A 144,179-nucleotide genomic window follows, 5' to 3' on the forward strand; every position below is an offset into this window, starting at 1 on the left:
AAGACTGTGGAACAATTTGTTTGATTAAGGAGACATAAAACTAGACTGTCATAAAGAATGCTAGGATTACAGGCTTCTATATAAAGACATGCTCACTACATCTATTAATGTGGGTAAAGAATTGTATAGTTACCAGAAAAGGAAAGTTATATGTTCAGCAAAAACCAAAGATGTTTGATGTTGTTTTAATGACAATATGCAAGTCTTGAAATAAGTATTTATGTATTTTCAATGTTGTTTACATTGTGAAATTAAAGTATTCTAAATTACCATTGCAAAAACCCTTGGGATAACATACTGTGAATTTTAACATGTTTTATTCTCCTTTGAGAAGAACCTGGGGAACCTAGGAAAATGGTGTTATGTATTACTCACAATACAGTGTGTGACAGTTTGAGAGCCTGAAATGTTTGAGAGCCACCAGGATAAAATAATATATAAAAAGTAAAAGTAAGTACTTAGAAACTTCCATAACAACTTGACATTTGTGATATTTTCCTTTTTTTTGCGGTGGGGGGGGCGTGCCTGAGACATATGGAGGTTCCCAGGCTAGGGTTCAAATCGGAGCTACAGCTGCCAGGCTATGCCACAGCTCACAGCAACACTGGATCCTTAACACACTGAGCGAGGCCAGGGATCGAACCTGCAACCTCATGGTTACTAGTCGGATTCGATTCCACTGTGCCACAACGGGAACTCCGTGATATCCATTTTTCTAATAATTCATTTTATTTTTTTAAAAGTACCAATCCACAACGGATTGAAAACAAACAAACAAACAAAAACTGGTCCAAAAATAGTTTGAGAAGTACTAGTGTGGAACACAAGGCCCAAAGTGATTCCTTTCAAGGAGCAAGGGAGCTGAGGTATTTATATCTCACTTCCTGTCAGGTCAGTCCTTGGTTGAGACATTGACCATAAGGTTTTTTTTTTGTTTTTTTTTTCTTTGCCCAGAACTTCTGGCTGGATGGAATGAAGGGGTATGCCTCAAGGATCACAGGAACATCAACAATAATGTCTGCTACAAACTGTCGATAAAGAATTTCACAAAGCTAAGAATTTAATTCAAGTATCATCATATCTCTAAAATCATCCTGAAAATGAGTTAAAAGCTAAATAAGCATTAATTGGCTTCATGCTATATCTAGAAAGATGACAGAAAGCTAGGATTTGACTATGCACAGATAAAATATTTCATTCAAAAGCATGCATGGAGTTTCCATTGTGGGGCAGCGGAAACAAATCTAAGAATCTGTAAGGATATGGGTTTGATCCCTGGCCTTGTTCAGCAGGTTAAGTAAGGATCTGGTGTTGCTGTGAGCTGTGGTATAGATCACAGATGTGGCTTGGATCCCAAGTTGCTATGGCTGTGGTGTCGACCCCTAGCCTGGGAACTTTCAGATTCCACAAGTGTGGCCCTAAAAAGCAAAAAAAAAAAAAAAAAAAAAGCAAAAAGAAAAAAAGAAAAGAACTAATACTGCCAACCAACGCACTGGTTAGTGGATAGGGTAGTTAAATTAAGCTACATCATTTCCTGAAACCCAACTGTAATGCGAAGCAGTAGCCTGTCTAATTCAGGATATGTGAGTAATGAGCATCTGACACTTTACAAGGCTCCTGCCATCATCCTAAGATAATTTTGTGTCATCTTATTGGGAAGTAGTATATTTTCCACTAAGGAAGCCAAAAAACAAAGAGCTCTTCCTTCTTTCCTCTACCAGGAAAGCCAGGGGAATGACATGTGAATAAAGTTATGAAAATGAGATATTCTCAACAAGGTTTCTGAATCTTAAGCAAATGTGGTCCAAAGATGAAGGGATGATTAGAAAGCATTCTTGTTTTTTGGACACTGACTGCTCATGCTTATGCCTTCCTTGCTTTCTGGCCTTATTCAATCCTTTTCTCTCAGCCTCCTGCTTATTGTGTGAGTTCTCAATTTCCTTCCAATAACATCCTTTTTTACTTACGTCTGAATCTGTTGCTTGAAACCAAAAGTCATCACTGATATGAAATGGTAGTGAAGAATCAGAGCTCTAATTCACGCATGCTCAGTAATTCTCTTGAAGGAGTGAAGTCAGTCTCTTCACCAACCTGATTTTCAGTTTCTGTACAATAATATTAGTTCATTATTATTTCATCAGTGTGCTTTATTAAAATTCATCTGTGAGATAGTCCCTGAATAAAGGATTCTTCCTTTAGAGAACCCAATTGCTTATTAGCCTAGTTATGTTTCTGAATAATTCTCCAGCAAAGGATTTAACTTAATATTAACCAAGCATTTCCAAAACTTAATCATCCATAGAATATCTTAGAAAGAGACATTGGTTTTAGCAGTTCATTTTTCTTTGGCTTTACCTGACACTGGAGTTTATCAAGAAGAATGCATGAGGCCTTTGAGGAATGTCTGTGTTAATTCATTATAATATGAGTTCTTAAACTTCAGGGCAGAAAGAACTATTTGAAAAGTTTGCAGTAATGCATATTGCTAGGCATCACACCAGATCTATGAATGTAGGATCTTCTGGAATAGAGCTAAGGAATCACTCTACAGGTAATTATTTGTAGGCAGTCTTCAGTTCACAGTGTGAGGAATACTACTTTCTATGTTTCAGTGAAATGTACCTTCTGATAGCTTATGTTCTTTATCATTAGAAGAAGCTAAAAGTCATAGTCATAATAACACATCCCAATGGTATGAGAATTCATCATCTCCTAAGAGCTGCAGATGAAGCAGGCTCATAGACAACTTGTGAACATTTGCTTAAAACCTCTGAAAAAACCTTGAATATCTCTGATCCTGACTTCAGAAAAATGTAATATTAAAATGTGAATATGGTTTTAGCTGTAACTACAGGGTCAATAATTTGGGCAAAATCTAGTTACAGGTGGCACACACACTAAAAAGGGGCAGTCTCTCAGATGTCTCACTTTTGCTATCTATCTATAGCTTATTCGTTTCTCACCATAACCTGAGTTAGAAACTGAGTTAGCATGAAGAATATTAATTTATCTAATTTTATGACTTATTAGCAGCTAAAAGAATCTGATGATGGGAGGCTTGAAGTGAATAGCTAAAAGGTTATTTTTAGACTATAGGTGAATTTAATTTGCTCTCATTACCACAAATGATAAAAAATTAGCTGTCAGAAATTTCAAAACAATACAGCAGAACATGATAGAAACAAAAATTAAACAAGTCATCATCTTTAGGAACATTGTTTTCTTTGCTAGAATTCTTCAAGTGATACATGAAAAGAACACTACTACATTTCTTCACAATATCCTGTATATTTTCTTATAGGAAAAAGGATGAATTGTGATAACCAATGACATTTATTGGAAACAAGCAAACTTTTTGTTCCTGGGTCACTAGTTATATTTACTGTAAGAAAATCTTATAGACGATTTACAAGATTCATGAGAATTCGAATTTTTTTTTTTTTTTTTTTGCTTTTTAGGGCCTCACTTGTGGCATATGGAGGTTCCTAGGCTAGATATAGAATTGGAGCTGCAGCTGCCGGCCTACACCACAGCCACAGCAACACCAGATCCGAGCTATGTCTTCAATCTATACCACAGCTCACAGCAATGCTGGATCCTTAACCCACCGAGCAAGGCCAGGGATCAAACCCAAAACCTCATGGTTCCTAGTCGGATTCGTTTTCGCTGCATCACGATGGGAACTCCATGAGAATTCAATTTTATCTTTTCAGCCCCAAATGTACAGATAACCTGTTAGTTAATAACTTAAAAGGATCACAGTCTCACAGCTGGGATATTCGGTCTTATTTTGATAACCAGAATTATAACCTCTTTAATATTGGGAAGTAATGATAAATAGAGCATATTCTTCAACATCTCCATAAAATTGGCATCCTGATATATATCTGCATAAACTTCATATAATACAATATGGAATTCTTTCTTTTCAAAGGACTTCAAAATTTACAAGCTTACAGATTTACAAGCTTCGTTTTATTTCTCTTGCTCTCCAGTTATTTTGGCTTAGTATATAAAGTACACTGATATCTAACAATATAGAGTTTTTTTAAAAAAACCTGTGTATACCATATCAATTTCATAGTTACTTCCATTATTATTGGTATAAACTTATTCCTTAATATTGTAATTTTCATTTACATTTCCAACATCAAGGGTTATGAGTTAAAAATATGTCATGAAATTCTGATGTAATAGTCACTTAACAATGTAGAGTACATTTACACACATATCCTTATAAGGATTATGGATTGACCTTTTTTCTTCATTGTGGCATTGCACTGTCTCAAGGGTGGCTGCATTCCTCAGGACTGTGAAAAAATCTCTGGAAAATACACACGCTGCCCAATTGAAGACTCAGTAATCAGAGCTTGAATATGTTCCTCTTATGTTCAAATTTCAAATCCTCATCCCCATTCCAATCATTTTTCATGGTCCTTCTTTCAAGACTACGGATAGCAAAAGTATAGCTGTTGAAACTTAGAACTAAAGGAGAAAAAATAAAAAATGAAGCTGAGCTGGATTTAATTCTGTTTAGAGTACATTGCCAATAGTGGGATTATGTTTACAAGTATCAGTTTGGGTCTGAAAGGTTTGGTCATTCATTTGGTCCCTCAAAAGGTCCTGCTTTGCAGATCCAGGGCACTTGTAATTTTCCAACTGGGTTCCTGGTTTGCTTAGTTAATTTTGTGGGCCTCAATGTACAGTCCACACCTGAAAAGGGGGAGTTTTTAATGTCGTGTTTTATTAACCAGGTACTTTCCATTCACTCAGTTAACAATTAGAAAACAGAAAGAAAAAAAAAAAAACAAAAGAGCGAGAAAGCCTCCTACTTGTTTTTGTACTCCAAATATGGAGATGGAAACTATTAAACAAATAAGAAGGAGGGAAACTCCCGCATATTTCACCTTGACCTGGCTGGAATGCTCTGATGCCTGTAAGAGGCGGTGCTCTAGTGCTCTATGAAAGAGATCGGGCAGGCTGCTAATGGAAAAATAAGAGGTCAGACTTTACCACGGGGAACCTCTCCTGCCCCTAGAGGAAAAAAAGAACCATCAACCCGTGTCTCAGATTGGAAATCGCCCCTTGTTTTCAAGGGTTGGCGGGCAGGACGGGTTCCCTCCCTCGGCCCAGTGTGGTAGTAACCGGGACTCAGGGAGGCGCGCGGCTTCCCCTACAGTTGCCCGGCATAACCCGGCTCCTGGCTTGTACCTAAATTTCTGAGTTGTAAACAGGCAGAAAGGCCCTCCCACCTTCTTTCCTTAGCCTCTCTCTTCTGCTTCGTTGGCCTTTGTAACTTCTTCGTTCCGTTTATTTGGAAGGTGACGCTTAAGGTCAAAAGATCCTCCGTGACTAGCAAAAGCCCAGAGCGATCACCAGACCCTGGAACGAGGGGTTGTCCAGCTTAGGGCTGAGGCTCGCTCCGAGTAGAGAAGGAGCCTCGAGAAATTTCGACTCCAACTCTTCTATAGCCCCTGCGGACCGGCCAGCTCTGCAAGGGTTGGGCAGATGCCGGGCGGTCTTGGGGTAGGGCAAAGGGTGAGGTCCTAACTCTGCAAGCAAAGTGGGCAGTGCGCTCCAGCGGAACAGAGGGTCTTGGGGGCGGGGAGAGGCGCCTGGAATCCACTCTGACTTTGGCAGCTGCCAGGCAGGATCTCTCAACAAAGGAGCGCGTAGCGTCGGGGTCAGAGGCTAAAAATTGCGCTCAGCTGCCACTAGCGCTGAGAGAGTCTCCGCGCCTGCTAGGCGAGTGTTGGGGTCCAGGGATTCGGGGAGGAGGGCTAAAGGGAACAGGGTGTATGATTCCTGTTGCGCGGCTACGCTTCAGGAGTTCTTGTGAACGATGGGAATGGCAGCTATCAGAGCCAAACGGGAGAAAAAGAGCTGGAGTGAGCAAAACAAAGAGCGAGTGTGGGCCCCGGTGACTTCATGCCTCACCAATGTCCCGCCCACGCTGCTCCGAGCTGTTGCTGCTGCTGGAGCCTCCGCGGAGCCTGCGGGCGGCAGGAGCGAGAGGCTCTGTAGCGTGGGGCGGTTTCCTAGCAACTCGAGGCCCGAAAGCGCTTAGTTCTCCGCAATTCAGGAGCAACCCCCAGCCCGCCCCGGGCCAGGGCAGGACCACTCCTCCCCCACCCTTCGCCAGCCTCGCCTCCTTCGCATCCTCCCCAGGGTGCACCCCAGAGCGAGCCAGCTGTCCGGGCTCTGGACTGCAGGACGCCTGAGCCTCACACTGGGGCCAAAAGGAAGAGGGCACGAAGGTCCCGCCGGGTGAAGCCAGGCTCCCGCACCCCTGCCGAACCTTCCCTCCGGCGCTCAGGGCCGTCTGCTCGATTCCCGGACTAAGAGGGAGTGCGAAGCTTCGCACTGTGTCCACCGGTGCCGGCGAGGGCTTCTAGGGCGCTCCAGGGCCGCCCCAACTGCAGCTGCTGCCACCTCAAGTTCCTCCCTCACCAGCCAGAACGCTGCCGCTACAACTTTGCCCGCTGCTCAGCTGACGAGGCTGCAAAGCTGCTACTAAATGAAGTTGGCCTCCCTGCCCACCTGTGGAAGAAGCTCGAGCTGATTGATGCGCCATCGTCTTTTTTTCCCTTTCGGCCTCGCTGGCGTCCCCTCCCACAGATGCAGCATCACCCAGTGAATGTACATTAGGCTGGTTTTTCCCCCCAGCTTTGGGCTTTGTTTGGCTTTGATTGTGTTTGGCTCTTCGCTAAGCTGATTTATGCAGCAGAAGCCCCGTCGGCTAGAGAGAGACAAAAGCTCTTTTCTTTGTCCCAGAGCGGGCTGCAGAGCCTTTGCTTTCGACGCCGCCCCGGGCCATTGGCCATCAAAGGAGGTGCTTCTCCCTAAGATCGCGGGACCCGCCGTGCCAAGCTGGGAGGGCCGTGGGGGCCCTGCGATGCCGAGCAGTGCCCAGGCCGGCGTACCTGCACCGTTTTCTCCCAGCCGCTGGGTCCGCCTGCTGGGCCTGCTGGAAACGTCCTAGCAACACTTGGCACTTCGCGCCCGGGAGGCGCGATCGCGCATCCGGTTAGCAACCAGGCGGCGGGAGCGGTGCGGTGTGGGCTGCTTTGCATTATGTGCCGCTCGGCCCTGGCTTTTTTTACTGCCGCATTAGTCTGCTTGCAAAACTGCAGGCCATGTCCTGCCCCATTCCTCCGGGCGGCCTGGGTGTTTTCAGTTGTTCTTGGACTGGGCCAAAGTGGTAAGTTGTTTTGTTTTCCTTTGTTTTCCTCTCTTCCTCAAAGATCTTGGGCAGTCATGAAAAGTATCCTGGCCAGGTATGTGGGCCAGTGACACCCTCTGTCTGCCCTAAGAACTTCAGAAGTGCAGAAGTGTGGCAGCATCCTGCATTGCAGACTGCCTGAGGGAGGCCAGGTGTCAAGCATTTCTGCCCTAGAGTGACAGCAATAACTAATTAAATGAGGAGATACTATTGTTGCTCAGGGAGGCAGTAATAGAATGGAAGTTTGGAAGGATGGTGGGTTGTATTTATAGAAGCTAATTTAGGGGTTCCACTCCATCTTTGAAGGCATCCTCCCTCCTTGAAAGCATCCTTGAAGATGTTCCTCATCTTTCTAGCATGTGGATCCACTAACCACTAGTTTGCATTGGATTCAAGGCTGAGGATAAACTGGTATAATGAGAGCGAGGGTTCTGTTTTTGAGTCCATGACATAAAAGCATGGCAGATGGCAAAAGATGGCAGCATACAAGTTTGCTCTACCACAGTGGAGCCTGAATGAATTAAACACATATGAGGAATATTCTTGCATTAAGTTGGTTTTTTTTTTTTTCAGCTCAAAAAAAGATTCCTAGCTAATTGATTCCTCAGTGAGATCCATCCCTGAGACTAAAACTCTAAGACAAGACCCTAGACCAGGATTGACAGCTTTCAGTACAGGCAAGCTACTTTTGTCAGAATTACCTGATTTGGAGAGCATACTTCTTTATAAACTGTATCACCCTCATTTTACAAATCACAAAGAAAAGCTTGTCAAATGGTGTATGAAAAGGTGTTTTGGCACTTCTGAATTATGAGCAAATTTAAGGTGGCAGTACTGGATGGTTAGCAAGCAGTTAAGACATACAGTAAGTAATAGTAATTATGAATTTAGCATGGGTTCTTATTAGCATTAAATATAGGCCAAATATATATTTTTGCCAGTACAGTGATTGTTACTATACGTTTTAGAAAATGTTTACCTGTGTTTGGTCATTGAGCCCTTAAAATTCTATTAGAGCCTTTTCTCTGACCTCTCCTGTTAAAAGAGAGTTGTGACTGTTTCACAGACTAAAATGTTCTCCTAAGTTTTGAATTGACAAATCAAGTTTCTGCCTGAAGCTAATTAAAACCATCAAGTCATACCCTTGTACATAATGGAAACATGCTAGCATATATAATTGCCTAATATTTGTTTCAAAACATTTATCTAGCTATGTGAAATGAGAGCAATTAAGAGTTAATTTTTCTTTTCTAGTTTGTAAGTTGATTTTAAAATAAGTAAAATTTAAGGCAAAGGAAAAAATAACATCAATTTTCTCTTAAGTGAAACATACATTTGTTGCAAATTTTCCACCAAGCAAAATTCCATTAGGTGCTAATAAGCAACGAAGTATTTTTCTCGATTTAGTAAATACACACACATGTTCAGTAGTAAAATGACCAAAACTTGTGTCAACAGGGTATATTTTGTCCCCAGTACATAGGCAAAAGAAAATATCATACTTGCCCCCAATTTTATTTATAATAGTGATAGTTGTTAAAGAAAATCATTTTTGTAAAGATTTGTCAAGTTCTTGTATAATAGAATTGTATTTCCATCTAGTGACTGTAACTGATTTGAAGCAAATATTATGAATGGGCTCCCTTGCACCTGCAGTTGTGAAAAGGGAATGCCTATCTGAAATCAGAACAAGGCATCCTTTTCCCAGTCTCTGTCAATGTACAAAGGTTTCTGATGTATACTGGTCTGCATTGCAGTTAAAAACATGCAAAAAATTTAAATTACAGCTAGTACAACTTAGAAAATTAAAGATCAGCGTAAACCGTTGTACTTTTGTGATATAGCTACAAGTCTCAAATTATATGTCTTCGCAGTACAAATTAGATGCTCAAAGCAAAATAGAAATTTAGGTATCAGTTACAAAGGAAATCTTGTTCCTTTGCTTAGTAGTTTACACCAATGAAATGTTGAGGGCAATAAAGCCATACAAAAGAAACCATAAACTGCACAACACAACTTTAGGTTTAATTTTTTTTAAGCAGAATTTGCAGGTCCCAAATATATAGTGGACTTTTAATGATGAATATATGATGAGCTAGGGAGATATTATAACTAAAATATGAACTTTATTCTGATCTAGAAAAAAAAAAAAATGGAGTTTGTTTTTCAGCTTTCCTTGTGGAAATTACCGACAATCAGAGAAACACTAACACTATAAAAAAGTTAATGAGTAACTGGAAAACACTAAAGAATATGTAGTGGTTAATATTTGAAGAGTTAATGTATCAACGCTGCTGTTTCTACATATGCTAAGTTTGAAACGTTAAAAATATTTTTAACCTAAAATTTTATATAGCAATATAAGAGTGACAAATTTCTGAAATTAACCATTTCTTTTTTAAAACTAGTAACTATTGCAATGAAATTTTACCTTCTGTGCATGATTTACTATTCTTTTTCTTAACAATCAACTGTATTAGCATTGTTTTGTGTGTAGTATTACTTTACTCCAGAATATGTATCATAGAATAAATATCTTCAGAATTCTTTATGCTTACCTAAAGTGAGAGGGTATTTAAGAGACAATGCTTTATTTTTAAAAATCCAGATTTCCAAATTATTTGCACTTATAAGCATCCAAATTAATTCTGTCTTAAAGCAACTGAGACACCTTTTGATAAAAAAGCTTGTGATGTATATGAAAAGGCTATGTTTGTGCTGTATACGAAAGCAAAGTAGCTATGATTTGAAAAAAGCCAGAAAAATTCCTATGCTTCCAAATAGTTCCTTCACCTGTTACCAAATTATTAGAAATTTAACCATTTAATAATTTATTTGGATTAAGCATTATATTGACACTAAGTTTTTTCTAATTTTTAACTTTATATTATGGAAATCGTCAAACATATACATAGGAAAAAAGAACGGTATAAGGAATCACCATACACTCATACCCAGCTTCATCAACTATGAACTCAAGGCCAACTTCTTTCATGTCTTCTCCCACCCATTTCATTTCCTTGCCCTACCAAGACTGTTTTGAAATAAATATATCATTTTGTCCTAAAATATTTCAGTAAATCAAAATACTCCTGGAAGAGAAGCACACTGTCATTAATCCCCAATAGCATGAATGTTTTTAGTTGAATTTAGGGCCACAAGAACTTCACTATCTTTAAAAGGAGCAATGCTGAAGTGAGGGAGGCAAGCAAAGACAAAGATGGTTTCAAGCATTCACTTTTCAGCGGTTCTATTATGGCTCTATTAAAATTTTTTTTACATATGCATGTATATGAAAAGGAAAAAAATACAGACAAAAGTTAATCACTTTATTCCAATGGAATCATAGTAGGAATACTTTGAGTGTTTTTTGGTTTTGTTTTTGTTTTTTACTACTTTTTAGGGCCGAACCAGTGGCATGTGGAAGTTCCCAGGCTAGGGGTCAAATCGGAGCTACAGTTAGGCTGCTGTCCTAAACCACAGTCATAGCAACACAGAATCCGAGCAGCATCTGCAACCTACACCATATCTCAGGGCAATGCTGGAACCTTAACCCACTGAGTAAGGTTAGGGATCCAACCCGCATCCTCATGGGTCCTAGTTGGGTTCGTTACCGCTGAGCCATGATGGGAACTCCTGAATTTCATTTTTTTTTAAGGACAATTCCCCTTATCTTTTGCATCATCATCTACTAGATCATTTATGGCATATGCATGCTATCTATACATGCTGTAATAATGCATCTTCTATTTTTCAGGCTCCTTTATAGCAAAAATTCTTGAAAGAGTTATCCATATTTGATGTTTCCAATTCTCCTCATCTTCTCTTTGAATCTATGGCAGTCAGGCTTTCTTACTCACCTCTGAAGTTATACCACTCTGTTAAGATCACAGTACCCTTCCTATTGCTAAATCTGATGGTGAATTCATAATCTTCATCCTGCTTGACCTACCATCTATCAGCAAATTGACAGTGTTGACCACTCCTACCTTTGAAACACTTCTTTCCTTGGCTTTTTGGACTCACATTCTCTTGCTTTAAGCTCCTTTCCAATTCTTGGTGTTGGTACTTCCTCATGTCCCAAACTCCAAATACAGAAGTGGCCCAGGCTTTAGCCTTCAGATCTTCTCTTCTAGATACAACAATTGGACTGATCCAGACTTGAGTCTTAAATACCATTTCTATGTGACAACTCCAGTCCTTCCCTCTTATCTGATGTCCAGAGGGTCTAGAAAACTGGCTATTCATCATCTCCACTGTATATCTATAGGTGGAGTTAACCCTAATATATTCAAAACCAAATTTCCAATTTTCTCCCTCAAGCTCGCTCCTTTTACACTCCTCCTCATCTCAGTAAGGGCTCTCATAAGTCTTCCAGTAGTTCAGGATAACACTCTGGCAGCACCCTTGATGTCTCTGTTTCTTCAACATTCCATAGTACCTCTGTTTCCTAGTAGCTGATATTTCTGTGATTTTTTTGTCCATTCCAATTTGATAAAAGTTGAATTAATGCTATAACTTTTTTAAAGTATATGATATCTTCAAGAGGTAGGACCATATATAGGATGCTGAAGGATAAGAGGACTGACCAAGTAGAAAAAGCCCTCAGGATAATTTTATCAGCTGGTAATTTTTTAAAATGTATGCTTAAATCTTCATTATTTATTATTATATTATATTATTTATTCATGAATATATATACCTACTAAGCTAATTAAGCCTTGACTTGACTGAAAACAAAATTAGTCAATTGTCTTAATAAACCAAGGGAAGTCAGAGAATATAGTTTAGAAGAGAAAGGGACATTTTAAAATAGTGTTTAATATAGACAGTTAACAAGATAATCAGTTTTCATGCTAATTTGATGTTTTTATGACGTGAGAAATATCATGATATAGCAATACTATATTGCCTTTTCAATTTTCCTGTAGTGCATTTTGATTAACCTTCCTTGAGGCAAATAAAGTATTTGAGATAATCTGGTCTTTGCAGTTTAATAGTTTAGAGCCTTTTCTGTCCCACCTGTTAAATTTGGGGACACTTCATGTAAAATTTTTCGCTTTGTTCACCACTCCTCTGCCCCAGGGCCATTCTGTTGACCAATAGATGGATGTCAGAGGGTATGGTTTTGATTTAAAGTTCTTTACAATTTAATAACTGGGACTTGATATCTAGAGACCACCCAGTTTTCTTAAAAAGCAGTAAGCTATTTGCCTTGGGATACAGTGTTTCTCTTGTTTGTACCTATTAAGCAAGGTGCTCAAAGTATCCTCATTGAAAATGCCTGTTGTTAAATGGAATCACCAGTCATTTAAATGATGTCTTTTTGCTTGTTCGTTAGGTCTCAGGGAGTAACTGATGCTATCTGTGATATTACTGAATCTCGTCTTACCAAACTGAAAAAAGAAATAGTCTTTTTATATGTTTATTGAATGACCTGACAACATTCATAACCAATCCTGTATTGTTTATGCTCAGTCATTCTTGGTCTTCAAAACTCTAGTCCCTGTTGTAGCCTGAGTATACATAGTTAGAGGAATTTTGGCCTATCTTCTCCAGTTATATTCAACATACATTCTGTAAACTCTATTTCTTATAAAAGAAACGATTTAAAAAAAGTTTATGCTGATGCAAATTGTGTTTTATTAAGTTGGACAATGAAATACTGAGTTTCTTAAGTAGTTGACCTAATTGTTAGCTCTAAAAATGTAACTTTTCAATTGTATCCTAAAGATGTCATATAAGTATGGTTATTACATGTAGTAGAAAGAAAGTGTAAAGCTCACATAGTTTCAAACACCTAGTAACTCTCACTCTGTGCCATGCACTCATATAAATGCTTTACTACATTAACTTAACTTTCATACTAACACTATGAAAGAGATGGAATTGTTATTCCTATTTTAGAACTGAGGAAACTGAAAAATAGAGGAGATAAGGAATTTGTTCAATTTAATCAAGGTAGCAAGTAGAAGAGATGGAATTTGAACTCTGTTATGTTGTTTCCTATTTGATTTAAAAAATTTCTGGATGTTGCTCTAAGTTGTACATTCCATGTGACTACCAGATGAAATAGGATGTTGGCAAGGAGGCCCATGGAATATTTGAAAAAAGGTCTTTCATTCATCCCCTTTCTCAACTGTTGGTATGCAAAGGTAAAATGTGATGGAAATCTGGGTGCTTCAGGTTTGTCCAGGAGCAAGGAGTCAATGGCCACAGGTACACAAACATGTGAAGGCACAGAAGCCCAAGAACAGAGTTTGGGCCTCCTTCCCTGGAGATTCCTGGGCTCTGCCCTGTAACAGTGTTGCCCTCACAGAGTAACCACAGAGAAGAGGATAAATATTTGTGAATCAGGGCTGTGGACAAAGCATATCTCCCGTGGAAGCCCCACAAACTCTCAACTCAACCTTAAATACACCTCACCATGGTTGCTTTCAAATGGGAGTAAGAAAGGGAGAGAAGACATGTGGCCTTATGGGAGTAACCCGGAATTAAACTCTGCCTCCCACAGGCTTTCCAATGTGTTATAGATGGGTATGACTTGTGGTTATGAGAGAGAAAGGAAAAGAGAAAGAGACTGATCTACTAAATAGCTAGTAACCAGTTCAGTCAAAAGTGTTCAAAAGGACAAAATCATGGTACAAGCTGTCACATTATTGATTAATACAGTGCTTATTGCATTCCTAGCCTCTTGGAGCCACTCTGTTACATAGCTTGATACTCTTTATTGTTTAATATATTCTCTGCTATATTATGAATAATACATTCATATTCTCTGCTTATTCTCTATGAATTTTTACAAAATAGGTGTTCCTTCAGCTGTTAAATATTTACAGTGATTAGCCATAGCCAAAAGTCTACCAATATTGGTCATTTAGAGCATGGCATTTTCAGTATTTGCCAAACTGAAGGCATCTACTGCTATGCTTTCTTTGTTTACGCAGAAGTTTTTGCTGCTTGTGTATGTAAGTGTGTAAGTATTTTCAGTTTTATAACTATTTGCCAGTAAGCAGTTAGTTTACACCTATGTTGACTGTCTATAGATTTCTGAAAGTGGTAACAGGCATATAAGTCATCACCATAAATAGCTTGTTTAGTGAATCATCACCCTTGCTTTCTGAGCAATGACATATGGACACAGTATATGACATTCCTTATTCCTTTGGCCCAAACAGCTTTGTTAATAAGCCTGGTGTCAAAGTACATATCTCAAGTTCCCTCCTCCCTGTGGAAAACTTCCAGATCTCTTTGAGTGTCCAAGTGTCATGCTTCTTTTAAAGACTACTCTATGTTCACAGACATAAATGCTGATGGTTTATTCTCTGGTCACCACCTCACTGAATGCAGAGTGACCCTTCTTCTCACCACTCTTCTCTGTGGAAGCCATTCAAAAAGTACAAGGGATTTCTGACTCTTCAGGCAGAAGTTTAATACTAAGACATCAAAGGCTCTGTCTATGCACTAAGAATACAGCGGAGAGCAAAACAAAGACCCTGCTCTTATGATGCTTACATTCAAGAGGACAAATACATGTATATATATCATATGTGATATATAGCATACATATATGTATATATATATATGTTAAAAGAGAATAAAAAATAAAATAGAGTGAGGGAATCAACATGAGAGGGACTGGACAGACTGCTATTATATATACAGGATAGTCGGAGTAGGTCATTCTAATAAGATGACATTAAATTCCTTAAATTTTTTTTCCTATGCTACACTTAAGACATTTCATAATCTTGCGTATAGGTTAGCTCCTTCTGAAAAATGAAAGGAAAGAAAGATACACTAGGATTTCTAAGTTCTTAATAGTAATAGGAGTTTTCCCCTTTGCTTTTAAAGGGGATCAAATTCTCACTTATGGCTAAGAAGAAATCAGTTGAAAGGTAGTGAAGGAGTGACAAAGTGATAATAACTTCTTCTTAGCTAATACATAACAAACAGAATTCTGGCCTGTGAAGTTTGACGCTGCACCCTCAACCATCGTTATAGACTATCTTCCACGGGTGAGAATCTTTCTCCCAGGCCTTGGTGGGCTCTGCTCTGGCCGTCTCCACAGGCAAAGAATCCATGGGACATGCCTATTCGGAATCTTCAATTCCTATTTATTTATTTATTTATTTGCTTTTTAGGGCCACACCCACGGCATATGGAGATTCCCAGGCCAGGGGTTGAATCACAGCCACAGCAACACAGCCACAGCACAGCAACACAGGATCGAAGCCACGCCTGTGACCTACACCACAGCTCACGGAAACACCAGATCCTTAACCCACTGAGCGAGGCCAGGGATCGAACCCACAACCTCATGGTTTCTAGTCATATTCTTTTCCACTGCGCCATGATGGGAACTCCTTCAATTCCCTTTTAGATCATCTCTAGAATTCTCTGCTTTTTCAGCTCCAAACTACTTTCTTTAGACTGTGACCCCCCAAATGCAAAACCATAGCAGAGGGGAAGTAGACAGAACTTGAACATACAGGCTGAAAAATCCATGCAGGTAAGTGAAGGCTATTTGCAGAATAAAGCTGGAAGTGAGAAAGAGAGGCAGATTAAAGGCTGGGGGAAAAACAACATACTGCCAAGTTCCCAACCAGAAATCTCAGTGTCTGAAGTTCTAAATTTAGACCTAACATTTTAGGCCATTATCAATGCATATTTATCAATGTAGGAAAATAGAACTTACTTTACTTAATAGTTTCTTTGCTTGGGTTGTAACTGATAAATATTTAATCTTGTTATGCTCACCACCATTTGCATTCTTGCTTTTGGCCCTAAAAAACGTTAGGGACAGATTGGTCTAGTACATTGAAAGTATTTGGGGGATGGTGACAGACAATGAAAGCAGCATAGATTACTGAATAAAGAGAACTACTTGATGTCAGGGTACTTTTTGGTAAAACTCTTAAGATGTGTACAGATTATTCTGAATTCTATTTTCTTGCAAATAGTGTCATAGTGAGAGTCTAGTGAATACATATTAATTTAGTTTTACTTTTTATTTCCCCCTATTAATTTAAAACATGTCACAGAAAACATTTTATGGACATGAGTTAGCCAAATTTGGTTGAATTATTCACTGGCATATATTTAACATCTATTGAGTGAATACAAGTGTAGAAAAACCACTACCATACTGCCTCATGAATGAAAAGGACTATTTTTCAATTTAAAAATCAATCTTTTTTTTTCTTTTAGGCCCCACCCACAGCATATGGAAGTTCCTGGGCCAGGGGTCAAATCTGAGCCATAGGTGTGACCTATGCCACAGCTGCAGGGATCCTTAACACACTGTACCACTGTGGGAACTCCCCAAAATCAGCCTTATGCGACTTGTTTTATGTTTTTTATTGTCAATGTATTAGTATAATTTATATATCAAAAAAAACTGTAATGAAAGTAAAAACGGTTTCCATTGGGATTTTATAATTTAATTAAAACAGTTCTACTTTTAAACAAAAGTATTGGGATCAATTCTTGCTAGGAAACTACTAATGTTAAAGAGGCATATTAAAATTATCACCTCTGACATATTTAAAAAGATTCCCAACTTAAATTAGTTTAGGAAATAAAAACAAGATCATGAAATTAAAATTGCAGTCTTAAATTATAGTGATCTTAATGGATATTTATACTTAAGATGATTCTAAAAGATGCTTTTATTTTGAGTGCTGTTATTCAAAATACTAGAGGTTCATTTTATTTATTTATTTATTCATTTTTCTTTTTATGGCTGCACCTGTGGCATATGAAAGTTACCAGGCCAGGGCTTGAACTGGAGTTGCAGCTACAGCCTATGCCACAGCCACACCAGACCCAACCTGCATCTGTGTTAGGTGCAAGCTGTGTGACCCATGCCTCAGCTTACAGCAATGCTGGATCTTTAACCCACTGAGAATGTCTGAGAGACATTCTCACAGAGACTACATTGGGTCCTTAACCTACCAAGCCACAGTGGGAACTCCTGGAAGTTCATTTTAAAACAGTATATAAAATCTTACAAAGTGGCCTTGCATGCTGACCTTATCATTGAGCCAACTATCATTTCTATACTTGTTTTGAAGATGTATTACTCTCTTTCCCAAATGTTTTTGTTGTTGTTTTGTTATCTTAATAAATACTGTTACATTTGTCAAAGCTAGAGTCTGTTGCCACTGAAGATCAGTATTGGTACTGTTTGATTATTCTAGAGAATTGCCCAAAAAATCACATTCCACAGATAAGCAGAGTGAGGAACCAGAATAGCAATCAAAGGTTAGTTAAGGTAAAGTCCATGGGAAAGACTGACTTTGAAAGCAGAAGGAAAGGCCAGTAACAGAGACAGGAGACTGAAAGACTAGAAATATGTCAGCTTTGAAGATATGTGCCAAATATTTATTAAGTATGTGAGGTGTGCAATAGCTTTTGGTTATGGACGTTTTGATGTTTTGGACACAGTTTCCTTTTAAGATAAAAGAGTTAATATTTCAAGATGTGCCAATTTTGCTACAGTCAAGGTACTATTGATCCAATTATATAAAGGGTAATAGGGCCCTATCCTTGAGGTTGAACCACAAACATTTTCGAAAGTACAAGCATTTTTCCTGATTTCAGTGGGGCCATATATTCAGTATAATTCCCCAGTAACTGCTGCAAGTCCTGGGTAGGGAAAAGAACTGGGTGGAAAGCTTTATCCTTACGGAATAAGGGATACCACTATACTCCAAAGGGGCTTTAGAATATTCTGAGTTCAAACAAAGAAAATATTTAAAAGAAAAATTCAGAATTCTACAGGACGTTAAGGAAGTACCTTCAGGAACGCCAGACTAGGGAATGTCTTTTTAAATTGCCTGTTTAAGTCAGGCTAGGAGTCCACACTGGCTATGCTTAATGGAGTAAGGTATTCTTTGATTGCAGTAGAACAAAGGACACAGGGAAGTTTCGGGGTGTGCAGAAATTGCTGTAGAACTGGCTGTTCTAGTTGAAAACAAAGAACTCATTGTAGCAGAACTGTATTTTGGCAGGAAAATTACCTAGCTGGTCTCTTTCTCAACATGAGGCATACATCTCAAGGTATCACTCTATTGTCTTTTGTGCATTTGGTTTGGATTTTTATGGTGAATTGAAGGCAAGTAACCCAAAATTTGCAAAAGAAAACCCTCTAGAAATGATACATGAGGCTTTAGTTCCAAGAGAATTTATCTGGAAGATGGTAACACTGAAAAATACACTCAAGAAGGGAGTCAGTTTCAGGCATCCTGAATTTTGGTTTAAAATATCCCTTTTGATAAGTGTTTCAACCACAACCATCTAGATCCAGAGCTCTAAGGTGAGGGCTAATGTATATAATCACAGTGTAAAACCCTTGAGATTGGTAATGGAAACACAAGGACTAAATGTAATTAGTACCAGTCTTTAGATCAGAGGATATAGCTTGTTTGATGTCTCTTGAAGACTCCAGTGTCCCATAATGCTCAGTGACATCTGGTGGGACTAAAATGGGGGTATTAAAAGGCGTGTGGTGTCCTGAGTATGTGCCTGTGCCCCACTGAAGGCAACACAGCACAGCTTGACTACTTGGAGTTTAGCATAGCAATGATGCCAGAGGTCACTACTCTGAGAACAGGGTTGAAGGGTAGATTATCTAGTGAGACCTTTTGGGGGTGGAGATTAATTTATGGGCATTATCAAAAGTCAGGTATCAGGGTTTTTTGGACAATTCTGCCTCTTAGAGATGTGTTTGATTTTTAAATTAAAAAAAAAAAAGATAAGTGTTGCTGCTGATTGAATTACTTTACAATGCAGAAATATTTGGCCGATTAGACCTATAAATGGATGTTACATGTTACACCCTGCTTCCCTACAGGGTAAACTTCTTGAAAACTTTCCAGATGGCATGGGATTTTTTTTTCTCCTACATTGGGCACCCATCAAATCCTTTGGGCTTAATTTTTTAAGGAAAAAAACCCATGTACAGAACTGGGTTTCTTTTGGCCCTTTTACTAAATTATATACATGCATACCTTGGAGATAGTTTGGATTTGATTCCAGAAAACTACAATAAAACAGTAAAATAAGTCACATGAGTTTTTTGATTTCTCAGTGTATATAAAAGTAGTTATTTTTAACTATCTTGTAGATTATTAAGTATGCAAAAACATTATATCTAAAAAATAATGTCCATATATTAATTAAAAATACTTTTTTGCTGAAAAATGCTAACCGTTATCTGAGCCTTCAGTGAGTGATAATATTTTTGCTTATGGAGAGTCTTGCCTGCATGTTCATGTCTGCTGACTGATCGAGGTAGTAGTTAGGTCAGAGTGGTTGTGGCAATTTGTTAAAATTAAAACAACAGTAAAGTTTGATGCATCCACTGACTCTTCCTTTCATGAAAGATTTCTCTATAACATACAGAGTGTCTACCCACAGTAGAACTACTTTCAGAATTGGAGTCAATCCTCTCAAACCCTGCTGCTTCTTTACCAACTAAATTTATGTAAGATAAGTCCTTTGTTGTCATGTTAACAATTTTCATGGCATCTTCACTGGTAGTAGATTCTATCTCAAGAAACTAATTTCTTTGCTTATACATAAGAAGCAACTCTTCATCCATTCAAGTTTTATCATGAGATTACAGCAATTCAGTCACATCTTCAGGCTCCGCTCTTAATTCTGGTTCTCTTGCTATTTCCACCGCATCTGCAGTTACCCCCTTTACTGACGTCTTAAATCCCTCAAAGTTATTCATGAAGGTTGGAATCAATTTCTTCCAACCTCCTGTTAATATTTATATTTTTACCTCTTCCCATGAATCAAAAATGTTTTAATGGAATCTAGAATGGTGAATCCTTTCCAGGTTTTCAATTAACTTTGTCCAGATCCTTGAGAGGAATCATTATCTATGGCAGCTACAGCCTTATGAAGTGTATTTCTTAAATAAAACTTGAAAGATGAACTTACTCCTTCATCCATGGGCTGCAGAATGATCTTGTGTTAGCAGGCATGAAAACAAATTAATTTTATTATCCATCTCCTCAAAATCCTTGGATGGCCAGGTGCACTGTTAATGAGCAATAGTATTTTGAACAGAAGCTTTTTTTTTTTTTTTCTGAGAAGTAGGTCTCAATAGTAGGCTTAAAATATCAGTAAACCATGTTGAGAACAGATGTGCCATCATCCAGGCTTTGCTATTCCTTTTACAGAGCATCAGCAGAGTAGATTGAGCAAAATTTTTAAGAGCCCTAGGATTTTCAGAATGGTAAATGAGTACAGGCTTCAACTTAAAGTCACCAGCTACATTAGCCCCTAACAAGAGAATAAGCTTGTCCTTTGAAGCTCTGGAGCCCAGCATTGACTTTTCCTCTCTAGCCAAGAAAGTCCTAGGTAATATTTTCTTTTAATATAAGGCTGTTTTGTCTATACTGAAAAGTGAAAATGTGTTGTTATATCAACTTCTGAATAATTTGCTGCAGCTTCTACATGGGCACTTGCTGTTTCACCTTGCACTTTAATTTTATGGAGACTGTGTCTTTTCCTTAAACCTCATGAACCAAGGTCTGCTAGCTTCAAACTCTTCTTCGGCAGCTTCTTCACCTCTCTCAGCCTTTACAGAACTGAACAGCATTAAGGCCTTGCTCTAGATTAGGTTTTGGCTTAAGGCAATGTTGTGGCTGATTTAATCTTCTATCCAGCCACTTAAATTTTCTTCCTATCAGCAGTAAGCCTGTTTGCTTTCCTATCATTTGCATCTTCATGGGAGTGGCATTTTTAATTTCCTTCAAGAACTTTTCCTTTGCATTTACAACTTAGCTAACTGTTTGGCCCAAGAGGCCTAGCTTTCAGCCTGTCTCAGCTTTTAGCATGCTTTTGTCACTAAACTTAGTCATTTCTGGCTTTTGGTTTAAAATCAGAGATATGGGACTCTTCCTTCACTGAATGCTTAGAGGCCACTGTAGGGTTATTAACTGGCCTAATTTCAATTTTTTTTTTTTTTTTTTGTCTCAGGAATAGGGAGGCCCAAGGAAAGAGAGAGAGAAAGATGCAGGAAGGCATGTCAGTGGAGCAATGAGAACACACTAAATATTTATCAAATTTTTTGTTTTGAATGAGCGTTATTTGTGGTGCTCCAAAACAATTACAATAATAACATCAAAGATCATAGATCACAGATCATCATCATAAATATAGTAATAATAAAAAAGTTATAAATACTGTGAGATTACCAAAATGTTTCACTGAGACATGAATTGAGCAAATACTGTTGGGAAAATGGTGTCAATGGACTTGATTCATGGTTATCACAAACCTTCAGTTTGCAAAAACACAATATCTACATAGTGAAATAAAGTGAAGCACAATAAAATGAAGTAAGCCTGTAGATGCTTCTAGTTCTATGTTAAATAATTCAAGCTCCAAAGTACTCCAGAATGGGGCCTTTGAGTTCAATAGGAGCTGTTATAGTGGTGGAGGACCTACTAGCTTGTCAGTCCTCTTTAGGATATTTCTTAGGGGCTTTTATTGACAAGCGGGGAACTAAAACACCCAGAAAATCTCAAGAAATATGGAATTATGTATACTTTGGAAACCCACCTCTTCAGCATAGTGGCACTCTTATATATGAATTACCTATGAGGAATTTCGGTTCCCAAGTACTTTACCCTTAGTAGCACAATCTCACCTTTCTAATAAGCCTTTGGGGATGCTGTATAGCAAGTGGCCTAGGATGGTCCAAATTAGTTGGTTATATCAGACTTGTTGGATGTTACCCAGATATACAGTGACCCCCTCCATCCAGGAGACTGACAGGAAATTAAAAATCTGAGAGGATACTATCAATAATGTTGAGACTGGCATATGCACTCCATGGTATATGGAATGGATGGTCAATGTGGACCTGCTATATAGCACGGGGAACTCTATCCAATATTCTGTGATAACCTATACAGGAAAAGAATCTGAAAAGGAATGGCTGTGTCTATGTGTGAAACTGAATTACTTTGTTGTATAGCAGAAACTATCACACTGTAATTCAATAAAAAATAAAAAATGGGAAAAAAGAAAAAATACATATGTAACAGTTTATATGTTTCAGAAATGACATATGTGGAAAAAGGCATTTTATTTCATCTCCTTTTTCAAATGCTGTATGTAAAGGTGAAATGTGGTAGAAATCTGGGTGCTTCAGGGTTGTTCAGAAGGCAAGAAATCGATAGCCACAGGTACACATGCATGTGAGAGCACAGAAACCTAGGAACAATGTTTAGAGTGGTTGTCATTTACTTTGGAATAAGGCAGAACGTTCCAGGTCAGAAGGGGTGGATAAACTGACATATCTCTGCACTCCATTGATCAGCAGAATGGGTCTGACAGGCATGCAAGAGCCTCGGTCATGGTGAGGAAGCGGCTCCTATTTACCATTCAAAAATAATCATATGTTTATCTATTTAAGAAGGGAGCTTGGGAATCTTTAGCAGAAATGTTGAACTTTAAAAGGGTAGATAAGTTCTGGAAGACAAAAGATTTCTGAGATTCAAGGGGAAGCTGAGTAGAAAACAGAGGAGTTCAGGGATTAGAGCTGGGGTGTTGGATGTTGGAGGATGATTTCATTTTTCTGAATGGTTGCTGCTGTTTTGCCAGATTTAACTGACCCAGCTGAATGGGCTGACTCTTAGTAGCAACTTAACCAATACTGTGTGATGTCTAACAGACAGCATGTATTTAGAAACCAGACAGAATAGAAATTCAGTTGTGTAATAAAAGGACCTGGAAAATTGCTCAAGGAAGTTTTCTTAGCTTCTCCTTGTCATCTGCTGCCATAGCACCCATCCTGTTCTTTGCACAGCACACTTGTTAAGGTTATGTCATCTGTTGGTTTTTTCTATCATTCTGTAAGCTCTGCAAGGTGCATACCCTATTCTTAAGCCCCTGTACAATGCTATAGTTAGAGTAGGTATTAAACAATTACCAAATAATTCATGAATGGATGAATGCCATCCAAATAGCTTCAAATTCCTTCAGAAGTGGAATTTTCAGATGATAATGTCCTTTCCTCTTTTGACCAAATCTTTGCCCATTCTCTTCTTTGTACTTAGGAAATCTTTTAATAATAGGAACAGTGCTGCCCATGAGAAGGTGAGAAAGTTACAGTAAAACTCTGGGGTGCCAGAGTCCATGTGAAAGGTGGTATCTTAATTAATGAAATCCAAGGACATTCATATTTTGATACTTTCTTTTAAAAATCTTTTAAAGACATATTGGTAAACTTTCCTGTCTTGGTAAGTATGTTTCTCAGACTCTGAGATTTGAGGAAAGCTTCACAGTTATCAGTCAATCAATAAATCAAAATATATTATTTGAGTACCTACTCAAAACATTTTGGATTGTACTAGCTGCTGTGGGTATGGAGAAATAAAATACCATGTTAACAGGATAGCTGAGCTTTGGGAACTGTGAGTACGTGACACAAAACAGTGATGTGGGGCTGAGGTGGGTGGTCTGGGTCATTAGCATTGTAGGGCTTTAGACTTCTTCTGAAGTAGACAGGATATAGGTCAAGCATGTTCCGATGCCAAGACCGAACTTCAAAGTCCCTTTTAAATATTAATACTTAATTTTAAATTTTCCTATGCTTTAGCAGAGAATTAAAGTGAAAAGCATTGATTAACTTAAGGTTTCAGCTACTAAGATTTTACCATACATAAATTTCAGCTTTTTAGGCACAGTGTATTCTTAGAAACCATCATAAAATGCATCAACATAAAGCAAATCCAGGTTATAGAGTCCTTACCCTAAAGGTATACATGATTTCTTGTACTGTCTTTAGCTATTGGCATTCTTAGCTATTAGCAGAAACTCAATGCTAGTTAAATGGGTGTATAAAGACAGGATGAACAGAAATATAAGGATTAATTTATTGAATGAGTAGAGTGGGGATATCAAAGTGGCAAGATTCAGAGACAACTTGCCCCAAAAAAGAAAAGAATGTTTCATGTGTCTGTTGGGGAGCAGTGCAGAGTGGTCACAGAGAATAAGTGCAGTAACAGGATAGATCTTCCCCAATGGGAAGACTCCTGAGCTAGCTTCCAGAGTTGACTGAGAGAAAGGGACAGCACTGGGCACTGGGAGAAAGGTAACTAAAGGATGCAGAAGTAAACACACCAAGTCAGGGAGAGGGAGGGGGAGGAGGAGAGGAGACATGCTATATGAACATACTATCTCCCATTAGATAGTATGTTCACAGAGCAGGATTAGGGTTTAGGCAGGAGTTGCCATTTTTAAATGGATTAGACAGGCTAGACCTCATTAAGAAAGGGGATATTTGAGCAAAATCTTGAAGGCTATGAGAGAGGTAGCCTTGTGGATAATTAGAAGAAGGGATTGAAAAAAGAGAGGCTATCAAAAGATGTAAGAGATGTGAAGTAGATGGGAGGATGGAAAGATTGGAGGTGGCAGATTGTTGGTGTCAGGATCCTGGAAAGAGTGAGTGAAATTGAAAGACAGGAGGTGGTGGTCAGAGGAAGTAATATGGGGAATATTGGGGTTGTAGAGGGTTACATGGTCTAAAGCTATGACCATGGCTTTAGCAAGTAGCTAAATCAGTGGAAGACAAAATAATTGGGAGAAGAAGACAAGGAAGTGGGGCATCTACTGCAAAGATATTATGCATTTATACTGAAAAGGCCAAGAACTGAAATAGGAATGTTGGAGAGTGTGATAAGAGGCAGGGAGTAAATATCCTCTAGAAATGAGAAGTTATCACCCTGGAGTAATTCAGGGTTCTGTGTGATATAACTTCAGTTAAGAGTGTCAAAGCTGGAAGAGGTTAGGGGTGAGGGAGGGAGAATGCCCTGGAAATGGCAATAAGATCTAAGGAGGCAGCTATCTGCCTCCAGGCCCAGTATGAGGGTTGTAGGAGAAAAAGCCATTACTCATGAGGTCAGCAAGGGAAGCTGCATCCTCAGAGGTGATGCAGGTTTCATTAGAGCTAGAAGGAATGGGAAAATTCATAGAAGAGACTGACATACAGGAATTCTGGAAAGAGACTAAGACTTTTGGAGAGGACAAGAAGAGGATTTCTGGAATTGTAAAAGAGTGCAGATGAAAGAAGAAGAAAGACTATGTAGAGCCTATGAAAGATCAGAGGGGCACTTGCAAGTCTTAGACTCTTTGTAGGGACTGACAGGAACAGGGGTAAGTAAGAGTAGTCTTTGTGAACTCAAGGTAGATAGTGGTGATGAAGATGAGTGGTGAGGGGAAGGTGGAGGTTCTGAGACTTGCTGTTCATTCTATGGAAGGAAGAGAAATGTCTGAGGAAGCCTGACTTAGTTCTGGTGTTAGAGTGCTCACTGTACTTCAATCTCCTACCAAGTGGGAAATGGAATTTTGGCAGGATGCCTTTGGATACCCTTGACCCTGGATGGAGCTGATTGTCTGAGGAGGTATACAATACCTGAGGATTATGCCTAAAGGTGGTATAAACCAACAGTGCTTTGCAAGTGAAAGGGTTTAGTGAAGACTTTCCAAATTACCTAAATCATCTCCTCCCTGGAAGAATCTGCTTCTTGGTAAATATATTTACAAATGTGTAATATGTAAATTATACACACACTTACATAAAATGCAATTAACTAAATAAACAAACAAAAAAACCCACAAATAACACAGATACAAACAACTATAATTCAGTGCAGAATGTAAGGATCACAATGCAAATTCTATAAGGACTCAAAAGTAGCAAGATGAGAAATACCTGAAGGGGACAGGAAGGAAGAGACATAAAAGTAAGATAACTGTCTAAGTTGGATTCTGAAGGACTGGAAGGGCTGTAACAGAGAAAAATGCCCAGGATGACTCTGCAAGTAGAGAGAGGAGGCATACATATTGATTAAGACATGTCAACTTATACACAGGTGAATTTATTTGAACTTTACTACTCAGGTAGTGAGAAATCATTGAAAACTTTTTATTTGATTATTCAGTAGGGTAGGCAATAACCCATATTTGAGGGTTTAACATTCATGGACTCAACCATGGATTGAAAATACTCTGAAAAAAAAAATTCCAGGAAGTTCCAAAAGAAAAACTCAAACTTGCCACATGCCAGCAACTATTTTCATAATGTTTACATTGCATTTAAAAATATTTACAAAGAATTAACATTGCATTAAATATCATAGGTAATTTGGATATGATTTAAAGTATATGGAAGGATATGTGTAAGTTATATGCAAATACTATAAGGGACTTGAGCATTAATTTTGGTATGGAGGAGTCCTCGAACCAATCCCCTGGACATACTGAGGAACAAATGGATAATGAATTTCAGTGGTAGATACCCAAGGTAAAAGATTGTGAGAAAATTCTTAACAATAAAGCAAATGATAAATAATGAGAGTTTAAACCAGGCTGAAGTCCACTAAGAGAGAGATGAATGCTAAAGATATTAAAGTAAAAGTAAGAAGTCTTGGTGACTGATAGGTTGTTGGGCGTATGGCAGAGGGAGGAGTCATGATTGACCAAAAAGATTTAAAGCACAATAATGAGGAAAATATTGTAATTAACAGAAATAGGTCAGTCAAGTCAGGAAGAGCTACTGGTATATGCAAAAATGAGTTTTATTTGAGACTTGCAGCTTCCAGTAGGAATCTATGTGGGATGTCTAGCAGATTGTTGAAAATTCAAGACAGAAACTTTCATGAAAGTTTAGAGCTGCAGGTACTAATTTGGGGGTCATGTGCAAGCAGATGAGACTTAGTCATGTTAGTTCATGAAGCCATCAAGGTAAAGAGTTTAGAGAGATGTAAAAAGAGGCAAAGACATATAAAGAGAATAAACTGTGGCAATGGGAGAAGTGATAGAGTGCCCACTCACTGATAAAAGGTGGAGGACAATTTAAACATTGTTAAATGCTAACTGCTGGATATAATTAGGAAATTATTGTTTGTCTTTGAGGGAGCAGTTCACTAGATGGTGAAATAATCTTGGCAAGTACGAAACTCTTCTTCCTCTGAAAAGATAACAAAAACAAATTTGGGTTTTTATAAAAAGTTATTTAGGGAGTTCCCGTCGTGGCTCAGTGGTTAACGAATCCGACTAGGAACCATGAGGTTGCAGGTTCGGTCCCTGCCCTTGCTCAGTGGGTTAACGATCCGGCGTTGCCCTGAGCTGTGGTGTAGGTTGCAGACGTGGCTCGGATCCCGCGTTGCTGTGGCTCTGGCGTAGGCGGGTGGCTACAGCTCCGATTCGACCCCTAGCCTGGGAACCTCCATATGCCGCGGGAGCGGCCCAAGAAAAGGCAAAAAGACAAAAAAAAGTTATTTAGATATGCTAGGTAACATGAAGGTGAGGCTGGGTCATATCTAAGTATGAGGACTTAACAGAAGGGTTTGGAGATTTGAAGAGAAAGAATTGGAATAATGAATGTGAGAAACTATGATAAAAAGTCAGTAACAGATGAACAAAAGCAAGGCCTAGGGGTTAGGTGAGAGAGAAATCTGGAAGAAACAATGCCCCATAAAGCCAGCTTCAGATGCTAAGATATAAGTTGTTGCTTAGGATGCATAAACAGTACTTGTTTGTTTTCAATTTCATATTTAAAATTCTTGGCTCAGGAGCCTGCCTTCTGTCTCATTCTCTCACTCCTCTTGAATTTTTGATTTATCCTGCTTCTCTTTGGATTCTGGGCCTAAGAACTCTTTCATGGTTTCATGATCCAGTGGCCCCATTAGCTCATGAGAATTTCCTGCTGTAGTTGCTGGCCCCAGGGATTCTCAACAACTCTAATGTGGAGGTGGTGAAATGTGGGGGTGATTTGGGTGATTTCATGGAATTGGGTAAAGCTAAAAATCATAAGCAAGATAATGAATGAATGCATTGTAAAAGTGAGAAAAGTGTCTGGTGACGATAACGATTGGGAGCAGCATATTAAATAAGAGCTGTGAACTTTACAAAATTAGAGGTTGATATATCTGGGAGGGAGGGAGGTGGGAATGGAGGGAGAACCCTACATACAGCCAGTGAGAGCAAGAAGATAAAGCAAAGGTTGGAGATTTACCCAAAGAATGCTAAACTGTAATAAAGCTGAGTTTTTATGAAGGGGAATCAATAGTTGGACTATTTTAGGAAATATGGAGTCTATGGAATAAGAATTTCATAGGATAATATGGACTATAGATTAGTTCATGATATAGTATCAATATAAAATGCCCTGTCCAATATAAAACAAACTCTGTGGTGGTTTTGTAAGAGAATATCCTTCTCCTTAAGAAGTACAGCACTAAAGACTATGAGGTAAAGCACTGATCACTGACATATATGTATAAAGAAGTACCTAGTCAAATTCCAGCCAATGGAAGTAAACTGGGCAATCAGTTAAAATAGTTTAGGTAATATAAGTATTATAGAAGATTAAATTTCTATCCTATAAGATAGAGTTAGGTGAAAATTTTAAAATTATAATTCAGAATTTCCTTTGCCTGAGTCTAAAAGTAAAATGAATTTTATAAGAGACACTGAAGTATTGGAGTTCCCGTTGTGGCTCAGTGGTTAAAGGATCCGACTAGGAACCATGAGGTTGCAGGTTCAATCCCTGGCCTTGATCAGTGGGTTAACGATCCAGCGTTGCCATGAGCTGTGGCGTAGGTCGCAGACGTGGCTCGGATCCCACGTTGCTGTGGCTCTGGCGTAGGCTGGTGGCTACAGCTCTGATTCGACCCCTAGCCTGGGAACCTCCATATGCCACGGGAGTGGCTCAAGAAAAGGCAAAAAGACAAAAAAAAAAAAGAGACACTGAAGTATTTAGAATCATCTTTGACATGAGGATAGAAAAGATTTTTACTGTAGAGAATGGAATATAAAATATATTATAAATGTGTACCTCAAACTATATTAGTACTACTGCTGATTTAGTACTAATTACTAAGATATTTAATCTTACACTTTGTATTACTACATGTTCCTTTCAATTTTTCATGCAGCTGAAAGCATGCAAGAAATTACAAGCAGAATATAAAAGTTTGAATTTGAAAAAAATTTTATCATCTCATAGTTGAGCTCAGTCTATTTGAATAAACATTAAAATAATTTACCCATTGGAGTTCCCATTGTGGCTCAGCAGTAACGAACCCGACTAGTATCCATGAGGATGCAGGTTTGATCCCTGGTCCCACTCAATGGCTTAAGGTTCTGGTGATGCCATGAGCTGTGGTGTAGATTGCAGATATGGCCCAGATCCTATGTTGCTGTGGCTGTGGTACAGGCCACCAGCTGCAGCTCTGCTTAGACCCCTAGCCTGGGAACTTCCATATGCTGTGGGTGTGGCCCTAAAAATACAAAAAAAAAAAAATTTATACTTTGATCTGAATATAAGTTATATAAACCAGGTAAACATAGTGTTGGGATAAATGATGTTAATTAACCACAAATTCATATGTAAGTCAGAAGGTTTATATAATGTGTTAATTGGCCTACTTTTAAAAAACCACATAAAGTAATTTATTATTTTTATACACACTTTCAAGAAAGGAATAGAATATATTTCCTCACTGTGCTCTGACTGTCCTTTATCTTGTTAACAACTAATACTCTATCAAAGGTAATTTACAATGCTGATGATAAAATTTAGATCATTTAAAGCGTTGATTGATTTTTGACAGATGTATAGAACTGTGAAAATAATACTACAAATATGCATAACACCTCCATCCCAGCAAGTTTGCTTATGCTTCTTTGCTGATAAGGTTAAAACATAAAACAATGAATGATTCTGTATTACAGGTACCACCTTAATGAGTAACTGATATATCTAACATATATGGTTTTGAATAACCTTAAAAATACATCTTCCATATTATAAATTGTATCTTAAAATGTCCCCATAGGATTGTATATGTTATAAAGCAAAAGTTTTCCACCTATCATGTTATTTTAATTCATATTCTACTTTTTAAAGTGTTTTCACTACTCAGTGGATGAATACAAAATACACTCAAAGAGGAGGCGCATTTTCCCTACTTCATCAGCAAGGAAGCAAAACCTCAGCAAAGTTACATTATGAAGCTGAGGTCAGAGAATAGGCGGTTAGTACGAGAACAAGTTGCCTGCTTCCCTGTTCCAGATTTGGCTTCCAGGGCAGAACTGGAAATTCACGAATGGAAACTGCAACTGCAAACACCATTTCAAGTGCTTCTGCCTAATTAGCATGTAGCCCAGAACTGTCCCCTGGCAAGAGATTGGGGAAACACAGTTGTAAAAGGAGAAACTCTCTCCCTTGTTGAAAAAGTGCCAACCAATCTGATTCAAGCACTTGCTAAGACATTCAGGTTGGGGCTTTGGTGTTAAAACTCAAAGTTTCCTTGCACATAAAATGAATAAAAATAAAATGAATTTTGAAAAGGGCACTGAAGTACTTAGGGATGTCTCTGGCACTGAGGACACAAAATAATCCTACTGGGGAGAATCTAACATCCTCATCTCTAGAGTAGGACTGATGAGAGGAAAAGTAATGACATATTACGAGTATGAAAGAATTTTCTTCAGCTACATGGGACATATTATTATCATCATGTAAGACTAATAATAGTACTAATTAGCAAGGGTTTTATATCATATTTTGGTGTAACTGTCTTTCTGTTATTCTCTATTCCATATAGGACAGTGTTTAAGAAAAAAGTCTCTGCAGTCAGAACTGGGTTCCAGCTTGGTGCCTGTGCTTACTAGCTATGTGACTAAGTAGAGACTTTGCCTAAGTTTTAGTTAGTTCCTCATCTTTAAAATGGGCATAGTAGTGAGTTCCTGTCGTGGCTCAGTGGTTAACGAATCCGACTAGGAACGACGAGGTTGCGGGTTCTGTCCCTGCCCTTGCTCAGTGGGTTAACGATCCGGCATTGCGGTGAGCTGTGGTGTACGTTGCAGATGCGGTTCAGATCCCGCGTTGCTGTGGCTCTGGTGTAGGCTAGGGGCTACAGCTCTGATTCAACCCCTAGCCTGGGAACCCCCATATGCCGTGGGAGCAGCCCAAGAAATAGCAAAAAGACAAAAAAAAAGGGGGGGGACATAGTAGTGCTTTCCTCATAGGGCTCTATACATTTTAAGAGAGATAATACATATAAAGTGCTTAGGACAGGGCCCAAAAGAGAGTAATCACTTAATAAATACTTAGGGTTTTTTTCCTCCAATTTTATCATAGTGCACACTCACACACACACACAAACACACACATATATTTGATTTTCAAGTGGCAGAGTCAACTACACATACCTTTTGGGTCTTTGAAATGTACGTGCAAGAAAACCAAATGCTGAATGAACTAAACTTCACTTTGAGTTTTTATTTATTTTTTTACTTAGAACAAAATTCTTTACAATGTAAGGTGTTTCTTTGCTGTCCTCATCAAGTGCAAACCTGCAACTTGACTTCAAATTTAAAAGATATAATGACAAAATGTATTCCTACTATCCTGGGGCACTTTTTTTACCTCCTTAACTGTGGCATTTGAGATTTTGACATGAATAGCACTGTGATTTTTTTTTTCTTTTTAGGTAGGAGAAAGGAAATTCACACCTGCTAAAAGCTGGAGAGGAAAATAGGAAGAGCCCCTGGAACTCCAGTGTGTTCGATTAAAAACATTATTTAGAGAAAAAGAGTGGGAAACCGGTGAATATTTTGGCTTTTATGAAAAGGGAGTGTGCCTCATAAACAGGACAGTTGGAATGTATGGAAAAGTTCCAGTTAAAACAAGACACAAAGCACATGACTAATATTGCTTTTCCAAGTTAGACAAATGCAGCTTTAACCAGAATTTGCCTCAGAGGGGCCTCTGGAGCCCTCCTTGAACCTTGAAATTTTGATCCTTTTTCAAGTTTCAGGTTTGAGGTAGGAAAACAATACTAACAGATGCTATGTTTACTGCTCCTCACCTTTCTTTGTGAGTTTCCCTCACTTTGTCACAAATTCCCACCAGGTGAGTAAATTTCAGAGGACAAACTGATATGCTCAAGAAAAGGTGCAAATACAAAACTGGATTTGTACCTCTTTAGGAAATATCTTGTTTTATGTTGAATACCTGCTTGGCCCACCAAAAGAAACTTCACTCTTTAGGAAATAATATGAACTGTAAAGTCATTTTCGAATGAAAATGACAAATACTCTTTATACTTTTTCATCTCCTTCCCATTTCAAAGAAGATATAATCTAAAAATGATCAACTAAATTTTTGCCAGATTTCTGAGTTTTACCTGTCCTTCAAACCTGACAGGTCCTCCTTAATGTGAAGAGATTCCTTCGTTAGTAATAACTGAAGGCATTTTATTTTATTTTTTTCACATTTCCTGTCACCTCACCATGGATCACCTTGTGTATTGTTTTTATTTCTTGTTCTACACAGCAAACTACTGTGCATTTAGGGTGACCTGAGGCCTCTGCTTGCCTGAGGAGTTCCAGCTTATACCTGTTTCAGCAGTGTAATAATAATGCCCCCTTAAAATTAAAATGTGTTCTGGTATAGAGCATAAATTACACAATCACCCAAGGTAACCTGCAATCAGAACTTTTTCAAAGCAAAGTTGGTTAAAATGTGTGTAAATCAGTCATAATAAAACTTTCTGATAGAGTGGCCTTCTTGAGGTGGCCTGTTTCAACACAAATGAGTGTCATCAGTAGTGGCTTCGCAATGGTTCTTCTTGTAAATTCCATTATGAACTAGAGTTTTGATTTATGCCATTCTAGCCTACTTTAAATACTGATTCATGTTGGGTTTGCCCCAAACAGGGCAGGGCAGACTAATGGAATGTGTAGCCTTGCCCTAACATTTCTTAACTTGCTAGTGTTGAAAGTGACTTTAGTTTCCCCTTTGCGCTCCAAAAATCTTTATGCTAGCATAAAACCCTATTGTACTCATATGAATTTTTTGCTGTGTAACAAGGGAGGTTGAAACTTGTCTCTGACACAAGGATTACATATAATAAAAGCCTAATAAACCTGGTAAATGAGAAGAAGAGACATCAGTGCTATTTCCTAACATTGGCATTATGAGGAAGTTCTGCTCAGTGAAAAGTTACTCAGCCTCAAAGGGGCAAAGAACATCTGCTGAATTGGAATTTGATTTAGAGCTGAGCATTAAGAAAAAAACAACTGAGAAGTTCCCGTCATAGCTCAGTGGCTTAATGAACCCAACTAGTATCTATGAACACATGGGTTCGATCCCTGGCCTTGCTCAGTGGGTTAAGGATCTGGCTTTGCTGTGAGCTGTGGTGTAGGTTGCAGATGAGGCTCAAATCCCATGTGGCTGTGGCTGTGGCTGGCAGCTGTAGCTCCAATTGGACCCCTAGCCTGGGAACCTCCATACGCTGTGGGTGCAGCCCTAAAAAGACAACAACAACAACAAAAAAGTGAATTTGGTAGTTTTGCATCTGATAATGGTAGCATTCAAAAGTGCTATTTCAATTCAGTATCATTCCATCACACATTCAGAGTTCTTTAGAAAGAAACTACCCTTGCTTTAAAATAAACCAGCAGAACAGTATAACATCAGAAGACCAAATGTAAGAAAAGAAAATTGTCACTATAGGTACATTTTTTTTTTTTTAACATTTGGAAACATTAGATGATTTCATCCAGATGTGAATCATTAAGTAAACATAGTTCTATTGCCTTCTGCAATAAATAAGTTTTGGAATGTAAGATTATTTTAAAATGCAAGGAGTTTCCATTGTGGCTCAGTGGGTTAAGGATTTGCCATTGCCATAAGCTGTGGCATAGGTCACAGATGTGGCTAGGATCCAGTGTTGCTGTGGCTGTGGCATAGGCCCTAGCTGCAGCTCTAATTCTATTTCTGGCCCACGAACTTACATATGCTACAGGTGCAGCCATTAAAAGAAAAAAAATATCCAAATAATAAGGAGCCAGAAAGATTTCAGAAATTAAATGAAAAACTATAGTCAACTTAGAATATCAATTATTCATCATATATTTATTGTATACCAAGTGCTAGGCTCAGACACTGAGGATAGAAAGAAAATACATGTAAGTACTATCTTCCAGGAACTGACAGCCCAGTAGTCTTACTTTTCCCAGGAAAAGCAAAACATGAGAAAAGTATCTTTAGGGTACATGGTCTATTTTATATAAAGTAATATGCTTAACATTTCTGAAAAAGCATTTACATTAATCCTGCTCAAATATTTCTCATTAATTTTTTCATTGATATATATTTGATGTATAATATAAGTTACTGGTGTAAATCAGAGTGATATAATTTTAAAGGTTATATTCCATCTATTATTGTAAAATATTGGCTATATTACCTATGTTGTACAATGTATCCTTGTAGCTTATTTTTTATACATAATAGTTTATACCTCTTAATCCCCTACCAATATTTTGCCCCTTCCCTTTTCCTTCTCTCCACTGGTAACCACTAGTTTGGTCTCTATATCTGTGAGCCTTTTCCTTTTTGTTATATTCACTAGTTTGTTTTTATTTTTTAGATTCTACATGTAAGTGATGTAGCATTTGTCTTTTTCTAACTTATTTCACTTAGCATAACATGCTCCAAGTCCATCCATGTTGTTGCAAATGGCAAAATTTCATTCTTTTTTAATGTCTGAGTAATATTCCATTGTGTGTATTTATATACACACATACATATATACACCACATCTTCTTTATCATGTTATTTACCTGTCAGTGGACACTTAGGTTGCTTCCATATCTTGACCACTGTAAATAATACTGCTATTACTAGCTCTTATTAATATACCTTTCAAAATTCAGATGAAAAACTGAGGTGCTGTGTTCATCTACCAGTAAGAGGGCATTTAAAAACAATTGCTTAAGTAAAATTGGGTTGAATTTTCCTCTTAATGTCAGAAACAGTTCTGAGAGACAACCCAGAAAGGGACAGCAACTCCACAGTAACAAGCAGCCTAGGACCCTTTCCTTCTGTCATCCTTACTGCTGGCCTCCATGAGAAAGACTACATCTCGTCTAAAGATGGCTGCTGCTGTTCCAAGACATCACATCCATGTTTCAGGCAGGGACAACCAGGACAAGCATAAGGCAAAAGGGGGCCTTCCAGCTGAGTCATCCCCCTTTTTGAGGAATTGTGAGAGAAGCCCTATTAAGCAACTTTTGCCTTCCCCCTAGCAGTCATCAGAACTAGTCATATGACCACACAAAAAAGGCTGGAAAATGTGGTGTTCCAGTTTTCCTCAATGCCATCTTGAACAAAACTAGGATGCTCTTAGTAAAGAATAGGCAGACAAATAGCAATCTCTGCCTGCTACTCCAATTATTTATCACTCTGTAATAGATGTTGCTGGCACCCCATCCAGAATCCTTTTATAACCTGGCACACCATCCCCAGCCCTCTGAATTCTGGCTGTTAATAAATCATAAATGCCACCTTCTCAGAAGAACTGGCTTCCATCCAAAGGGATATCTGGGACTCAAAGATACCTGAGACTTTATCCCACCCTGCCTCCACCCTATCCCCTCCAGGGCATGCAGCTCAATAACTGACTGGGATGAGGGTATAAAAGCCAAACTGCCTTTGCCTCAAGGTGTGACAACTTCATGGTGTCAATTTGCTCCAGCTTCTGGGTGGGTTCTGGCCGATATCAGACTTAACTGCATCAACATCTTTGCTGAGCACCTTATCTGATATTCTTATCTCACTTCCTCTCAAATCATCTGCCAAGAGTCTCTATATCAGATTCTTCCTCTGGGAAACTAAGACAATTATTTTTTCTTAGAATTCTCTCATCCTTTTCCAGAGCCACTTTATAAGAATTGAGTATTATCACACCAGTGCCTTTCCTCCAAATATACCTTTACACTATCAAACCTAATCAATGGGACAAGTAACAGGGGAGACAAGAAAGAGAGCCAAGCTGTTTTTCTCTCAACATAAATACAAGTATATGTTTCTTCACATGCAAGTAGAGGCAAAATTATTTAGACAAAATGATTTTCCCCATAATGATACTCATTTTCATTTATGTGGGCTGAATGCCTATTTGATACAAGTCTGAAAGAAATTAAGCAGAATGATATAGGTAGAAAAGAGGAATTTGCCAATCTAGGCAGAGTGCTGCTGTTAGAAAGTAGTATTTTCTGAATTACAGTTTAGTAACAAACTACAAGTCTTTTTTTTTTTGGTCTTTTCTAGGGCCACACTCGCGGCATATGGAGGTTCCCAGGCTAGGGGTCCAATCAGAGCTGTAGCCACCGGCCTACACCAGAGCCACAGCAACGCGGGATCCGAGCCACATCTGTGGCCTCCACCACAGCACATGGCAATGCCGGATCCTTAACCCACTGATCAAGGCCAGGGATCGAACCTGCAACCTCATGGTTCCTAGTCAGATTCGTTAACCACTGAGCCATGACGGGAACTCCCCAAACTACAAGTCTTAAAGTTAATTTTTAAAACTAATTCTGTATGAGCACACTTGAGATGTGGGTTTGTTGCATAAAATTATGTTAGTAGTTGAACTTTTGCCACAGATGTATTATAATTATTTTAATTATATATGCTTTTTCTATTTCAAAAGTAAAATTGTGTTTCATGTATAATTAAAAAAGTAAATAAAGAACACTAATAAATGAAGAATTCAGTTTTGTATTATATATATGAACTCCAAGGAAAAAACTAGGAGAAAAAGATAAATACCAATAGTTGTATTATTTCCTTGATCTCCCTGTTTTGAGATAATGGCCTCAGGCACTAACTTCCTTCTAATATATTTCTAAGCTCTTCCAAGTTTCCCTACTCAGATCCATCTTTTCCAAAGAACTTCTTATGCTTCCTCCTTTTATGCCATGCCCCTTTACTTAATCTCTATTAAAATTTAACTCGGGCTTTGGTTTGTGCCCGATTTTTAAAGAGCCCTAAACCACGCCCTCCTTCCCTAAATTGTTTTAGCGGCCATTAGGAAACAGTTCCTGAATCAAAACTTGGAATAGCTAGATAATGGCAAGTGATTAAAATACTAACCTATTTCTTTGTTTTAATTTTTATATCAAATGATAACAAAATTTCTGTGTACAAGTGAGCTTTCAATAATTAAGTAATGTAATGTACTGTAATGTAACATGATTATGGCATACATCTCGAACAAGGAAGTCCTGAGGTTATACTCCAGACTTTATTCTACGTGTCCTCAATTTACCTTGTTTTAATGATTATCAAAGTAGAATACACATCCATTATAATAGTGTTTATTTTTCTTTTAAAGGAAGCTTTTTTTTTTTTTGTCTTTTTGCTTTTTCTAGGGCCGCTCCCGTGGCACATGGAGGTTCCCAGGCTAGGGGTCCAGTTGGAGCTGTAGCCACCGGCCTACGCCAGAGCCACAGCAACGCGGGATCCGAGCCGCGTCTGCAACCTACACCCCAGCTCACGGCAACGCCGGATCCTTTAACCCACTGAGCAAGGCCAGGGACCGAACCCGCAATCTCATGGTTCCTAGTCGGATTCGTTAACCACTGCGCCACGAAAGGAACTCCGAAAGGAAGCATGTTTATATAATTGTACAAGTTTAACTTAATTTGTATAGTAAATGCAATTAGGAAGAGGATATTGTCTGGTAAAAATGCATTTGTGCATTTTTAACAAATCATTCTGTCTAGGAGTAACAGGACAATCTAGAATGATTAATTCTAAACATCAAGGACTATAATCTTTCTGTTTTCATTCTTCATTCTTTCAGATAACTATGGGCATCTTATAAATTTTGTTGAAATTTTGTGCTGTAGACTTTAGAACAGAAAAACATTAGAAATGTTTCCTAGAACTTTCACTTGATCTCATCACTTATGGAAAGCTCACAAGCTAAACACTGAAATTTCTGCAGTCTTTAGATTATGTTTTTCTGGTCTATTTTCTTTATCCTTTCTCTTATATAGATTAAACATTCTCAAAATAACATTAGTAGGAGTTCTTAACCCACTGTGGTTCAGCGGGTTAAGAATCTGATTAGTAATCATGAGGATGCAGGTTCAATCCCTGGCTTCACTCAGTGGGTTAAAGGATGTGGTGTTGCCATGGCGTAGGTCATGGATGCGGCTCAGATCTGGCATTGCTGTGGCTGTGGCATCAGCTTGCAGCTGCCTTCTAATTTGACCCCTAGCCTGGGAAATTCCATATGTTGCAGGTACGACCCTAAAAAAAAAAATTAGTAAACATATCATCTAAAACAAAGAATACATAAGTAAATTTCATGAGTATGTAGTTTTCTGATTTTTGTATACTCTCTCCTGTTAACGATAGGTATTTATTATACATACCTCATGACAGTTATCGAAGTTGTTTCACATGTATTATACTCACTTAATTCTGGGAAATAATTCCAAAATTATCCATATTCAGTCAATGATCACTTGGAAAATGTGAACAAAATTAAGGTTTTCTAAGAGATTTTCAGAAATCCAATTACATTCATGTCAAACTGTATTTTTAATAGACTGTAATAGATTGGACTGATGTGTGTATATTTGGCTAAATTGACTTTTTAGAAATTTTTATTTCATTTTATCTTTTATTGAAGTATAGATGATGTACAATATTATATAAGTTTCAGGGTTACAAAATAGTGATTCACAACTTTTTTTGCCTGTTTTTGGTTTTTGATTTTTTTTTGTCTTTTTTTGCTATTTCTTTGGGCCACTCCTACGGCATATGGAGGTTCCCAGGCTAGGGGTCAAATCAGAGCTGTAGCCCCCAGCCTACGCCAGAGCCACAGCAACGCGGGATCCGAGCCGCGTCTGCAACCTACACCACAGCTCACGGCAACGCCGGATCATTAACCCACTGAGCAAGGGCAGGGACCGAACCCACCACCTCATGGTTCCTAGTCGGATTCGTTAACCACTGTGCCACGACAGGAACTCCTTGATTTTTTAAAATTATAGTTGATTTATGTTGTGCCAATTTCTGCTCTACAGCAAAGCAACCCAGTTATACATCTATGTACATTCCTTTCTTATATTACCTTCCATCATGGACTATCCCAAGAAATTGGATATAGTTCTCTGTACGATAGAGTAAGACCTTGTTGTTTATCTATTCTAAATGTAATAGTTTGCATCTACTAACTCCAAACTCCCAGTCCATCCCACTCCCTCCCACTTTCCCCTTGGCAACTACAAATCTGTTCTCTATGTCTGTGAGTCTGTTTCTATTTTGTGGATAGGTTCATTTGTGCCATATTTGGCCATAATCATTTGTCTTGAGAACTATAAAACATAAATAAAAGAAATTAAGGAGGACTCAAAGAAGCAGAAAGTTATTCCATGTTCCTGGACTAGAAGAGTTAATATTGTTAAAATGGCTGTAATATCCAAAGCAATCTACAGATTTGATGTGATCCCTATCAAATACCCATGACATTTTTCAGAGAACTAGAAAAAATAATCCAAAAATTTATATGAAGCCATAAAAGACTAGAATTGCCAAAGCAAAAAAAACAAAAAAACCAAAGCAGGACACATAACTCTCTGAGACTTCAGACAATATTACAAAGCTACAGTAATTAATACAGTGTGGTACTGGTACCAAAACAGACATAGGGATAAATGGAACAGAACAGAGAGCCCAGAAATAAACCCAGATACCTATAGTCAATTAATCTTCAACAAAGGAGGCAAGACTATGAAATAGAAGAAGTCTCTTCAGCAAGGGGTGCTGGCAAAAGTGGACAGCTGCTTGTAAATCAGTGAAAGAACACACCTTCACAACAGGCATAAAAAGAAACTCAAAATGCTCAAAAACTTAAACATGAGAAATGATACCATAAAACTAGAAGAGAAAATGGGCAAAACATTCTCTGACATAACCCACACAAATGTTTTCTTCCTTGGTCAGGTTTATTCCTAGGTATTTTATTTTTATTTTGTTTTTTGGTGTGACTTTAAAAGGTTTTTTTTAATATTGCTTTTTTAATATTTCATTGTTCATATAGAGAAATGTGTCCAATTTCTGAATGTTAATCTCGTATCCTGCTACTTTGCTGAGTTTGTTGATCAGTTCAATTAGTTTTTGTGTGGAATTTCTATACATAGTATCATGTCATAGGGTTTTCTATACATAGTATCATGTCATCTGCATATAGTGAGTTTTACCAATCCAAGTTTTACACTTTGGATACCTTTTATATTTTTTGTTTGTCTTATTGCTGTGGCTATAATGTCCAATACTATGTTGAATAGAAGTGGGTGAGAGTGGGCATCCTTGTCTTGTTTCAGATTTTAGCAGGATGGCTTTTCAGCTTTTCTCCATTGAGTATTATATTCACTGTGTGTTTGTCATAAATGGCTTTTATTATGTTGAGATATTTTCCCTCTATAACCACTTTAGTTTTTATCATGAATGGATGTTGAATTCTGTCAGATGCTTTTTCTGAATCTATTAAAATGATCATGTGGTTTTTGACTTTTCTTTTGTTAATGAGGTATACTATACTGATTGATTTGTGCATGTTGAACCATCCTTGTGAACCTGGAATGAATACCACTTGGTCATGGAGTGTGATCTTTTTTATGTGTTGTTGGATTTGGTTGGCTAAAATTCTATTGAGAATTTTTGTATTTATATTCGTCAAAGATATTGGCCTATAATTTTCTTTTTTGGTAGGATCTTTGTTTTTGGTATAAGGCTTCATAGAATGTCTTTGGGAGTGTTCCTTCTTCTTCAGTCTTTTATAACAGTTTAAGAAGAATTGGTATGAGATTCTCTAGTTCCATCCATGTTGCTGCAAATGGCATTATGTCATTCTTTTTTTATGGCTGAGTAGTATTCCATAGATTTACAAGGAGATCCTGCTGAGTAGCATTGAGAACTTTGTCTAGATACTCATGTTCCAACAGAACAAAGGGTGGGGAAAAAAATGTAATTGTAATGTATACATGTAAGGATAACTTGATCCCCTTGCTGTACAATGGGAAAATAAAAAAATAAATAAATAAATAAAAGAAGAATCGGTGCAAGCTCTTCTTTGTATGTAAAATATGCCCTTTGCCCTAAGGTCAGTCCCTTGGAGGTATCTTGTTTTGTTATCCAGTCCTTTGGAGGATCTTATTTTTTTATCCATTCTGCCACTCTATGTCTCCTGATTGGAACATTCAGACCATTGACATTTAAGGTAATTACTGATAAATACATATTTATTGCCATTTTAAACCTTGTTTTCCAGTTGATTCTATGTTTCTACTTTGTTCCTTTCTTTCACTTTTTTTTTTTTGCTGGGAGGATTTCCTTTTATTTTATGCTTGTGTCCTCTTCTTTTTTGGTTTTCATGCATCTGTGGTTTTTGATTTGCTGTTGCCCTGTTTTTCAAGTATGTGAACCTCTTCCTATATCTGCTTGCTTTAGACTGATAGTCTTATAGGCTCAAACACATTCTAAAAAAAAAAAGAGTCGAGATTTTCTTACTCTCCTTCCCCATATTTATGACTTTGATGTCCTGTTTTATATCTTCAGGTTTATCCTTTTGCTGTTGTTCCTTGTATTTATCATCACTCTCACAAATAGTTTTTTTGTTTTGTTTTTTCTGTTTTTTGTTGTTGTTTTTTGTTTGTTTGTTTTTTGTTTGTTTGTTTTTTGTTTGTTTGTTTTTTGTTTTTTAGGGCCGCATGTGTGGCATATGTAAATTCCCAGGCTAGGGGTCAAATCAGAGCTACAGCTGCCATTCTAGGCCACATCCACAGCAATTCGGGATACAAGAGCTGCATCTGCGATCTACACCACAACCCACAGGAATGCCAGATCCCCAACCCCCTGAGTAAGGTCAGGGATCGAGCCCAAATCTTCAGGGATACTAGTAGGATTCATTTCCACTGCACCACAACAGAAACTCTTGCAAATAGGTTTTGTTTATTTGCTTTTTTTTTTTTTATTTGTATACTGGCTTATATAAGTGATTACTTTCAATTGTGATTTCCTCCATCCTAAATCATCTTACTTCTTTCCTATTTTGATGAGACCTTTTAATATTTCTTTTAGTATAGCTTTAGTATTGCTGTATTCTTTTAGTTTTTGTTTGTCTAAAAAATTCTTTATTTTTCATTTCTATTTTAAATGATAATATTGCTGGGTAGAGTATTTGGAGGTTGAAAATTTTCCCTTTTAGAACTTTTAATATATCTTGCCACTCTCTTCTGGCCTGTTTAGTGTTTCTCTAGAGAAATTAGCTGATAGACTTATGAAGTTTCCCTTGTAATTAATTCTTCGTTTTTCTCTTGCTGCCCTTCAAATCCTCTCCTTATCTTTAACTTTTGCCATTTTTATTATAATATGTCTTGGTGCAGGTCTGTTTGTGTTCAATTTATTTGGGGCCTTCTGTGCTTCCTGTATCTGGATATCTGTTTCCTTCTTTAGATTGTACAGTTTTTAGCCATAATTTCTTCAAGTATATTTTCAATCCCCTTTCCTTTTTCTTCTCCTTCTGCAATCCCTATTATGCATGGATTGGCACAGTTTGTATAACCCCTAGGCCTCTTATATTGCTTTCACTTTTTTTTTTCATTTGGCTTTCTGTCTGCTGTCTTGATTGGGTCATTTCCATTATTCTATCTTCCAAGTCAATTATTAATTCCTCTGCATTATTTATTCTGCTGTCTAATGAATGTCTCAGCTTTTGTCTCAGCAAATGAATTTTCTAATTCTTCCTGGCTCCTCCTTATAGTTTCTAGTTCCTCTTTATAGTAATCTGCATTAAAGTTGATATCTGGTATAATTCCTTCAGTATTTTCATTACCTTCCTTTTGAACTTTGTGTCTGTTAGACTGCAGAGGTCTTTTTCATTGTTTGCTCATTCAGTGGAAATCTCCTGTTCTTTTAACTGGGAATGGTTCCTATGCTTCTTCATTTTACTTAAATTTTTCTTACCCTGTGAGTTTAGGCAAAACAATTATATACTATAGTCTTGAGGGCTATTTATATTTGAGAGACTACCTGGAAGCTTGTGAGAGCTGACTAGTTTTTGGCTTGAGGGTTGCTTTTGGTTTGGATACTTGCTGTCTCTGTTCTTGGTATGTGTAGGCCATTACCCCTTTGATAGGGTGTGTGAAAGCATATGGCCTACACATACTTCCAGGGAGGTGGAAGCAATGGGTGGTGCCTGCAGGTGGCACCTGGTGGCCAAGTCCTTGGTAGTGGTGGGGTCCCACAGGGAGGTGGGGGTGGCATGCTGCTACTGACTGCAGGGCCTTCAGCAGTGGCAGTGACCCTCAGGAGATGGGGGTGGCTTCCAGAGCCCTTAGCAGTGGCAACAATGGAGAGTGTTCATTCTTAGGGAGATGAGGGCAATAAGTGATGCCTGGTTGCAAGTCCCTCTGCAGCAGCAACCCCTGAGCTAACTGGGGCTATAGGCAGTGCCTGGTCATGGAACCCTCAGTGGTGTCAGGCTGTGCCCATCTCAGGAACCCGAGCTGGCTGTGGCAGTTTGCACCTGCCCCCATAGCCCATGCAAGAGGTGCCCAGACACCAAGAGCCCCATCTGCACAGGGGAAGAATTTCCTATGGTGGTCCACCCCCCTTGTCTCTCACTCCCAAACAGTGGGATGCCTTGCTTCTCTGGCAGGCCTAGGCCCCCTCCCTCATTCCCTCAGCTTGGTGCATGGTTTCCTGTTCCCCTCAGTCTGTTTCTGCACAGCCAACCCTAGTCCTCTTCCTGGAACTGACCTCCAAATCTCAGCCCCTGAACAAGTGTCTCAGGCTGTGGTGTGTGAGGTGGTGGTATGGAAAGTCTGTGCAGATCTCTGCTTTGCCCTCCCAATACTGGCTGCTGCAGTTTTTCTCTGAGGCTTTGAGGCTCCACCTCCATCAGCTGTCAGGTAAGTGACCTCCTAGGATGCAAATTCCTTTCCTCTTTCACAGCTTCATCTCAGGAGTGCTGGTCCCATGTTGATTCCTTTTTTTCTCTTCTCTCTCTCTGGATCTTTTTTTTTTTTTTCCTTCCCTTTTTCTACGCAGTTATATGGAGGGTTTTGTGCCCTTTTTGGAAGCTGGAGGTCTTCTGCCAGTGTTCAGTAGATGTTCTGTATGAATCATTCTACATGTAGACTGTTTTTTTTGTGTGTGTGTTTGTGGGAGGTGAGTGCCACTCTTACTCCTCTGCCATCTTGGTCCTGCCCTAATTTGGCTTTTGAGAAACATTTTAAAATAATTGATATAAATGCAATCACTTTTAACTTAAATTTTTTTTTAATATCAGCTGTATTTTAAAAACTTTGCCATTTTTAACACAAAGGACTTCAATTTTAAAGAACCAATTTACATTTCAAACAAATTTAAAGACACATAATGCCTTTCTTTTAAGATAGAACTATATATATATACACACACACACACACACACACACATACTATATATACATGTATTTATATATGTGTGTATTATGTGTGTGTTTATATATATATACATATAATATTAATTATAATATTATGTGTTTATATATACACATATAATTATTATAATATTAATTATAGTCACATTACAATGGTCCCTTTACTGAGTGCCTAGTACATCTCAAGTGCTATTCTTGGCATGCTTATACTTGTGATACATCTAATATCAGCATTTTGATATAGTTAGCCCTGTGTTATGAGCCTCAGAGAATTTAGGTAACTAGCTTGAGGGCACAGAGTTGCTAAGTAGGAGTGCTGTGGAAATTTGGAACTTTGTTCCTAGTAACCACTTAGCAATGCTACTTCATCACATCTGCTACCTCCAGGTTTAACATGAGAAAAAGTAATACTTTCCACTCCTGCTCCCAGATCAAGAAATTTGAATTTTCAGAATGTACACACTTACTAACTGTATGAAGTTAAATGCTTTACCGATTTCTGTCATGGCAGTATATTTTTTCACAGCATGGGGGTTTGTGAGGCACTTAGGACCAAAACAAATTGATACAAAAGAGAGTTCTGGAGGATATGCAGTTTAAAATATTATTCTGCTTCTACTGGCTTAAGAATGTAATTAGGATCTATAAAAATAATAGATAAAAATACAGTGCTGGACCATAAGGAACAAGGTGGTTAATGCCACGTAACTGGACATAGCTGGACAAGGAGCTATCACTATCATAGAGGGAGGGAAGAAGAAGTGCTCAGGAACACCCTCTAATGAGGTGTCAGCACTGAGGGCTGATAGAGAACCACTGCTGGAAATCAGCCTTCCTGTGATGTTGCTTCAGGAATGGGATAAGCTGAGTAGACCTGGAGGCTGTTCTCCCCCCACACACACACTCCTGATACTTAATATCTAACAGCCCACATAGGAGCATGACCATTCTGTATAAAGAACTGCTATGACTGGTCTATGATATTTTCCATATTTATTACTTGCCTATTTAATATTGAAAAGAAAATCCTTAAAATTCTGCTTACAAAAGTATATGTGGCTTATCTTCTATAAAGTATAACCATGACCCTCTCCAGCAATAATATCTGACACTATTCCCATGGAATTCAACTTATGGCCTTCCTCCAGTTCTGCAGAACCCTAAGGCCCATCTCCTTTATAGCCATTTATGGGATCTTTTTTCTTGCAGTTAAGGAGACTCTGAGAAATGTCATTCTTGGAACCTGGGAAATATCGACAGAACCAAAGTCTCTATCTCTTTTGGTCATCATCGTTAGGTGTCCGAAGTTTGAGAACAGAGGTTGGCACAAAAACTTTTTAAAGAATACAGTCAGAAAATTCAAAGAAAATAGATGTTTGTTTAAATTCATTATTTACTACATGTACTACAGAAGTAGGAATCTGACTTAAACTTGAACTGGGTTAACAGAGTCAGACAACCATTAGAAACAAAGACCAGAGTCACAGAATCTACAGCTTCCCTCCAAGAAGACTGCAATCCTAACCACCAGGGCAAAAATCCTACCTATTCAGTGAAAGGCTTGGTCAAGGCTGATCTGAAATAGACTTAATTCTGTGTTCCAACTGGGTCAAGCTTAAGTTGGTAAAGCTCAAGTAATGTTGGCAAATGTACTTAATTTCTAGACCTAAACCGGTTTTCATTCTGGGAACAAAACTTAATAGGTCACTCGTCTTCTGAATACTTTAGGAATAAGCAGGTTTTTATAGTTTTGCAAAATAAGCCAGATGGTTATGGAATCTTCATAGTTGGTGACCACAATGGTAGTAAAGAAAGCCCAAACATTAGTTGTTTTTCAGTCGTTGAAATTCTAGGCCAGCAAAGAAAATTCTAGGCCAGTGCATCTAGATCAGGAAAGAAGTTTTGGATAGTGTATTTTAAAAGTTGATGTAAAGCCAAGGATAAAGGATGCAAGTAGACACAGAAAGGAGATAACAGAACAATGTTTGGGAAGAATGCTTTTAGCTTAACTCATTGGTGTCTGGGGAACTACGGTAAGAGTGCTCACTACCACCCCAGGTTAGCACCTCTCTGCCATGTTTACTCCCTGTATTCTTCACTCTCTTCATCCCCAGCACTCATCCAGTGCCACCTACTGGTTAGCACCATATTTTAACTCTGTCTTCTAGAATGTTGGGGCAAATTGTGAGAGAAGAAAAAGAGAAACCAGTAAGATGAGGACGACTATGGATTTTGTGGACTCTTTTTCTTTTCAAACCACCATGTCCATGTATGACTGGGCACACACAGAGTCTTCTTTCATGCTTATTACATTTTTTTAAAGAGATAAATACAAATGAAGAGAAACAATGAGATGGCAAGGGTGCATACTACATATTGCTGCTTCTGGGGAGCCATCCTTAAACATGCCCTCTTTTCCTACCACTGCCTTCCCTCTAAGCATAGTGACAACCTCCTCACTGTATTCCCATAATGCATTTGTGATATCTTGTGCTCATCATACTGTGTTTTATTGTTTGCTTATACAGTTTTTGCCTCACCTGGACTGTGCACTACTTACAATCAGGATGTTTATGTTATTTACTGAGTGCCTGTGAGATGAATAGAAGAATGCTGTGATTTCCAGTGTTCTTGGGATATTTCATAGTAAAGGATGGAATATGGGAAGCATGTAATGGTTCTACTGAAACCTCATGATAAAATAATTTATGACTCACTCTTCATTATATTTTATTTGGTTAAATCTATAATGCTGAGCCTATTTTTAATGATCTAAGTAGTTAGTGGTTAGAAGGAAAAAGGTAAAAATAGTATCTTGGCACAACTATGATATTAAAATGTCATAGCCAAGTGTGGATATCTATGGAAAAGTGAATTGGTCATGACCTTAATGTGATCCAAAAACAGAAATTAAATTAAACTAATACAGTTAATTCATTTTTAACCACTTTACTTATACAATACTAAATCATGCGATTTTTATCTGGTTCTGATATCCTTCAGGTGAAAATCATTGATTTTAATGCAGTCAGAATTATCAAGTGAATTACTCTGTGTGTCCATCAAGACTGTTTAGAAGAGGAGTTCCCATTGTGATGCAGCAGAAACGAATCTGACTAGTAACCATGAGGTTGCGGGTTCAATCCCTGGCCTCACTCAGTGGGTTAAGGATCCAGAGTTGCTGTGAGCTGTGGTGTTGGTCATAGACATGGCTCAGATCCTGCGTTGCTGTGGCATAGGCTGGGACCTGTAGCTCTGATCTGACCGCTAGCCTGGGAACAAAAGCAAACAAAAAGAGATTGTTTAGAAGAAACTTCATTCACTGTGACTCAACATGGATTTACATGCTGAGATTGAGGTCTATATATGATTTTTTTTTTTTTCGTCTTTCGAGGGCTGTTACCTGCAGCATATGGAGGTTCCAGGCTAGGGGTCCAATTAGAGCTGTAGCCACCAGCCTACCCGCCAAAGCCACAGCAACACCAGATCCGAGCCACATCTGCACTTACACCACAGCTCACGGCAGCACCAGATCCTTAACCCACTGAGCAAGGCCAGGGATCAAACTCACAACCTCATGGTTCCTAGTCGGATTCATTTCCGCTGCACCATGATGGGAACTCCTATGTATGATTATTTTTACAGGAAAAATTCTTGATCCAAAAACACCTTATTGGTTCAGATAATGTGAAATACATTGAAACTTTAGCACACTAAAAAATGTGGAAGGTCCTCTACCATTGTAGCAGAATTCAAACCAAACCCCCAAACCTAAAGTCATATTTTTATCACCTCCTTTTCCCTAATCTTATAAAAACCATATTTCTCTTCAGGAAATATGGTATATATCAATTGCAGTGGTCAGGTTAACTCCTCCCAAAGAAATTACATATTTTTTGATGTCTTGTACTTAAAAATGTGGGTCAGCTTATTTCACATTTGAAAATTTATTTTTGTCTAAAATTTTACATACTTTCCAATGTGAGAATAAACTGTAATGCCTCATTTTATCCTCCATTACAGAAGAAAACAGATGTACATCTTCGAATGCAGTGTCCTGCACCAAGTGCCTTGCACTGGGTCCAGAATGTGGATGGTGTGCTCAAGAGGTGTGCCTTTTTCTTTCTTTTTTTCCTTTCTTGCTCTTTTCTCTTTTCCTCACAGTTAACCTTGTTTCTAGCATGATTCCATTGCCCTAATATCCTGTGCCTTGAAGATGCTTCAGAGAGGACAAAGATACTGCTGAGCATTAGGAAAATTTTATTTGGTTTTATGCTTGGAAACAGCATATCTTGCTGAATATAAAGTATAGCCTTTTTATTAGGAAAATTATGGTAATTTGGAAATGAAGTGCAAACCGTTTTATGTTTTCCATCTGTTCTATAGAGAGAATTGGCAAACATGGATAGTAACTTTTGATAGGTCACTATGCCTTGTGTGAAATCCTTGCTGCAGCATGGGGCATTAGATTATATATGCAAGTTGGATCACTGTCTGTCCTTGCTTATTAAAGAAAAGCAAACTAATTTATTGGTCCATATCATTTGTTTTTATTTGAAATACTTGGAGATAAGTGATATACTCTTTCATAACAGTACATTAATTCATTGGCTACTTATGAAAAATGGGATGCTTTTCTTTTGACATGTGACCCTATTCATAAAATATTGTGTGCATTCAAATTCTGTGAAATGGAGAATAATCAGAAAATGACAATTCTTCAGAATTAGTGTTCATACATTCTAGCAAGAGAAACCTATCCCAGTAACAAAACTTTAAAAAAAAAAAAATTATAATGTGTTCCATCTTTATTGGCTCTAAAGTTGTTTTGGGAGTTTTCCTTCATTGGCAATTGTCAATCAGAACTGTTTTATATAGGAAGTTTAAATAAGGAAGCCATTTGCTAATCTGAGGTGTCTTTTTATGAAATTTCCTAGGTAATTTTACAATTATTTATATAATTCCCAGGAATTGGAACAAACAGATCTTGAAAGGCTTTTTGCTTGACATGAAGAGAAATCTCTGATTAAGCTGAAAAACTGAATCTTTCCAACCTCTCCTGTTACTACTTGCCCTTAGCATCCCCAGGAGAAGAAGAAATATAAAAAAGTAGCAAAGGATGGTGAACATTACTTTTTTTTTTTTTCTATGCAGCTAGTCAGGAAAAAGAAAGGGGAGGGATAGCCATGTCAGAAAGTAAGCATTCCTCCTATTCACAGCCAAAAGCTTAAATGTACTCTGGGCTTTATCAGTCAGAAATCAGACATCACTCACAACCAGGCAGTGCTTTACCAGAACCCACGGAGTATGGCAATGTCAGAGAGAGGACAATTCCAGAGTTTCTAGGGCCAGTCTCATTCCCTTTTATAATCCAAACCTATTCTCTGCACCTCCTTTTCCTCATCTCTATAACCTTGAGTTGGGAGTTTATTTCCAGGCCTTTCTTGTCAGAAATGTTTCATGGCTTGTTATTTCCTGACCTGACAGAACGTTCCATTTTAGATTTTTACTGCATCAATAAGGAAAATCATTAGAGTTGTGAAGTTTGTGCAAACCTGACCTCAGCTGAGATTTTAGTGAGTATAGTTTAGAGGAATTTTCAAAAGATGGTTCAAGAAACCCAGCTGTCAGGTACATGCCAGCTATATAGAATGTCAGGTTCCAGAGAACACTCTTCCCCATCTTATACCTCTGCTGGCCCAAAGAATCTGGAGAGTCACAGTTATGAGAGTAGCAATGTCAGTCCTGCCATGCAGGATTTTGTGTATTCAGAGAAATGAGTGGTCAAATGGAAGGAGGTAAGCCAAGAAGGAAAGGTAGGGTGGCTGCCAGAGGTGTCTTCCATTGGTCCAATCCTCAGAAGGGGATCTCAGAAAACATTCAGAAATGACTTGGCTGTTCATGTCTCCAAATATTCATGTGTGTTGCAGTGTAGTCTAATTTATGTGTTGAAAAAGAAGGCTCTGAAATGAGATCACCTTAGATTCAAATCCAATTTCCTTCAGATTCCAACTATGCAAACTTGGTCATGTTAACCTACCCATTCTGAACCTCAGTTTTCCCTAGCTCTAAAATGGAAATCCTAACTGTAACTATGACACACTGTTGTGGAGTTTAAGTGAAACTGTATGTGGGAAACATCTGGCACACAAGCCTTGCTTAAGTAATTATAAGACCTTCAGTGAGACTCTGGAGCAAGTAATTCAGATTTAAGGAAACTAAGCAAATTGCCTATGTTAAGAACACATTGTTACAGGAAACAACTAGTGTTAGGACTCAGTCACTCGCCATATCATTTACCAAAAGAGCTGTCCACTCCCTGCATGCTAACCTGACATCATTGAGAGGAAAAAATGCAATGGTTAATTATGAAGGACTGCCACCACTTAGGCACAAATGCAACTGATGGTTTTATTCTCAGTCAGCAAAAGTAGAGGGACAAGAAAAGAAGGTATGTCTTTTCTGGGTTTTTGTTTTGTTTTGTTTTGTTTTCTGTTCATGATTAGAAAAGATAAACATTAACAATTTAAGCCTGGTTTGTATAATTCCCAAAGCTGGTCACAAGTAAAAGTTCCCTAGAAAATTTATACAGAGTATAATCAATTTGTCTGCATTCTTGTGTAGCATATTAGTCTGCCATTCCATACATCTTGCCTTCTCTTTCTCTCCATGCTACATAAAAATAATTGGAAAATATTTAGGATAGACAAAATTGTATCAGTATTACCTAGTTCAGTGCCTCATGTTTATTTTAACATATGTGAAAGACTTGACACATTCTGAAGACTTCCCTTCCTCTCTTGCCTGATGTGTCAGATATAAGTTGTGAATGCATAGCCATTTTAGAGGGGAGCATAATTAAACTAAAATATAGTATGAAGGGCATGCACTATCAAAAAGAAGATGGTAGAATTCTTTAATTTCTGTGCAGATGGCCATGCTTGGAAGTTAGACACAGAAATGAGTAGGAGGAAAACCTTTTCCTGTTTGTCTCTAGATTACTACATTAAATGGATGAAAGTAACAACTGATAAAAAGCTAACCAGGGTAACTTCAACCTGGGCTTTTTCTTCTCAAATAAGTTTTAGATGTAGACAATCAGAGTATGAGTTTGCTTGAATATTTCTTGTAGAAAAAGTAAAATATAAGGATTAGAAAAACTTTAAATGACATAAAACACCAAAAATTAAAAGGGTGTGGTTTCAAATTCTTTTCTTTTATACAAAGTGGAAAATAGGCCACAGTGGGTAGGGGCAGCAATCTGTTCTTTGTCTTGATGCTACAATCTTTTCTTCTCTTTTCAAACCTAATTGTCTAATTGGCAGTGTTTTTCTAACTTAGTTTTTACAGTAGAGTAAAAATGGCCATGCTGATTCAGACTTTGCAAGACAACTGAGACTTTTTGCCTTCAATTTCAGGAAAACAATTTGACATTGAAAGGTCAAATGGCGTAGCTTATGTATAGGTACAGTGAATTACCCATATTTCTTTTCCATTCTGTATGTCCAAATCACAAAATTCTTGGCCAAAAAGAAAAATCAGATTTGTACTTTATTTCCTTTCCTGATTTGAAGTCTTGTGATATTTACTTCTGTAAAATGCATGTGGCCCTTGATCTGTGGCCTGTCACAGGAGGCATGAATAAACATACATGTACCAAATCTTATGTGCCCTCAATATTCCACTTCCTGGCTTCTGGGACAGGTGGTAGCCCCCCACCTAGCCTCAGGCTTTCTGAAGAAAAATAATACAAAAACAATACATGCCACATTTCTCTGAGGAGCTCTAAGTTGTTTAAAAACTAAATCTCATATTCAGTTCCTCTAAATTGTATCAACAGATAGGATAAATTTTGACACAACAAATTAAGGCTTTGAACATTTTAAACTTAAGGCTAAAATTTAGGCATATGGTCTACAGCAAAGCAGATTGAATTTTTCTGTTCCCATGAAGTCATTCACCAAATGGTAACTGGAGATCCTAATTGAAAAGAAAATACTCTCTTTTTAAAACAATTATATTTATATTACAACTATGAACCATACTCTAATTCAGGATCAGTACTGTTAAGGGTCACATAATGAAAATTTTTGTGCCACATAGTATATATGTTGCACATTCTTCTACTTTTTTATAGCATTTAGAAAATGTTAAAAGTAGGAGTTCCTGTTGTGGCTCAGTGAGTTACAAACCTGACTAGCAACCATGAGGATACGGGTTCGATTCCTGGTCCCACTCAGTGGGTTAAGGATCCAGGATTGCAATGAACTGTGGTATATATAGGTCACAGATGTGGCCTGGATCCCCAGTTGTTGTGGCTATGGCACAGGCTGCCAGCTGCAGCTCTGATTCAGCCCCTAGCCTGGGAACTTCTGTATGCCGCAGGTGTGGCCCTAAAACGCGCGCGTGCACACACACACACACACACACACACACACACACACACACACACACAAGGATTTTTTTACCACTCAAGCCATACAAAACCAAGCCACGGGTTGTGTTTGTCCCACATCTCTAATTTTCCAACCCCTGGTCTAAATTAAGAGAAGAATTAAAATCCTTGTATGAAGGTTTTTATATTGCCTAGAACCATCCCATCTCCTATTCACCAGTGCCAGGGATCTCCCTGTTCATAATTAGTGATCACATATTCAACTAATATAAAACTTGGTAATCTCTTTTCTCCATAACCCTATGACATTCTGTGCTGCCCCTAAATTTAATGTCTATTATAATTACATTTACTTGCTTAATGGCTGAATTCACTGACGGTCTGCTGACTCTGATAACAGAGACTCTGTCTTGTTCCATTCTGTATCCTCAGCACATAACAAACTACTGCCCTTGAGTAAGTACTCAACAACATTCTTTGATTGAATGATTAATTGATCAGAAACCCAACTCTGAGTCAACTGAACTAGAGGGGGAATTAATGAGCGCCAGATCAAAATAGCCACTGCCAGAAATATCACTGAGCAAATATCCAGCTAATGTGTAAGCAAATATCCTACATAATTCAGTCCAACCTTATATATAATATATTTCTATACTTTTTCATATATTTCCTGTTTTTAGGAAGAAACCTGAATGGTTACATGAAAAGTAAAAATAGCACATTTTTCTCAGTCAAGATAAATTAAATTTTAATCTTGCTCCATTAATTCCAAGTTTATTGGATGACTACTGGACTACCACCAACTAACCAGTGCTGAATGGTAATGAAAGTTCAAGATTCAGTTGCAAAATAAGGAAAATTCAAGCTGCAATATTGTATCTCCCAGCCTTATTATGAGCAGCTTTCTTGGTATACTTAATTACTTATAGGCTGTAATATGTATAAGAAGTTGTGAGATTTTATAATCTAAGAAATGTATATTTCCAATTCATTCTTCTCTGAATTTTCAGTACCTAATTAGGCATATGACTTCTGAGAACTTGCTCTCACATCCAAATATAATAGCATATAATAAACATATCAGCTGGGTTCTTTGAGAACTGAAGCTTGTTTGGAACCACACTGAATGGTCTATTTTGGCTAAATTTTCTTTTGGAGCAGGCTTTCCAAAGTAAAATAGTTAGAAAGAATTAAGTTGGTAAAATTTTACAGTGATCAGTTAACAATATTTAAAGTACTTGGTTTAAATCTCCTTTTTAATATTCACTTTCTTCTTTTAAACTAAGATTTAGAAATTAAAGCTTTAAGACAAATTTGCCATTACTTTTATTAGAAACATGTAGCTATTCTGCAGCATTGTATAATTTATACAATACTGAAATGTGGCTTCTTTGTAGAATTTGTTATATAGTTTTTTTGGTTATAATTAAAAACATTAGTGATTTTCCTTCTTTTAAACAGGATTTCATTTCAGGTGGATCAAGGAATGAACGCTGTGATATTGTTTCCAATTTAATAAACAAAGGCTGCTCAGTTAATTTGATAGAATACCCATCTGTGCATGTAATACCAAGTGAAAATGAAAAGAATACCCAGGTGACACCAGGAGAAGTGCTGATCCAACTGCGTGAAGGTATGGTGATTTTCAAATAAATATATAATGATTCTTAATTTGAAATTATATCTAGCTTCATTTGTGCATATTTAATGTTTTTTGGCACTGTTGCTGTAGAAATAACAGTGGGCTTAGAATCAAGAAATCTGAATTTCTTGTCTTTCTTGTGCCTATAGCTAGCTAGATGTATGGCCTTGAACACCTTACAAACCTGACCACACTATATTATAATTATGTGTTTCCAGACTTGATCACATTGTACTATAATTGTTTTTCTATTCTACTGCCAGCTCTGGAAGAAAGAGAACATATTTTATTCCACTGTATTTTCTAGCACCTAGCAGAGTGCTGGCATGTAGTAAGCACTCCATAAGTTTTTGTTGAAAACTTTATTAGTTTTTAAAGTTTATTATAAACTTTATTTATTAGTTGATTAATCAATTATTAAGAGATGTGAATTAAGCTAAGTTGTAGAGACTTTGTGATAAACTTTTAAACATAAAACTACAATTCATAATTATTATAATTAACTTGAGCAGCTTTGTGATAGCCCTTGAGATTTACACATACTTTTCCTTCTATATTTCTCTTACACTTGTCCTTCCACACATCTTATTCCACAGTTTGGTACATATAGTAGGCCACTAGAAATTAGTCATTTTTTTTTCGAGTGCCAAAGAATCCCAGTGTACAAACTACATAGGGCAAGAGAAGCTCAGGTACAAAGATATGCATCACCAAATTAGATGCCTTTAGTTCTAAGCAGTATGCAATTGCCTTTAAGACTTCACTATTTCATTTTGGGTGGTCTTTCAAGTTTCAAATAACCATTATTAGCATATGACCTCCCAATTCCAAAGCAGACTCTTGGGTTACCCAAATAACAAGTCCATCTCTTTCCTGGCCCTAAGCATATTTCCAGTTTCCAATTAAAACTGTGAACTTCAGTTATTCAGCTCGTTATGGACATAAATGAGCAACAGCTGGTAAAGGATACAAAAAAATGAAAGTAATTAGGTTGGTAAGATTATGATGCTTGCTATCTTCTATTGCTGCTATAACAAAATATCATATACTGGTGGCTTAAACAACAGAAATTTATTTTCTCACAGTTAGAGGGGCTACAAAGCCTGAGATCAAGGTGCCAGCAGATTCAGTTTCTGGAGAGGGAGAACATGACACAGAGAGAGGAGACAGAGGAGTCCTCTGTTGTTTCTATTGTCTCTACTTATAAGGGTACTGATCATCATGAGAACACCACCCTTGGGACCTCATAGAAACCTAATCATCTCCTAAAGACTCAATCTCCAAACATTTGAGTGAAGGTTTTAACACATAAATTTGGTAAGGACAAAAATTCAGCCCATAGTACTTGATGTATCAAATATATTTTCAAAGGCCATGATATATTTTTAGAAATGTATTATATTCTAGACAAGAAAACTAAATTCCAAAAATTGAAACTGTTTTTTGGAGGCCAACATCCCTGAACACTGTGCAGTAAAATTTGAAATCAATACCAGAGGATAAATAAATACTAAATAATAGAGAAACTAGGAAAGGCTTCTCCTAAATAAATTCTATCTATAAGAATAAATCAAACTCTAGCCATAGATTATTTAATAATAATAACAACAACCCATATCGAAATGTATGGGACATGTCCAAAGTTGCTTCTCAGGAATATTCAAAAATGTAAATGCTTTCATTATTAAAGAAGCATGAACAAAAGTTAACTAAGTATCCAGGAAAAGATACAGAAACAACAAAAATAAAATAACCATAAGGAAAATAAGAAGAAAGAATTTGTAAGTTAAGGAAAAAACAAAATTAATAAAATGTAAAGCAGAAATAAAAAAGTAAAACAATATATAAATCCAAGAGCTGGTTCTTTGTAAAGTCCAATGAAATGAAGAAATTGTTAGCAAAGCTAATTAAGGAACAAGGACAAAAAGCAAAGACCTAAATATATGGATTATAACCAAAGAAACAAATACTGGGAAAAAAAGACTTTAATAAGATATTAATTACAAAATCTATGGTAAAATTTATAAATTTTGATAATAAAGATAATTTACTAGGAAAATATACTTGACTAAAATTGACTCAATAAGAGGATGAACCCATAAGAAACCTAATAAAGACATAAGAAGCTAAGAAAATTATAAAAGAAACTCCCTTTAAACACATTAGGTTTAAATGTTTTCATGGGAAGAAATGATTTCATGTTCACCCAAACATTCAAGTAACACATTATCCCAATGCATCATAAATTCCTTCATAGTTTTAGAGAAGGCATAGAAGACTACTCAATTTTTACAATGTTGTCCTAACTCTAGTATCAAATCCTTAATAACACTTTAAGAAATCAAATTAAACTGCATGTGATAATAATACAGTGTCACCATACAAGCAGATTTAATTTAGGGCAGTTGGTTATTTTTAAATTAATGTATTTTTATCGTCTTAATTTGCCAAAAGAAGAAAAATATATATTGTTATCTCAATAGACACCAAAAATCATACAGTGAATTGTCCATTCCTGCCCAAACCAAAACTGAAGAATACTTCTTTAATATGTATTAAAATACTTCTGAAAATTTTATATAAAAGCAACCAGACAAGAAAACCAAATACAAGTTACAAACATTGTGAAAAAGTAAAGCAAAATCATCATTATATGTCTACCTGGAAATACAAGCAAATCAACTAAAACTATTAAAATTAAAAATAAAAAGTCATGGCAGGATATTTTTAAAGTATTCAAAATTCAATGAATTTCCTATGTAGTATTAAATGTAACTTAAAAGGGGATCATTTCAAAGCAGCAACCTAAAACACACACTGTCTAGTGATAAATTTTCTGGAAAGAATGTAGGATCCATTGTGCTACCTAAAAGATGATATGAATAATTGCAGAAGAATTTTATGTTGCTGAATAGGAAAGCAATATTATGACAATAACACTTTTCTATAAACATATTCTAGAAATATAATGAAAGCTAAGTGAATCAATAAATGTTAAGGCAATCCCAGCCAAATCTGAGTGCAGTTTGTTTAAACAAATCTTCAATAACACTCATTTTACATGTCTCTATTTCTATCTATCTCAATATATAACAACATATTTATTTAGGATACACTCCTAGAAATAGATTTACTAGGTCATGTATATTGTCAGATTATTCCAAGAAAGATTCATGTCCAGTTAGTCGAGTCAACCTTACCTGTTCTCATTCTTTTTAATCTCTTGTTAAGTACAACTAGCCCATTAGCTGCTTTCTTTTGTCTTCTTCCCAGCACTATAAAGCTTGACCATTTTCCTAAGCTTGTTAACTATCTTTAACTCTCAATTTTGTGTGTGATTTTGCCCCTCCATATAAATTTGCCTATTTTTCCCATTGAACGATAATTTTCAACAGCTTATGCATGAGGCTTATCATATATTATTTGCCTCTAATAAATACGACCTTTAAAAATGTCTTGCTCTTTTATAAATACTCGAGATTTAAAATTATAAGGCAAATTTTTTTCTACTGGTGTGTAACATTTAATTTATATACTTAAATAAACTTAGTTTATTCTCATTTGTAGATTTAATGGTGGCTGAATCTTTCTGAGGCTATATGTTAACATTTCAAAAGTTGGGAAATTGTTTCAATGTTGTAGATAAGCAATGGTAGTAATGGTAGCAAGGCAGGAGAAAAATGGCCAAACTTGAGAGATAATGGGGAGCAGTGTCCCCAGGGATTGGAGATTAATGACTGTGGGAACACCTGGGCTCTGGCTCAAGCATCTCCATGAGATGAGGTGGGGAAGGCTGCCCTTCTTAGAGGGGATGAGTCTGAGTTCAGACATCCTAAGCTAAGGTACTGACTTATCCACATGAGGCTGAAGTTCAGGGGGGTGACAGAATTGGAACTAGAGATACTGAAGATGTCCACATGAGGTGGTATGTGGAGGCAGTATGGATGAGATCATGGGGAATTGGAGAGTGAAGAGAAAAATGTTTAATGTCTACATCAATAATTATGGGGCTTAATTTTAGTCAATTCCCCACTATTTGAATTTTTGTATCCAAAATATTATAATTGCCTCATGTGTATAAATTATATTTTCAACATAGCAATGAACTATAGTTTATAGCTGGCATATATAAAAAATAGTTACTAAAATAGATTTAATAAGTTCATAAAAAATGCATTGTGGCATCAAAGAAATGATAGCTTTGGGGTACAATATACCAATTCCAGATACATAGAAACCTCACTCCTAATGATGTAAAAAAGTCATTTAGGAGTTCTCATCATGGCTCAGCGGAGACAAATCTGACTAGCATCCACGAGGACACAGATTCAATCCCTGGCCTGGCTTAGTGGGTTAAGGATCCCACATTGCCACAAGCTGAGGTGTAAGTCGCAGACATGGCTCAGATCTGACATTGCTGTGGATGTGGTATAGTATGCCAGAGGCTACAGATCCAAGATTCAACCCCTAGCCTGTGAACCTCCAAATGCCATGAGTATGGCCCTAAAAAAAAAAAGACCAAAAAAAAATCCTTTACATTCTGACACATGTAAGAATCAAAGGTCTGATCTAATGCATACTTAAGTGTAAAAGGTTCATTCCCTAATATTGATTTGTATTTGTTAGATGTATTTGTAGATAATCACTTTCTTCTTACCCAATAAAAATTCATGACCCTCAATGTAGCATCTATCAACTTGTAAAAATTTTCATGGATATTTATATTAAGTCATATGCAGACTAAACTTCTAAAAGAATTTTAGGACTCAATAAAATATATACATAATATGTATAATCAGATATTTTAAATGAGATTTTAAAATGATATTTTCTTTTACTTTTCACTTCTTAAATTGTATATTTTTCCTTATTTTTAATTATCAATATTATCAAAAAATAATAACAGAAATTGGCGACTGATCCTAGTTGATGTTCCCTAAGAACAGTGAAATGAAATCTTTAGGAAGGTAGGGGAGAGAAGAGGATTCTCTAATGCAGAAGTAATATGATATACAAGACAAGGATTAGTATAATCTATACTTCACTAATTGAAGAAGATGTTTCAAACTTGATTCACTTCAATATTGTAAATAAAAAGTTCTTTAATTCAGCATGGCTTAATTTAAAATATAAGTGTTTCAGGTACTCTTCTTGAATTCAAACCTTTTTTCAAAAAAAAAAAAATAGAATCATACCTTTCCCCACTCAACACCTGGTATATTTTATACACTGCAGAAATCCAGAAATGGGCTGCAGTCTTTCCCCTGCCCAAGTATAATGAATAGAAATTGGCAGTTCTTTCTTCCTGCTGCGGTTCTCCATATTTTTTATGGTTTTTCAGTGTCATCAGAATTTTTTTAGTTATCTTTTCTTAACATCCAGTCTTGCTCATTGTAGCCCATTCTTCAGAGATGCTCACACTGTTATTTGAATAATTTAAAGCTCATTCTAACAACTTTAGTTCTTTGATGTATTCAAACCAACACTGGCAATAGCGCTAAGTAGGTCTTAACATTCTTCGAAGTCCTCTTTCTTATTCTATGTCACAGACTTTTCTCTTGCCTTTGAAGTTAATCAAGGGGACAGAATTTAAGCCTTTAGAATTTCAAAATATGAGGATGAATCTTTCCTGGAGATAATATAAATGTTTGCATAAATATTTTGGGGCTAGACGATACTCCTTTCCTCTTAAAGAGAGAAACTATTTAAGCTCTCTCTAAACTGGGAAAGAAGTTATAGATATTAGCTTGTTACTATGATAAATATGTGGGCCTTTTAAAATGCTGTATCAAAATATATTTTAAAGAATATTTATGACTGTCTATGCCTGTAACAAACCCAGAGGCTTCAGAGGTGAATAAACAGTTTTTGCCCTAACGTTAATTAGAATCTAGTAACGGTAATGGTGATGCTTACTAATATCTATATATTTACTGTGTACCAAATACTGCGGTAAATATTTTATATAGATTACTTCACATAGTAGCTCTTATCCACTAAGAGAATCCATCTCCACATAGCCCTTCTCTCAGAGGAGCATTTAAGACATTGCTGCTGAAACTGATAACATCACAATGGTGATGGCCACAGATACTGTCTTATTTTTAGATGTGTTTCTTTCTCATTCAATATATTTGAAACCTCATAATATCATCTTCCCTTTGAGCCCAGTGTTGGTGGCACCCCGGTGTGAACTAAATGGGAATTTCATATAGGGACATAGTATCCATATTCCCCTGAAAATGTGTTTCTACTGCTTTCAGGAGAAGGTTTTTCCCTCCTCATCTATAATTATCCAATCCAAAGTCAATTTGAGAGCATATTGTGAGGAGTTTCTCAAGCTCATGGGCAAAATGTGGCAATCCAAGTTTGATCCTGTCAGTTTCCTCCTTAACAAGCAGGGTGGGTTTGGAGTCAGCCTATCTAGGGCTGCCACCCTTCAGCTGACCACTTAAAGCAAGAACCTTACAGAATACTCAAGTACCTTGTAGTTTTAAAGTAGCAACATTTATTCCCTCCAGCAATGATGGAAAACAACCTTTTCTCCTATAATGAAAACTTACTGAGGAGTCAGCCCATGCTGAGGTCTTCAGCTGACCCATGTGCATGTGCTAATGCCAGGTACATGGTGCTAAGGCCAGCATCTATATGATCCAAAATCAAACTACAGCAGTGTACATCCTCTAATCTTAACTATTTGGCAAGGCTTCCTAACAGCCCTCTTCTTTGCTGAGGTTGGCTGAGACTAGGATTTGCTTGTGAGACTATGAGTAGCTGATAAATGTTGAAGGCCTCTGTGTGGCTAAAATTGGTTTAAGCTCCCTGAGTAGCTTAGGCCTCCAAAGACTGTGCTTTTATTGATACCATGTAGACTCCACATGTTTTCTTATATAACTAACTAACAATATAACAGCTCACACAATATGTTGAATATTTCATGTGTTTTTCAATGACTCCATAAAAACAGACAACCATTCATCTTTAGATATAGCCATCATAAGCTGAAATGATTCATCAAGATGAAAATACCATGTGTCCAGGGGTCAAGGCCTTCAGCCATAATATGTCCAAGTCAACCAGTTAAAAAAATTAAGTGCTAAGTCACACATTAAAATTCAAGCTCCTCCACATAAAATATACTCTCCTATATGCTCCATTTTTATTTCTCATAGATATGGCCATGTCTAACAGACTCTATCATTCTGAAAGACTGAAAATATGATTTGATAAATTATAGGATTCCTCTAATATGGAGACCATGCTAAAAATTATGTATACAAATTATGTTTATCGCAAAATGTTTCCACTCAAAATATTCCCCACGTGCAATTAATGACTTACAAAGCATTTGCTTCATTGTTTAAAAAAGTAAAATTCACAAATTGCCTATATTAAAACTGGTAACTTTTCACCATGTACTTTAAAAAGTTAAATACAAAACTACTAATTCTGTGGGGTGTTATACCCTGTATACAGGGATATAGATCCCTGTATCCAGTGATAATGGACAGAGAACTAAAATGTATTGCAAAGACAGTTGTCTTTTGGAGGCTCCAACAATTCTCCTATGGTGACCCTCTCTTCTCATCCATTTCCTTTGCCTCTGCAGTACCTTTTCAACATACGTTTATCTAGCACCCATTAAGCATTGGACAGATATAGTCCTCTACATTGCCTAGGTCCTCAGTGTGTCACTGCTGGCTATCATTCTTTAGACTCTATCATTTCTTCTTACAACTATTAGGAAGACTCAATTAATTTATGATGAGGTAGTAATTATTTTGAATAGCTTGATGTACTTCTCAGTAACAGAGTTTTCACATCTCATATGTAAATGTTTCTTAACCCAAAAGAATGAGTTTATACCTGTATCTTAATACGATGTAATTTTTCTTATAAAAAAATCTGCTGTCTTCAAATCTAAAAGCCACCTTCAAATAAACATAGCCACCTTCTCTCTCTTATAACAGAATGCTGGTTGCTGTTTTGTGCTGTGCTTTACTAGACACTACCATATGATGGTAATGATATTCCCTATCTGAGCTGGTCTATTTGCTATTATCTCTATCAGCCCTTTAGAATTATGAGAAATGTGGTGTACAAATTGGAGACTACTAAATTGGTATGGTTTCAAATTGCTTTAAAATTATTCCAGAATATTCCTAATTCTAGTCCTTATGCAAAATTTGTGAAAACTGTTCAATATTTAAAATGTGACATTTATTGATAGCTTATCCTGAGATGTTTAAAATGAATACTACACGATGTTTGTCTTTTTTTAAACTAGGTGCTAAAGCTAATTTTATGCTGAAAATCCATCCTCTGAAGAAATATCCTGTGGATCTTTATTATCTGGTTGATGTCTCAGCATCAATGCATAATAACATTGAAAAATTAAATACAGTTGGAAATGATTTATCTAGAAAAATGGCATTTTTCTCCCGTGACTTCCGCCTTGGATTTGGCTCATATGTTGATAAAACAGTTTCACCATATATTAGTATCCATCCAGAAAGAATTCATAATCAATGCAGGTATATAATATTTGATGTGGATTTCTTTCTTTTTTTTTTGGTCTTTTTGCCTTTTCCAGGGTTGCTCCTGCGGCATATGGAGGTTCCCAGGTTAGGGGTCTAATTGGAGCTGGAGTTGCCGGCCTATGCCAGAACCACAGCAATGCAGAATCCAAGCCACTTCTGCAACCTACACCACAGCTCACAGCAATTCCGGATCCTTAACCCACTGAGCAAGGCCAGGGATCAAACATGCAACCTCATGGTTCCTAGTCAGATTCGTTAACCACTGAGCCACGACGGGAACTCCTGATGTGGATTTCTTAATGCTATTATTAACTATAGCTACCATGCTGTATATTACATCCCCATGACTTATTTATTTTATAAATGGAAGTTTGTTACTTTTGACCTTCTTCACCCACTCCTCCCATCTCCCACCCCCCACTTCTGGCCCTTTCCTCACCATTCCTGAAAGCTTCCTGCCACTGAGTGCTCCAGCTGGCTCGCACACGCCAGAGAGGAGCTTGCCTCTTCTGACCACAACTCAAATCCTGAGTGTGGAGCCAGGCTGTTTCCCTTTTAACTGATGCTTATAATTATTTGTATCTTGCCTCTGCATGTATTAATATAAGCATTTAAAAAAATAAACTGAGTCAGCAGGAGAACTTAAGCAATTTTTTTCTTATAAAATTGCATTTCGTTTTTAACATAAGGACTTACTAAATTGTACATTTTGTTTTAATTAAATGAGAAATGAAAATATTTATAGAGGAAGCATGCTCTTATCTGAAAACTTCTGAGATTGAAGGGGGACTTTTTATTTTATACTATTTCAAATATTATTCCCTTAGTTTTTATTACATAAAGCACCAATAACATTAGTAATTTGGGATAAACCTCCAATAATCAGGCTACCATATATAAAAATTCCTTGAAAATTCTATATTTCCCTTTTTTGAGTGCTCCAAATTTGCTGGAATTAAGTTTTATCAAATTTAAAGTATTTAAAGTACTTATTTTGCCAGTATTGCATCTATGTCTCCATTACTGTATTGTTACTGGGTTTATAATTAACACTGACTTATAATGTGATTTCAGAGAAAGCTCAGCTAGTACAGGGAGGGTAGATAGGTCAAAAGATGAGAATTTATTTGCTGGAAAGAACCATTTTTCTTATCATTTGGGAAGGCTGATTCTAAATATCATACGCCCAACTACAAAAGGAAAACAGACCTTTCGAACATGAGTGGGGTGGATTGAGAGCCTGGGGTTAATGGATGCAAACTATTGCCTTTGGAATGGATTAGCAATGAGATCCTGCTGTGTAGCACTGGGAACTATGTCTAGTCCCTCATGGTGGAGCATGATAATGTAAGAAAAAAGAATGTGTACATGTATGTGTAACTGGGTCACCATGCTGTACAGTAGAAAAAAAAATTGTATTGGGGAAATAACAATTAAAAATTTTTTTAAAAAAATTGAACTCAAAAAGAAAAAAAATTAAAAAAATAAAATATGAATTTCTCACTCAATACTCTACTTAGCCTATTGAATTTTCAAAGAGAAATATAAATGTATTCAGTGCTCTTTGTTAATGAAACGACTCATTTTAACATCTCCTTTCCTACTTCCATAAATTGCCCAGATCACTTCACAGTGTATACTCCAATTTATCAAAACAACTCTGCTATCTGTTGTAGTGGAACAAGACTGAGGCATCTCCCTATGGAGCTTCATGCACCTTCTCCCTGAATGCAGATGCATCTGAGGAATGATTCTCACCTTTGGGGGCATCATGGAATTCTCAAAACAATTTCAATGAATTTTGACTGTTCATCAATAATTCCACACCAAGCATCACTTTAAAAATTAGCATATTTTAAAATATCCAAAAATAGTATAACATTTTAACTAAATTCTTAAATATATTTCCCCAAAAGAGTTTTTCAGCTCTTCCATGGACAAATGTGATAGGAAATCACTGCAAATTTTATCTCCTCTTAAAAAGTAATAGTGCTTGTTAGCATAATAAAAGCCCTTAGGTGTCCTACATTAAAGAAACTTATTTGATGTTCTTTATGTTTTGAACACCAAGCCATTATATTCCTACTTGCAAAGGAATATTCACCTATTGGTTCCTCCTGAGTTTATGAAATACAGGTTTTCTTTAATAAAATTTCCTTGGTGTTTCTTTTTTTTGACTGCCCCACCGCACACAGGGCTCCCAGGCCAGGGATCAGATCAGATCCACAGTCGTGACCTAAGCCACAGCTGTGGCAACACTGGATCCCCAACCCACTGTGCTGGGCCAAGGATCGAAACCACAACTTGGCAGCTCCCAAGATGCCGTTGATATGCTGCGCCACAGCAGGAGCTCCCCACATAATTTTCCTATGAGTAATATTTTGAATCCTTTAAGGAAGCATAGCAAAACAGAATTTGCATTTCTTCTTAACCTATATAGTGACTACAACTTGGACTGTATGCCTCCCCACGGCTATATTCATGTGCTGTCTTTGACGGAGAATATCACTGAGTTTGAAAAAGCAGTTCACAGACAGAAGATTTCTGGAAATATAGATACACCTGAAGGAGGTTTTGATGCTATGCTTCAGGCAGCTGTCTGTGAGGTAAGAAGTTTTCACATCATTGAGTCTTTGCTCTGATGCAAAATTCCCCAAGAATTTAGGATTCTTCTCTTTGATTTATGTAGTGAAAACATAGCATAAAAGAATACATTCTTCTTCTATCTCTTATTTGTCACCCATATTATTCATTTTGGTATGTGTTCAGGACAGAGGAGCTAAATTGGGAGAGGGTTATAAATAGGAAAAGATAAAAGGGCAAGAATAATTTGTGCATTTGGAAAATCCTTTCCAAAAAGGGCTGCTCTTTTCACTCACCACGTTCCAAGGAAGAACCAGGAATAGCTTGTTGTCCTACTCACATCACACTGGGTAGTCTGCACTTTGTAAACCTGGCTTGTTTTTCCTCTGAAGGAACACTAGAAATCTCTAGTCACGAACTAGTGTAATCAAATGGCTGTAGTGGGAAAAAAAAAAAAAAAAAAAAGAGGATATACAAATGAAAGTTAATGCTATTTATGAAAGATATTGAATTTATGCACATTATTCTAGCCTGGCTTAATTTTTGTTAACTTAAATTCAATATTTACTTGGGATAAAGACTACATGAGAGATCTATGTTATTGTACAAGATCTAATTCCATGTTTATTTTAAGAGTCATATTGGATGGCGAAAAGAAGCTAAAAGACTGCTGCTGGTGATGACAGATCAGACATCTCATCTTGCTCTTGACAGCAAATTGGCTGGCATAGTGGTGCCAAATGACGGAAACTGCCATCTGAAAAACAACGTCTACATCAGATCAACAAGCATGGTAATAAAGCAATAGCCTCTTAGAGTTAGAACTCTTTTGGTTACAGTGTAAGTTTAAATTGGCAATTCAGCTGTTCTTATACCAAGAAATTACCTAAAGAAGCATGATGTACAGTCAAGATTAGCCATGATAAAGAAACTATGAAACAATGCAATCTATAAATTCCAATCAATAAAATATAAGGCTGAAACGCTTTGATAACATCTAGTAGCTGACTTCTGATGTCCTCTAAAGCACTATATAATTTATGAAAATAAAAGTGATAGAAGAGCTTACTTTTTATGCAACTGAAGGACCTTGAAAAGAGTATATACATATACCTTTGTCTTACATAAATAAACTAGTTCTACAGGGGTTGGTATTGAAAAATATGCTGGGGATCGTTAAGGGGAGTGTATTTGGTCTGAGGAATCCTCATAGTACAATGGGTAAATCTAAGTAGAGACTAGGGGGCAAAAAAGGAGTAAAACTAGGCCAGCTTTCAATATTTTAGTTTTATCTATATTCAGGGTCTATTTTTTTATAATCAGTGCACATCTGGATTGCTTCCTGAGGGTTAGTTTCAGCTGTAAATCATATATTTAAATACAATCTCCTAGAACCATATCTTTCCCAGCATTAGCTATGGTATATGTACAAAATCAATTGCATAATGTATTATTTATTTGTGACACTGACCCCTATTTATACATACATGCACATGTTAGAATAAAAGCTTTCAAACTTTCTTAGATTGTGGTACCTACTATCTCAGTAATTTTTTCCCTGGAAGGAAAAATAAACACCAGCCTGACATTTCTATTAATTAAGAAGTTAGGCCCAATAACATAACTATTTATGTCCTAAAAATTTAGTAGCCAGTTTAAAAAAAATAATACAAATAAATCATCAATATATAAATATAAGTATGTATATGTTATTTTTAGTAAATAACTTAAAATGAGAACTTCCCAAGCCTTGGAGTCAAATTGGATATATATATATAAGCCACCTTCATTTCCTGTTCTGCACTGATTTTCATTCTGCTCAGCTTTGCAAAGATATGACATCATCCAAAAGGACAGAGCCAAATATAATATTAAAGTTGTTAACCACCTCCAGCTAGTAGCTCATGGATACCTCACAGATGCCAAGCATCACTGTGTTTCCCTTGAAAATTCAAGATATTCCGGGGTAACCTAGTGAAAGTGTACTACTACAGTACTCTAAGACACCTTATGCACGGTTTGGGAAATGCACTATAATTATGCTGAAATGTGTGATTCCCATGAATGAAATTTAAATAGTTTAAATGCAGTTAATCTGAAATACTAGACTTTTTGAAAGCGTAGAGGCAAGTGTATTACCCTTAGTTGGTTTAGAGTCTTGCAACATTTAAAGATTTTAAAAAGTAACTAGAGTTTGAATTTAAAAATTTAGGATTTGGAGTTATTCCGTTAGTATCTTTCTCTTTGCTAATTATCTTCTACTCAGCCACATTTCATTTTGGTAGATAAATCTACTTTAACTTAGTCATTTCTTATTTTTCTTCCTTCTATTTTAACCTCTTTTAATCTGAGATACTGTTCTAATTCATTTACTGGGAGTGGAGAACATAAGAGGAACTATTCTATTATCAGACAAGGAGAAGCTTTTTTTAAAGGAAAAATAATAGTCACATTATTTTCAAATTGCATTGCATTCTTCTCTTGAAGTTTTGCCAACTCACTGAAGTCATCTCTCCATAACTGTATTTTAGAGGGTGCTGTTGCTCATCTAAGAAGGATTCCTTAAGGCAAAGAAATGTTCTCGTACATTTAGATACATACCCTGCCATATAGATTTATGGGACTAAATCATGATTCTGGTGGAATTTTACAGAGCATTTGGGCTCTTATGACATCAGAAATTTGGACAAACTATCATAACCTTTAATTGTCTTCTTGAACACTGTTTAACCTACATAAAGAATGAACCTTCCACATGTCACTAATATGTAAACCAAGAAGTAGTGTGTTTGTTAAAACCAGAGAAAAATATTTTTATCTCATTTATACCAGGTCTGTGTTTTAAGGGATACTTTTCCTAAGAAGTCTCATTCCCTTAATTGCCAGGAACACTGCCCTAAACAAAAGAAGCTGAAACATTTTGATTGATCCCTCCACCATGTGTTTATATACACAAGATGTGCTACTGCTCTGAAACCTCCTATATCCAAGCATATTTACCTGCTCATTTATATATATATATATATATATATATATATATATATATATATATATAATGATTTTTTTCCATTATAGATGCTTTACAGTGTTCTGCCAATTTTCCACGGTACAGCATGGTGACCCAGTTACACATACATGTATAGATTCTTTTTTCTCACATTATCATGCTCCATCATAAGTGACCAGACATGGTTCCCATCTTACTCATGTTTCTCTTCACATTGTATAAATCTTTTGCTTCCCACCTGCTCATTTTAAAATGACCTCCATTCTCTCCTATCCAGCCATTATAGGGGAATTTTAAAAGATATAAACTAGACAAGCAATCAAGCACGTGGCTTCTTGGCTTTATCTCCAGCAGCCAATACTAGTAATGTTGAATAGTATCTGAGCTTCTTGATCTAAGACTGGTTCCTTCATTTATAAAAGGAAATTAATTGATAAAAGACCTTTTACATGTCTCAATTACATAGGCCAGAGTTCTATTGCTTGTTCACTTCACATAGCTATTTCATGAGGGTCAAGGTGAATTCCAGAATAATAACAACTACCATGTTTTGAGTTTTTATTAACTGAAAACACTGTTGCTACATACAGTATCAGTATACTGCGTATAGTACAGTGCATAAAGTATGACATTTATCTTTATAATTTGGCATGGTAGTCATAATTATCTTTCTTTTATAACCAAAAAGATTGAGGGTAGAAGAAATTAAGAAAGTTGACTGAGAGGATAGACTGCTAAAAAGTTAGTAAGTGACAGAACTGGGGCTCAGTCAAGTTAATCTTATATTAAAATCTGTATTCTTAACCATTCTGCCACAATGTCACAAGGGAAAACTACAAGAGATATAGCATCGAAGTTCTTGGTGTGAATTCTCCTCTAACTTTCTAGTTGCAATATTTCAGAAGAAATAAAGCAAATAATTTGGCTTATATAAATTATAAAACAAGATAAAATTTTAAATAGTTTACATTTGAAGATCCTTACATTTTATATATGGCCACTGGCAAATAATGTTATAATATTAAATAAACTACATTTTCCCCCTGTTTTTTCTCCAACTGCTAGAATGAAAAACTTGAGTAGTAATGTAGTTTTGTAATGTGTAATAATGACAGTTTAAAAATAAGGAATCCTTTATAAAATGTCAAATGTTAGTATAAAAATTGTTAATGGTGTAGAAGACAGGTTATTATTTCTGAGGGTCTAGAATTTTATTCTATCTCCCTACCCAGTTCCTCCAGGGTGATTCCCAACCTCATTCAGAGCCCATTTTACAAACTATTCACTTCACCTTGGTGGAGGTCAAGAATAACACCAGAGTATCCAGTAACAATGAAAGGGGGCCAAGGAGCAAATATGTGGAAGAGGCATACAGGTCATTCAGTGAACACTTATCTACATGATTTTCACATACTGCTCTGATTCTCAGTCCTGATGGAAATATGTAAATAGGCAAGATCCCATCATACTTCTAGTTGTATTTAGTAGCTTATGTTTGTTGTTTGTTTCTTTATGGAGCCTTTTTTTTTTTCCTGTGCCTCATCATTTCATGGTCAGTGATTCTTCACACCTCCTATCATTTAATTTCTCAGAATTCCTTTATTTATTTAGTCTCAGGGAAATTACTGATTTGCAATTATAAGACTAATATAAGTAATTCTAATATGGGTAAATTAAAGCATATAATAAAAATTTTCACCTCATTTCCTGATTCTTACTTTGTTGTTCTAGGCTTAACACTGCATAAAAATGCAACTTTTTAAAATTAAAGAGATAAGATCAGTTTTAAGTGTGAGTACCTTAGAGTTTTATGAACATGCACCATCAAGAAAGTAAAGGTTATGTCACTCAGGCAAAATGCACCCAGAAAGTTTTAAGTCTGTGTGCAAATTTTTTTAATATTGTCACAACTTTTTGTTATAAGTAAAGAGAGAATATGAAAGGCAGAAGGTAAAACAAAGAATCACTTACAAGAGAATACCCGCAGGCTATCAGCTTGTTTTACAGTAGACTTTGCAGGCCAGAAGGGAGTGGCAGATATACTTAAAAAGTGTTTAAAAAAAAAACCCAAACAAACAGAGTTCCCATTGTGGCACAGCAGAAACGAATTCAACTAGCATCCATGAGGGCATGGGTTCAATCCCTGGCCTTGCTCAGTGGGTTTAGGATATGGAGTTGCTGTGAGTTGCAGTGTAGGTCACAGACGTGGCTTAGATCTGGCATTGCTGTTTCTGTGGCATATGCCAGCAGCTATAGCTCCAATTATACCCCTAGCCTGGGAGCCTCCATATGCCATGGGTAAGACCCTAAAAAGACAAAAAGTACAATGAAATAAATAAATAAATAAATAAATAAATAAATAAATAAAACCCTACAATCTAGGATACTCTATACAGAAAATTCATCATGCAAAATTGAAAGAGAAATAAAGAGCTTCTCAGATAAGCAAAAACTATAAGATTTAATCAATAGTAAACCAAACTTACAAGAAATATTAAAGGGCATTCTTCAAGTGAAAAAGAAATGGCTATAACAGAGAAATAAGAAATTGTAGGAAGAGGAAATGCCACTAGTAGATGCAGATATATAGTAAAGACAGTGGCTCAACCACTTAAATAAGTTAGTACAAAATTTAAAAGATCAAAATTGTAAAATCAACCAAAACTAAAATAAATAGTTAAGGGTTGAACATGAAGATATAAACTATGACATCAGAAACAAAAAGTGGAGTATGTAGTAAAAAAACTTTGCTCTTTTAGAATGTGAGATCAACACAAGGGGAAGATACTTTACTCATTAATATATATGCACCCCAAACATATATATTATGTATACACACACAAACATATATACACACACAAAATATTAACAGAAATAAAGGGAGAAATTGACAGTAACACAATAATGGTAGAGCAAATGAACATCCTAATTACATCAGTGGGAGATAATCCAGATAGAAAATCAGGAAGGAAACACTAGCCTTACATGAATCATTATATGGCACAGGTGCAACCCTAATAAGTAAATAAATAAAAATAAAAAAGTAGTTCCTACTGTGGCTCAGCAGGTAAAAAAAAAACATCTTGTATCCATGAGGATGTGGGTTCCATCCCTGGCCTTACTCAGTGGATTAGGATCCAGTGCAGCTTCAAGCTGTGGCATAGGTTACAGACATGGCTCAGATCTGGCATCACTACGGCATAGGCCAACAGCCACAGCTCACATTCAACCTCTAGCATGGGAAGTTCCATATGCTGCAGATGCAACCTTAAAATAAAATTAAAAATAAAAATAGAATGTAAATAAATGAATCATTAGACCAGCTGGACTTAAGAGATATCTACAGTATATTCTACCCCCAGAACAGTAGAATGCACATTCTTTTCAAGTGCACATAGACTGTTCTCCAGGACAGTTAACAAAACAAGTCAGGACAAATTTAAGAAGACAGACATCATATCAAGTATCTTTTTTTGATCATGATGGAATGAAATTAAAAATCAATTACAGGAAGACAAAGGAGGAAAGAACAAACATGTGAAGACTAAGCAACATGCTACCAAACACCAATGGTCAATAAAGAAATCAAAGAGGAAATCAGAAAATATCTTGAAGCAAGTTAAAATGGAAACACAACACTCCAAAATCTAAAGGATGCACCAAAAGAGTTCTAAGAGGGAAATTTATAGTGATAACAGGCCTACCTCAACAAATAATGAAAATCTCAAAAAGCCTAACATACCATCTAAAGGAATTAGAAAATGAATAACAAAGCCCAAATTCAGCAGAAGGAAGGAAATAATAAAGATCAGAGTGGAAATCAATAATTTAGGGACAAAAAAAAAGATAGAAAAGATCAATGAAAGCAAGAGATGGCTTTCTGAAAAGATAAACCAAATTGATATGACTTTAAGAAAAAAAGAGAAAGTACTCAAATACACAAAATAAGAAATGAAAGAGAAGTTACTGCCATTATCACAGAAATATAAACAATCATGAGACAATTCTATGAACAGTTAATGCCAAAAAATAGGACAACCTAGAAGAAATAGATTCCTAGAAACATACAATCTTCCAAGGCTGAATCAGGAAAAAATATATAATTTTAACAGAACAATTACTACTACAGAAATTGAATCAGTAATCAAAACCTTCCAAACAAAAGTCCAGAACCAGAGTGCTTCACAGGTGAATGCTATCAAACATATAAAGAAGAGTTAATAACTATCCTTCTTAAACTATTCCAAGAAACTGAAGAGAAGGGAACACTTCCAAACTCATTCTATGAGCCCACAATTACCCTGACACCAAAACCAAAGACAGTACAAAAAAAGAAAATTAAAGGGCACTATTTCTGATGAATATAGATGCATCTGTCACTATCTGCAGATGACATGATACCACATATAGGAATCCCTAAGTTCTCCACTAAAAAACTATTAGAACTAATAAATGAATTGAGTAAAGTTGCAGAATATAAGATCAACATACAGAAAGTTGTTGATTTTCTATACACTAAATAATGTGCCAGCATACATTTTCTTAGAGAAACCAAGAAAACAATTCCATTTAAAACTGCATCAAAAAGAATAAAATATATAGAAATTACCTTTGTTTTTGTCTTTTTAGGGCTGTACCTGTGGCATATGGAAGTTCCCAGGCAAGGGTCCAACTGGAGCTGTAGCCACCAGCCTACGCCAGAGCCACACTGGATCCAAGCCATGTCTGTGACTTACACCACAGCTCACAGCAACTCCAGATCCTTAACCCACTGAGCAAGGCCAGGGATCAAACCCATGTCCTCGTGGATGCTAGTTGGGTTCGTTAACCACTGAGCCACAATGGGAACTCCGTATAGAAATTATCTTAACCAAGGAAGTGAAACACCTATACTCTGAAAACTATAAAACACAATGAAGAAACTAAAGATAATAAAAAGAAATGGAAAGACATCCCACACTCTTGGATGGGAAGAATTAATATTGTTAAAATGGCCATACTGCCCAAAGCAATCCATGGATTTAATGCAATCTCCATCAAAATGCCACAATATTTTTCACAAAACTAGAATAAATTATCCTAAAATTTATATGGAATAAAAAAGACCCCAAATTGCCAAAGCAATCTTGAGAAAAAAGAACAAAGCTAGAGGTGTATCATTCTTCCTGACTTCAGGCTATACTACAAAGCTACAGTAATAAAAAAAAGTATGGCACAAAATAAACATATATCAGTTGAACATAATAGAGAGCCCAGAAATAAATGCATTTACATATGGTAAATTAATCTATGACAAAGGAGGCAAGAATACACAGTGGGGAAAAGACAGTCTCTTCAACAAGTGATGATGGGAAACCTAGCCAGCTACATGCAAAGGAATAAAATTAGAACATTTTATCACATATATACAAAAATAAACTCAAAATGGATTTAAAGACCTAAATGTAAGACCAAAAACCATAAAACAACTAGAAGAAAATGTAGGCAGTACAGTAACTGACAAAGATCTCAGCACTATTTTTTTGGTCTATCTCCTCAGGCAAGGGAAACAGAAGTAAAAATAAACAAATGAGACCTAATCAAACTTAAAAACTTTTACATCACACAAGGAAAATGCAGCCTACTGAATGGGAGAAGATATTTGCAGATATTATATCCAATAAGGGGTTAATATAAAAAAAATATAAACTGCTAATACAACTCAATATCAAAAAACTAACACCCTAATTAAAAAATGGGCAGAAAATCTGAATAGCATTTTTTTAAAGAAGATATACAAGTGGCTAATAGGCATGTGAAAAGATGTTTAATATCACTAATCATTAGGAAAAATTCAAATCAAAACCACAATGAGATATCACCCCACACCTGTCAGAAAGGCTATCATTAAAAAGACTACAAATAACATGTCAGTGAGGAAGCAGAGAAGAGGGAACCATAATGCACTGTTGGTGGGAATGTAAATTTCTACTATGGAAAACAGTATGGAGGTTACTCAAAAAATTTAAAATAGAACTCACACATAATTCATCAGTTCCACGTGTGTGTGTGTATATATATGAAGAAAATGAAAACACTAATTCTAAAAGATCTATATACCCCAATGTTCTTAGCAGCACTAATCACAAGAGCAAAATATAGAAGCAAACTAAGCATCCATCAACAGGTGAATGGATACAGAAATCTGTGAAATTATAAATATATAATTGTATACATTATTTATATAGGCATATATATATGCAGTGGAATATTACTCAGCCATAATAAAGAATGAAATTTTGCCATCTGCAACAACATGGATGGATACAGAGTGTATTATACTTACTAAAATGAATCAGAGAGAAAGATAAACACTGCACATTTTCACTTCTATGTGGAATCTAAAAAAATATACCAAATGTATATAACAACATAGAAACAAGACTCACAGATATGGAGAACAAACTAGTAGTTGCTGATTGAGAGAGGGATGGTGGAGGGCAAGATAAGAGAGAGGGATTAAGAGCTACAAACTACTAGGTATAAAATAAATAAGATACAAAGATATAATGTACAGCACAGGGAATAAGGGAATATATCCAATATTTTATTTATTTATTTTTTTGCCTTTTCTGGGGCGGCTCCCGCAGCACATGGAGGTTCCCAGGCTAGGGGTCTAATCAGAACTGTAGCTGTCTGCCTACACCAGAGCCACAGCAACTCGGGATCTAAGCCGCGTCTGCAACCTACACCACAGCTCATGGCAATGCCGGATCCTTAACCCACTGAGCAAAGTTAGGAATCGAACCGACAACCTTATGGTTCCTAGTCGGATTCATTAACCACTGAGCCATGAGGGGAACTCCTCCAATATTTTATAATAACTTATTAAAATATATATGTATATAATATACATGTGTATATATATATATACACACACACACACACATAACAACTTTTAAAAGTAACAAAATGCCTAATTTCAGTTTAGTGCTCTGTAATCTGTTTTAAATTGTAAATTCCATGAGAACCAAAATGAATTCAATAATAACTTCAGAACAGACCTAATCTGAATGTTCCTCATGCTTGCAAAAATATTGCCAGGAAATTATTTCTGCAAACAATATTTAGTTTATTTTTTTCTTTAAAATTGAAAGCAAAAGTTGCAAACAGAATCAGCTGGGCCAGGTTCAGAGCAGCCTCACACTGCTTTTATAATGCTCCTGTAAGTGAGAAAAAATAATGATTTTCCAAAGTGACACAATGAAAAAAATTTGATAAAAATACTTATGAAATAGAATGTTCCAATTAAATTACATATTTTGTTTAAATCATATTTAAGCAGAAAATTTTTTATTACCATGCTCATTGAGAAGCTTACAAAAATTATTAGTCCAAGCCCTCCTTCAGTAACGAGGATATTAAGAATGCAGTTGATATCACGTTTGGCAGAAGCCGCAGATTTAAACACTTCAGGAGCCAGGTGCGAAAGGTAAATAAATGAGGCAAGTCAAACAAAGCATATTCAAGAGCTGAACATCTAGCCTTTGTAATGGACTCAAAATGTCTTTTTATTAAGCAATATTTTATTGAAAGCTGTATTTTATTAAGCAGCCCTGTGGGGTTTGTCCCTTTGCATTTAGATAGCACCACTCAACATTCCAGCAAAGTGTAGATGTTGCCATTTCCTCCATTTTATAATTGAGAAAATGGGAGCACTAAAAGGATCAAGAACTTGTCTGTGGTCACAAGACAAGCAGTGTGACATCAGGACATGAGCCCTTAATTACCATTAATCTGAGCTTAATGGTAAGTGAAAGCCTATACAAACATTAACTCATTAATCTGAGAGGTTGATACTAGTATTTATACCCATTTTACACATATAGAATGGATCACAAACAGGTGAAGACAGATGCCCAGTGTTACATAATGAGTAATTATAGTGCCAAGAGTTGAAGCCTCAGGTAGTATGTTTTCAGAGCCCCTACTCTTGGTGTAGTTCTCAGCTAGAGCTATTTTGCTCCCCAGAGGACATTTCAATGTCCAGAGACATTTTGGTTGCTACAACTGGGGAGGAGGGAGATACCAGCATCTAATAGGTAGTGGCCAGGAATGTATAAAGTATCTTACAATGCAGGACAGCCCCACTTCCACAACAAAGAAACCTGGCCCCAAATGTCAGTAGTGCCACTGATGAGAAACCTGGGTCTATGTGATTATTACTATGCAGCCATGTAGATAAAAAATAAGCTACTGCAATAGATGGGGACTGACAATACATAATTTATAATCTTCATCTCTAAATAAACCTGTGCTATTAGATTGTTTTCATGCTGTCTGTTCTCTAAAAAGTGAACTATAAAAAGCAGTCCAAATAATTAGTACTTTATTTAACCAAGACATTGGATTTTTTTCATATCTTATTATGATATTCAATATTACAAATTCTATAAGAATTTTTATTATGAATCTCACTTTTACAGACTATTAAACACTTATTTTTGTCACTACATATGCACATTATTAAAACTCATAAATCTTCAGCTACCTCTTTAACCAAAACTGTTTCCATTGAATCTTTCTTACCTCCTTTTCCCTTCTGACCTTTATGAAGTATTTCCCACAAAGCACAGTGAAGGTGTTGGTGAAGAAGAAAAATGTGAAAGGTACCCTTTTGCCCTTAATTACTTAGCAGCTGCCTTGGCACATTGCTTTCCCATCTCCCTTTTACCCCTGAAATGCTTGTTATCTCTATTAATTATTTTCAGAGATTAGAGAAACAATAAGTGATGGGTTAGACAGAGAGGGAGTTAGAGCTAAGGAACAGTGAGTGACGTCAACACAACAAGACAGCTGGCTGAGAGAGTGTTCCTGCTAGTGAATACGAGACCTAGAAATAAAATCTACTAAGATTCTATATGCTCTGTGGGAGAAAAGGGAAGGGTTTCAACATTAATCCACAACTCTCGTCTTATTTAAACATCTGTTAAACGTGTAATTTTAACAAATCTTCGAGTTACTTGTTTTGTTTTGTTTTGTGTGTCTTTTTTTTTAGGGCTCCACCTGTGGTATATGGAGGTTCCGGGGCCAGGGGCTGAATGGGAGCTACAGCTGCCAGCCTACACCATAGCCACAGCAAGGCGGGATCTGAGCTACATCCACAACCTACACCACAGCTCATAACAACGCTGGATCCTTAACCCACTAAGCAAGGCCAGGGATTGAAACTGTGTCCTCATGGATACTAGTCAGATTTGTTTCTGTTGAGCCAAGACAGGAACTCCCCTCAAAATACTTGGAATTTTCTTTTAAAACATTTCTTTCTAGGGTTAAAAAAAACAATGTGTTCTTTTAAGCTTAGAGATCCAAATGACCTTCTTGATCTTCTGAGCACACTAGAACTTTCAAGATTTCAATTCTGCATACTTTTGGTCAATGTGACTTCCTATTTTTAAAAAGGAGAAAGAGACTGAGAAGACTCCAAAACCTGCTTACATTTTGATCTGTTCTTTAAATATTGATTTTATGTGACTTCAATATAAGCTGGTTAAAAACATGGATTAAAATTTCCTTAAAAGGAGTTCCTGTCATGGCACAGTGGAAATGAATCTGATTAGCATCCATGAGGACGTGGGTTCAATCCCTGGCCTTGCTCAGTGGGTTAGGTATTTGGAGTTGCCGTGAGCTATGGTGTAGGTCGCAGACACGGCTCAGATCTGGTGTTGCTGTGGCTCTGGTGTAGGCCAGCAGCAAGAGCTCCAATTAGACCCCTAGCCTGGGAACCTCTATATGCCATGGGTGTGGCCCTAAAAAGACAAAAAAAAAAAAAATTCCCTAAGAGGAGTTCCCGTCGTGGCTCAGCAGTTAACAAAACTGCCTAGCATCCAGGAGGATGCAGGTTCGATCCCTGGCCTTGCTCAGTGGGTTAAGGATTCGGCTTGGATCCCACGTTGCTGACTATGGCATAGGCCGGCAGCTATAGCTCCAATTGGACCCCTAGCCTGGGAACCTCCGTATGCCACAGGTGCGGCCCTAAAGAGACAAAAAAATTCCTTAAAATATGAATGGTTTTAAAAGAAAGGGAATGCTTGGCAAAGTGTGATTTTTTTTAAATTGAAGGAAAAATATTTGAAAAGTAGTTGTAGTTGTTGCCATTTAAAGAAAATTCCCAATACAGCTAGATTTACCTTCCCTCACTTGTTCTCTTTCATTTATTAACATTATGCAAACCATTGTAAGTCTATTTTAAGAGCATATATATTATTAGGGACAAGGAATAAAAATTTATCTGGTGAAACTTATACACTGGGGATTGTTTTTCTATTAATTATATTCTTAACAGTACTGTGCAGAATCTTTCTTATGCAAATCTTGTGATAACACTTTTTAAATCTTTTCATAAATTTTTGTCATATCACATTTAAATGTAGTTCATGAAAATTTGATTTGTTTCTTACCAAAGCAATGACAGATTATATAGAAATAAATGGATATTTGTTATGTTCGTTTGTTACCTTACTCCATTTGGGCACCTATATACCAAAACACCATATACTGAGTGGCTTATAAACAAGAGATATTTATTCCTCAAAGGTTTTGAGGTTGGGAAGTCCAAGATCAAGGCATTGGCAGATTCAGGGTGTGGTGAGAGCCTACTTTTCAATTCATAAACAATGGCTTCTATTTTATAACCTCATGAGGCAGAAGGCACAAGGGGACTTTCTCCACTGGCTCTCTTTTATAAGGGCACTAATCTCATTCCTGGGAGCTCTACCTTCATGACCTAATCATCTCCCAAAAGCCAACCTTTTTTTTTAGTAAATTTTATCGGATTATAGGTGACTTACAATGTCATGTTAGTTTCAGGTGTACAACAAAGTGAATCAGCCATACATAAACATACAGATCCATTCTTTTTCAGATTCTTTCCCCATATAGGCTATCACAGAGTACTGAAAAGATTTCTCCAAGCTATATAGTAGCTCCTTGTTAGTGATTTTTTATATATTAGTCAAAGGCTCACCTCTTAATACCATCACCTTGTGGCTGGGATTTCAGTATATCAATTTGGGACACAGATATTCAATTCACAGCAGTTACTCATGATAGTGACGGTAGTTTTAAGCTACCAAGTTATATCTTATTAAACATATATATGTTTAATATGTGAATCACATAATTTAGGCTACAGGTGAAACTAGTGAAATTAGCTCTTTCATTAAGTTTACACAGTTGCCTAAATACAGAAATTTTAACCAAGATGGTTTAAGTAAAATATTCCCTTAAAAAAGCACAATTAGAATTGGAGGGTGAAAGAGGGAGTAAAACCTACAGAGTAATATGAACTTGAATCAGATCAGGCTCAGTCACATGATCTTAGCTTATGCAACTAAGCACCAACAACAGGTGGGAATGGCTGCAGGTGAAGTTTGACATTGTTACAAAGTTGTTATTTGCAATTGCTTTAATATCTAGGAAAGCATTTGTAGAAAGAAAAAATACTATGTCTAGATACATAACTTTATATAGAAATTTCCATAGTAGTCAGATTTCTCATTTATTTTTATTCCCCTTCTCCTACTCATCCCTAACTTTCTGACAACCACAAAGAATGTCACAGATCTACATAAGTTTTATTTATCATTGTAAGACAGATTTGTAATATAAATGTGTGTGTGTGTATATATATGTGTGTGTGTATATATATGTGTGTGTGTGTGTGTATATGAATGACAAAAAGGTTAAGTGGAAAGATCTGAACCTATACCTCATATAAGCTGTTAGAAATAAAAATTATAATAAATGATATTAGTTTTAAGTATATGCAAGAAACTATTCTAATTAAGTCACATACTATTTTTATCTTTTTAATCTTGCCAGCAACATGGAAAGCAGATACCATTCAGATATTACAAAGGATATACCTGAGATACAATTTTTATCATAAACTGACAACTTGGGACTTGAATGCAGGGTTTTCTGCCTTTAAACAGAGTTTGTGCTATATCATGTACTATTTCAAATATATACATATATATATAAATATGTGTATATATTACATACATGTATATGTGTGTAAATATATATGTGAAATTCATATATTTGCATTTCAATGCTTGCTACCGAATTTCTTCTCAGAATGTTATCGTCACTAATATGTCCGTTTCTGAACATTAAATAATCTTTCAAATATATCATTTAGGAGTTCCCGTCGTGGCGCAGTGGTTAACGAATCCGACTGGGAACCATGAGGTTGCGGGTTCGGTCCCTGGCCTTGCTCAGTGGGTTAAAGGATCCGGCGTTGCCGTGAGCTGTGGTGTGTAGGCTGCAGACGCAGCTGGGATCCCGCATTGCCGTGGCTCTGGTGTAGGCCAGTGGCTACAGCTCCGATTGGACCCCTAGCCTGGGAACCTCCATATGCCGCAAGAGCAGCCCAAAGAAATAGCAAAAGGACAAAATATATATATATATATCATTTAGAGTCCAGTGTTAACCTAAAGAGCTGCTGAACATTCTCTGAATTCAGCCCTCTTCAACTTTCTGAGTTTCTGAGGTTTTTATGGTGCTTTTGCCTTTAAAATATCCTTAATATGTTGATGTTGATCTTATTTTTTAAAAGAATTTAAATGCCTCTAGTAAAAACATAATCCTTCCCAATACATTTTTTATGTTAATCATACAGTTTTCCTCATGTGGATGTTTAGTTGCGTGTGGGATTGAGCTACTAAATTTCACTCCCTTCTTTATTTCACTTTCTGTTACAGGAACATCCCTCCCTAGGCCAACTTTCAGAAAAATTAATAGACAACAACATTAATGTCATCTTTGCTGTTCAAGGAAAACAGTTTCATTGGTATAAGGTATGTTAATTCCCAACGCATAAAAATAAAAATGGCAGTTAAAACTAGAATACATCTTAGAACCCAAGGAAAGGATTCTGGAGTTACTATACTCTGTACAATCTAAAATTAATACTGTATTAACTAATGTAAACTACAAAGTGTCTTAAATTGGCATTTAAGTCTAAATAAGAATAAATTCTATCTATGTTTATAACACTAGATCCAAGTGTGGGCCTTGATACTTGGTGTTGTACTGATTGTGACAATAACAGAGGACATTTTTATCAGGTGGAAAAGTAGTTCATGCTCCAGCTATCTGTACATGTCTGCTTATTCCAGTCAATGGGCATATCTTTATAATAGATTAGGTTAGGTGCTATCAGCCTATTTTTCAATAGCATCATCGTTCATAGATTCGGTCTAGGTCATCTAATAAAAGAATGAGAGGAGCCATGGAAGGGGTCAATGCAGTCAAAGCATGCCTACCTATCTACATAAGAGTAATCTTGCTTTTATCCAGAATCTTTTGGACCAGGTGAGTCCTACAAGCAGAATACAAATTTGGCACCTATGTCACTCTGGTGTTACCCCATATTTCCCCTCTCATCCCTAATAAAGAGGTTCTGTGACCCTGCTGTAGTTTTTTTTCACAGTCTTTCATGTTCTTCCTTCCAGGAAACTCTCTTCTCTTTATTTCCACAATACTGTGAAACCATAATTTTCATTGCACATGTCTGTTCACTGGGCCTACTTTATCTCCTTTATTGTCTTTGCTTTTTCCTTTTATACCCAATGTCCTTTACTTATTTTCTAATACTTTGGAGAAACTACATTTTTTTTTGGCTTCAACAAATATTTCAACCCATTTGCACATGCCACAAACCTGGTGTTCCCTCCACCAATTTCTCTAATACCCGGCTACCACATTCATCACCTGAAAGAGCTTCTTTAATTATACCATTTCTCCCTTTAGAAATATACAGTTAAAATTTAATTCCATTTTCCCAAATTTATATACCATGGAATGCCCTTTTAAGGTAACAAATGTTAATATCCTTATAAGTAGAACTCCAACACAAATTAAATGCCCAGATCACTTTATAAACAAAGGTAACAGCTTCCACTTAAGAGTACAAACTATAGTCAGGCTCAGAATTTATTGACATTAACTCATTTAATACTCTTTACTCATAACAGTAAGGCAATATTACTAATATGCCCATTTTAAATATGAAGGAAATGCTTTTGGAGAGGTTATATGCTTGCCCAAACTTTCCTAACAAACTAAATCCTGTGTTCTTAACCTTTAAGCTTAAATTTCAAATTGATTTCAAATTATTGTGTAGCTTTTTATTGCTTTTGCTTCCTTTTACTCTGCTGTTCATTATTTCTTGATGGTAATACTGACTTTAGCAATTTCTCCCTCCTCCTTTAAGAAAATTCCCACTGACTGATAAATCATAAAAATCAGGCTTATTATTAATTGAATTGTGTGCAAAGTAAGAATCAACAGGCTCTAAACGCCTGACAAGCTCTGCTAAGAGTCTGTCCTTGCAGTCACCTACTTGGCTGCCCAGAGACGTTTTTTATCACTCACCTTTGTCTGGCTTGTAAGAGCCTCCTAATCCATCCCCTAAATCCATACTTCATCTGGCTAAAGGGTGAGCTATTTAAATCACAAGTGTGACCACAGTACTCCCTAGAGTAAAATGTTCCAGTGTTTTCTTCTGATTTAGAGGATCAAGTCTTTAATGTAGCATATGAGGCCAGTTGGTCCCTGCTTGCCTCTTTGGCCTCATCCCCCCTACTACTGTCTGCCTTAAACTTGTCCCTTTAGTCATGCTTCTAAGCCCCTGTGTACACATACTCACCAGCCTCTTTCTTTTCTTAGTGCCTTTAATCTCGCTATATACATCCCACGCCTGAAAGCCCTTATTCCTCATTTACTTCACTAACTCTTACTCATCCTTAAAGAAACAGCTCATGAATCACCTCCTCCAGGAAACAGTCCATGACAATTATCCCCAGCCCTCAAAGGCTTGCTCAGTACCCCTCTCAACAGAATCTGTGCATATGTCTATTGCTTCATGTGTATGTCATTTTTTGAAACTGTCATTTATACTCCTGTGAGATCCTTAAGGATGGACACTATGTAGCCTAGCAATTTAGCATCTCCAAAGTGGTATATCATAGGTACTTAGTAAAGGTTATATAAATGGATTTTTAAAATCTTTAAGTGATATGATTTCCATGTTTCCTGAGATACCATATGGTTAGTATCTAAACAGTGGCTAGCAGGAGTTGCCATATCTGGCGTTGTAGTGAGCTGTGGTATAGGCAGCAGACATAGCTCGGATCTTGTGTTCCTGCGGCTGTGGTGTTGGCCAGCAGCTATAGCTACAATTCAACCCCTAGCTTGGGGACTTCCAAATGCTGTGGGTGCGGCCCTAAAAGACAAAACAATAAAATAAAAAAAGAAAAAGTGGCTGGCATATAGCAGGAACTTGATACTTGTGAATGGTAAAATGAATGTATAAATGCATTTCATGACTTTTCACAATCCATTTCCATATAAATATGCACCATTCACTCTGGTCAGATCTGTTTCTTCTTTGTTCCTACTTCATCTAAAACTTAGGTAAATTAAGTCTGCTAATTCTCATTTTCTCACTAGGAATACCTTGAGTCTAGACCATAGTTATTATGTACCATCCATCAGGAATACCCACTCCATGAAGCTTCCACTTGTGACTATTGTTTTTTTTTCTCTTGTCTGGGCAAATATGTCCTAAAGGCTATTCTATGGGAAAGTAGTTCTGCAAAATATTTATATATGTTAAGTGAGAAAAGAATTTTATAATTAGGTAAATGTTAGGAAATGCTGCATTTAACAGTGCTGTTAGTTCTGAATTGCAGGTGTGTGCACTTTGAATCTCTATGTTGGAGAAACAATATGCAGAATTTATCAAACTTTTTTGCCCTCAAAACCCTTTCTATTTTAAAATTTCATAGTGGAGTTCCCACTGTGGCTCAGTGGTAATGAATCCGACCAGGATCCATGAGGACGTGGTTCCTATCCCTGTCTTTGCTCAGTGTGTTAAGGATCTGACTGCTAGACCAGTATTGTGTAGGTCGCAGACTCAGCTCAGCTCCTGCACTGCTGTTGCTTTGGCTGTGGTGTAGGCTGGCAGCTACAGCTCCAATACGATCCTTGGACTGAGAACTTCTATATGCCACAGGTGCAGCCCTAAAAACAAAACAAACAAAACCCAAAAAACTCCTGGGACCATGTTCAATGGAGCTAGTTTGGGAATTGCTGGTTCGTACTTTGATTGAGTCTTTAGGTCAGTGTAAAATTTGTGCACACACATACACTCATGTATATACAAACACACTACCATTTCAGGTCTATGTGTTTTGGCTGCTCTTCTTAGTTACTTATATTTTCTTCTGTCTTAAATTTTTTGATTCATATAATGACCCACCTTCTATTAATATTTTTTAATTTTTTTAATTTAATTTTTAAAATAACTGCTCATTGCTAAATGTGTAATATTGTCATTAAGTGAATATTACTGGTATGTTTCTAGGATCTTCTACCCCTCCTGCCTGGCACCATTGCTGGTGAAATAGAATCAAAGGCTGCAAACCTCAATAATTTGGTAGTAGAAGCCTATCAGGTATGTATATATTGTACATATTTTTTTCAAATAATCTTTTTATCCCCAATTTCTATGACAACATACAAACTAATGGTCTATCATTTTGAGAGGAGTGGTGAAAATAACATTATATAGGAATTAGGAACCTGAGGTTAGCCATGGTTCTACTACTAACTAGTTATGGAAGCTTAGGAAAGTCATTCAGCTTTCTGTGCTTCACTTTGTCTCACTGACATAATTTACTAAACTTGGATTGAGATGGAGGCTGTCTAAATTGCCTTCTTAGTCTAATGTTTAGTGAGTCACCAAATCACATCTATAGAATATACTTTATTACCAAGAAATTTCACAATTTCTAATGCTGTAATGATGGAATAAATCCACAGTTGTTAAACAGCAACTTGCCAGGGAAAATGAACTATCTGGGATATAGAGATTATTGACAGAACTTTTTTGGGTCACCTAGATCAATCACATGGTTGTTTAATCATTTATTTTAGCAGTTTTATCAAACTATTTTGATTTAAAGAATTCCTTTAAGAGATACACTATTTTACTGAAATGACGGTTGTATGCTGTGCCCAGTTTGTGAAGAATGGATGCCAAATGCAAAGATTTAAAGAACTTCACACAACACTACAAAGTTACAGTAATCAAGACAGTGTGGTACTGATACTAAAACAGACACACAGATGTTATAGGACAGAAAAGAGAACCCAGAAATAAACCCAGGCACTTATGGGTCAATTAATCTTTGACAAATAAGGCAAGAATATAAAATAGGAAAAAGACAGTGTCTTCAGCAAGTGGTGCTGGGAAAAAATGGACAGCTGCATTTAAATCAAGGAGACTAGAACATACCCTCACACCATGCACATAAATGAAGTCAAAATGGCTTAAGGATTTAAATGTAAGACAAGACACCACAAAACTCCTAGAACAGAACAAAGGCGAAACACTCTTTGACATCAACCATACAAATATTTTCTTAGGTTAGTCTCCCAAGGCAATAGAAATAAAAACAAAAACAAACCAATGAGACCTAATCAATCAAACAACTTACAAGTGTTTTGTTTGTTTGTTTGTTTTGCTTTGCTTTTTAGGTCTGCACCTACAGCATATGGAAGTCCCCAGGCTAGGGGCTGAATTGGAGCTGCAGCTGCCAGCCCAAGTCACAGCCACAGCGACACTGAGCCAAGTCTGTGGCCTACAGTAGAGTTCACAGCAATGCTGGATCCTTAACCTACTGAGCTAGGCCAGGGACCAAACCCCTCATGGATACTAGTAGGGTTCGTCACCCCTAAGCCATGACCAGAATGTCCAAAGTTACAAGCTTTGTACAGTAAAGGAAACCATAAAAAAAATCCAAAAATAAAACCTACGGAATGGGAGAAAATAGTTGAAAAAGATGCAGCTGAAGAGGGCTTAATCTCCAAAATATAAACAACTCATACAACTCAACAGCAAAAAAACAAACAACCCAATTTAAAAATGGGCAGAAGACCTAAATTGACATTTCTCCAAAAAAGACATACAGATGGCCAACAGGCACATGAAAAAATGCTCAACATCACTAATTATTAGAGAAATGCAAATCAAAACTACAATAAGGGACCACCTCACACCGGTCAGAATGACTATTATTAAGTCTACAAATAACAAATGCTAGAGAGAGTGTGGAGAAAAGGGAACCCTACTACACTGTTGGTTGGAATGTAAATTGGTACAATCACTGTGGAAAACAGTATGGAGGTGGCTCAGAAAACTAAATATAGCACTACCGTATGATCCAGCAATCCTACTCCTGGGCATATATTCAGACAAAACTTTCACTCAAAAAGATACATGTGCCCCTATAATCATTGCAACACTATTCACAATAGACAAGACATGGAAACAACCTAAATGTGCATTGACAGATGAATGGATTAAGATGTGGTACACACACACAATGGAATACTAGTCAGACATACAAAACAAAATAGGTGTTCCCGTGGAAATGAATCTGACTAGCATTTATGAGGACGCAGGTTTGATCCCTGGCCTTGCTCAATGGGTTAAGGATTTGGTGTTGGCGTGAGCTGTGATGTAGGTCACAGATGTGGCTCAGATCCCATGTTGCTGTGGCTGTGGTGTAGGCCAGTGGCTACAACTCCAACTCGACCCCTAGCCTGGGAACCTACATTAGTCATGGGTGTGTCCCTAAAATGACAAAATAATGATAATAATAATGCCATGTGAGGCAACATGGATGCAACTAGACATTCTCATACTTCTCATACTAAGTAAAGTAAGTCAGAAAGAGAAAGACAAATACCATATGATATCACTTACATGTGGAGTCTAAAATATGGCACAAATAAACCTATCTACTGAACAGAAACAAACTCATGGACAGAGAGAACAGACTTGTAGTTGCCAAGGGGGAAGGGTAAGGGAGGAGTAAGGGGAGAGGGAGGGAGTGGGATGGACAGGGAGTTGGTGGTTGGTAGATGGGAATTTACGTATAGAATGGATAGGCAATGGGGTCCTCCTGTATAGCACAGGGAACTATATCCAATCACTTGTGATGGAACATGACGTAAGATAATACGAGAAAAAGAATGTGAATGTACATTTATAACTGGGTCACTTTGCTGTATAGCAGAAACTGACAGAACACTGTAAATCAAGTATAATAAAAAAATTTTTTTAAAGATTTAAAGAAACATCTACTCTCTCAACCTAGGTCATTCCTGGATAGGATAATCTCTGCTAAAATACTGTAATAATAGTAACTGTTACTTAATACCACTAAGAATTAGTTACTTTCCATACATGACCTCATTAAATTTGCAAAACCAACCTATAAGGTAAGTATTAGTACTCCCATTGTGAATTTGTAGAACTTCAAAGAAGCTAAGCAAATCTACCAAAGGTCAAACAGCTAACAAGCAGAAGAAGCAGAACCAGAACCTGGGTCTCCCTTAACTCTAGCGTGTGTGTGCTTCCTCCTGTGTGATAATACTTGTTTTTTTTTCTTTACATAGTGTCCAAAGATATTGTTTATTCTACCTTTACTTTATGTGCCATTGATAAACCCTCACTTCCCCAAATCCTCTTATTCTCTTCCTGACACAGTAGAGTTAAAAGTGTCCAACACTGAGAGAAACCTCAGGCTCTATTCTCATTTTCTCCATGGAACATGTCTTTAACTCAGGTACAAAAGAGAAAGGCAGACACAGGTTAGAAAACAAAAGAATTGTTTAAACTTTTTTCTTAAAAATAAATCTTGCGAGATTTTTTATTTTTATTTTTTTTGGCCAAGCAATTGTTCTGTGTCTGAAGACTATGTTGGAAAAAATAAAGAAAACATCTTTAATTATATTTCTTTCTCACTGTTACTAAAAAAAATTCAGAGCCTGGGGAACATTTTATCAAGGAAAATCAAATTTGTGTACAATTCATTACCCTGTGTAGTTTGTTCCCAAAGATAAGCAAAATAAGAAAGGAGATTAATGTGTTAGAAGTCACCCTACTTTTCACAGCACGAACCCAATTATTACTCCCAGGAAGGAATACAAGTTGACAAACTTTCCTGTATATCAGACTGCACCCATGTAAAGGGAATCAGCAGCTTTATTTTTTCATGTTCTTTCTTTGCCTAGGATAAGTGGGTGATGCCCAATCTACCTGCAGTTCTGATTGACCTTAAACAATTTGAAAATACTAGAAAAACCGACAAAAATTCTGGCCAACCAATATTCTTAAGTTGAGAATTTGTTATTATTTTATATAGTCTATATTTTCAAAATTCTTCTGAAATTTCATTTTGTCGTCACGGTCAAAGAAGAACCATTCACAGTTCATTGAAGAAAAAAAGAATAAAAACATTTAATTCTAAATTCTAATTTTCTACATTTTATTTCTATGACTTTTTTATTTTTTTATTTTATTTTTTTATTTTTTTTATTTTCCCACTTGTACAGCAAGGGGGTCAGGTTATCCTTACATGTATACATTACAATTACATTTTTCCCCCAGCCTTTCTTCTGTTGCAACATGAGTGTCTAGACAAAGTTCTCAATGCTATTCAGCGGGATCTCCTTGTAAATCTATTCTAAGTTGTGTCTGATAACCCCAAGCTCCCAATCCCTCCCACTCCCTCCCCCTCCCATCAGGCAGCCACAAGTCTCTTCTCCAAGTCCATGATTTTCTTTTCTAAGGAGATGTTCATTTGTGCTGGATGTTAGATTCCAGTTAGAAGTGATAGCATATGGTATTTGTCTTTGTCTTCCTGGCTCATTTCACTCAGGATGAGATTCTCTAGTTCCATCCATGTTGCTGCAAATGGCATTATGTAATTTTTTTGATGGCTGAGTAGTATTCCATTGTGTATATATACCACCTCTTCCAAATCCAATCATCTGTCGATGGACATTTGGGTTGTTTCCATGTCTTGGCTATTGTGAATAGTGCTGCAATGAACATGCGGGTGCACGTGTCTCTTTAAGTAGAGTTTTGTCCGGATAGATGCCAAGAGTGGGTTTGTGGGTCATATGGAGTTCTATGTATAGATTTCTAAGGTATCTCCAAACTGTTCTCCATAGTGGCTGTACCAGTTTACATTCCCACAAGAGTGCAGCAGGGTTCCCTTTTCTCCACACCCCCTCCAGCACTTGTTATTTGTGGATTTATTAATGAGGGCCATTCTGACTGGTGTGAGGTGGTATCTCATGGTAGTTTTGATTTGCATTTCTCTTATAACCAGCGATATTGAGCATTTTTTCATGTGTTTGTTGGCCATCTGTATATCTTCTTTGGAGAAATGTCTATTCAGGTCCTTTTGCCCATTTTTCCATTGATTGATTGGCTTTTTTGCTGCTGGGTTGTATAAGTTGTTTTATATTTCTAGAAATAAGCCCTTGTCAGTTGCATCATTTGAAACTATTTTTCTCCCATTCTGTAGGTTGTCTTTTTGTTTTCTTTTGGGTTTCCTTTGCTGGGCAAAGCTTTTCAGTTTGATGAGGTCCCATGGGTTTATTTTTTGCTCTCATTTCGATTGCTTTGGGAGACTGACCTGAGAAAATATTCATGATGTTGATGTCAGAGAGTGTTTTGCCTATGTTCTCTTCTAGGAGTTTGATGGTGTCCTGTCGTCTATTTAAGTCTTTCAGCCATTTGGAGTTTATTTTTGTGCATGGTGTGAGGGTGTGTTCTAGTTTCATTGCTTTGCATGCAGCTGTCCAGGTTTCCCAGCAATGGTTGCTGAATAGACTTTCTTTTTCCCATTTGATGTTCTTGCCTCCCTTGTCAAAGATTAGTTGACCATAGGTGTCAGGGTTTATTTCCGGATTCTCTATTCTGTTCCATTGGTCTGTCTGTCTGTTTTGGTACCAGTACCACACTGTTTTGATGACTGTGGCTTTGTAGTTTCTTGAAGTCTGGGAGAGTGATGCCTCCTGTTTGGTTTTTGTTTCTCAGGATTGCTTTGGCGATTCTGGGTCTTTTGTGGTTCCATATAAATGTTTGGATTGTTTGTTCTAGTTCTGTGAAAAATGTCCTGGGTAATTTGATAGGGATTGCACTGAATCTGTAGATTGCTTTGGGTAGTATGGCCATTTTTACAATATTGCTTTTCCCAATCCAGGAACATGGAATATCTTTCCATTCCTTTCCATCTTCTTTGTTTTCTTTGATTAAAGTTTTACAGTTTCTCGGCATATAGGTCCTTTACCTCCTTGGTCAGGTGTATTCGAGGTATTGGATTTTGTGAGGTTGCAATTTTAAAAGGTATTATATCTTTGTATTCCTCTTCTAATATTTCATTGCTGGTATACAGAAATGCAACTGACTTCTGAATGTTCATCTTATATCCTGCTACTTTGCTGAATTTGTTGATCAGTTCAAGGAGTTTTGGGGTTGAGTCCTTAAGGTTTTCTATGTATAGTATCATGTCATCTGCATACAGTGACAGTTTGATCTCTTCTCTTCCTATATGCATGCCTTTTATTTCTTTTGTTTGTCTAATTGCTGTGGCTAGGACTTCCAAAACGATGTTGAAGAGCAGTGGTGAGAGTGGGCACCTGTCTTGTTCCAGATTTGAGTGAGAAGGCTTTCAGTTTTTCCCCATTGAGCATTATATTGCTGTGGGTTTCTCATAAATGGCTTTGATTATATTCAGGAATGTTCCTCTCTACCCACTTTGGCGAGGGTCTTGATCATGAATGGATGTTGGACTCTGTCAAATGCTTTTCTGCGTCTATTGAGATGATCATATGATTTTTGACTTTCTTTGTTAATGTGGTGTATGATGCTGATTGATTTGTGTATGTTGAACCATCCTTGTGAACCTGGGATGAACCCAACCTGGTCATGGTGTATAATCTTTTTGGTATGTTGTTGGATTCGGTTGGCTAAGATTTTGTTGAGAATTTTTGCATCTATATTCATCAATGATATTGGCCGATAGTTTTCTTTTTTGGTGGTATCTCTGTCTGGTTTTGGAATGAGGGTGATGGTGGCATCATAGAATGTCTTTGGGAGTATTCCTTCTTCTTCAACCTTTTTGAAAGAGTTGAAGGAGGATGGGCACCAATTCCTCTTTATATGTTTGATAGAATTCACCTGTGAAGCCATCTGGTCCTGGACTTTTATTTGTAGGGAGTGATTTTATGACCTCTTCAATTTCATTTCTAGTGATTGGTCTCTTCAGTTGGTCTGTTTCTACTTGGTTCAGTTTTGGCAGGCTGTAAGATTCTAGAAAATTGTCCATTTCTTCCAGATTGTCAAACTTGTTGCCATATAGTTGTTCATAGTATTCTCTTATGGTTTCTTGTATTTCTGCTGTATCCATTGTGATTTCTCCTTTTTCATTTATAATTTTGGTTATTTGGGTTCTTTCTCTCTCTTTTTAGTGAGTCTGGCCAGGGGTTTGTCAATTTTGTTTACCTTTTCAAGAACCAGCTCTTGGTTTTATTTCTCTCTATTTTTTTGAGTCTCTATTTTATGATTTCTTCTTTGATCTTTATAATTTCCTTCCTTCTGCTGACTTTAGGCCTTTTTTGTTCTTCTTTTTCTAATTCCTTTAGGTGGAGGTTAAGTTGTCCATTTGGGATCTTTCTTCTTTTTTGAGAAAGGCCTGTATTGCTATAAATTTCCCTCTGAGCACTGCTTTCGCAGCATCCCATAGATTTTGGAGCGGTTTGTGTCTTCATTATCATTTGTTTCTAGGTAGTTTTTAATTTCCTTCTTGATTTCCTCATTGACCCATTGGTTTTTTAGTAGCATGTCGTTTAGCTCCATGCAGTAGGTTTTTTCTCTTTCCTTTTCCCATGGTTGATTTCTAATTTCATGCATGTGGTCAGAGAAGATACTTGAGATAATTTCTATGCTCCTAAATGTATTGAGATTAGCTTTGTGTCCCAATATGTGGTCGATTCTTGAGAATGTTCCATGAGCATTTGAGAAGAATGTGTACTCTGCTTTTTTTGGATGTAGGGTCCTGAAGATATCAATGAAGTCTAACTTTTCTATTGTTTCCTTTAGGATCTCTGTTGCTTTATTGGTTTTCTGTCTAGAGGATCTGTCCATTGATGTGAGGGGGGTATAAGGTCTCCTACTATGATTGTATTCTCATCAATATCTCCCTTTATGTCTGTTAATATTTGTTGTATGTATCTGGGTGCTCCTGTATTTGGGGCATATATGTTGACGATAGTAACATCCTCTCCTTGGATGGATCCCTTAATCATTAAGTAGTGTCCTTTGTTCTTTCTTATGTCTTTTGTTTTAAAGTCTATTTTGTCTGATATGAGCGTTGCAACTCCTGCTTTTCTGTCATGTCTATTGGCGTGAAATATTTTTCCCCACCCTTTCACTTTCAATCTATATGTATCTTCTGTCCTAAGGTGAGTTTCTTGTAGGCAGCATATTGACGGTTTTTGCCTTTTTATCCACTCAGCCACTCTGTGTCTTTTGATTGGGGCGTTCAGCCCATTGACATTTAAGGTGATAATTGATAGATGATTATTTATTGCCATTTGAACCTCGTGTTCCAGTTGATTCTACGGTTCTCCATTCTTCCCTTTTTTTTTTTTTTTTTGGTTGGATGGTCTCCTGTTATTATCTGCTTGAGTGTATTTTTTTTTCATTTTTTTCAAATGCAATATTTGGTTTTGGCTTGTGGTTGCCCTGTTTTTTTAAGTATGCTAACCCTTGCCATAATTGTGTGTTTTAGCCTGATGGTCCTGTAAGTTCAAACACTTCATTACTATATTAAAATTAAGAAGAGAAACATACAAACAAACAAAAAGGGTTATTTACTTCCTAACACCCCTTGCCCACATTTTACGGTTTTGATGACTCTTTTTTATTTTATTTTTTTAATTTTATTTTGTTTGAGGCCTGTTCATGATTCAATCTGTATGCTGGCTTATTTGAGTGACTGTTCTCTGACTGTGGTTTCCTCAGTCCTAGTTCTTCCTCTTCTTCTTTTTTTTCTTTTCTTTTTTCTTCCCTTTCCTTCCTTTCTTTTTGGTTTAGAGAAGCCCTTTCAATATTTCCTTTACCCTGGGTTTTGTGTTGCAGTATTCTTTAAGTTTTTGTTTGTTGGAAAAAATTTTTATTTCCCCTTCTATTTTAAATGACATTCTTGCTGGATAGAGTATTCTAGGTTGCATATTTTTTCCCTTTTAGCACTTTAAATATCTCTTGCCATTCCCTCCTGGCCTGTAGTGTTTCTGTAGAGAAGTCAGCTGATATTCTTATGGGGGTTCCCTTGTAGGTAACATTCTGTTTTTCTCTTGCTGCCTTTAGGATCCTCTCTTTATCACTAACTTTTGCCATTTTTATTATGATGTGTCTTGCTGTGGGTCTATTTGGGTTCAGTTTATTTGGGGCCCTCTGTGCTTCTTGTATCTTGAACCCAGTATCCTTTAGATTTGGGAAGTTTCCATCGATAATTTCTTCAAATATATTTTCCATCCCCTTATCTTTTTCTACTCCTTCTGGAATTCCTATTATGTGTAGATTGGCCCGCTTTGTATTATCCCATAGGTCTCTTATATTGCTTTCCAGTTTTTGATTCGTTTTCTGTCTGTTGACCGGATTGAGTGATTTCCATTATTCCATCTTCCATATCACTGATTCATTCGTCTGCATTATTCATTCTGGTTTTTACTGCCCTTAGTTCCGCTTGCATCTCTGCAAATGAATGTTCTAGTTTTTCTTGGCTCCTCCTTATATGTTCTAGTTCCTTTCGAGGGTATCTGCATTCCTGTTCATATCTTCTCTTAATTCCTTCAGTATTTTCACTATTTCTCTTTTGAACTCCAGGTCTTTCAGACTGCAGAGATCTGTTTCATTGTTGACTGTTTTAGGTGAGTTCTCCTGTTGGTTTGACTGGGGGTGGTTTTCTCTGCTTCTTCATCTTTCTTGTTGTTTTCTTTCTCCTGAGGGAATTGTACTCTCCGTTATCGGGCAGTGTTTGCCTTGTCACTGCCGTGGAATATTTCCTGAGGGCTGGCGTTGTTGGTCAATCTTTTTTGAGGCAGTGTGGCTTTTCTGGAGTGTTGATGGGGCTAACAGTGTTTCTTTGAAGCAAAGGAGGACTTCCTGAGGGCAGACAGGACTGGGAGGTCCACACCACGATGGTAGCAGATTTCACTTAGTCATGCAGAGCTTGCTCTGGTGTTTTTAGACTGTGGGGTTCTTGCAGGGGGTTGGCGGTGTTGGGCAGTTGTTCCTCAGGAGTGCAGCACCCCCTAGGGGCTGGAGCAGCTATCTGGGTCACTGAGAACCTAAGAGGCTCTTCCCTAGGGCAGCCCAACTCAGAAGGATGGCCTGAGAATGTAGGCAGATCTTTTCACAGTCTGGCCAAGCTTGTTGCAGCTTTTCTGGGCTGCAGGGGCTCTTCTAGGGGGCTGGTGGTGCTGAGCAGCTATTCCGCGGGAGTGGGGCACCCCTAGGGGCTTGGGCGGGTAGCAGGGCCACTGGAAACCCAAGAGGCTCCTCCCCAGGGCAGCCCGACTCAGAAAGACCGTCTGAGATCTTTTCCCAGCTTGGCCAGGCTTGTTGCAGCTTTTCTGGGCTGCAGGGGGTCCTGCCTGGAGCTGGCAGTCCTATGCAGCTGATCCACTAGGGCACCCCCTGGGGGCTTGGGTGGGTAGCAGGGCCGTTGGAAACCGAAGAGGCTCCTCCCCGGGACAGCCCGACTCAGAATAACCGTCTGGGATTTAGGCAGATCTATTCACTGCCTGGCTAGGTTTGTTCTAGCTTTTCTGGGCTGCAGGCCTTTTCTCGGGGGCTGGTGGTGTTTGGTGCTACTCTGCGGAAGTGTAGCCCCTCCAAAGGGCAAGCAGGTGTGCAGGGACAGCCCCTGCGGTGGTAGGCTTCAGGCAATTGTTGAGGCCAGCCCTCCTGGATGGCAGGCAGCCCCAGGTTTGGCGAGAGCGTAGGGGGTGGCGGGGGTGGGGGGAGGGGATGCACTGGGAAGCACAGCTTTCAGCTAGCTAGTGGGCCTGTAAGCTTGCTGTGGCGTGGGGGTATTCTATGGGGACCCACCCTTTCTCCTCTCCCCTCCCCAGCACGGGCGCAGACCAGGCTCTTTTCCCAGGTTCCCTCTGATGCGGCTTTCCACTTCCCTGCCCCTAGAGTATTGCTCCCTTCCTCTGCAACAGCTTTGTTTTCTATCTCCCAGGCAATTTCTGCCCCGTCAAATGGTTTCTAGACCTCCCAAGCAGTTTCCGCTCTGCCCCGCGCCCCCCAGCCCGGGGACTAACCTCTGGAGCCTAGGTCTCGGTGCCCAGCCCCCACCCAGGCGTCCCCCAGCCCTTTCTTGGCGACCAACCCTCAGAGGCGAGGTCTCGGTGCCCAGCCCCCACCCAGGCGTCTCAATTTTTGGTGACTGTGCCCGTAGTTCAGATGGTCCCTTCGGTTCTTGATCGGCTTTTCCGTACTCCAACTTACTGCTACACTCTTCTCTGCATCTGGAGATTCCTCCGGTTCGTTTGATCTTTCCCCCGTGTAGGTGACTTTCCAGGGTGCAGGATCCCTTTCTCCTCCACAGTTCCCTTTTGGGAACGCCCGTCCCGCTCGGATTCACCTTCTCTCACTCTCCTCTTTTCTCCCGTTCTGTCATGAACTTCTTGCCATTATTGGAGTTTAGGTTCTTCTGCCAGTGATTGGTTGCTGTTCTGTGCGAGTCATTTATTCTGTAGATGTGCTTTTTTTTGTTGTGTTTGTGGGAGAGGGCGAGCGTGTCCCCCTACTCCTCCGCCATCTTGTCCTCTCTTCTATGACTTTTTTAAAATTGTAAACAAATTTAATACATGGTGAATGTGATTGAATTTTCTTTTTATCCTTTACATCAGCACTTCCGATAGAATTAAAACTATGTAAAAATCACAACTATAACTTAATAGAAATTTAGCTGAAATTAAGAAGCAAAAAATAAATTATATTGAATAAAAAAGAACCATATATCAGAAAAAATAAATTCTACCTCTATACCTGTTAGATATTAAAAGAGAAGCTTACGATTGTATCTGAAACTTAATTTCTAAATCTCAAAACTGGGAAAATTTTTAAATATTTGTTTTCATACCCTACTTGAAAAACACTGGTGTAACCAGCTTAAGCTTTAGAGAAGCAGAATTTCGAAAGGGCAAAAAGAACACTCACAGTATTAGGAATTTCCTTCTGATCTGCCAAACCATCACTATTTCAACACCACTTGTATACCATTAAAAAGTTTCTGGTTTTTTTGCTGAATTTTTTTTCACTTTTTTAAAGTTTTATTGAAGTATAGTTGCTTTACAATGTTGCGATAATTTCTACAGTACAGCAAAGTGATTCAGATTCTTTTCCCACACAGATTATCACAGGATATTGCAAAGAGTTCTCTGTGCATATACATAAGGTCCCTGTAGCTAGTCATTCCATATACCACAGTGTGCATATGCCAATCCCAAACCCCCAATCCATCCCTCCTCCCCACCTGTCCCCTTGGGTTAAGTATAAGTCTGTTTTCAAAGTCTGTGAGTCTATTTCTGCAAATAAGTTCATTTGTAGTCTTTTTTTTAGATTCCACATATAAGTGATATCATATATCATGTTTGCCTTTCACTGTCTAACTAACTTCACTTAGTAAGATAATCTCTAGGTCCATCCACATTGCTGCAAATAGCATGATTTCATTTTTATGCTGAGTAATATTCCACCATATATATATGCCACATCTTATTTATCCATTGCTCTGTTGATAGACATTTAAGTTGCTTCCAAGTCTTGGCTATTGCAAATAGTGCTGCATCAGGATACATGTATCTTTTTGAATTATGGTTTTCTAAAGATAGATACCCAGGAGTGGGATTGCTGGATCATATGATAGCTCTATTTTTTAGTTCTTTGAGGAACCGTTCATACTGTTTTCCATAGCAGTTGTACCAATTTACATTCCCACGAACAGTGTTAGAAATATAGATTTTTTTGATGATGGTCATTCTGGCTAGTGTAAGGTGGTACCTTATAGTAGTTTTGATTTGCATTTCTCTAATAGTTACTGATGTTGAGCATTTTTTCATGTGTTTTTTGGCCATGCGTGTATCTTCTTTGGAGAAATGTCTACTTAGATCTGCCTAAGTTTTGACTAAGTAGTTTGGTTTTTTGAAATTGTTTAATTAAGTGTTTATAGGAAGTTCCCTCATGACACAGTGCGTTAAGGATCCAGCATAACTTCAGCTGTGGCACAGGCCAAAAAGTGATTACAATGTATGAATTCTCCAGTAGATAAAAATGTGATAATCTTACCTAACTCAAATAAGATTTACTAATTTTAGTAAGTACCTTATTCTAAATATTTACTGCCATAATTTCATGAGCGATTATTAATCAATAAGCACATATCTCTTTATTGATTATACAGATGAAGAAGAAAAATTACTCAAGTAAAGAATGGGAATTTCTTTTTCCTTCATACCCTGCTATTTACTTTCTTTCCTTAGGTACATCTTTTCCCTTTCTTTTTTTTTTTTTTTTTTTTGCCTTTTCTAGGGCTGCTTCCACAGCACATGGAGGTTCCCAGGCTAGGGGTCAAATCAGAGCTGTAGCCACCAGCAGAGCCAGAGCCACAGCAACGCGGATCTGAGCCGCATCTGCAACCTACACCACAGCTCACGGCAACGCTGGATGCTTAACCCACTGAGCAGGCCAGGGATCAAACCTGCAACCTCATGGTTCCTAGTCAGACTGGTTAACCACTGTGCCATGATGGGAACTCCTCCCTTTCCTTTGGTTTACAGGTATAAGTTAAACATTTTTGCCTATGGTAGAGTCTTAGTTTTATGAGATGAAATACAGATCTACAGAATATATTTAATGTATCTAGAATTTTTAGAACTCAGAGACTGGAAAAAATTAGATGTGCTTGATATATATTAGAATTACATAGGTATTTTTTGAGTCATTGTATAAATGAGTGAATGATTTTATGCCCACTAAGGGGCCATATTTCAATATTAAAGAATGGAACAAATTTGATTGACATAAACAAGTCCCAGTGATTTGGCAAAAATCCTAGATCATTTCTGGAGAATTTACAAAGCCAAAACTGGAAGGTATTTCTTATAACTATAGGATAGAAATGGCATCTCTAAAATTTACCTTTCAGTTCTATATCAATAAGGGCATTTTAGCTTTCATGATAGATAGTCTCAAGTGTTTGAAAACTGAAATTTCTTTAATAACTATATGTCAGAAGCATGTTCCAGATTTTAAGCTGTCAAGATTTACCATCTGTGATGATATTCTCAATGTTTTATTTAAATGTTACCACAAAATATAAATATTATTGGATGAAAAGGATAATTTTTATAACATGTGTTGAGTAAGAAATATCTGTGAGGTGATCAAAATGTAGATATGGAAATATGTGAAAAACAGAGCAATTTAAAAGCAAATAATCTAATCCATCAGTATTTTTAATGTATTTCAAAAGTAACTGGGTCATTATGTGTAAAATGTTTTCATTTATCCTTTTATAGTAGACAGATTCTTTGATTTAGTTAAATATTAAATCTAGAATGACACAACAAACTTAACTGTTTAGCTGCTTACATTTGAAACTGCTATAGCATACAATTTAAAAATGTCTTCTCTAGACTTGTGGCTGCCTGATGGGAGGGGGAGGGAGTGGGAGGGATCGGGAGCTTGGGCTTATCAGACACAACTTAGAATAGATTTACAAGGAGATCCCGCTGAATAGCATTGAGAACTTTGTCTAGATACTCATGCTGCAACAGAAGAAAGGGTGGGGGAAAAAATGTAATTGTATGTATACATGTAAGGATAACCTGACCCCCTTGCTGTACAGTGGGAAAATTTTAAAAATTATTAAAAAAATAATAATAAATAAATAAATAAAAATGTCTTCTCTGCAGAAACTAATTTCAGAAGTGAAAGTTCAGGTGGAAAACCAGGTAAAAGGCATCTATTTTAATATTACTGCCATCTGTCCAGATGGGACCAGAAAGCCAGGCACAGACGGATGCAGAAATGTGACAAGCAATGACGAAGTATGTGAATGTGTATTTTTCCCATTTAAAGTAAACTAAGTTGTTTGACATGCTTTTTCACAGAAAAATCAAATCATTCTGGAAAACTTTCCCTACTACTGACCTCAAGAATCTTACTTACATTTCAAAGTAACTTACTGTCTATTCGCAAAGTTCCTACTAGTAACTCCATTGACTATTTTCTCAAACTCTCTAATTAAAATAAATAAATCTATATCATATTAAATAATTATTTAATAACTTTAAACTTAGATGTCACAGCCAGGAAATATTATGAAATCACATCTCTTCAAACAAGTAGTGTTTACACTTATGATGATGATAGTAACTTTTTCTTTCAAATCTGAAAATTCTCCAAGTAAATGTGAAGTTGAAGGTAAAAATCCACAGACAAAAATGGAAGTGATGAAGCCGTTGATAAAGCTGACAAAATCTTTCTCTTTATGATTGTACCAACACACTTTCATTGTCTCAATACAATGATCTAAGCAGTAGGGAAATTTGCTAAGAACAAAAAGAAGTGTTATCATTTAACTGAGAAGAAATGAATTGTGGAAAAAAGAGGCCCAGATTATAGTAGCATCAGGAAATAGGACTGGGGGAGATAAGGATTCTCCTAGGATTGGCACAAGAGAGAGCAAACACACAGATATTTTCCTTTAAAAGAAATTCTAGTAGAATGAAGTGATTTTTAGTGAATCATTTATCTCTTGAGGCATCAGCTGCCTCCTTTTTAAAAAAACAGCTTTAACTAGAAGATTTTCTAATCCCTCTTCCATCCATCTCTAAGGTTCTATGATGTTCTTATTTTAATATCATGCTATAGAGAAAGAGTTATTAAAAGAGGTTAAAAACACTTAAGATTCTGGGAGTTCCCGTCGTGGCTCAGTGGTTAACAAATCCGACTAGGAACCATGAGGTTGCAGGTTCGATCCCTGGCCTTGCTCAGCGGGTTAAGGATCCGGCATTGCCGTGAGCTGTGGTGTAGGTTGCAGACGCGGCTCGGATCCCACTTTGCTGTGGCTCTGGCGTAGGCCGGTGGCTACAGCTCTGATTCAACCCCTAGCCTGGGAACCTCCATATGCCACGGGAGCGGCCCAAGAAATGGCAAAAAGACAAAAAACAAACAAACAAACAAAAAAAACCAAAAGCAAAACACTAAGATTCTAAGATTGAATAAAGGAGAATCTTTGTCATCTTAAGTCACAATATACTTATCCCTCTGGGAAGTTTAGAATCTGCAAGAAGTATAGTTGCTCCAAAAGCTGTATATTTGAAATTAATTATTTAGTTTCTAATTCTGTAGGCTCCTCCGTAATCACTTGTTGAATTTTGTTCAAAAAACCTTATATACCAGTTTACCAGTTTTGATTTCCACTGCATAGAGAGAAAATTTTGTGCTAGCAAAAGATAGTACTGTTACTTTCTGAGAAGGGGTTACCTTCTTAGAAGTAGTTCTTTCAAAATCAGTTTTGGCAGAATGGTTTTCCTTGCTTCTTTCCTCTTTTCTTTTTCTTATCTACATCTCTTTTCCCCTCATTTTCAACCAAGTAGTATAAACTGTCTGACTCTCAGGAAGTCATATGATCTCAATTATATAAGCCCCAAGTTTTGTTCTATTAATATTTGTGGGACCACATTACCCTAGAATCTGTGAATCCTTAGTATCTTTAAAGAGAAAAAAATTTCAATCACCAATCATACAGATTTTAATATTATGAGACTAACTCTAATTCTGAATGGATATATATAATATATGTCTAATTACAGAGCTATCATATAACTGTGTGTATGTGTATGTGTGTAGGCCTTCTGGTTAGGATAACTATCTCGATCTCTATATACATCCATCTATCTATCTATCTATCTATCTGTCTATCTATCTATAGAAAGAGAATCTCTATATATTCATATGTATATATATATATATATCATCCTATCATCCACATATCTATCCATCCATATTATCTATTTAATCTCTCTCAAAAAATCTTAATCCTAGCATAAATTATTTTTATATTGTAAAGTATCTCAGTCTAACAAGGAAAAAAAAAAAAATAACATTCTATGTACCAAATTTGAAGATCAGAAGGTAAGTTATCAAATTCAGACACATTAAGCCAATTGTGTTGTGTGGAAAGGAAAAAATAGAGAAAAATGAAAAATTTGTTATGAGAAAGAAATTCTGTAGTTTCATGAGAGGAACCAATTGCAGACAGGTCAGATCCTTAGTTACGGACTAACATCTTCCACTGAGCAAATGTATGACCTTGAATTGAGATGATAACATCTAAAAGTGAGAGTCCTAAATCTCTTTCCCTTCAGTAACTTGAGGAAAAGTCCCACGTTTTCCTCTTAACCCCATGTATAAACTAAAATTTAACTCCGAAACTTTACTTGGGTCCCTGGAAAATAGAAGCAACATAAAAATTGTTCCTTTGAACAATTATTCATTTTAGGATTTTAAACCAGTGACTTTAGTTTATTTGATCTATCTCCAGTGCCAAATATTTTCAGTAACCCTACATTTTAAGCACTGAACCCAGAAAATGGTCTATTCTCTCTCAAGTTTGCTAAGAATTCAACTTAAGATATAAATTAATGATCAGATGTAGAGCAAACATTTCAAAGAGGCTTGAACTCATGTCCATTTAATGGTGCAATATAGACAACTCACAGTTATTGCATCCTTTAACTTTCCAGCTCATTTAATTAGCAAATGCATGAAATTGTATTTTTTTTGTTATTTTTTTATTTGTTTGTGTTTGGTCTTTTTTTTTTTTTTTTTTTTTTTTTTTTTGCTTTTTAGGGCCTCGCTCATGATATATGGAGGTTTCCAGGCTAGGGGTCGAATCAGATATGTAGCTGCCAGCCTATGGCCTACGGACTACGCCACAGCAATGTCAGATCCAAGCCGCATCTGCAACCTACACCACAGCTCACAGCAACGCTGGATCCTTAACCCACTGAGGCCAGGGAACGAACCTGTATCCTCATGGATGCTAGTCAGATTTGTTTCTGCTGAGCCACGATGGGATCTCTGGAAATACATGAAATTTTAAAAGTATGTCATATCTATATATGAAAGAGCATGCATGTGTAATTTATAAATATTAATTTCTATAAGATGATATATTATTGATTTAAAATGTCATTAACAGATATAATATTGGTAATAAAATAATCAAGACATATAAATATACTTTCTTCCCCCTACCCACAAATTTAGGTTCTTTTCAATGTAACAGTTACAATGGAAAAATGTGATGTCACGGGAGGAAAAAGCTATGCAATAATCAAACCTATTGGTTTCAATGAAACCACTAAAATTCATATACACAGAAACTGCAGCTGTCAATGTGATGACAGCAGAGGACTTAAAAGAAAGTGTGTAGAAGAAACTTTTCTGGATGCCAAGTGTTCCCAGTGTGATGAGAATAAATGTCATTTTGATGAAGATCAATTTCCTTCTGAAAGTTGCAAGTCACACAAGGATCAACCTGTTTGCAGTGGTAGAGGAGTTTGTATTTGTGGGAAATGTTTATGTCACAAAATTAAGCTTGGAAAAGTGTATGGAAAATACTGTGAAAAGGATGACTTTTCTTGTCCATATCACCATGGAAATTTGTGTGCTGGTGAGTAGAAATATGTATATGCAGTTATTTATATAGTTATATATTAAACTACCATATATATTAAAGTATCTTTTAATCATTTTTATAATTATCAACTTTGAATCTGAATTTAATATTTAAACTTTCTAAGTCTGTGAAATTATGGCATGGCCACACATTTAAAGTACATGATTCTGATATTTATATTTTAAATTATTTTGTACAGGAAATACTTAAAAATTAAAACCAAAAATTAACAGTTATTTTCAAATATGCCTTGACCTTGTAAATACATATTCCAGAAAAGGAAATTACCGCTAATGTTTGACAGATTTTCTATAATTGGGTTATTCTTCTAGAAGGATCTGATTCATTCCCATAAGTGGTCACTTCATCTTTCTCAGAGGATAGTAAACTACAAAAATATACTTTTAATTTAGTGTAAAATTTTTAATGCATTATTATAGATGGCATTGGAAATCTGTAGTAATTTAAACCTCTCTAGTTTATTTTTATAACAATGCCAGCAACAGATTTATCAAAGGACAATATTCTTCAAGAAAATACTGGTTTCATGAGAAATCTAGATTAGTCCCAGAGCTCACACACAGAACAAACTTAAAAATGAAATAATTTAAAACAAAAATATCAGAAGTAAAAAAGAAAATATATATACATATGTCAAAGGTAATTTTTGGCTAATTCAGTTTACTGCCACCTAGAGGTTAGATTCTAGAAAATATATGCAATACTTGAAAATTAATACAAAATATTGTTTTTAAATGAATTAATTTTTTTCTGTGAGTGTTCTAAATCCATTATTAAAACACCTTTTTAATGCTTCCACTTTTGTAAGCAAATATTAGTTAAATTATTGATGAAGTGAAATACTTCATTGTCATAAGCATATGGAAAGTTACAAACCTATACAAAATAAAATTTTATTCTTATGTAAATGAAAATTTGCCCTATATCACATACATATATGATACAAAATATCATTTTTATTCTCTCTATACACACTTTTTATATTCCAAACATTTATTTAGCTGTACCTATTATCTGGGTAGAATGGATTATAGATGATTTTAGAACAAACCCACAATTGTCATCTAACTTTTTAGTGCTAATCCTGTTAGGGACAGGGAAGAAAATGAATTCTGAGATTATCATTTCCTACAGTTATCAATATCTCAAAGAAGTTTGAAACACACTGAAAATCTCAGTCTCTGTTTATAGTAAAATATCAAAGATCAATGTACTGGTCTTTCTATATGACTATGATCCTACTGACCCACAGGCAGTTGAAAATCTGCTTTGAATTATCTGTATGTAAGTTATAAATGCAAACTGTAGGCTGACAAGCATTTTATTCACTAGTCTCCTTTGAGAATAAAAACACATGTTCACAGGTCTGCTGGCGAGGATTAGGAGTGCAGCCCATATACGAGAACCAGGTCTGGCAGGCCATTTGTTTGGCCTGGATATCATTAGTTTTACACTTAACAAATTGAGCTGATCCAACAGTAGATGCAATGGAACAGTTACCCTATGAGGTACTCTGCAATAAAGGGAGAGGGGAGGAAGTCAGGAAGTGAGGGAAGGAAGGAAAAAATGAGAGAGGGAGGGAGTGAGGGAAGGAGGGAGAGTGAAGAGAAAACAAGGAAAGAAGGAAGGAAGCAAAAGTCTGTGGCCACCCACATAAACCTGAAAAACATAGCAGTGCTGTAAAATGTACCCCCTCTTGAAGATTTATAGTTCACATTAGCATATTAAATCCTGGATACTTCCTGCAGGCTAAAATCCATTTAACTATGTTTGACCAGTGTTTTTCCTCAATTCCAACATGCGCACACATACCACCTTACTCTCTCTCTTGCTTTCTCTTATTTACCATCTAGTAACAGCTCACAGTGTACTTTAAGACATGCCCCACTAACCTGCTAAATAATGTCTTAAAGATGTGAAAGGATTATTTTAACTTTCCCAGAGATCTTGTCTTTAAACATGGCACTAGCACAACTGAAGCATTAAAAGGGTCTGCCCCATGGACCTTACAGTTAGCCCAGGCCCTAAGCAATAATGAGCAACTAAGGGAATAAATTCTGGGAGTTCCTGTCATGGCCCACCAATAACAAACCCAACTAGTATCCATGAGGACTTGGGTTTGAGGATCCTCAGTGGTTTAAGGATTCGGTGTTGCTGTGGGCTGTAGTGTAGGTTGCAGATGTGGCGGGGATGCTGCATTGCTGTAGCTGTGGCATAGGCTGGCAGCTGCAGCTCTGATTTGACTCCTAACCCGGGAACTTTCATATGCTGCAAGTGTGGCCCTAAAGAACAAAAAAAAGAGAGAGAGAGAAAATTACAGAAGCTATTCATAAAATTCCATTGTTTTTCAGATTTAAAATCACACAATTAACATTACTTCAGCCTCTAGAGCTTCTTTATATTTTGTGTGTTTTTAATTTAAAACTAAATGCATGGTGACCTTCAAGTAGTTGGGCAGCCATTTCAAGTAGAAGGACAGAGGGCAAAATTCATAATTTTCAACACAATAGATTAGCATGGAGAAATTATCTATGATAGAACAGCTTTGAAAATAGACACTTCTAAGTCCTGGTATTGTTTATGTTAGACAAATAGAAAATGATGCTGTTTCCATTCACTTGACTGTCAGTGTGTTTCCATGGAGATAAAAGGGGAATTCATGCTTGGAAATGCTTTATAAAGTTGGTGACCTCAATAACCTAGGTCTTGGAGTGTCATTTTTGCAGGGCATGGAGAGTGTGAAGCAGGCAAATGCCAGTGCTTCAGGGGCTGGGAAGGGGATCGGTGCCAGTGCCCATCAGCATCGACCCAGCACTGCGTCAATCCAAAGGGCCAAGTGTGTAGTGGAAGAGGCACATGTGTATGTGGCAGGTGTGAATGCACCGATCCCAGAAGCATCGGCCGTTTCTGTGAACATTGTCCCACATGTCACACAGCCTGCAATGAAAACTGGTATGTTTTCTGATTCCAAACACAAAGCAGCCTGTCATTATAGCCATGTTCGACCTTTTCTATTTTGCCTACCTTAACCAAAAAGTTGCTGGATTTTCTGTAGATAAATTGTTATCATCATGCTAAAAAGTAACTGCATAAGGAATTTAAGACTTAGAACACTTAGATTCCAATCTTTGGCCATTAGATAGCTGTGGAAGCATGAGAATTTATCTAGGTATTCACTATCTTTTTTGAAATTGTTTTTTTTCCTAAGAATAATAATCAGTGTTCATCAAGGCTCATTTGGGTTTTGTCCTCCAGCTTTATTGAGATATAATTGACATGTAATCTCATGTAAGTTTAAGATGTACAATGCAATGATTTAGGGACTGGGTGCTTCCCAGCTTACTATTAATTAGCTATTGGATTTATGGCAAGTTTTAAAAAATTCTCGGAGTTCCCATTGTGGCACAGTGGTTAATGAATCTGACTAGGAACCATGAGGTTGCAGGTTCGATCCCTGGCCTCGCTCAGTGGATTAAGGATCCGGCGTTGCCGTGAGCTGTGGTGTAGGTCACAAACGCGGCTCAGATCCCAAGTTGCCGTGGCTCTGCCATAGGCCGGCGGCTGCAGCTCTGATTCAGTCCCAGCCTGAGAACATCCATATGCTGGGGGAGCAGCCCTAGAAAAGGCAAAAAGCCAAAAAAAAAAAAAATTCTCTGTGCCTCAGTTTCATGATATCGAAAGCAAGGATAAAAATAATACCTTGGTATACTTCTATGAAATATTCAATTAGATGTTCATGCAAAAAAATCTAAATCTTTGTACTTGGTGTACAGTAATCATAGAATAAATGCTGGGTGTTATTCTTTTTTATTTCTATTCATTTAAAGATAAAGAGTGATGGCTATGAAGCACTCTAGAAAGAACTTACAAGTGAAAAGTGACATATTAAATAGCAGTGACATTGTTTTCTGTCATTAATTAATCTTCCAATAACAATTTGAGTCCTGCTCAAAGGTCACTTCTATATGTATCACTGTGCCTTCCAATTTATTTAAAAAGACATGCAAGTAAAACTTTAAAATTATGCATAGTAGTTATGTAACTCACTAGGAACATAATGATGGAGGTATTTCTAATGAACCCAACCAAAATTTGAACTGTATATTCATTGCTAAATTTTTCTAGTAGTATCATGATATTCATCTTCATTTGGGCTAGTTGATTTCATTTTTGATTTTGCAGTAAGGGTATCTTACTCATTTCCTAGAGATGTTCTTCTCAGTACAGAAAAGTTATTATTTTGACTTTATACATTAAAATATTTTAGGTGGTTAGAATGTAATTTTGCCATGGTATTACATTCAGCCAAGATTACAAATAAATCTCATAGCTTTCTTGCCCAGTTTTACAAGCTGCTGTCCTAAAGCAGTATACTATTTTGTTATTTTATTTTCTATAGAAAATACTACAGGATACAACCTTTTAAAAAATTAAATGTTTTCACTTTTGTTTTCCCTTACAGGAATTGTGTGCAATGCCTTCACCCTCACAATCTGTCTCAAGCTATACTTGATCAGTGTAAAACCTCATGTGCTCTCAAGGAACAGCATTATGCAGACCAAATGTCAGGTAAACAAAAGTTTAATAATCAAAGCACTGAAGAGTATCTATAGAGAATCATGTTGCCCAAAAGGGTTTATAATCGACCATCCTAAAAAAAGAACTAATTGCTTCAGTGTCTTCAATCTCCCAGAAATGGTACTCTATAAAACTATCTGAGGATGGTTTCCACTGTTTGGCTAAATTGTTACATCTCCCTTCTCAGCAGCTAAATTCCCATGCTGTGCACCTCCATGGAATTCTGCCAAGTTTTCTAGAGAGGCCTCATTGAGCTAAGAACAGGAGTTTTCTATACAGAATCCATTTTACCCTTAGAGACAAGTTCTATGGAGCCACAATTATCCTTCACAACCCAGACTTGCTTCCAGGTATAACCATCCTCATGTCAAACCGACATTTACTTTCATGTTTCAGGTGATGCCAAAAATCCTAAGCAGCAATGATCTGCTTTTGCAAAAAAACTTAATTACAAAAGGGCCATTCTTTCCTGATAATTTTCACTCTGATATAAATATAACTTAGAGATGAATGAATATAAACATGGTATGAAAAGGGTTTAGAAATTTTAGTCTGATGTCCTTAGCTTAAGGCATGTCCCTTGACACTAGTAGTTAAGAAAGATCGCCCTCTTACAAAATCTCCCCAAGCCTCAATTTCCCTATCACTAAAATGGAGATAATAATACCAACTTCAAAAAGTTGTATGAACATAAATAAGCCAGTGAACATTTAAAAAAATAAATTAAAAGATGATACATGAATGAAACAAACATGAGGAAGCTGTGTTCAGAGACCATTTTATATAAAAGTTCATTAGAACCCAAAAGCCAGCACCTCATTTTGTGTAGGTGTAAGGTGTTAAACTACATGTGAATTAGAAATGAAGCTTGAAATCATGTATTCAGTGAAAACATTCTTACTACCGCTAGTATATCTAGTTTCTCCTCCAACCTGTAAGAATAATTCCAGGTCTTAGACAGATTGCACATAATAAACTCTCTCCAGTGTTTTGTTTCCCTCTCCCCTCACAGTGACAGTAATCTTAGCTCACTGAATTTGGCTCTGAAAAGAGCCCTGCCAGCTGGGGCTGAAGCAATCACACCCGAAAGCCAAGTGCCTTTGCTAATAAATAGAGCCCTATTGTCAACATGTCATTTATTAGGTTAAGTAAACAAACCTACTCTGACTTAAATACGGTTACAAAAAGTATTCCCTTAATGCTCCTTAGGAAAAGCCCTTGCTTAACCTAAACTAAGAAAAGAGTCATGGCCAGAGCTAAATGTTTGGCCCTCCAAGGCTAAAAATTTAAGAATGCATACAGATTTGAACCCTGAAAATGTCCTCCAACCTCTCATTAGAAATATTTGTAAAATGTATTACTAGCTAGGGATCGCTCCTCCCCTTCACAACTACTGTGCAAGGAGAGGGAACTGCATTTTTTTTTTTTTTTTTTTAGCTACCTCTATTATCTACCCACTTGATCACACTTAAAGGGTATTCTTTTGATCTTTCTGGCTAAGGTCCTACTAGGCAAGAAGCCAATAAGTGAGATCAAGCCACATGCCCTCTTAGCTGATTAAGCAGTTACAAGTCACTGAAGGGAAATGAAAGGCGTGCATGTCATGAACCCAGGCACCACCAAGAACACCACCTTTGAATAGAGAGGGCATCTTGGATTCTCTCTGTAAGATTGCAACAAAGGGAGACTTGTACTTGTGTTTGGTGCTTCTATTCCCTTTAGCCTTTCCTTCAAGGAACCTTATCATTACAACCAAGAGAAAACTGGGCTCTAAGTCTTCCCACTTGGCGAAGAGCCCTTGTCCTTGTTACTGAGTTCTTGGCTTATTCAAGAACATGCTTGGTCCTCCCTCGGAATTCAAACAGAAATCACTCTTGATTGGGTGACTGCTCTTCTAAGCCTTAGTAGGTCCCTTCTCAAAAGACTTCCCAAGAAAACTTTTAGACATTTAGGTGAAGTCCTCAAAGTTTGGAGAATGGGCAGAAAACACACGCTTCTTTAGGCCAGAAGGTAATTTTATGAATGTGGAGCAGGTGGTGAATTTTGTGGAATACTTGTGCATTGCGCAACCAGGTTCCTCTTAGACTAGGGTAATACCTCTGGCAGCCACAGAGCCTGTAAACTTTCCAACTCAAGTTTGCCAAGGACGTAGGACTGAAACAGAGACCTAGCATGCCCCTCCTCTTAATGCAGCATTTCCTTTTCCAGCTAGTAATTATTTGTTCTTGAAAAAACATACAGTGGAATTTTTAAAAGCAAAATAGAATAGGTTTGGTCAACAGACAAGTGAAAACTAAATTGACAAACACTGAGGAAAGAGATTTCAGTTTTATTTTCCCAAACTGTACACCCCCACTTCCTGAAGAAGCTATGTGTAATAATAATGAAAACTTGCACTGGTTTCAAAGGAAACATTTATTCATCTATTAGAGTAGTAAAGATTTTAGCTTCTGCAGATGTTTATTTTCCATTACTGATGTGCAACAAATGAAGAGAAAGCCTAACAAGAGAAATATATGCTAATGCACAGAGCTGTTAAACATTTTTTTAAATCCTATTTTCCACTTAGTGATCAAGTGGAAATGATCAGTAGTGATCAGTGTGTAGTGATCAGTATACACCACAAAAACCGTCCCTCTCTCTGTCATAAATAAAATGATACTTAGTTAAGGGATATGGACATATCCCAGTTAATACAATTAAGGAATCAAGCTGCAGAGAAATAATCTTATTGAATACCTTAACTGTGGCTATTGTCCAAAGGAGAGTTTTCTGTTGAAAATATTTTATTAATGAGTGTGTAATAAAGTTAGTTTACTTTTTGAATCAACAGTAATGGCAGTCCTCTTTTTGAAAACGTAGATTTGCACAATATCTATGATCCTATTAATTGAGACAATGAACATTATTTACTTGTTAGAATCCTTTGGTTTATTCATTCCAAATTTTTAACCCATTTATTTGTTTGCTTCTTTACAGAATGTTTCTCTAGCCCAAGCTATTTGAGAATATTTTTCATCATCTTCATAGTTACATTCTTGATTGGGTTGCTTAAAGTCCTTATCATTAGACAGGTTATACTACAATGGAATAGTAATAAAATTAAGTCCTCGGCAGATTACAGGGTATCAGCCTCAAAAAAGGTCAGTGAATTCTAAAAAAGGATTACTATCAGTATGTTATTGTCTAGTTTTAATATTTAGGCTCTTAATTAATGAATATTTCTTCTCCCTCAAGGACAAGTCAATTCTACAAAGTGTTTGCACAAGAGCGGTCACCTACCGACGTGAGAAACCTGAAGAAATAAAAATGGATATTAGCAAATTAAATGCTCATGAGACTTTCAGGTGCAACTTTTAAAAAGATAAAAAAAAAAGTACTTTATAGGAAACTGGATTTTTAATAATTGCTCCTACAAATTTTTTGAGAAGTCACAGAGGAGACAAATTTTCTAGATCATGCCAGTTGCTAGTATTTCACTCGATTGAAGACTGACAAGCATCCTCATCATCATGTGACTCACACTGCTGCTGAATTTTTCAGAGAAAAATGTGTCTTACTACTGTTTGATACTAGTGTCATTGTAGCACTTTACTGTAATATATAACTTATTTAGATCAGCATAGAATGTAGATCATCTGAAGAGCACTGATTACACTTTACAGGTACCTGCCATTCCTACACTTCTCAGAGAGACAATGCTGTGAGATAGTTTTGGCATTGTGTCACTACAAGGGTACAGTAATCCCTGCACCAAATAGGCAGATGGAAAAAATAATAAGGCAGTCATACTAATGTTGCCAAATACTTCAACAATTGGCAATGAATAAATAAGAACAGCTAGCTAGATGAATAAATGGTTAGTTTTTACTCATTCAAGAGGAACAGATAATACCTTAATCTTGAGGGATACTGCTTTTCAAAGTGTAGTTTTATGCATGTGTGTTTGTTTCCTTCTTTTTATAAGATGGATACTAATTCCAACGTTCTTTCCTCTTTGCCTTTATATTTTGGTTTTCTTTCTTATAAGATAGGTTTATATATGTCACAGATGACTGGATTAAATAAGTGCTAAGTTACTACTGCCATAAAAACCTAATAATACAATGTCACTTTATCAGAATACTGATTTTAAAAGCTGAATGTTCAATAAGGGAAACAGTCAACTAACATCAAAATCTGAATAGTTTTGTTGCTTGCATATGTGGAGTTTTACATCTTCTTACCTGGTAAACTGGATGGTTTTCATCATTTCCTGTGTCTAAACATCAGGTTGAAATTCCCAAGATATTAAGAAACTCTGCCTCAAGCAAGTGCCACACTTTCAAATGTGTTTTCTCCAATATTTACTCAAAGTAGAGAATAGCATTTTTCAAATTAAAAGCAATATTAAGCTATATTATTTTTGCCTTTAAACATTCTTTTCCTGAATCACCACAATTCCACCCACTAGAATTCTAAAAGTGTACAATTGGAGGCAGCTAGACAATATCTTAGAAATAAGCTAATTCACCCTGTCAGTCAGTCAGGGAATAGAGGCTCAGAAAGTTTAAATGATTTGTTAAAAACCCCCAAGTGACTAAGTGACAGCAAAGAGAACTATTTTCTTATCATCAGGCCAGTGTTTGACTACCTCTTGAATCTTTAAACTATTCAATTGGCAAGTATTTTAAAATGTGATTTACTGAAGTTTTAAGTATATGGCCATGAGAAAATTTCAAGGCAAAGCAGAAAAAAGTAATTCAAAGAGAATTGTCCATGGTTGCTTCTAGTTTTTCTGCTAATTAGCTTCTAAGAGACTTCATCATGGCCTAACTAGAGGGAAGTCCTTTCACACCATAATCTGTGTGAATGGCGCCCCCTGGGAGTTGTGAAGTGCTCAGTGCTCAGCCTGAAAGCTTGATATAGAGGCCATGAACTTTCATCTTCCCCAATGGGAACTTCATTACAATTACCATATCCTGTAGACTTATTCAGCCTGATTTTATTGGCTAAAAGTCCAACAGTCCTGTGTGCAGTACGGAGCTTTGCCTATGACAACAAAGGAATTTATTTAAAATGTTTTCTTAGAACTAACTTCCCAGATTTTCTGTCTTCCAGGACTTGAGTTAATCAAAGTGCCAGGTATTTGCAGTTAGACAAAAACTAAATCCCACTGCGTATTCTACACTAAAGAGGATTTAAAAACACATGATAAGTTGTTCTGGAGCCAACAAACACGGTAATTCCATCCACTGTCCCCTGCAGCCAAGCACTTACGATGCCAGGTTGGACTGGAGTTCCTTCCCCAAATGAGAGATTAGGGGCATTGACATAATTCAGTACTGTGACTCACTTATGTAAAAATACCTTTGATCACCAAGGATAATGTAAAAATTGTATTTAGCTTTCTATTTGTCACATGTAGCATCCTTTTTAGAAGAGAAAATAAATGGATACCTGACAACCCCCCAAAAGGAAAAAGTGGAAAATATCCATTGAAATGCTGAAAATTTAAAAAATGAACATTACAATGTTCATAAGCTAATTTCCATGCGGGATGAATTTTCCAAAATCACATAATAAAACAGAACTTTAAAGGGATATATATTTTCACTCTATCATTAGTCTGCACTAATTTATAATGGATAAAGTTTCTTACCACAGGAAGGGACAAATTTCCTGGTAGGCAGATCAATGCTAGATGATGACTGTAGTTATGTTTGTGATGTCTTGTGTTTTCTATCTTAAAGATCTAATTCTTAAAGATTTTAGAGTTTATATTTACTTGAATAATTGATATTTTCCTTGTGAAAAGAGAATTTATATATGAATAGTTAGAATTAATTAAAAGTTAAGGGAAAACAGGGTAGTCTTAGATTAAGTAATTTATGTAAATAAAGCCTATTTTTAACTAATATGACCACAAGAGCCATTTGAGATTCACTGATATTAAACACAAGTAATGAAATTTTAAATGGTCAACAAAGTTATTAAGAACTTGAACAACACTTTCGGTACGACAGCATTTCTGTGCTCTAAAGTATGTCATGATTTAGAAATGTGGCATACAAACACTACAACATAACTGTATGCATTTTACTTCTCTGGGGATATCTTTACACTGCAGTGTACATGGATTTATAAGCACTTGATATATTTTTTGGAAATTCATTAATATTTATGAAGTTACAGACATTCTCTGAAAGACACAAAAATTTACTAAAACTCTGATTATGCCCTAAATGTTCAATTTACCTTTGGTTTATAAAGATTAAAAAAACCCTAAGGTTAAACAGAAGATATTTCTCTGGAGGCAAATTTTTCAAAACTTAAAAATTAGTGGATGCATCAGATACAACAATTCACTAAAGAATAAATTCCAAATATTTTAAACATATACTTAATCTCCACTGAAGATATCCTTATGTATGACAGCAGGCATCCATAAAATGATAAAATATGATTATGATATACTGATAAATTTTTCCCCATAGAATTATATTCCTCTCGTATCTGGTATAGTAAGTTTGACTCAATGACTATTCCTTCCTTTCCTTACTCCTGCTATTTTTTCCACTCACTTTTCCTAAGAGATTGCCCCAAACTTCAAGCTCAATAGACCTAATTGTGAAAAATAACTGGATGAAATGGTATAATAAAGTTCTTCATTTCCAGACATCTCAATGATTTAAAAATTTATTTGAATCTATGATCCTGAACAAAGACCCATTAAAAACTAAGAATGTTAAGTTTTCATAACTATTCAAGCTTTTCTCAATTTTAAAGAGTTGAGGTCTATATATTTTAATAAAAGTATCAAGTGAAATACTGCTACTTGGGAGTTCAATAATGTGCATATTATATTTTTTTTTACTCTTAACATTTAATTTACAACTATCCTTACTTATATTGACCTTAAGAACTCCATTTCATGCAATGCAAACTGAATACATTTTCAAAGAAATATAGAACTAGCATTCTTTCAAGTAATTCTCTTTTCTCTAATAATTCCTCAATGGCAAATTTATTATGGGTAACTGACTATACATGTTCATATTTCATTGATTTTAAGACATTCACTTTTTAAATTTAACACCTCTAAAACTGTGATGTATCTTCTTAGATGCAGTGTTTAAAGTTCTGCTTAAATAAATATTACACTAATTTATTTTCAACTAAATGTTCATGGACATTCATTTTCATATAAGTATTTAAGAATACACTCATGAGAACATGTGAAGTGAGTTTTCAGTACATCTGAATGACATACAACTAATTTGACATGGAGTCTATTTGTCCAATTATGAGCTCAGATCCTGTAAACCAGTTTCAGCCTCCTACTTATGCTTATGCTAGTGGCTACAATTTTAACAAACGCTAAATTAAATGACAAGAATGAGTGAGTTTCTTCCAGTTTTAACAAATTTTTATTCTTTCTATTACTTTCTAAAGGATACTTTCATATAATCATCTCACTTTTATGCAGGATGAACTGGAAAAATATTACATAAAACTATCACAATTAGATTTAGATTTTGCAGCATCTTGTATGTCTTATGTCAATGACAAGAGAAAAATAGGATACAACCAGTGTTGTAGGAAAACTTTCCCTTCAAGTCCTCTTACATTTTTATTCTTCTTTATCATTTCTCTTGTGGGTATTTTTTTTTTTGCTTTAATAAATTCACCTTCAAGCTCATGTAATGACTGTCATAAAACTGCATATTTAAATTATTTGACTTATATGAAACACTGTTCAGCTCTCTGGGCAGCTGTTGATGAAATACTTGAGAGTAATAGCACTACTCTTTAATCTACCTGGATTACTTTCCCACATAAAATTTACCTTTGTAAGCTAATTCTATTAATCAGGTTTCTAACCTCCATAATATAATTCAGTTAAAATCATCTAACCCAATAATAATAATTTAAAAAATCACCCAAAACACTGCAGTCATCAAAGACGGAAAATGTGTGATTTGTGTAAAGAATTTTCACTAATTTTATATTGTACTATAGATAAATGTGATTTTGATAAGAATTCCACACGATAACAACTGTGGCACATAGATTTTATTAAGAATATAGAATATAAAATATTTTAATTCTAAATTATAAGAAAATATATTTGCACATTAATATAGAAATTCATTTTGTGTATATTTAACATAACTTTAAAACTATTTTACATTATAAAATTCATTTGTGTATATTTAACAAAACTTTAAAACTAGCTACTTCATTAAAGTTTTTTAAACCTCTGCAAAAAAGTTAGAAATGTTTTAAAATTATCAGTAATATAACCTATGTGTTTCATTTCACAAGTCCTGCCTTTATAAAAAAAAATTTAATATAGAGTGTATTTTTAAATTAAAATATTTGAGTATAAAATAGTTCTAAGAAAGAAATTCTCATTAAACAAGTTTCTTATTTCTGGCTTTGAATTATATATAAATTTAAGTTGCCTTAAGTGACACAGAAGATTGGGGTATATGATAATTTCATGAAATATACTATGAATCTGTTCATATAATTCTGACTGACTACTAACTTTGGTTTATGTATTTATTAAAGAGCTGACACTGTAGTTTGTTGTGAGATGTTTATTTTTCTAACAGAGCTTATAATAGTTATGACAAGGCATTTAATTAATGCATCATTCTGTTTAATAGTAGGAGTTAACCGATATGAAATTTTGTTTTAAAATAAAAATGTAAAGATCAAGAATGCAAGGAATGCCTTCTTATTTATCATTGTGTTCTTCATGACCCTCAGTACCTGACAGATCATAGGACACTGTCACACAAGGAAATGTAATAACATCCGTATACTGTCATAATCTTCAACTGCGCATTCACCAGAGCCATATTTAAACAAGTGAAATTTATGAAATACCCATGTGTTGTAATTTTCCTTTATTTAATCCAGTGGAGAAAGAAAAGCCGATGAGGGGACATACTAAAAGTTAAATAAGATATGTAGACGGATTCCCTGTCCTCAATGAGTTTTAACAGTTTGAAGGAAAGGGTATGTGTAGCATACTTGCAGGAAGAAGGCTTTCACAGGGGGAATCAGATGGAAGCTATCAGGTGGTCTCATAGGCTTTTATATTTAAGAATTCATCCAAGTTGTGTTTGGGCTACATTCTTTCAGGCTCAAGATACGGATTTTTTTAATGAGTGTTGTTTGGTCCCATTCTTCCTTTCTCTTTTTAGTAATGGGAACCACCCCCTAAGTTTCACTAAAGCACACAGCTGAGGCTTAACTGCATGCCTTTGCAGCTAAATGTGGTTACAGGACTAAGAACCCAGGATCTCACTTGCTTTTTCCATGTTTTTGTTACCTGGACAATTGGAGCTGTCTTGGCAAAAAAAATCTTGTGCTAAAATATTTAGAGCTTCCCCTTCAGCCAATAATTGCTCGCCTCAACTGATTCCTGGTAGGGAACAATCTTTTTAGCTAAACCACTGCATTTGATGTTTTGGCAGATAATTTGTACTCTATCTAATGATGTGTTATTTATGTTACTGTCTCACTTACTCCTCATTAATGCTAAATACCATTTCTGTCAATTTTTCAAATCAGGAAAATAAGGCACAGAGAGATTAAGGACCCTGTATAAATGCCCGCAGCCAGCAGGTAGCCAACATCAGAACCATAGACACCTGTTTTTCATTTCATAAATGACCAATCATATGTTTTGTGAGGACAGATTTTACCAAGTTAACTTGTTTTAATAGTTTAACTATGTCCTCATAAACCAAAAAGCATGGGCAATCGGTAAAGCTGAGGAGCTAATACATGTGCACAAGTGCTACACAGGAATTCGTGAATAGAACTTAACAAGGAAAAACAAAATGTAGGTCAGGGAGAACTAAGGGAATGATAATGAAGAAAAGGATGGGGATTCCATCCAAGAAGATTGAGATCTTATTGAGATGCAGCATTGGATGATAAAAGCAATAACCTCCAGGTCTTAGTCTATGGGAAGCTTACTTTCCAGGCTAAGAGGTTTGAACTTTGGTTACTTGGAAAAAGCAAGCCCTGAAGTTTTTGCACAGAAAAGATGGTATTATTGGAATTATATATAGTTTGGCACATGGTAACATAAACTAAATATAACTTTTAATTTAACATTAATTTAATCTCCTCTAATACCAAATATAAATACTAAATATTAAATTTTAATTCCATTAAATGCTATTTAATAAAATAATATTTTGTACTGGGGTAAAAAAATTGAAGTGTACAAATGTAGAAAAAAATTGAAAATCCAACTGCCTAATAGCAATCACTTTCATATGTAGGTATATTTTCAGTGTATTTTTCTCTGTACTTTATAACTTATTTGCAGATAAGGCATATTTGTTTGTAAAACATACAAAAATATTTAAGTATTAAAATTAAAATAAATATTACTCCAATCCAACCACCCAGAGTTGACCCTTGCCATATATTGTGTGTATTTATAACTAAGAAAGAAATATAGTGTGGTATAGAGATATTTTTTCCTTCAAAATCATTTCAAACTTTTTCCATGTCAAGATTTATGCTATAGTTTTAGTAGGTTGATATCCCATTCAAGAATATGCCACAATCATAGATTTTATGTTCACTGAGAAAAAGAAAGGTCAAGAAATGATACAAAATATAAAACAATGGTTAACAACTTCGGTATTCAATAGATTGGTTAAATAAACTATTTTGAATGGGAGAGATTTTCAGAGAAGGAGGAGCCAATGTTTATGTTAGGAAGGTTGTACTGGTCTAAGGTACAATAGGGAAGCATTTCAAATGATGACAAAGAAGAATCAGTGAAATAAACTTACAATGTCTTCATGAGGAAGTAGAGGTTTAGACAAAAGTACAAAGGAAAGGAATAAGAACTACTGCTACAAGGAAGATTAGAAAGAACTTGGAGACTGGCTAGGTGATAAGGAAAGAATTTAGTTGAAGAGAGCTCTAATGCCAACTCTGAAAGTCACTACAAATTTCTATCCAAATTGGATAAACCTCTGAAACTAGTCTCGCAAATCACATTGTTCTTGACAGTCCATGACTCTTAGACTAAATTCTAACTTCATCAAAATATTCAGCCAGACAAAACTAAAATTGTGAATTTCTAAGCCATGAAGATGGTCATGCTTTCAATATTATCATAAGCCTAGATATAAAATAGGCAGTATCTCCTTTTAATCTGCTTATATATAAATATTTTGATCATAATTAGAGGTAGTGGTGGGCAACACAAGAAAAACAAATGGCATCTTGGCTTTCAACCTAGCAATCTTAGCATTTATTTGGACTGGTACATTATTTAGTCTTTAGGACCCAGTGCTACTTAAACTCCTCCCAATGAATTGCTTAAAGGTATAAAAGCACTGTCCATATTGGTGAGAGGTAAACTCTTTCTTTACTAGGCTTTGTCATACTCTGTGCTGTTTTTCCATTGTTATGGCTAGAATACATTCTAGCCATCATTAAAATTGTGAGATAATTATCCACTTGAGAAAATTTTAATTTGTCACTAACAATATTTTTGTACATTTTTCCCTATTAAAGTAAGGATAGTCTATAAGTTTAAAATTTTCAAAGAGTAGTTCCCAGGCCAGCAGCATCAATATTACATGAAAACTGTTACAAATGCAAAATTTTGGTCTTTACCCCAAATCTTCTAAATCTGAACCTCTGTAAATGGGGCCTAGTGATTTGTGTTTTAACAAATTCTCTAAGTATGTCTGATGTCTGCCAAAATTTGAGAACCATTTCCATAAAGAGTACAAGTTAGCATCGGAAACCAAAAGCTACAGATTATGCTTACTGGTACACATATACCAGTACCTGACAATCAATACTTAGTGCAATTATTGATTTATTAAGTGTCAAGTACATTACATTCTATTTTCTCTGAGCCCCTCCGATATGACCCTGTGAAAAGACTATGCTCCAAACTTGTCTGTCAGTTATTAAAGTTAAAATGAAAGTAATAAAATGATTGCCTGGCATGTTTTATAAAAAAAATAAAGTTGACTTAAATTACTTTTTAGGTAGAGGCCCACATTAAATATTCTTATTATCTATAGGCAGTTCACTTTTTTCTGTCATTTAAACACTCTCTATTCTTCCTAAAAGCTAAAAGCATGTAGGTAGGTGTGTGTGTGTGTAAAATGCTAATTAATAGGGAAATTCCTAACATGGTCTGTGGAGTTCCATCTTGGTCAGAGGACTAAATCTTCTCTTCATATTCTCATGTCCACCCAAGTACACAACTTCTTCCCCTTCTCTCTGTTGAGAGACACTTGCAAGTGTCCAGGTCTGTTGGCTGTCTTCAGAGAATACAAGTGTGACAGCCACACCAAGGACAGCTGGGTACAACATCTCTTCTATTCCACTCCCTGGTCACTGGAGTAGAAAATTCTCTGTTCCCTCTTACTTGGAGGAATCACATTTGTTTGCTCTTTTTCCCTAAGGAAAAAAAAAAAAATCTAAGTCATCCCTTTCTCCCTTATCCAGATTCAATTTTATCTCTTCTTGTAAGAAAAAAGTAGCTCTGTGGGCATGCATTCAAATTTGTCTTTAGTCAACTAAATTTAGTACTAATTTTGGTAGTATTTCTGAATTGGTATGGACTTGGAGAAAGGAAAATAACCTGTACAGTACCAATTACTATAAATAAGGAAATGAAATATATGCATGTGTGTTCTGTGGGCTTCTGATAGACCCAAAGAATAAAAAATGATATGAGAACCTGTTCTGGGACTTGGATCTCTCAGGCCATAGAGGATATAAAGAGAGGGCAGAGACAGGAAGGAAAGAAGATTGTCAAAAATAATTTTTGAAAAATCCTTGCCTTGAGTCTCCACTTCAGCTCTCTTTGGGGATAGGATGAGGGATATTCCCTCTAACTTTCAGCCTAATGTAGTTTCAAAGGAACCCTTAGAAACTTTGAAATATATTCTCTACACCTATGAGACAGAGAAATCGGACACTTGGCTCATGCCAAAAAAAGAGGCTTCATCATAGATTAGTGCTGATAACACATAAGACTATGGCCTGGGTCCTGTCTCCTCACAGGAAAATTAGAGAGGATGAATGGCTAGTACTAGGTATGTCTATCCTAATTCTAACCAAGTGTCTATTGTCACTCTACAGGTTAGAATATCATTTGAAACAGAATAAAGAAGTGCCATTTTCCTTCTTTTCAAATGAAACAGTACTATCAGATTCTTCTCAAGAATGATTTTAAATGAAATTTACAACTCCCTCTCCCAGACCAGAGAACACAAAAAACATGTATTGAAAACATCTGCAATATATTATTATTTTTTTAATTAATCAGTTTATTTTTAGCACATTTGATATGAATGAGATCACTTTGCATAAAGTATATTCACCTTAACCTACAGACTGATTTTGCAAATATTGGTTACTTTTCTTTTTTGTTTAATTTAATTTTATTTTTTCCTGCTGTACAGCATGGGGATCAAGTTACTCTTACATGCATACATTTTTTTTCCCCACCCTTTGTTCTGTTGCAGTATGAGTATCTAGACAGTTCTCAATGCTACTCAGCAGGATCTCCTTGTAAATCTATTCTAAGTTGTATCTGATAACCCCAAGCTCCTGATCCCTTCCACTCCCTCCCTCTCCCGTGGGACAGCCACAAGTCTATTCTCCAAGTCCATGATTTTCTTTTCTGTGGAGATGTTCATTTGTACTGGATATTAGATTCCAGTTATAAGTGATATCATATGGTATTTGCCTTTGTCTTTCTGACTCTTTTCACGCAGTATGAGAGTCTCTAGTTCCATTCATGTTATTGCAAATGGCATTATGTCATTCTTTTTTATGGCTGAGTAGTATTCCATTGTGTATATATACCACCTCTTCTGAATCCAATCATGTGCTAATGGACATTTGGGTTGTTTCCATGTCCTGGCTATTGTGAATAGTGCTGCAATGAACATGCGGGTGCACGTGTCTCTTTTAAGGAGAGTTTTGTCCGGATAGATGCCCAAGAGTGGGATTGCGGGGTCATATGGAAGTTCTATGTATAGATTTCTAAGGTATCTCCAAACTGTTCTCCATAGTGGCTGTACCAGTTGACATTCCCACCAAGAGTGCAGGAGGGTTCCCTTTTCTCCACATCCTCTCCAGCACTTGTTATTTGTGGACTTATTAATGATGGCCCTTCTGACTGGTGTGAGGTGGTATCTCACGGTAGTTTTGATTTGCATTTCTCTTATAACCAGCGATGTTGAGCATTTTTTTCATGTGTTTGCTGGAATATTGGTTACTTTTCACTTGGCAATTTTTTCTCTTCCTTTAAGACTTTTATTTAAAAAATAGAAATAAACCATATTATTCAACACTTAAAACAATCTTTGCCCTTGGACAAATTGTAAAAAGGCCAATTATTAAGTTTCAAGATTTCATTACTTTGTCCTCTGATGACATTGATTCTATTTGGGTAAAGAAAAATAGGTAGAATTCTTTGACTCAAAATTGTATGAGTAGAATGATAACTCTGTATGGCAGTTTTTAATTCTCCTTTATTCATAAAAGAAATATATGCTACATAAGTATCCTTTAGCTTCTTAGTCATTTAGTGGGAATAAATATACATCCTAACTCTCTATTCTAGTATTGGATAGATAATGGCTTAATTATTCAGCAATCATTTGAAAAAAAGAGCAGATAGAAGAAGAAACCAATATACTTCTAAAGATATGGGGAGAGAGCAAATGCATTCTTTAAAATAATGATGAGTGAAGGCATTAGGGAGTCTTTATTATGGGTGTGGGTGGTCCAAGAATAAAGGAAAGACAAAGCATGAAAAAAAGTCACAGGAGGAAAAAATCTCCATCACTCACCATCACACACACACACGCACACTCACAGCATGTACACTCACTCATTCTCATACACATGTACACATACTCACATACTTTAATGCTGAGATATAACATCAGTCATGACAGCTGATCAAGGTCACTTTTGGAGTTTTAGGGTTTTTTGTTTTTTGGTGTTTTTTTTTTTTTTTTTTTTTTTTGCTTTTATAGGGCCGCACCCGAGGTATATGTAACTTCCCAGGCTAGGGATCAAATCAGAGCTGCAGCTGCCAGCCTATGCCACAGCCACAGCCAGATCCGAGCTGCATCTGTGACCTACACCACAGCTCAGGACACCACAGCTCAGGACACCACCAGATCCTTAACCCACTGAGCGAGGCCAGGAATTGAACACACATCCTCATGGATACTATTCAGGTTTGTTTCCTCTGACCCACAACAGGAACTCCCCTTTTTCTTTATGTTTTATTTATAAGCGATATAATGTATAAATCTTAAGTCTATAACTTGATGGAATTCTAAGTGTATACACCTATGTAAACATCACAGAATATTTTTTTCACTTCAGAAGGTTCTTTATGCCCCTTTCCAGTCAAGCAATCCCCTCCTATGATAGTTAATTTTTATGTCAACCTGACTGAGATACAATACCTAGGTATTTGGTCAAGGAGTATTCTGGATACTTCTGTAAGGTAGTGTTTTGGGGTAAGATCTACATTTAAATCAGTGGACTCCGTATTCTTCATAATGGAGGTGGGCCTCACCCAATCAACTGAAACTGAAGTTGAATCAGTTTGTTTTATAACTGAACCAATCAAAAGGCTGACTCCCTCTAGCAAGAGGGAATTCTCTGGCGGACTACTTTTGGAGCAACATCAGCTCATTCTGGTTCTCCAGGATACTGCCTTTGGACTCAAACTGCAACTCCTTCCTGAGTCTCTTGTCTGCTGGCCTCCTCCAACAGATTTTGGACTTAACAAGCTGTCACAATTACATAAGCCAAATCAATCAATCAATCAATCAATCTCTCTCTCTCCATCTATCCATCCCATTCCATGTGATCACTGATTTCTCTTACCACAACCAAACAACTTTCTTACTTGTAATTTCCCTCAGAATTAATAGACCTTCACTTGACATTTATCCAAGTCTAATCTTCTCATAGCAATACTAAAATATATAAGCTAGCATAATACATTTGCTTTTTTAAAAGTCAAGTTTATTGTAATACAATTTATCCCATTGAAAAATTCATTCTTTTCAGATGGATCTCAACAAATGCATGTATATCACTGTATAACCACTATCTTATCAAAATTTATAATCAGAATTGCAAAATATAAATTCCCCCAAATTTCCAGTGCCCATTTATAGTCAGTCCATTCTCTCTTCCTACCCCTGGCCCTGGCAACTACCAACCTGACTTCCATCTCTATAGTCTCTTTTTTCCAAAATGTCATGTGATACGAATGGAATTATACAGGATATAGCCTTTTGTATATGGTTTCTTTCACTCAGCATAGTGCTTTTGAGATTCAACAATGTTTGCATATGTAAGAAATAAATATTGCTGAATTGTAAGATTCTACTATATGAGTGTACCACAATTTGATGATCCAATCCCTGGTTAATAGGGACTGGGACTACTTCCAGTTTTTAATAATTTTGAGTGAAACTCTATAAGCATTCTCATAAAGGCCTTAACACAGATATATGTTTTCTCTTGTTTAAAGACCGAGGAGTAGGAATTGTTAGGTCAAATGGCTAGTGTGTGGTTACTGTTATCAGAAACTATCAATCTGCTTTGCAAAGTGGCTATATATCCTTTTACATTCCCAGCTGCACCTGACAAGTATTCTAGTTGCCCTGCATCCATATTAGGACTTTGCAGTGTCAGGTTTTTAAAAAACATTCACGTAGGTGTGTACTACTCTATCTGCACTTCCCTAATGACTAAAGATGTGGAACTTCTTTTCATGTGCTTCTTTGACATCTGTAGTAACCAGCATCCAAGTTCTGCTACCACCCCCCTCAAACTGATCCCAAGGCGCTGGCATTCACACCTCCAGGTATTTCCCTCCTAAATTTAATAGGGCTGTGTAACAAACAGAATACCATGAAAATGATACTGTGTAACTTCTGAAGCTAAGTCATAAAAGCCACTGTTGCCTTCTCCTTTATCACTCTTGGCTCACTGACTTTGAGGTAAACCAGGGGTCAACTAATGAGGACATTCAGAAAACCTTATGGAGAAAACCAAATAGTGAAGAACTCGGGCCTCCTGACATTAGCCAGCAACAACTTGCCAGCCATGTGAGTGAGCATTTTGAAGATAGATCCTCAAGCCCAGCTAAGGCTTCTGATAACTGCAGCCCCAGACAACATCTTGGCTACAACTTAAAAGAAAAAAAAAAATGAGAGAGAGAGAATAACACCAATTAAACGTCTTTTGATTTCATAGCCTACAAAAACTGTGAGACAAACTTTTATCATTATTTTAAGCTACTGAGTTATTAAGTAAATTGCTACTCAGTAGAAGATAACTAACACACCATTCACATATTTTCTTTGGTAAAATGTATGTTCAAGCCTTCAGTCTATTTCTTTTTTTAATAGGTTCTTCTCTTGCTATTGACTTAAAAGATTTCTTTATATACTTTGGGTATAAATTCTTTATAGGATAGGTGTTCTTCAAATCCTTGCTCCCAGCTTTCAGCTTGTTCCTTTCACTTTTCTTAACAAACTAGAGAAAAGAAATTTCATATTTTGATGAAATCCAATTTATCTACTTTTTCTTCTATGGTTTATGATTTTGGTGTCATATCTAAGAAATCTTGGTCTAATGAAAGGTCAAAAGATTTTTCTTGTCTTGTTTCCTTCTGGAAGTTTAATAAATTTAGACTTTTTTTTTTCCTTTTATATATATAATCCATTCTTAAGTTTTAAAAAAAATACAGTGTGAGTTCATTTTTTCAAAGTTGAATTATTCCTGTAATACTTCTTAGAAAGACTATTTTTTATCCATTAAATAAATTTGGCACCTTTGTCAAAAAAAAAAAATAATCAACTGACTCCAGTTGACTCTCATACAATGTGGGGATTTGGGGGAATGATACTTTGCACAGTCTAAAATTTGAGTGAAATTTATACTCGGCCTTCAGTGTGCATACTTCAGCATCCACAGTACTACAGTGTTTATTACTGAAAAAAATCCACATGTAAGTGAACCTGAACAGTTCAAACCCAAGTGTTGTTCAAGGGTCAATTGTATTATGTGTGTGGTCATATTTCTAGACTCTATTCTACCCCAATGATATACTGTCTATACCTATACCAATATTTCATCAGGTTTTATTACTCTAGCTTTAGAGTATAAATCTTGAAATCAGATAATATGAATTCCCCAACTTTGTTTTTTCCTTATCAAGAGTTCTTTGGCTATTCTAGTTACTTTGTTTTTCCACATACATTTTTTTTAGGTGCTATAAAAAAGCCTGCTGAGGTTTTAATTAGGACTCATTAAATATATGAATATACCTGGGGAGAACTGAAATCTTAACAGTCTTAATTTCTCCAATCTGTGAAGAAAATAACATCTTTACACTTATTTAGATGTTCTTGGATTTTTTAAATAATTTATAATTTTCAAATACAAAATACAAATCTTACACATATCTCTATGTATTTTATATTTTAATCCAATTTGAATGACACTTTCATTAACTGCAATTTTAATTTTACATTGCCAGTTTAGAAAAACAATTGATTTTTTCATATTTACCTTTTATCCTATGACGTTTACAGATTCACTTATTACTTTTTGTAGCTTTTTTTGATAATTTTTCATGATTTTCCATTTAGACAATCATGTCACCTAGAAATATATCATTTCTTCCTTTCTAATCTGCATACTTTTTTTAAATTAAATTTTATTGGGATATAGTTGATTTACAATATCGTGCTAGTTTCGGGGTTACAGTGAATCAGTTATATATGTGTATATATATATTTATGTTCTATACGTGTTTTATATGTGTTATAGCACACACACATGTTATATATATATGTGTACATATATACACACACCACATATTCTTTTCCAGATTCTTTTCCCATATAGGTTATTCTGGAACATTAAGTAGAGTTCCCTGTGCTATACAGCAGGTCCTTGTGAGTTATCTATTTTATATATAGTATGGTAACTCCTAATTTATCCTTTCCCCTCACATTTCCCCTTTGGTAACTATAAGTTTGATTTTGAGATCTCTGAGTCTGTTCCGTTTTTTAAATAAGGTCATTTGTATCCTTTTTTTTATTAGATTCCACATGTAAGAAATATCATATGATATTTGTCTTTGTCTGACTTATTTCACTTAGTGTGATAATCTCTAGGGCCATTAATGTTGCTGCAAATGGCATTATTTCATTATTTTTTATGGCTGAGTAAAATTCTATTGTATAAATGTAACACATCTCTTTTTTTTTTTTTTTTTAGGGCTACACCCACAGCATATGAAGTTCCTGGGCTAGGGGTCGAATTGGAGCTATAGCTGCTGGCCTATGCCACAGCAACACCAGATCTGGAGCTGTGTCTACAACTTACATCACAGCTCCTGGCAACACTGGATCCTTAACCATCTGATCGAGGCCCAACTGAGCAAGACCAGGGATCGAACCTTTGTCCTCATGAATACCAGTCAGATTCGTTTCCACTGAGCTATGACAGGAAATCCCCATTTGTCAACTTTTTGATAACAGCCATTCTGACTCATGCGAAGTGATACTTCACTGTAGTTTTGTTTTGTTTTCTTTTCTTTTTAGGGCAACACCCATGATATGGAAGTTCCCAGGCCAGGGGTCAAATAGAAGCTACAACTGCAGGCCCATGCCACAGCCACAGCAATGCCAGATCTGAGTCACATCTGTGACCCATGCTGCCACTTGCAGCAATGCTGGATCCTTAATCATCTGAGTGAGGTCAGGGATCGAACCCACATCCTAATGGATAGTAGTCCAGTCCTTAAACCACTGGGCCGCAACAGGAACTCTACTTCATTGTAGTTTTGATTAGCATTTCTCCCATAATTAGTCATGTTGAACATCTTCTCATGTGCTTTTTTAGCCATCTGTCCTCCTTGGAGAAACATCTATTTAGATCTTCTGACCATTTTTTGATTAGGTTGTCTTTTTTATTTTTTTAAAAAAATTTTTGCCTTTTTTTTTTTAGGGCCACACCTGAAAAGTTCCCAGGGGTAGGGGTCAATTCAGAGCTACAGCTGCTGGCCTATACCATAGCCACAGCAACTCGGATCCAAGCTGCATGTGCGACCTACATCACAGCTCACTTCAATGCTGGATCCCCAGTCCACTGAGCAAGGCCAGGGATTGAACATGCATCCTCATGGACACTAGTAGGCTTTGTTTCTGCTGAGCCATGATGAGAATTCCTGTCTTTTTCTTTTTGATATTAAGCTGCATGAGCTTTTTGCATATTTTGGAGATTAATCCCTTGTTGGTCACTTTGTTTGCAAAGATTTTCTCCCCTTCTGTGAGCTGTCTTTCTTTTTGTTTATGGTTTCCTTTGCTGTGCAAAGGCTTTTAAGTTTAGTTAGGTCCCATTTGTTTATCTTTGTTTTTATTTTTGTTGTTTTAGAAGGTGGATCCAAAAAGATATTGTTGTGGTTTATGTCAATGAATTCTATGCTTATGTATTCCTCTAAGAATTTTATAGTATCCAGTGCTATACTTAGGTCTTCAATACATTTGGAGTTTATTTTTGTGTATGATGTTAGAGAATATTCTAATTTCATTCTTTTATATGTACCTGTCCAGTTTTTCCAGCACTACTTATTAAAGAGATTGTCTTTTCTGCATTGTGTGTTCTTGCCTCCTTTGCCATAGATTAGTTGATCATGGATGTGTGAGTTTATCTCTGCGCTTTCTATCCTGTTGCAAGGATCTATATTTTTGTTTTTGTGCAAATACTATACTATTTTGATGACTCTAGCTTTGTAGTATAGTCTGCAGTCAGAGAGCTTGATTCTTCCAGCTCTATTTTTCTATTTCAAGATTGCTTTGGCTATTGAGGATCTTTCATGTTTCCATACAAATTTAATTTTTTTGCTCTATTTCTGTGAAAAATGCCATTGGTAATTTGATAGGGATTACATTGAATCTGTAGATTGTCTGGGTAGTGTAGTCATGTTGACAATTTTTAATCTGCATGACTTTTATTTCTTTACCTTACCCTACTGAACTGGCTAGGACTTCCAGTACAAAGCTGAATAAGAATGATGAGAGCAGACACTTTGCATTGTTTCCAACTCTTGGGTGAAGGTATCTGGTCGTTCATCATTAAGTAAACTATAAGCTGTTGGCTTTTATATCTATGTCCTTCATCAATTTGAGGAAATTCCCTTCTGTTCCTCATTTGTTGAGTTCTTTCATGATGGTTGTTGCCTTTTTCAAATGTCTTTACTATGTCTATTGACATGATCATATTTTTTTTCCTTTCTAACTTGTTGATATAGTAATTTACATTTATTGATTCTTTTGAATGTTTAGATAATCTAGTTGATTGTAAAGACCCTCCCACAAAGTAAGTTTATTCTATATACTCAATCATATTTTGCACAAGGTGCAATCACAGACCCTAAGCTGTGGTACCTTACTATCCTGATGGACTGATGCTCATCCTTTTACTCACAGTCCTCTTTTCCCTTCATCTACATGGATCTCTGTCTCCCTTCAAGGTCTAGTTCAATTCTACCTTCTCCATGAGCCTTTCTTCAGCTACCTAAGTTCCCTCTTCATAGATCAATCATTGGGACACAAGCACTCTTCCAATATTTTATTAGCAAAAAGCAATGTCAGGAAGAGGGAGAAATTGCTGGGGGTCAGCAAATGGAGATAAGAGTCATTGGAGGAGAGTAGGGTAGCATATTATTTAAATATCACAATTGGTATTTTTATCCTAGTACAACAATACAGGGAATTTCTAGTTCTAGTTCTGGGGAGATTCCAGTCATGTACTGCTCATAGATAATCCTCCTCCTCCTCCCACCCTTACTGCTCTTGGAGCAATTCTGGAAGATTGTGCTCATTTTTTTGTTGTTATTGTTGAACTGAAAAGATAATGAGAACCTACTGTTTCTTTGAAAGTCCTTTGCAAAAATATGGATAAAAGAAAGATGAAATGCTTCATTTATTTATTCAATAAATGTTCAGCAGTACCTTGTATGAAATACTGTGTTAAGCTTTATAGGAGAAGAAAAGATAAGACATGTTTGACATCTTGAATTTAAATTACACATAATGCAATTTATGAATACTCATGTTTACTTAGTACTTAGATTTATTTATTCTTTCCTGTGTTGAAATCTCTATTCCTTTGTAGCCCCCCACTCCAAAAACACACACTCAGCTTTCTTCCATCAATGGAAAAGTGCTTCTCAATATACACATTCTAAAATATATGATCACATAAACACATTATTAACATCTATTTAGCATTATTTTGCATAAGTTTGCAAACTAGTTTCATTATAAAACAATTTTTAAATATAATTATTAATTTGTAAAATAATTTTGAATATTTTGTCATAATCTTTCAATATGAAACCCATTTAAAACAGCATACGGGTTTTCATAAAAATTAAAAATGAGAATCACCTGGTTAAAGCCAGATTTTAGAATTAAAACCATATGAGACCTTTGAACAGCATAGCTTTTGGCACTGTCAGGATTTCCTGTGATGAAACTGGCAGTTTTCATTGAAATATTTTGCCACCTATGCTTTTGGACATTTGCAGATTTGGCCTTAATAACAGTCTTCAGATGATTATTAAATTACCTGGGTAAGGAACTGAAAATTGTTAAATATTTCTTTTTGGAATTTATTTGTCTTAGTGTGGCAGACAAAGTACAGAATAACTGCCTGAAAAAACAGAAATTGCCAAATGTTGGATTAGCACTACCCCCCTCAGATCATAATTTTAAGATACAACAGTAAAACTTCGGTGATTTCCATGATCCAAGATGAAAAACAAAGAAGAAAGTCTTATACTGTAAATGATAGTGGGGATTTTTCTCCTTTATATTAAAACTCAGCTAATTAAAGTTCAGCTGGAATTTACAGCACTCAATGGTGAAAATCAAATGTATGACTTGAATTATAAATAGAAGTCATGCATTAAGAGTTATAGTATATGCAGGATATTTGATGAATCCCAGTTTTACATGTTACCCACTATCAAATTGTGTGTGCAAGTCTCAATTCTACCTTGAATAACTGAGGATCCATCTGCATGAGAAACCCTGTTTTTCCCCCTTATTCTATCCTTTAATGCTCTGATTTTTGGTATATTTTTCTAGTTAATCCACATCAACCTAAAGTAAATAATTTATTAGTTACAGTAAAGATATGATGGCAAAATAAGAAACAACATAAAAGAGTTTATAAAATGAATGCTTCAAAAGTCTACAGCCCTGTGAAGAGTTTTCGTCAATGTCTGTCTATAAGATATCCATGAAAACCAGTATAGACAGTGCAGTGTATGTGAGCTGAAAGAGAATATAGGAATTATCCAGAGCCATACTACATTGAAGAGGAACTAGTCTCCACAAACTCAGGTGTGTTTGCTGTATTAAATATTTAAGAATATTCAATTCCCCTATAAAAGACAAGAAAAGCTAACAGAATCAATGAAACTCATGAGAAACATTTAATATAGGTAGTAAGTATAAAAGCAGCTGTGATACACAGAAGAAAATCATATGTTTAGCATAGACAGTAAGTTAATAATCTGTGGGATACATTCGACATGGATAAGAAGAGTGATAGACAAAAGTAGAGATGCAAATATCAAAAGCACCAAATATTCATATGGCACATGATACCCCCAAACTTCATATTCTACTAAGTATTTATGAGGCAAAAGAGATAAATATTTATGATACTCAATACTCATGGGATTTAAAATTGCCCCCACCCACTGACAACATTCATTCTGGCTCACATGTCCTCTGCCTGAGACATGCAGATAAAATCTACAGCTGTTCAGTAAGCTATAGCTGTGGCCAGGAATACTTGCCCCTGTGCCTCTCCTACAGCACAAGCATTTACTGACTTTAGGAACCTTCCACAGGCTGAGTTCCTTGCTCATTCTCCACCCTAGTCCTTATAACCACCCTGACAGTGGGAATGGCTGACAAGACAGAGAGAAAAATAAGAGAGTAACATTGTGCAGCACAGAATTCACATAGTGTGATCCTTCTACCTCTCTACCTTTTCCTAAATGTATTAACCTACCCCACCTCTTATCTCTTGCTTCTAACTCTCTGTTTTAAGTTGATTCAATAAATCATAAGCTTTCAAGATTCTAGTTGGTCTCTGAGTCTTTCTGTTCTGTGACTTCTGGGAAAACTTCTCTGGTTGCACACTCTCAGGTTTCCATTGAATGAAAGTAAGTTCCCATATGACAGCCCATCCCCACCACCTCCAATGACTCTCAGCCTAATGGTCCTGTTTAGTGTAGAATATGACAGGTATATAAGGAATCCAGAAGGCTCTTGATGATGCTGTTGAGCTCTCCACACTTAGATCCTCTTGCTGTCACCTAGTGCCTTCCTATACCTGAGACTTTTTAAATTTGAGTAGATTAATTTTCCTTGCATCATCTCCCATTTTTTTCTGATCTTTAGGTTACCAGTTTTCCATTTTATTAGTTTTGTCTTAAATAATTTTCCTGTTTTAGATCATTATTGGAGAATATTTTATTACGTTATTGAGAGCCTTCCTCAAACTCCTGTCCCTAGTCACCTATTTCCTTTTCCACAAACACCAAATATTTTCAGTTTTTTCTTTTTACAAAAAAGTAGATAAAAAAGAATGACCCAAGTCATTTAACCATATTAAATTTCTAAACTATTTCCAAGTCTGGTGAGGATGAAAGGAAATAATGTAATTGACTTCCATCAAAAAACATTTAAAATATTTTATGAATTATAAAAAACAGTTTAAATTTTTTGGTACTTTGCATTATGTAAAAGGGTCTTCAAATTATATATTTTAATAATCATTGAAACTCCATGAGAAATAAATATAATAATGGTAGATGTGCGATCACAGGTTAAGTTCCTTAACTCCTGTCTGTCTCAGTTTCCTCATTCCATAAAAATAAATATACCAATAGTACTTATCTCATAAGTTGTTATTAGTATTAAAATAACTAATGCAGGTAAGGTGCTTAGAATAAATGCCTAGTACTTAATCATTTGAAACACTTCTTTTGTAAATTATTCATGTCTTTTTTGGACTTCTCTAGGACATGTTCATCTTTAAAAAATAGTCTTGTAAGCATTCATCATTTATAAAAGATGTAAACCAGTTATAAAGATGTAAGCCAGTTAAAAATACCTAAAATTAGATTTTATTGAACTATTATCAGGTCCAGGCATTCTGCAAAGTACTTTATCTAGATAATCTCATTTAATACTCAAAACATATGTTATTAGGTCCCATTAACAGATAAGAAAATGGAGACATCATGATTTACTTGTTTCCCCAAGGTCACACAATTAGAAAATATAGACAAGTCTTAAAGCAGTGAATTTATCCATTTCTACCTCTTAAGGTTCATAATGTTAACACTGTATTTCAGTACCCTTTGTCACAACTTAAAATATTTTCCCACTGTATAATTGGCCTTTAGCTTTCTTTATATTAATTATGACACAGAACTGTTTCATTTATATAGTAAAATACTTTGTAGATTCTTTGTTTTATGATTAGAAAGTCATTTCCTAACCCAAAGACAAGATATTCTGCAATATTTTCTAGTTGCTTAAGAGTGATTTAAATTTTCATTTAGTTCACTAATCAATTTGCTATCTACTTATATCTTTAATATGAAGTTTGGTATAACTGGATTTTTACCTCTAAATAATGAATTGTCCCAGCACCACTGACCATATACTCTTTCTTTTACTAATATGTGAATTCATGCAAACTGAAGGTACATTCTTGTTTATCAACTTGAATTATAAAAATATGAAAACATATTCTACTTATGAAAATATTAGCAAAGATCTATTGCGCAGAAAATTTAATACCTGCATTCTAAAATCTCTCAAGAACATGGAAATTCCAAAAAGAGAAGTAGGAAAAAATATACCATCCATGTCCTTGTGCTGTGTAGTGCCTGTAGCACAGTATTGTGTATCCTAGTAAATGACACCCCTGGTTTGTGCATCTGTGGTCTATGAAGCCCTGTAATCAGCAATTGGTGGAATAGTTTGGGCTCCCCCAGAAGCCACCTCCCTCGCTCCCCAAAACTCAAATGTAGGTAATATGAAAAGTGATCTGAGGATACACTCATAGGGGAACAGGGAATTAAAAAAGAAACAGAAGATGACCAAGGAAAAGTAACTTATCAAACTCTTTGTCACTGGGGGCAAATGGAATTTAAGCCTGAGTCAAGGTAGACCTCATTCCTTGGAGATGTCCACACTAGGGATGAGGAAACTGGAGAGTTCATGAAGCAACTCTCATCAGTGTGTGGTTAAAGCTACTGGCAGTGGTGTAAATTCCTCAACACTTCCAGCTGCTAGGAGGCAGACCTAGCTTCAGCAGCCAAGAGCTAGTAGAGAAAATGGGGGGTGTACTACAATAGAAAGGCTCAGGGGATTGGGATGGGGACTTAAGGACTCTTTCAGCTCCACTTGGTAAACAGAAATGCCCTTAGTCAGAACTCATCTTAAACAAGATGCTGAATTACGGGAAATCTTTAGAAACAAGTCCCTTGTGATTATTGTGAATGAAGTATGACTACTTCCTAAGATGATCTCTCTCCATCAAGTCTATCCATTCTATCTACTTCAGGATGATTATCTATTCTGATCTATTACACTGTCAATATAATACTCTTGCACTACTTCTATATTTTAATCACAATAGTTATGCATTTTAGGGCAAATCCCTCCTTTTAATTTTTTTCTTCAGAATGTTTTCAGCTAGTTTCATTCTTCCAAATGAAAATCAGAATTCTGCGTCAAGTCCCACACCCGCAAAAGAAAGAAATCTTATTGGTAGTTAGATTAGGATTTCAAAAATAAATTTAGTGACAACTGACCTATTTAGAAACAAAAGCAGTCTTCCTGTATAAATCTTCAAATTCAACTCTTCTTTTATAATTCTCAACATATTGTTATAACTTTATTCACAGGACACACAAATACTTTGGAGGATTATTCCTGGATAAAATAATACATAACTTTCTATTTTGTTATTCAGCAAAGAGTATCACATCCCATCTCTTCATTACATCTTTTAGCTACATATAAAATTACATTTTAAAGGCATTGATTTTTTAAAATTTTTACTATATCCAATCTATTTTTTAAGTTTTAAGCATTTTTTTTATTTTCTTGTGCTGACTAGATTATAACCAAATCATCTGAAAAACTGATCTTATCTTCTGCTTTCATAATATTCTATCAAATATTTTTTCCTCTAAACCTAAGCAATGTCTCCAAGGTACAGTATCCTTCCGGGAGAGTAAGAGTGTATTTGGGCCTTATTGATTATTATTAGCTTGTTAGTATGAATTCAATAATTAGATCTTTCACAGCAAAATATTTAAATGATATATAATGCATTAGAAGGGAAGGGAAAAAAATGTACTAGTAGAAATAAAAGGATGGATGGGGGTTGTTTCTAAGCCAGTGGAGGTAAGATATGAACAAAACCATTAATCTTGGCTGGGGAAATACCAAAGAAATCTGTTTTTTCTTCCACAATGATAATTAGGGAAGGCTCTGATCTCCAGTGGCCTTCCCACTTATCAATCTGGCCCTCTGCCAGGTCTCCATCTAGCTACCGCTTCCACTCTACTCAATGACAATAAAGAACAGAGCAAGAAATTCTTTCACAAGGAGCTTGGCTCAATACCCAAACATTTTCTAAATTGCCTAGGGCTGCATGCTTGGGATACGAAGAGTAAAATATTCTAGATTTGATTATTATACAACTAGATCATAAAGCATTTATTTCATAAAGTTTCTGGAAGTATATTAGCACACACAAAAATAATTTCATTACTTTGTATTCAAGGACACTAACACATTAAATATTTGTTTCAAAAAGTGAGATTCACTTTAGGTAGAATATTAATAGCATTTTAAATAACTATAACTGACTAAAAGAAAGAAAGCATCTACCTGCAAATTTAAAACTTCTCTCTCAACCAAGCACCATTTGGTTGAAAATAAGAAATAAAAAAAAAGGATTGAAGGATGGAAAAAGAAAATGGAAGAAACTCTTACATAATTAGTAATTCAAGTGATTTTTCCAATGAAGGCATCAGATATAATTCTCATTTCTGTATTTTATTTTATTTTTCTTTAATCAGTATGCCTTTCTATAAGGAATTTTCCTGAATATCTCTGAGGAAAACTTATTTTTAAAAGCCTGAGAAAATTATTACCATTAGAAAAATGTAAAGCCTTTGGGTGTGAAATGACTGAAGTTCAAATCCGTTTTAGACCCAATGAGCTAAGAAGACTTTACAAAATTACTCATAAATCGCTTCCATTATGTTCTCTTTGGTAAATGAAACAAGATTAACACAATCTAATGTTTTAGAAATCATTAAATAGAAAATGAAAAATCCTAAAATATAAAGCTAAGATTTTCTCCTATTCTATTTTTCCTTTTCTTTTCTTTAATGGTTTCCTTTTCTGTGCAAAAGCTTTTGAATTTAATTAGGCCCCACTGATTTACTTTTGTTTTCATTATCATTATTCTAGGAGGGGGATCAAACAGGATATTGCTACAATTTACGTCAAAGAGTATTCTGCCTAGGTTTTCATCTAGGACTTTTATAGTATCTGGCCTTCTGTTTATGTATTTAATCCATTTTGGGTTTATTTTGTATATGGTGTTAGAGAGTGTTCTGACTTCATTCTTTCACATGCAGCTGTCCAGTTTTCCCAGAATCATTTATTGAAGAGACTGTCTTTCCTCCATTGTAATGTTCTTGCTTCCTTTGTCGTAGATCAGTTGACCATAGGTGCTTGGGTTTATTTCTGGGCTTTCTATCCTGTTCCACTTATCTATATTTCTATTTTTGTTATAGTACCATGCTGTTTTGATGAGTAGAGCTTTGTAGTATAGTCTGAAGTCAGGAAGCCTGATTACTCTAGTTTCCTATTTATTTCTCAAGATTGCTTTTGCTACTTGGGGTCTTTTGTGTTGTCATACTTTTTATGTCTTTTTAGGGTCACACCGGCAACACATGGAGGTTCCCAGGCTAAGGGTCGAATAGAGCTATAAACGCTGGCCTATGCTATAGCCACTGCAATGCCAGAACTGAGCCGCATCTGTGACATATACCATACCTCACAGTGATGCTGGATCCTTAACACACTGAGCAAGGCCAAGGATTGAACCTGCATCCTTATGGACGATAGTAAGATTGGTTTCTGCTTAGCTATGATGGGAACTCCAAAATTTTTAATATTTTGTCCTAGTTCTATAAAGAATGTTACAGATAATTTGACAGGGATTGCATGAAATCTGTAGACTGCCTTGGGTAGTACCAACAATGGCCTAATCTCCAAAATATACAAACAACTCATACAACTCAACAACAATGAAAACAACCCAATTGAAAAATGGGAAGAAGACCTAAATAAGCACTTCTCCAAAGAAGACATATGGGTAGCCAATAGGCACATGAAAAGATGCTCAACATTACTAATTATTAGAGAAATGCAAATCAAAACTACCATGAAGTATCATCTCACACCAGTCAGAGTGGCTATCATTAACAAATCTACAAACAACAAATGCTGGAGAGGATGTGGAGAAAAGGGAACCCTCCTACACTGCTGGTGGGAATTGGTAGAACCACTGTGGAAAACAGTATGGATGTTCCTCAGAAAACTAAATATAGAACTACCATATGATCCAGTAACCCCAGTCCTGGGCACATATCCAGACGAAACTATAATGCAAAAAGACATACCAGAAATTAGTACAAAACTGTAAATCAACTATAGTTAAATAAAAAAGTTTAAAAAATAAAAAAAGATATATGAATCACTATGTTCACTGCAGCACAATTCACAAAGGCCAAGACATGGAAACAATACAAATGTACACTGACAGATGAATGGATTAAGAAGATGTGGTACATATATACAATGGAACACTACCCAGCCATAAAAAAGAATGAAACAATGCCATTTGAGGCAACATGGATGCAACCAGATATTCTCATACTAAGTAAGTCATAAAGAGAAAGACAAATACCATATGATATCCCTTACATGTGGAATCTAAAATATAGTACAAATGAACCTATCTACAAAACAGACTCACAGACATAGAGAACAGACTTGTGGTTGCCAAGGGAGAAGGAATAGGATGGACAAGAAGTTTGGGGTTGCTAGATGCAAACTATTACATTTAGAATGGATAAGCAATGAGGTCTTACTGTACACCACAGGAAACTATATCTAATTTCTTAAAATGATGGAAGATTATATGAGAAAAAGACTATATACATCTGTATGACTGGGTCACTATGCTATATAGCAGAAATTGGCACACTGTAAATTAACTGTAGTTTTTAAAAAATGTGTATCTAGAAGCACATATTTCTTAATTGGAACCATGTGAACACCATCTGTTGTTTTCTTATTCAGTGAAGTCAAACCCTTAAAGTCCCATAGATTAAAAAAATGGGTTATTAGAAAATATTAAAAGAAATTAGTCTTACACAAATAATTATAAACATTTAAATACAAAATTTGGTATATAAATATCATTAAATATTAATCATAAGTTGGAATACATTCATTTTTTTATTAAAGTACAGTTAATTTATAATGTTGTGCCAATTTCTACTGTATAACAATGGATTAGAGTTCTTACACAAATTGTTGATTAACACAAAATAAGTCAGAATTTAAATCTTGACTTACTTTCAAAAAATCAGATTAACTTACACAAGAAGCAGATTTTAAATCAAAATGAAAGGGTTTTTTTAGCTATTTTACCAAAAAATTGCCATATTCTCTAGCACATAAAGTCATGTAACATTTTCAGTATTTTGTGCCATTCTGGTAATTCAAGTGAATATTTGTATAATGAAAATGGACTTTGTATACTTGAAACTCTCAAAAAGAAAAGAGCTCTTAAAAACACAATTTGCTACCGTTCATACCTTAACCTTGTAGTTGGACTCATTAATTGTCCTAGAATAACTTATGTAACTGTAATTACACAATCAATCTAAAAAAATGTAATATCACATTTTTTAATCTTCTTTTCTTTATAAGGCCTACATTAAGAATCATACCTGGGAGTTCCCATCATGGCTCAGTGGAAACGAATATGACTAGCATCCATGAAGATGCAGGTTAGATCCCTGCCCTCACTTAGTGGGTTAGGGATCCAGTGTTGCCGTGAGCTGTGGTGTAGGTCACAGATGCAGCTCAGATCTGCCATTGCTGTGGCTGTGGTGTAGGTCAGCAACTACAGCTCCGTTTCAACCCCTGGCCACTCTTCTACAATATTCTGTTTCCCCTTCATTTACTAATGAATTTGTCTGGGCTTTGTTCATGGTTAGTAGGAGATATTCTCTAAACTCTTGGAATTTTCAGAGTGATAGGGGTGTTTCTGCTATTCATGGTGAGCCTGTGAAACCATACTTGAGTTTATGTAATTAGGTGACTCATAGTAGGTTCTTTGATAGTTTACGCTAATAAGATGATGCAGGATAGGACTTGGCCATGCCAGAAAGACAAACCATGTGATTAGTGGATTAGTGATTAATCAGGTGATATCAATTTGACCTCTGAATAAGAGAGAGGGACTAGAGATTGGGTTCGATCACGTTAATAATGGTTCAATCAGTCATGCCTACATAGAGAAACTGTAATGCAAAGCTGGGTCAAAATTCCCTAGATGGCAATACATATTTTGTCATACATTGATAAGCTGGGAAGGTAATATGTCCTGAATCTATGTGGAGAGGACAACTGAAGGACAACTGTCTTTGAAACTCTCCCAGACCTTACCCTACGCATCTCTCCCATTGGCTGGATGTGATCTGTATCCTTTGCTATAATAAAACTATAATCATAAGTATAGTACTTTTCTGAGTTCTGTGAGTCATTCTAATTAAATCATCAAACATGGCAGGGGAGTGGTGTGTGTGAGAATTCCTAAGTTTGTAGCTACCTAGTCAGAAGTGAAGGTAGCCTAGGGTCCCCTTGTGGTCTATGTCAGAAATAAGGGCAGTTTTATAGAGGACTGTGCTTCTAATTTGTAAAGTTAGGCCTAGTTAGTATCAGAATCTACTGCAGTCCTTTTTTTTTAAAGTGAAATCATGTCACATTCTACTTATATTCTTCTAAGTTCTTCTAAGTCATTTTTTTTTGCTTTCTATCCTGATTTTATAACCAAAAAGACATTGTATTTATTTTATTTTATTTTATTTTATTTTATTTTATTTTATTTTATTTTATTTTATTTTATTTTAGCAAGTCAAAGGTGTGGCATATGAAAGTTCCAAGGCTAAGGATCCAATTGGAGCTGCAGTTGCTGGCCTATACCACAGCCACAGCAACACAAGATCTGAGCTTCATCTGCGAACTACATTACAGCTTGCAGCAACGCCGGAACCTTAACCCACTGAGTGGGCCAGGGATTGAACCCGCATTTTCCTGGATACTAGTTGGGTTCATTTCCACTGAGCCACAATAGGAACTCCAGGGACAGTGTTTTTAAAGTACATTTGAGTTAAAGAAGTCATATCTCATGTTACTTTTCCCTATTATCTTCCTAGGTAGTGGAGTGATAATCTTCCATCAGGATTCATTTCTCCAAGCCATGTTTCCACATAAGATCTTAACTTTGCTGAGTTACTATCTTAATCTCCTAAAGTTTATTTATTTAAAGAAATCATTTACTTCTAAAAGAAGTCATATTCCTTAGGCTGATTATCAGAATAAACCGATTTAAAAGAACATTTTTTTAAGATTAAGCACTCTTTTGATAATTTATGTTATTAGATCTTTTCTATTTTGAAAGAGAAATTCTTCTTTTCCCTGACAGTTAAAAAAAAAGTTTCTTTATTATTTTTATAAACAGATCTTAATTTGTCTTCATAATATAAACAAATAGCAATAGTCTAATGAACCTGTAGAATCACTTCAATTCTTTTCTCTGCTAGGATGCTCAGTTATCACGTAGGTAAGTATTCAAGTTATAACGGTCTCTGAGATCTCCATTAAGAGTCATATCTGGGAGTTCCCGTTGTGGCTCAGTGGAAACGAATCTGACTAGAATTCATGAGGACGCAGGTTCGATCCCTGGCCTCGCTCAGTGGTTAAGGATCTGGTGTTGCCGTGAGCCATGGTGTAGGTCACAGATGCAGCTCAGATATGGCGTTGCTGTGGCTGTGGTCTAGGTCAGTGGCTACAGCTCCAATTCAGCCCCTGGCCTGGGAACCTCCATATGCTGTGGGTGCGGCTTTAAAAAGACCCCCCCCCCCCAAAAAAAAAGGATTCATATCTGATCTCCTGGCTGCAAGGAGTAATTTGACATTGATAGGAAATGCATTAGATTCAATGTTCCTTAGATTATGTAAAGGGTTCCCTTATCAACAATGTAGCAATCTCAAGGAAGACTCTATTTGCAAAGAAAAAAAAAAGAGACAGATCCTGGCATTCCCTTCACCATCCAAGGAAGTTCATGTTTCTGCTTTTATTTTTTGAGATGGAATTTCAAAAATGGAAAAAATCAGAAAACCTCATATGAGGAAACAGGATCAGAGAATGTGAATGTCTTTGATATGGGCACAAGGAACAATCTATCAGGAATATTAGCAGAACACACACTTCACTTACCCAAACCAAAACCCAGTGTCAGAAGTTCTTTCTACTGGCTAAAAATGATGAGCCTATGAGATTTATGGAAATGAATTAAACAACTGTGTCAGGAAATGTTTGTTACTCATTTCTCACTCTATTTTTGTGTCTGATAACTTCAGTTACAACAAGGGTTTGAAAAATGAGGAACTGAGAAGCAGAGTCATACCCACTTTAAAGGAGCAATTTAATACTACATTGCTTCATTTCTCAGGAGCTAAATGGCTTTAAGTAGATGCAGAATCAGTACATCCTGATGATATATTTAAGGACAACTGTCTAAGAGAAGGAAAATGTGGTAGGTTGACTGAACTATGGGCCATCTGCCTCCTATCTTTCCTATTTTATGGCTAGCTTTTCTTTTCTCTCAGCTCGCTTCTTAGACAGGAGGTAAACTTTAAGAGAAAGACAAGAATACTCCTTTTTTCTGCTCAGCTAACTTTTTATTTTAAACAGGCATAGCTACATCCTAATTTGGGCATGCCTATCTCCCTTTAGTGCAAGAAATTTCAACAATCCCTTGGTAAATCTAAATCTCGTGCTTAATGTTGTCTCCCAAATAGTCTATATTCCTGTTTACCTGCTTTGTTTGCTCACTGAAATCCTTCCTTGTTCATCAAAAGGGTTGAGACACTTTAAAGTCAGAGTATACCCAATAAAAACAGCGATATAATATGAACAAAAAGAGAAAATATAGACAGACAGGCATGCAAATAGACAACTTAGACTAAATCTATTAATATGCAGATCATCATATAAGCTACCTTAGCCTCTTTAGTTGGGTTTCTAAGTTTCCAAGTAAAGTAAAAGAAGAATATAATCAAGAAAAGAAGAAATAAAAAAATCATTAAGTTAGGTTCTCCAGCAAGGAGACTCCTAGACAAAGATTTATATTTAGGAAGTTTAATGGGGAAAGCTCTTGGGAGCACCTATGTAAGAGTGAGGGAAGTCTAATAGACAGATAGAGAAGCTGGACTGAGAAGTCAATGAAGAACTCTCCATGGGGAGCAATGAAGCTGTGGTAGCTCTTCTGAGTTGTTCCAATTGGATGACATAGGGTTTATACCACTCCACCCTGTCAGACTGGACCGTCATGATGGAGGCTATGTCTGGGAAGTAGAGTAATGCTGGGCCAAGTGGCTCTCTTCAAAATAGGGGTAGGTGGGAAGGGCCTTAGCTACAAGTCATCAGCTGTCAATTCTCCCAGATTTGTTACATGGGCTTCAATCCTAAAGGTCATGGATTGGGTGTACCCCAGTGCTCACTTAGAAAAGAAAGAAAATAGATTATTACTCTCTCTGGGAAAGCAAAGTTATTCTAAAACAGTTATTGTATAGAGAAAACAGAGCAATATGATAGGAAAAAATTCTCACTAACAGCCCTACAGGAAACACAGTTGAAGGATTTTATGGGGCTGTCTTCTACCCTGTCCTTGATAAGAGAATAACATTGACATCCCTCTCCACGAGATTCTGAAAGGGGCCAACCACAAACAAGCCTGAGGCTCAGTCTTCTGGTGATCCAGCTTCATTCATTCATTTGTTCCTCTACTCAACAAATATTTATTAAAAACCTACTGTATGCAAACCATTTTGCTAAGCATAAGAAATATGAGCTGGGGGGAAAGACCGCACCAAGACTGCAGATTTTAATCAAAGAATCACATGAACAAATGTGAAACCACACCTTTGATACTTACACACAAGAGAGACTCACTCTCCAGTGTTATCAAAGCTTCTAGTAGTGGAAACTGAAGTGGTTATGGAGGTCAAAGATGCTTCATTGAGTAAGTGATTATTTTTCTGAGACCTAAGAAGGGTAAGAGGTAAACAATCAGAGCAGAAGGAGGCAACAGACCTGATGTTAAAAGGTATCATAGGACACCAAGAAGGTTTGTTTGGCTAGAGTGTAGATGGATGCCTAGAGCAAACCTGACAGAAGATGACCCTAGAGCATTAGATAAATTCAACTTGGGCAGGCCTTGCAGAATACATTGAGAAATGCAGTCTTCATCTTGAAAGGAAAATCATTCAAGAGCTGTACATGAAGGTGCTGAATGAGGAGGTAATGCTGATAAGACTCATTTGGAACATGTATTAGTTCTCTACAGCTGCTACCACAGAGAACTAATAAATTACCACAGATTTAGTGTTTAAAACATGCAAACTTATTATCTTAAATCTCTGTTGTTCCAAAGTTTCTAATGGGTTTCACTGGACCAAAATCAAGCTGCCTGGATGACAGGGGTAATTTTTTGTACCCTAGGATACAGGGAGGCCCTAGGATAGAATCTGTTTCTTTGCCTTTTCCAGCTTCTGGAGACTGCCCACAATTATTAGCAATGGCCAGTATAATACTCCTCACATCACATCCCTCAGCTACTATTTTACATCTTTCTTCCAAAT

The 144,179-nt window shown here is 36.4% G+C and overlaps 1 protein-coding gene across 1 annotated transcript; it reads left to right on the plus strand.

The window, feature by feature from the left end:
- The first annotated feature begins 7,024 nt into the window (after positions 1 to 7,024).
- ITGB8 (integrin subunit beta 8) lies at positions 7,025 to 112,400 on the plus strand. The gene is made up of 14 exons (XM_047752506.1): positions 7,025 to 7,201; positions 48,577 to 48,662; positions 54,413 to 54,584; positions 62,881 to 63,127; positions 65,574 to 65,739; positions 66,351 to 66,509; positions 81,470 to 81,565; positions 85,138 to 85,227; positions 99,627 to 99,761; positions 102,991 to 103,396; positions 106,150 to 106,375; positions 107,886 to 107,992; positions 110,981 to 111,144; positions 111,239 to 112,400. Exons 1-14 carry the CDS (start codon positions 7,075 to 7,077, stop codon positions 111,359 to 111,361), a joined length of 2,304 nt encoding a protein of 767 aa, XP_047608462.1. The 5' UTR covers positions 7,025 to 7,074; the 3' UTR covers positions 111,362 to 112,400.
- The last annotated feature ends 31,779 nt before the right edge of the window (positions 112,401 to 144,179 follow it).

The sequence above is a fragment of the Phacochoerus africanus genome, chromosome 11 (genome assembly GCF_016906955.1).
Source record: "Phacochoerus africanus isolate WHEZ1 chromosome 11, ROS_Pafr_v1, whole genome shotgun sequence".
Taxonomy (NCBI): domain Eukaryota; kingdom Metazoa; phylum Chordata; class Mammalia; order Artiodactyla; family Suidae; genus Phacochoerus; species Phacochoerus africanus.

Bases quoted from the DNA above. Each gene is read 5' to 3' on its own strand.
- ITGB8 (XM_047752506.1), top strand. From the start codon at position 7,075: ATGTGCCGCTCGGCCCTGGCTTTTTTTACTGCCGCATTAGTCTGCTTG. The intron at 66,510-81,469 runs GTAATAAAGCAA...TTTCTGTTACAG, and splicing joins ACATCAGATCAACAAGCATG to GAACATCCCTCCCTAGGCCA. The intron at 111,145-111,238 runs GTCAGTGAATTC...TTCTCCCTCAAG, and splicing joins GGGTATCAGCCTCAAAAAAG to GACAAGTCAATTCTACAAAG.